The 144,179-nt window shown below is 45.1% G+C and overlaps 4 protein-coding genes across 4 annotated transcripts; all 4 read right to left on the reverse strand.

The window, feature by feature from the left end:
- Nucleotides 1–9,909: 9,909 nt before the first annotated feature.
- LOC136627231 (serine/threonine-protein kinase SBK1-like) lies at nt 9,910–11,406 on the reverse strand. Its single transcript, XM_066602160.1, has 3 exons — nt 11,244–11,406; nt 10,713–10,912; nt 9,910–10,608 (listed from the first exon to the last, which is right to left on the reverse strand). Exons 1-3 carry the CDS (start codon nt 11,404–11,406, stop codon nt 9,910–9,912), a joined length of 1,062 nt encoding a protein of 353 aa, XP_066458257.1.
- Nucleotides 11,407–23,111: 11,705 nt separating this feature from the next.
- Nucleotides 23,112–24,608, reverse strand: LOC136627232 (serine/threonine-protein kinase SBK1-like). The gene is made up of 3 exons (XM_066602161.1): nt 24,446–24,608; nt 23,915–24,114; nt 23,112–23,810 (listed from the first exon to the last, which is right to left on the reverse strand). Exons 1-3 carry the CDS (start codon nt 24,606–24,608, stop codon nt 23,112–23,114), a joined length of 1,062 nt encoding a protein of 353 aa, XP_066458258.1.
- A 19,135-nt stretch (nt 24,609–43,743) lies between these two features.
- LOC136627233 (serine/threonine-protein kinase SBK1-like) lies at nt 43,744–45,239 on the reverse strand. The gene is made up of 3 exons (XM_066602163.1): nt 45,077–45,239; nt 44,547–44,746; nt 43,744–44,442 (listed from the first exon to the last, which is right to left on the reverse strand). Exons 1-3 carry the CDS (start codon nt 45,237–45,239, stop codon nt 43,744–43,746), a joined length of 1,062 nt encoding a protein of 353 aa, XP_066458260.1.
- Nucleotides 45,240–66,838: 21,599 nt separating this feature from the next.
- Nucleotides 66,839–104,836, reverse strand: LOC136627234 (serine/threonine-protein kinase SBK1-like). The gene is made up of 5 exons (XM_066602164.1): nt 104,795–104,836; nt 103,622–103,790; nt 103,092–103,291; nt 102,715–102,987; nt 66,839–67,042 (listed from the first exon to the last, which is right to left on the reverse strand). Exons 1-5 carry the CDS (start codon nt 104,834–104,836, stop codon nt 66,839–66,841), a joined length of 888 nt encoding a protein of 295 aa, XP_066458261.1.
- Between the last annotated feature and the right edge of the window lie 39,343 nt (nt 104,837–144,179).

Here is a 144,179-nt window from a genome sequence, read left to right on the forward strand (position 1 = left end):
ATATATCCCATTGCATTGCCCAACACAGCTGATGTAACGTCAGCTGTAATGCAGGTGGGCTAAAAATTAATTTGATTACACTGTAGGCGAGGGCCCACAAAAATTGCTGTATCAACAGTACTAATGTACCTCTGAAAAATTGCCCATGCCCAACCAAGAGGGCAGGTGAAACCCATTAATCGCTTTGGTTAATGTGGCTTAATTGGTAACTAGGCCAGGAGGCAGCCCAGTTAAAATAAAAATTGGTTGAGGTGAAAGTTTCAACGCTTTAACCCCTTCATGACATGGCCTATTTTGAGCTTAAGGATGCAACAATTTTTGGCGGATTTTCTTCTCCGTTTATCAAAAGTCATAACTTTTTAATTTTTCTGTCGACGCGGCCGTATGAGGGCTTGTTTTTTGCGTGGCGAACTCTAGTTTTTATCGGTGCCACTTTTCGGTACATAGACTATATTGTAAAACTTTTTTTTTTTTTGATGATAGCAGGGAGAGAAAACGCATCAATTCTGCCATAGATTTTTTTATTTTTTTTACAGCGTTAATCATGCAGCATAAATGAGACATTCCACTTTTTCTGCGGGTCGGTACGGTTACAACGATACCAAAATTCTTACATTTTTTTTAGGTTTTCCCACTTTTCTGCAATAAAAACCCTTTTTCTTGGAAATCTTTTTTTTTTTTCTAAATCGCTGCATTCAAAGTCCTGTAACTTTTTTATTTTTTGATGTACGGCACTCTATGAGGGCTTATTTTTTGCGAGACAAGCTGTAGATTTTATTGGTACCATTTTGGGGTACATATGGCTTTTTTGATCACTTTTATTGCAAGTTTAGTGAGGCAAACCTCAGTTATTTAGTGTTTTTTTTTTAGCGTTTTTTCCGTGCACAGTCAAAAGCATGTGCAACTTATTGTACGCGTCGTTACGGACGCGACGATACCAAATATGTGGGATTTTATTTTTTTGTTTTACCTTTTTTTATGCTAATCTGAGAAAAAGCATTTTTTACATTTTTTTAATCTTTGTTTTTTTTACACTATTTGAGTCCCTCTGAGGGACTTTAATCACTGCCCTGATGATCGCTGTTATAAGGCATGGGAGAGCTACTGCTCTCCCATGCCTTATCGCTTATACAGCGATCCTAGGCATAGGCAATACAGGACGCCAGTGTCTGGCGTCCTGTTGCCATGGTGACAGGCCGGACTCTCGCGATGACATCGCGAGTTCCGGCCGGAGACACAGAGGGAGCCGCGCTCCCTCTGTGAACTCTTTCCCTGCCGCGATCTACTTAGGGGTTAATGAGCATTGAAACGTATAAAAATTGTTTAGAAAAATTATATGACTGAGCCTTGTGGGCCTAAGAAAAATTGCCCGTTCGGCGTGATTATGTGAGGTTTCAGGAGGAGGAGCAAGAGGAGGAGGAGGAATATTATACACAGATAGATGAAGCAAAAAGGTCCCCATTTTGGATGGTGATAGAGAACGATGCTTCCATCCGCGGGTGCAGCCTACGTATTGCTTAGGTATCGCTGCTGTCCGCTGGTGGAGAAGAGAAGTCTGGGGAAATCCAGGCTTTGTTCATCTTGATGAGTGTAAGCCTCTCAGCACTGTCGGTTGACAGGTGGGTATGCTTATCCGTGATGATTCCCCCAGCCACACTAAACACACTCTCTGACAAGACGCTAGCCGCAGGACAAGCAAGCACCTCCAGGGCATACAGCGTGAGTTCAGGCCACGTGTCCAGCTTCAACACCCAGTAGTTGTAGGGGGCAGAGGCGTCACCGAGGACGGTGCTGCAATCGGCTACGTACTCCCTCACCATCCTTTTACAGTGCTCCTGCCAACTCAGCCTTGACTGGGGACCGGTGACACAGTCTTGCTGGGGAGCCATAAAGCTGTCAAAGGCCTTAGAGAGTGTTCCCCTGCCTGCGCTGTACATGCTGCCTGATCTCTGCGCCTCCCCTGCTACCTGGGCCGCGGAAATGCGCCTTCGGCCACTAGCGCTGTCGGATGGGAAGTTTACCATCAGTTTGTCCACCAGCGCCCTGTGGTATAGCATCATTCTCGAACCCCTTTCCTCTTCGGGAATGAGAGTGGAAAGGCTCTCCTTATACCGTGGATCGAGCAGTGTGTACACCCAGTAATCCGTAGTGGCCAGAATGCGTGTAACGCGAGGGTCACGAGAAAGGCATCCTAACATGAAGTCAGCCATGTGTGCCAGGGTACCTGTACGCAACACATGGCTGTCCTCACTCGGAAGATCACTTTCAGGATCCTCCTCCTCCTCCTCCTCCTCCTCTGGCCATACACGCTGAAAGGATGACAGGCAAGCAGCATCTGTCCCCTCAGCAGTGGGCCAAGCTGTCTCTTCCCCCTCCTCCTCATGCTCCTCCCCCTCCTCAACACGCTGAGATATAGACAGGAGGGTGCTCTGACTATCCAGCGACATACTGTCTTCCCCCGCCTCCGTTTCTGATTCCAAAGCGTCTGCCTTTATGCTTTGCAGGGAACTTCTCAAGAGGCATAGCAGAGGAATGGTGACGCTAATGATTGCAGCATCCCCGCTCACCATCTGGGTAGACTCCTCAAATTTTCCAAGGACCTGGCAGATGGCTGCCAACCAGGCCCACTCTTCTGTAAATAATTGAGGAGGCTGACTCCCACTGCGCCGCGCAAGTTGGAGTTGGTATTCCACTATAGCTCTACGCTGCTCATAGAGTCTGGCCAACATGTGCAGCGTAGAGTTCCACTGTGTGGGCACGTCGCACAGCAGTCGGTGCACTGGCAGATTAAACCGATGTTGCAGGGTCCGCAGGGTGGCAGCGTGCGTGTGTGATTTGCGGAAATGTGCGCAGAGCTGGCGCACCTTTCCGAGCAGGTATGACAAGTGGGGGTAGCTTTTCAGAAAGCGCTGAACCACCAAATTAAAGACATGGGCCAGGCATGGCACGTGCGTGAGGCTGCCGAGCTGCAGAGCCGCCACCAGGTTACGGCCGTTGTCACACACGACCATGCCCGGTTGGGGGCTCAGCAGCGCAAGCCAGCGGTCGGTCTGCTCTGTCAGACCCTGCAGCAGTTCGTGGGCCGTGTGGCTCTTCTCTCCTAAGCTGAGTCGTTTCAGCTCGGCCTGATAACGCTTGCCCACCGCTGTGCTGCCACGCCGCGTGACACAGACTGCTGGCGACATGCTGCTGCTGCTGACACATCTTGATTGCGAGACAGAGGTTGCGTAGGAGGAGGAGGAGGGTGGTTTAGTGGAGGAAGCATACACCGCCGCAGATAGCACCACCGAGCTGGGGCACGCAATTCGGGGGGTGGGTAGGACGTGAGCAGTCCCAGGCTCTGACTCTGTCCCAGCCTCCACTAAATTCACCCAATGTGCCGTCAGGGAGATATAGTGGCCCTGCCCGCCTGTGCTTGTCCACGTGTCTGTTGTTAAGTGGACCTTGGCAGTAACCGCGTTGGTGAGGGCGCGTACAATGTTGCGGGAGACGAGGTCATGCAGGCCTGGGACGGCACATCGGGAAAAGTAGTGGCGACTGGGAACCGAGTAGCGCGGGGCCGCCGCCGCCATCATGCTTTTGAAAGCCTCCGTTTCCACAAGCCTATACGGCAGCATCTCTAGGCTGATCAATTTTGCAATGTGCACGTTTAACGCTTGAGCGTGCGGGTGTGCGGCGTCGTACTTACGCTTGCGCTCAAACTGTGGCGCTAGCGACGTCTGGACGCTACGCTGAGAGACATTGCTGGATGGGGCCGAGGACAGCAGAGGTGAGGGTGTGGGTGCAGGCCAGGAGACGGTAGTGCCTGTGTCCTCAGAGGGGGGTTGGATCTCAGTGGCAGGTTGGGGCACAGGGGGAGAGGCAGTGGTGCAAACCGGAGGCGGTGAACGGGCATCATCCCACCTTGTGGGGTGCTTGGCCATCATATGCCTGCGCATGCTGGTGGTGGTGCCTCCCCAGCTGATCTTGGCGCGACAAAGGTTGCACACCACTGTTCGTCGGTCGTCAGGCGTCTCTGTGAGAAACTGCCACACCGTAGAGCACCTTGACCTCTGCAGGGTGGCATGGCGTGAGGGGGTGCTTTGGGAACCAGTTGGTGGATTATTCGGTCTGGCCCTGCCTCTACCCCTGGCCACCGCAGTGGCTCGGCCTGTGCCCACACCCTGACTTGGGCCTCCGCGTCCTCGCCCCCGTCCACGTCCTATAGGCCTACCCCTACCCCTCAGCATGGTGTATTAGCAGTAGTGCAGAAACAGAACACTGTAATTAAATGTGCCGCTTATTGGCCTGTGGTTGGAGGCTGACTTCGTTTACGGAACCCCAGGAAATATTTTGGCGCAAGCCTGCTGTAACACTTAGCTGGCTGCGTATTTATTTGGAGAACTACTACCCCCAGCAGACACGGACCCAGAACACTGAGCACAGTGACAGGCAGGCCAAATAGATTTTTTTTCAATATTTTTTTCAAAAGGACCACTGCGTATATTCAATCTATAATATATGTCTTCTGGCCCTGCCTACACAATTCTATCCCTGGAGTATTACTGCAGGGCGCAATGCTCTGCACGGCCGATATACCAAAAAAAAAAAAAATGTGCAGCACTGCTAAAAGCAGCCTCCACAGTACTGCACACGGTTAGATGTGGCCCTAAGAAGGACCGTTGGGGTTCTTGAAGCCTACAATAACTCCTAACGCTCTCCCTGCCTCCACACTTCTGTCCCTGGACTATTACTGCAGGGCGCAATGCTCTGCACGGCCGATATACCAAAAAATAAAAAATGTGCAACACTGCTAAAAGCAGCCTCCACACTACTGCACACGGTTAGATGTGGCCCTAAGAAGGACCGTTGGGGTTCTTGAAGCCTACACTAACTCCTAACACTCTCCCTATAGCAGCTCCGGCACCAACAGCACTGTCCCTCAGCTATCTCACAACGCATCTGAGGCGAGCCGCGGGAGGGGCCGATTTTTATACTCCGGTGACACCTGATCTCCCCAGCCACTCACTGCAGGGGGGTGGTATAGGGCTTGAACATCACAGGGGGAAGTTGTAATGCCTTCCCTGTCTTTCTATTGGGCAGAAAAGCGCGCTAACGTCTCAGAGATGTGAAAGTAACCCGAACATCGCGTGGTACTCTTTACGAGTAACGAGCATCTCGAACACGCTAATACTCGAACGAGTATCAAGCTCGGACGAGTACGTTCGCTCATCTCTAGTCTTTATATATAAAGAAGGGATATTGCATTCTCTCTATAACTCACTACAAATGAAGATTGCATTATTATAAAGCTTGCTTTTATCTCATTTTTAATTCAGAAGGAAAGTTAAACCTTCAAATCCACAGATTGGTTCAAACAGTGAAATCTGAAATATAACCACTGGATAATTTTCTAAGATTACGGTGAGCGCTTCAGCAATTATCTCTGCTATCACCTTCAGACCCCTCTAAACCAAACAACCTAAATATTATCGGTATCCAAGGCCCAATTTCCGGATGAGCTTCTAATTGATGCTCTCCTGGCTTAAGCACTAAAAAATGACCTAAAAGCCAAATTACAAACTTTGAATAACCTAAAATAAAGAAAAAAATGCAGGAAAAGAGAAGTAATGAGTCTAGTATCAAATCTGGTGTGGTCACATTCCCTCCTTCCTAATCGTACCTAATCAAGTCAACACTGAGGCCCAATCCTCAACTGCTCCTTCAATATGGAAAGGGCGCGCAAAGAACCTTGAAATCATTCAGATTCAATTACTTCAAATATTTATTTTGCTTAATTGAAGATTGAAATTTCATCAATAGAGAGCAACCTCTCTGGTAGCTTGCCTATTGTAAACATGGATTTCCATTGTCAGTTCTTCATGCCCAGCCAAACGCCTGGGCCAATCTGCGCCAAATTTGCACATAGGCAAATGAGGGGCTTCAGAAGGTTTTAGACTGGTTTTCAACTCTCTAGAACCCACCAATTTCAGCATATCCTCAAACAAATGGACTAATCTGCACTGACTGGCCTAATCTGCACCTAATTAGATAAGGATGCAGCTCTCTAGGACCTACTGTGCTACTGATGCTCGTAATTGTAGGCATAGTTCACATTGAAAAAATACTCGAGTCTCCGATTGACTTCAATGGGGTTCGTTACTCGAAATGAGCTCTCGAGCATTACAAAAAGCTTGCCTCGAGTAACAAGCACCAGAGCATTTTGGTGCTCGCTCATCACTAAACCTGACGTTTCCCAGGGGGAGCTGCAGGGTGACGTCATGCGGCACCTTTGAGCGGTGCTGCGTTTCGGCGTGTGCTCTTAGTAGACGTTGGGTGACATCAGTCTGCGTTCCAGACATGCATTTCAAGGGGTTATGTTTTCTTTTGAGTGATTTAGAAGGAAAGTGCTGTGAATGAGGAAATCGTTGTTGTAATATGTCAAATACATTATATAGTTAATGAAAAAAACAAGAGAAAGGAAATAGACTTTGACTGTGCTCTAAATTTGGAGTCACCATTGTATCAGCTTAATGAAAACTATTTAGGTTTTTAAAAGACATGGAATGCTTACAATGGACAATATCAGCAGAATTTCTATATATTAAATAGAAATAAAGTTAATTATAATATATAAAGCACAATTAACCAGATGGTCTTATATGATTAAGTACATTAATATAAAGTAGGTTATTCAGACCATTTGGCAAGACAATTTCACCGAAATATCCCAACATTCTTTTTAGCCTTGCAAATTTGCCATATTCAATTTTTTCCAACAAAATCTCCCCTTAAACCTATGGTTTCTTTGTTCTGAAAGTGGAAAAAAGGTTTTGACACGCTATGTTTTAGGTAGCCATTTTAATTATGGGAATGATGTTGATTCCTCCTTATTCTCAGGGGGTTAGTTGTTCTGCCTATAGCAGAGATTGAAGGGACATTCTATTAGATAAATAACAAATGCTGAACTGTAATCGAAATCATCTTGGAATTTAATAGGGTGTAATTCCTGGTTATTTGATCAGACGAAAAGGATATTTATGATTTGGGGAGGATGTAGTTGAGGTTAGCTTATAGTGACTGGATTTGGGACCAGATGGATGAAGGTGTGAAAAAAAAATAGATTTTACTAGCGATAGGGGTGTAACTGCAGTGGGTGTGGGTGAACTTGTAGTATCAGGGGTGGGAGAAATGGAATGTGATGTAGGTTTTGATTGATATGAGAATCTTGAAAGTACAGTTGGCTTTGGATATGAGAAGAGAGAATTACAATTGGATCGGGGCAGGAAAAGAGGAGTTTATTAAGAGTTTATGATGTCTTGGTAATAGACATTAGATTGTCTTATATTATATGTTGTCAGATTTGTTTAATACAGTGAATGTTTGACCTGATCAGACAGGAGACGGTTGAAAAATAGGTTTGGGATTCGTTTTGCGATGTTATTCCACTAGAAAGATTTTATTTTTCTCAAGATTTTGAAAGATCCCATTTAAGTTTGCTAATCCTTAAAAAAAAAATGGAAATCTAGGGAATTAGTATGCTCTAAGGCATGCTTTACAATGTCTAAAGAGCTGTTTGACGTTAGGGTGGAAAGTTAGTTTAGAAATGACCTACTCAATTCTTGTCATTTTTAATAATCTTATCCAAAATCAGATCAGAAAAAGTGTTTAGCACAAGAATCCATTCCCCTATAAAGATGGTGTGTGTGGGAAATGCTGATCAGATCGGAACCCTTAGATCCCTAGGGGCTATGTGATTATCTCTATATATACATAAAAATATCCAACCAATGGTATCTCTCCATAAAGTTTGTACATAGTCATTGAGTTTGCATTTGGAGATTTCAATAGGCATATTTGGGGTTGGGTGGAATGTCCCCAATTCCATTCTCCTTCAGAAAAGAATGGAACAGATGAAACCTGTAGAAATTTCTTCTTCAATAGAGATGGATTTAATAATCTGATATGGAAGGGTTGTGCACTCTTTCCTCAGACAGTCCATTTCCATATCGCTCAGTCCCAGAAAAAGATAATCGTGTGCCGAAGTACCCGGAGAAATGAAAACAAGATTAAGGGACAGCGCTTTCGTAAAACTTATACAACTTAATGGTCTAGTATTTATGATAAAATTGGTACTCACCTGGTGTATACAGCAAAACCCATATTTTCTTAAAGTAGCCGCCTTGCACATTGTAAAAATGCCACTCAGCGCTTTAAATTCTTAGGTACCCCCATACAATTTTGAGTCAAAGCGTAATTTTCACAACATGAAAAATGCTTAAAACTTTATATTAGCAGCTAATAGTGTGACCCCCCCCCCCCCTCCGCCCCACTTCCCAGTCCAGTGTCTACAAAGACATATCTTCTTAAAGTCACCAGAACTTCAAGGGACAAAAATCTGATGCAAGATTTTAAGAAAGTAACAATCTATACTGGATGATTGTAACCTGATGATTGTCGTTGGATTGACAGGCTGCTCGCTGCAATGTTCAGCTTCGTGTAACTTTATGACAAACATATATATTTTTTAAAAGCATTAACATAACTTTGTGCTTAAGGTGCCTTCACTCTGGCATTTTGCCTCTCTCTCCCCCTGTTCCGTTCTAGGAAGAGAAAGGCAGAAAAAAACATGTTTTCAAAGAAAAAAAAAATGCTTTCAGTTTTCCTCAGTTCTGTTTTACTTTTGAGTTTCTTTACTGCAGCAAACAGTGGTCTGCTGTGCTCAATTCACATTTGCATTAGAGCTTTAGTCATAATTATGCTTCATTTTTGAAGCAAAGAAATGGAATTAAATGCAAATAAACTGATCGGTTTTCACCCCAACTGACTTCAGAGGTCATAAAAACAGAAAGCAAACAAAAAGCTTTATATTGGCGTCTTTTCTGTTATTTGTTCAGTTAAAAAATGGAATAGAACAAAACAGAGGCAAACGTTATTGTGAAAGTGCGTATAACTCATAACTTACTGTATCTCAGGCTATATTGCAGAACAGACATTAGTGTTGGCCCTGTTTCAAAACCAAAATTTTTATCTTTAAAAGAAGGCCAAAATCAAAGCTTTATCTGCAATATAGACTGAGATTACAAACTGTATCTCTACAGCTTGTAATGAGAACAGCAGATATCCAAAATTCCCACTTCAAATAGTTCTATCTCAGACTACCTTTACTTGTAAAAACAATCCAGGTGTATGGGGATATAATATGCTGTGAAGAAGACTCATGCCAGAATATACAATTGTCTTGTTTGTACCTAATGGACGTTGGATGTATGGTTTTATTTTTGCTAAAAATCACAAGTTTCTTATCCTCAAAATCCCAGATGCTAGATTTTTCTTACAATTGAAGTTTGTCTGCTGTTTATCCCTTGCATCTTGGATTGGATCTATGCATGGAGCGGAGGAGGATACTTCAGAATCTATCTCAGACTACATTGCAGATAGAATCATAACTAGATGGGACGATTATCATTCAGATAAGTTCAAATTTCTGCTTTTGAACAAAAATCTTACCGTGTAAATGCATGCAATGAAAATTTTTCATACGTTCAGATTCTGTATACAGAAAACTGAACCACGTGCCATTCAGTGTCAACAGCAGTCATTCACTTCTGAATGACTGTCTGCTTACTGTGAATGGAGTTGAGCTGGGGCTTCCCAGCCTGCACCGCCTCCATACTGGAAGTGCTTTGAGCAATGCTAGCGATACACGCTCCTGTGTAACAGCACAGACGCAAGCATCACTGGGACTGGCTGCTGGACATCGTTTGCCCGTATAAATGTACCTGGAATGTCCTCTCACAAGGATATAGCAGATAAGTCCTAGGAAAGGGTTAGATCAATAGAAACATTTTCGTATTAGGTTACTGAAATTCGAATCACTTACTGTTACTACGAAGGAAATGGCTGAATATGTTGTCATGCAGCCAAGTTCTATCTTTGCTCCAACATGAAATGATTAATATCTTCCAATCCATCCTTCCAAATGTCTGGAGGTGTCTCACTATCAAACTCAGAATTTTCAGAAGTCAAGTAGCCGGATATAGTACTTAAGAGAGAAGTCGTTGATGTGCTGGTTTCTTCAGATGAGTCTATGTTTTCTTCTTTCCAACATTCCTCCAAGAACATCACAACTTCTCCAGATTTACTCCTCTTACTACAGTCTATGGCTAAAAGACCACTGAACATCTTCAGAGCTCCAGGTGGAAATCTGCTCCACGGTGATGGTGGCTCAATATCCTCCAAATTACATTGCCACTCAACAAACATACTATAAGCTTTGTCTGTGGAAACTGCTGAGTGCCATGGAAATTCGCCTGTGAGCAAACAGTAGAGGACAATACCAAAGGACCATACATCCAGGGGGAAGTCTACAAGCAAAGAATCCTCGTCGGTAACTTGGCTCATCTCTGGAGCCATGTATGAGACAGTGCCGATCCTTTTTTTCGCCATTGTTCCTTTCATACATGAAAGACCAAAGTCCGTAATTTTTATACAGTGGCAGTCCTCATCAAACACCAAAATGTTCTCTGGTTTGATATCTAAATGCACCAGCCCTTTACTGTCTATGAATTCTATGGCGCTGGAGATCTGCACTGCACATCTCTTTACCGTGTCCTCCGGAAGGCCATCCTGAAATAGGGAAACACATGAAGTCAACATAATGGAGATATTACTACAAGAAGAAAGGCTATTGGTAAAGTAGTTCTCGGGATAAATTGGGGATTTCTACTTACATGAGGTGTTATAAGAGAGCACAAATCCCCTATCGACAGCTCCTGGGCAAAGGCAAAGTAGTCCCAAGTCTTGAAGGCAGTGCCATAACTTCCAATGATATTGGGATGGGAGGAGAGGAAGAAAGACTTGCTGAACTCCATGAGGAAGGCAAATTCAGTTGTTTTGTTCCTGTCGAGAAGCTTTAATGCCATTTTCTGATCTGTTTATGAAAATAACATTGTACATTTATTACTTAAAAGTATTTATAGGATTGTCAAATTGGAAATATTGAAATTCGTAAAATTAAACTGTAGACCCTTCTGTTCCCCCCCTTTGATTGCATCATATTAGGAAACAAATACTTGTCATGATATGTAAACTATTAATAGACCCGTTGGCATCATCGTTGCAGATTCATAAATATCTACATCCTGATAGTCGTGCACTGTTCATAAATCCCCCGCATTTAATCAAACTCTTGGAGATTCTGTCCTCCCACGATCTTCAGACTACTACATCACTCTAGTAATAGATAATTGACCCCCACTAACCTGTTTTCTTGTCTTGTACCATGAGCACAGAACCATAGCCACCATCTCCCAGCTTCTGTATCACACAGAAGTTCTCCTGAAGATCTATCTCCTGCAGACCCCAGGAAGCAAAGGAGACAAGTCCTTCCAGGATAAGCTGCACATCTCGTGTACTGGAGGCCATTGTGTCCTGTAGAAGTGAGAGGCAAGAAAATAGTTAATGATGATCATTATAATTCTCTCTGACCTTATAGAGTGAAGTATAATATCTATTATGATGTATATGGCAAATGATGAAAAAACTAAATATAAAATCATTAAAATATGATGAGAGTAAAGTTGCAAAAATTACCTTGGAGAAATCAAATTGCAGTTGGGACTGTCTGAAAATTCTTCACAAAGTCTCAGGGATGTTGAAGTCTTTGAAAGCAGAGAAGTCACTGACTTGAGAAGGTAGGAGTCTTTTTATATAATGGTAGGTAAGTTACACCCAAGGATCAATGAGCTCCTGATTGGCTAGGAGTCAATATGTACTTGTTGTATACATAACATCAGGCATCAAGGGAATTAGCATTTCTATAGCATTCCTGCAAACTGCAGCCATAGATGGGGTCAAGTATTGTTGGGGTCAACACCTCATTGTAAGGAAAACCCTTCTTTATTAACATGTGGCCTCACCCTCCATTATAGTGATTACATGCCCCTTCTGATTTGTGTTATTATGAAGGCTCACTAAACTTTTATGCTCCAAGAGGTAATGTTTCACAAATATTAGATTTTATAAACTTTTATATTTAAAATTAGAAACTGTAAAATTGGCAAAGTTGTAAGTTCCTAAAGGAAACTAAGTTAAACCATATTATGTATTATATTGAAAAAAAAGTATAGTCAGAATAATCAGTATTTCCCCCATTTTTTTTCCATATCCACTATATTCTCTCTTTAACATTAGAATAGACATTTCTTTATTAACAAGTGGCCTTACCCTCCATTATTATAATGATAGCATGCACCTTCTGATGTGTGTTACATTGGTGACTAACAAAACTTTTACCTTTCAGGGGGTAACTTCATAAAAATTAGATTTTATAAACTTTTATATTTACTAATATTTTAAAGTTGAAACTGTAAAAGCAGTGAACTTCCAAAAGTAAATACATTCACTGAAAAAGCCAAAAATACAATACCTGAAGGTCTGCAAAGCAGACACGGTCGCCATAGGCACGATCGCCATAAGGCAGGCACAATCGCCACCGGCACAATCGCCGTAGGGCAGGCGCAATGGCCTTAAGCCCTGAAGATATGTAGTCAGCCAGACAATAATGTGTGGAGGAGCAGCTTGTTCCTGGCAGGCTAATATGCAGTCACTTACTCAACCCAGCCCAGAATGGGGAGGAGTGACTGCATATACTATTAGCCTGCACATGTGAACGATACCAAAGATGTCAGCCATAGATGGGTGGTTACTTTTTTCCAAAAGTAAATAAACTTAAATCTTATTTTTGTTTATCTAAATAAAGTACATTCAGTAGTATAGTCAGCATAATCAGTATTTTCTACATTTTTCTGGAATGTCCATGGGGCCAACATTCCACCTAAGTTTTGACTGAAATTGATATTCCACTGTATTCCTACTTTATCCAGTAATGTCTTTATATATAAAGAAGGGATATTGCATTCTCTCTATAACTCACTACAAATGTAGATTGCATTATTATAAAGCTTGCTTTTATCTCATTTTTAATTCAGAAGGAAAGTTAAACCTTCAAATCCACAGATTGGTTCAAACAGTGAAATCTAAAATATAACCACTGGATAATTTTCTAAGATTACGGTGAGCGCTTCAGCAATTATCTCTGCTATCACCTACAGACCCCTCTAAACCAAACAACTTAAATATTATCGGTATCCAAGGCCCAATTTCCGGATGAGCTTCTAATTGATGCTCTCCTGGCTTAAGCATTAAAAAATGACCTAAAAGCCAAATTACAAACTTTGAATAACCTAAAATAAAGAAAAAAATGCAGGAAAAGAGAAGTAATGAGTCTTGTATCAAATCTGGTGTGGTCACATCCCCTCCTTCCTAATCGCACCTAATCAAGTCAACACTGAGGCCCAATCCTCAACTGCTCCTTCAATATGGAAAGGGCGCGCAAAGAACCTTGAAATCATTCAGATTCAATTACTTCAAATATTTCTTTTGCTTAATTGAAGATTGAAATTTCATCAATAGAGAGCAACCTCTCTGGTAGCTTGCCTATTGTAAACATGGATTTCCATTGTCAGTTCTTCATGCCCAGCCAAACGCCTGGGCCAATCTGCGCCAAATTTGCACATAGGCAAATGATGGGCTTCAGAAGGTTTTAGACTGGTTTTCAACTCTCTAGAACCCACCAATTTCAGCATATCCTCAAACAAATGGACTAATCTGCACTGACTGGCCTAATCTGCACCAAATTAGATAAGGATGCAGCTCTCTAGGACCTACCGTGCTACTGATGCTCGTAATTGTAGGCATAGTTCACATTGAAAAAATACTCGAGTCTCCCATTGACTTCAATGGGGTTCGTTACTTAAAATGAGCTCTCGAGCATTACAAAACATAGTAACATAGTAACATTGTCTTCATTCGGCCTTACATACTATGTCCATCTAGTCCAGCCTGTCTATCCTACTGTGTTGATCCAGAGGAAGGTAAAAAACCCCAAGGCCAGAAGCCAATTAGCCCTTTTGGGGGGAAAATTCCTTCCCGACTCCCTAATGGCAATCAGACTGTTCCCTGGATCAACCCCTAATAGTTCCTACCTGCCTATATACCAGGATTGACACTTAACCTAATATTTATATCCTGTAATATCCTTCTTCTCCAGAAAGACATCAAGTCCCCTTTTAAACTCCTCTATGGATTTTGCCATCACCACTTCCTCCGGTAGAGAGTTCCACAGTGTAACTGCTCCTACAGTAAAGAATCCCCTTCTATGTTGGTGATGAAACCTACTTTCCTCTAATCGTAGCGGATGTCCTCTTGTTACCGTCATGGTCCTGGGTGTAAACAGATCGCGGGAGAGATCCATGTGTTGTCCCCTCATGGACTTATACATGGTTATTTGGTCGCCTCTTAACCTTCTTTTTTCTAGAGTAAATAGTCCTAATTTGGATAGCCTCTCTGGGTATTCCAGTCCTGTCATTCCATGTATTAGTTTAGTTGCCCTTCTTTGAACCCCCTCCAGCATTGTGACATCTTTCCTGAGCACCGGTGTCCAGAATTGTACGCAGTATTCCATATGAGGCCTGACAAGTGCCTTATATAATGGAAGGATAACGTTCTCGTCCTTCGCCCCTATACCTCTTTTAATGCACCCCAAGACTTTATTTGCCTTTGCAGCAGCTGACTGGCATTGGTTACTCCAGTTTAGTCTATTATCCACTAGTACCCCCAGATCCTTTTCCCTAGTGGTACCCCATTAAGTAAATATATTTGTGACATCCGTTCCTCCTGCCCATGTGCATAGTCTTACATTTTTCAACATTGAACTTCATTTGCCATTTTCCTGCCCAAGCCCCCAGCTTATCCAGGTCTGTTTGCAGCCGCACATTGTCCTCCGTTGCATTAATTATATTGTATAATTTTGTGTCATCTGCAAATATTGATATTTTGCTGTGCAGCCCCTCTATCAGGTCATTGATAAATATGTTGAACAGAGTGGGGCCTATTACTGAACCCTGTGGCACCCCGCTAGCGACTGTGGTCCAATCAGAGTATGAGCCATTTATTACCACCCTCTGCTTTCTATCATTGAGCCAATTTTTTACCCACTTACACACGTTTTCGCCCAGTCCGAGCTGCCTCATTTTGTATATTAGCCTATTATGTGGCACGGTGTCAGAGGCTTTAGGGAAGTCCAGATATACAAGATCAATAGATTCTCCCTGGTCCAGCTTAGAGCTTACTTCATCGTAGAAACTGATGAGATTTGTTTGACATGAGCGATCCTTCATAAATCTATGCTGGTGAGGAGTTATTCCCTTATTCTCCTTGAGGTACTCATCGATGGCGTCTCTCAGAATCCCCTCGAAAATTTTTCCCGTTACTGAAGTGAGACTTACTGGCCTGTAGTTACCAGGCTCACTTTTGCTCCCTTTTTTGTAAATTGGAACCATGTTGGCAATGCGCCAGTCCAATGGTACTACTCCGGTCTTGATAGTGTCTAGAAATATTAGGTATAGCGGCCTAGCTATCTCGTCACTTAGTTCCTTTAGTATCCTTGGGTGTAATCCATCTGGGCCCGGCGATTTATCAATTTTAGTTTTCTTTAGACGCTTCCGCACCTCCTCCTGCGTTAGGTATGAGATATTTTGTGAGGGGTTCGTTTTATTCCCCTGCATCTCGTGTGGCATTTCCTTTTCTTTGGTGAATACACTTGAGAAGAAACTGTTTAGTAGATTTGCTTTCCCTTCGTCATCATCAATGATTTCTCCTGCATTGTTTTTTAAAGGGCCAGCGCTCTCCCTGCAAATCCTTTTGCTGTTAATGTAGTTGAAAAATAGCTTCGGGTTGTTTTTGCTCTCTTTTGCGATCCGTCTTTCTGCTTCCTCCTTGGCAGTTTTGATCTTATCTTTGCATACTTTGTTTTTTTTCCTGTACGATTTTAGCGCTTCTTCGCTGCCTTGTTGCTTTAGTAGTTTGAACGCTTTCTTCTTTTCGTTTATTGCCCCTCGTACCGTCTTGTCGAGCCACATTGGTTTCCTTTTAGCTGAGTTTCTTTTATTTTTAAAGGGAATGAACTGCTCACATGAGGCGATTAGGATCCTTTTGAACTTTTCCCATTTGTCCTCCGTACTGATATTTTTGAGGATGTTGTCCCAATTAATGTTACCGATAGTAGTTCTAAGCTCATCAAATTTTGCTTTACTAAAGTTTAGTTTCTTTGCCACTCCCTTATAAGGCTTCCTATTGATTGACAGCTGGAAGTTGATTATATTGTGGTCGCTGTTCCGCAAGTGCCCCTCACCTCTTCTATCTGCCTTAGTAGTAAGTTTTCAGTTTCTTCTGTTGCTTTTGGTGGTCCATAGAAGACCCCTATCAGGATTTTGTTATTTTTTCCTCCCTGTATTTCTACCCACAGAGATTCCACCTGTTCGTCTCCTACCCCTATATCCTCCCGTAGCCTCGGCATCAAGTTTGATTTGACGTACAGACATACCCCTCCCCCTTTCTGGTTCCTTCGGTCTCTTCTGAAGAGATTGTACCCCTGCAAATTCCCCGCCCAATCGCACTTATCATCAAGCCATGTTTCAGTAATTCCGACTATATCATAGTTTTCATCAGTCATTCTCGCTTCAAGCTCACCTACTTTACCGATCAGACTTCGTGCATTCGTGGTCATACAATTTATATCATTTTTTTTGTTTTTTTAAATTTGTTTTGTTGCTATTCGTACTTATGGCTGATCTATCAGTTCTAACTGTACTAACCCCACCCCCTGCTCGACCCCCATTCCCTTTGCTTGGACAAAAGCTCGCCTTGAGTATCAAGCACCAGAGCACTTTGGTGCTCGCTCATCAGTAAACCTGACGTTTCCCAGGGGGAGCGCCCCAGGGTGACGTCATGCGGCACCTTTGAAAGGTGCTGCGTTTCGGCGTGTGCTCTTACTAGACGTTGGGTGACATCAGTCTGCGTTCCAGACATGCATTTCAAGGGGATATGTTTTCTTTAGAGTGATTTAGAAGGAAAGTGCTGTGAATGAGGAAATAGTTGTTGTAATATGTCAAATACATTATATAGTTAATGAAAAAAACAAGAGAAAGGAAATAGACTTTGACTGTGCTCTAAATTTGGAGTCACCATTGTATCAGCTTAATGAAAACTATTTAGGTATTTAAAAGACATGGAAGGCTTACTATGGACAATATCAGCAGAATTTCTATAAATTAAATAGAAATAAAGTTAAATATAAGATATAAAGCACAATTAACCAGACGGTCTTATATGATTAAGTACATTAATATAAAGTAGGTTATTCAGACCATTTGGCAAGACAATTTCACCGAAATATGCCAACATTCTTTTTAGCCTTGCAAATTTGCCATATTCAATTTTTTCAACAAAATCTACCCTTAAACCTATGGTTTCTTTGTTCTGAAAATGGAAAAAAGGTTTTGACACGCTATGTTTTAGGTAGCCATTTTGAATATGGGAATGATGTTGATTCCTCCTTATTCTCAGGGGGTTAGTTGTTCTGCCTATAGCAGAGATTGACGGGACATTCTATTAGATAAATAACATATGCTGAACTGTAATCGAAATCATCTTGGAATTTAATAGGGTGTAATTCCTGGTTATTTGATCAGACGAAAAGGATATTTATGATTTGGGGAGGATGTAGTTGAGGTTCGCTTATAGTGACTGGATTTGGGACCAGATGGATGAAGGTGTGAAAAAAAAAATAGATTTTACTAGCGATAGGGGTGTAACTGCAGTGGGTGTGGATGAACTTGTAGTATCAGGGGTGGGAGAAATGGAATGTGATGTAGGTTTTGATCGATATGAGAATCTTGAAAGTACAGTTGGCTTTGGATATGAGAAGAGAGAATTACAATTGGATCGGGGCAGGAAAAGAGGAGTTTATTAAGAGTTTATGATGTCTTGGTAATAGACATTAGATTGTCTTATATTATATGTTGTCAGATTTGTTTAATACAGTGAATGTTTGACCTGATCAGACAGCAGACGGTTGAAAAATAGGTTTGGGATTCGTTTTGGGGTGTTATTCCACTAGAAAGATTTTATTTTTCTCAAGATCTGAAAGATCCCATTTAAGTTTGCTAATCCTTTAAAAAAAAAATATATATATGGATATCTAGGGAATTAGTATGCTCTAAGGCATGCTTTACAATGTCTAAAGAGCTTTTTGACGTTAGGGTGGAAAGTTAGTTTAGAAATGACCTACTCAATTCTTGTCATTTTTAATAATCTTATCCAAAATCAGATCAGAAAAAGTGTTTAGCACAAGAATCCATTCCCCTATAAAGATGGTGTGTGTGGGAAATGCTGATCAGATCGGAACCGTTAGATCCCTAGGGGCTATGTGATTATCTCTATATATACATAAAAATATCCAATCAATGGTATCTCTCCATAAAGTTTGTACATAGTCATTGAGTTTGCATTTGGAGATTTCAATAGGCATATTTGGGGTTGGGTGGAATGTCCCCAATTCCATTCTCCTTCAGAAAAGAATGGAACAGATGAAACCTGTTGAAATTTCTTCTTCAATAGAGATGGATTTAATAATCTGATATGGAAGGGTTGTGCACTCTTTCCTCAGACAGTCCATTTCCATATCGCTCAGTCCCAGAAAAAGATAATCGTGTGCCGAAGTACCCGGAGAAATGAAAACAAGATTAAGGGACAGCGCTTTCGTAAAACTTATACAACTTAATGGTCTAGTATTTATGATAAAATTGGTACTCACCAGGTGTATACAGCAAAACCCATATTTTCTTAAAGTAGCCGCCTTGCACATTGTAAAAATGCCACTCAGCGTTTTAAATTCTTAGGTACCCCCATACAATTTTGAGTCAAAGCGTAATTTTCACAACATGAAAAATGCTTAAAACTTTATATTAGCAGCTAATAGTGTGACCCCCCCCCCCCCCCCCTTCGCCCCACTTCCCAGTCCAGTGTCTACAAAGACATATCTTCTTAAAGTCACCAGAACTTCAAGGGACAAAAATCTGATGCAAGATTTTAAGAAAGTAACAATCTATACTGGATGATTGTAACCTGATGATTGTCGTTGGATTGACAGGCTGCTCGCTGCAATGTTCAGCTTCGTGTAACTTTATGACAAACATAAATATTTTTTAAAAGCATTAACATAACTTTGTGCTTAAGGTGCCTTCACTCTGGCATTTTGCCTCTCTCTCCCCCTGTTCCGTTCTAGTAAGAGAAAGGCAGAAAAAAACATGTTTTCAAAGAAAAAAAAAATGTTTTCAGTTTTCCTCAGTTCTGTTTTACTTTTGAGTTTCTTTACTACAGCAAACAGTGGTCTGCTGTGCTCAATTCACATTTGCATTAGAGCTTTAGTCATAATTATGCTTCATTTTTGAAGCAAAGAAATGGAATTAAATGCAAATAAACTGATCGGTTTTCACCCCAACTGACTTCAGAGGTCATAAAAACAGAAAGCAAACAAAAAGCTTTATATTGGCGTCTTTTCTGTTATTTGTTCAGTTAAAAAAATGGAATAGAACGAAACAGAGGCAAACCTTATTGTGAAAGTGCGTATAACTCATAACTTACTGTATCTCAGGCTATATTGCAGAACAGACATTAGTGTTGGCCCTGTTTCAAAACCAAAATTTTTATCTTTAAAAGAAGGCCAAAATCAAAGCTTTATCTGCAATATAGATTGAGATTACAAATAGAGATGAGCGAACACCAAAATGTTCGGGTGTTCGTTATTCGAAACGAATTTCCCGCGATGTTCGAGGGTTCGTTTCGAATAACGAACCCCATTAAAGTCAATGGGCGACCAGAGCATTTTTGTATTTCGCCGATGCTCGCTAAGGTTTCCATGTGTGAAAATCGGGGCAATTCAAGAAAGTGATGGGAACGACACAGCAACGGATAGGGCAGGCGAGGGGCTACGTGTTGGGCTGCATCTCAAGTTCACAGGTCCCACTATTAAGCCACAATAGCGGCAAGAGTGGGTCCCCCCCCTCCCAAAAACTTTTACTTCTGAAAAGCCCTCATTAGCATGGCATACCTTTGCTAAGCACCACACTAGCTACAACAAAGCACAATCACTGCCTGGATGACACTCCGCTGCCACTTCTCCTGGGTTACATGCTGACCAACCGCCCCCCTCCCCCCCACAGCGCACACCAAAGTGTCCCTGCGCAGCCTTCAGCTGCCCTCATGCCACACCACGCTCATGTCTATTTAGAAGTGCGTCTGCCATGAGGAGGAACCGCAGGCACACACTGCAGAGGGTTGGCACGGCTAGGCAGCGACCCTCTTTAAAAGGGGCGGGGCGATAGCCCACAATGCTGTACAGAAGCAATGAGAAATAGAATCCTGTGCCACCGCCATCAGGAGTTGCACACGTGGGCATAGCAATGGGGAACCTATGTGCCACACACTATTCATTCTGTCAAGGTGTCTGCATGCCCCAGTCAGACTGGTTATATGTACCTTAACAGTAACCGCGTTGGTGGTAATGTGGTGGTGACTGCGGACCTAGTAGCGCGGTTTTATTTTGTTGGTTTTCGGAATGTGGCCAGGATTAAGTGGGCCGTGGCGGGGGGATGGTGGGGGGGCTCTCTTGTAGTGTCGGTAAAGGTGAAATTCTTGGACTGCCACCAGACGAACCAATGCAAAGGCATTTGCCAAGAATGTTTTCCCTGTTGGAGGAGGAGGGGGATGGGGGAGCAGCTCACACTGCTCATTTTCTAGTAACCGTCTCCCGCGTGGACCCATTAATTGGGCGATAAATGTGGGGACGCCAGAAACGTGCCTCTCTCCTAATCGCGCAGCAGTCGGCTGCGACACACCTGGATCAGGAGCTCGGCCTGTGCCCACACCCTGACTTGGCCCTCCGCGTCCTCGGCCGCGTCCACGTCCTCTAGGCCTACCCCTACCCCTCAGCATGCTGTATTACCAGTGATTTGATTTCACAGGCAGGAAATAAATTGGCGCAAGACTGCAGGCCAAATATAATTTTTTCCCTTTTTTGAAAACGAAAGGCCCCACTGCCTCTAGTGAATGAATAATCTAAGTTTAATAACTGTGCTGTGGCCCTGCTAATGTGTCACAGAACGGGAGGGTAGCAGAGTTATTATAACTCTGGCAGAGCAGGTATTTTTTTCCCAATTAAGGAAGCAAATGGCGAAGCCAGCAGTAAAACGTAGCTGGGTGCGTCTGATTTTTAAACGTTGCACACGCAGCCGACACGTGTACACCGCGCTTAGGACGGACAGAGGCAGGACAAATAGATTTTTTTTCAGTTTTTTTCCACCAAAAGGCAGCACTGCGTATATTCAATGAACATGAGAAGTTTAATAACTGTGCTGTGGCCCTGCTAATGTGTCACAGAACGTGAGGGTAGCAGAGTTATTATAACTCTGGCAGAGCAGGTATTTTTTTCCCAATTAAGGAAAGCAAATGGCGAAGCCAGCAGTAAACCGTAGCTGGGTGCGTCTGATTTTTTAACGTTGTACACGCAGCTCACACGTGTCCACACTCCACAGGACGGACAGAGGCAGGTCAAATAGAATTTTTTTCACTTGTTTTACAAGCAAAAGGCCGCACTGCGTATATTCAATGAATAATAACTGTGTTGTGGCCCTGCCTACACAATTCTTTCCCTGTAGTATCAATGGAGGGTGCAATGCTCTGCAGAGGCGATTTTGAGGAAAAAAAAATATGCAGCACAGCTAACAGCAGCCAGCACAGTACTGCACACGGTTAAATATGGCCCTAGAAAGGACCGTTGAGGTTCTTGAAGGCTACACTCACTCCTAACACTCTCCCTGCCTATGCAACACTTCTGTCCCTAATGCCGGGTGCAACGCTCTGCAGAGCCGATTTTGAGAAGAAAAAAAAATTGCCACTGCTAACAGCAGCCAACACACAGCTATCAGTGGCCCTAATAAGGACCTTTGGGGGTCTTGAAGCCTACACTAACTACAAATTATTTCCCTACAGCAGCTCCGGTACAAACAGCACTGTCCCTCATCTAACTCACAAAGCATCTGAGGCGAGCCGCGGGAGGGGCCGACTTTTATATTCGGTGGACACCTGATCTCGCCAGCCACTCACAGCAGGGGGGTGGTATAGGGCTGGAACAACACATGAGGAAGTTGTAATGCCTTCCCTGTCTTTCAATTGGCCAGAAAAGCGCGCTAACGTCTCAGGGAAGGAAGTGAAAGTAACCCGAACACCGCATGGTGTTCGTTACGAATAACGAACATCCCGAACACCCTAATATCCGCACGGATATCAAGTTCGGACGAACACGTTCGCTCATCTCTAATTACAAACTGTATCTCTACAGCTTGTAATGAGAACAGCAGATATCCAAAATTCCCACTTCAAATAGTTCTATCTCAGACTACCTTTACTTGTAAAAACAATCCAGGTGTATGGGGACATAATATGCTGTGAAGAAGACTCATGCCAGAATATACAATTGTCTTGTTTGTACCTAATGGACGTTGGATGTATGGTTTTATTTTTGCTAAAAATCACAAGTTTCTTATCCTCAAAATCCCAGATGCTAAATTTTTCTTACAATTGAAGTTTGTCTGCTGTTTATCCCTTGCATCTTGGATTGGATCTATGCATGGAGCGGAGGAGGATACTTCAGAATCTATCTCAGACTACATTGCAGATAGAATCATAACTAGATGGGACGATTATCATTCAGATAAGTTCAAATTCCTGCTTTTGAACAAAAATCTTACCGTGTACATGCATGCAATGAAAATTTTTCATACGTTCAGATTCTGTATACAGAAAACTGAAAAACGTGCCATTCAGTGTCAACAGCAGTCATTCACTTCTGAAGGACTGTCTGCTTACTGTGAATGGAGTTGAGCTGGGGCTTCCCAGCCTGCACCGCCTCCATACTGGAAGTGCTTTGAGCAATGCTAGCGATACTCGCTCCTGTGTAACAGCACAGACGCAAGCATCACTGGGACTGGCTGCTGGACATCGTTTGCCCGTATAAATGTACCTGGAATGTCCTCTCACAAGGATATAGCAGATAAGTCCTAGGAAAGGGTTAGATCAATAGAAACATTTTCGTATTAGGTTACTGAAATTCGAATCACTTACTGTTACTACGAAGGAAATGGCTGAATATGTTGTCATGCAGCCAAGTTCTATCTTTGCTCCAACATGAAATGATTAATATCTTCCAATCCATCCTTCCAAATGTCTGGAGGTGTCTCACTATCAAACTCAGAATTTTCAGAAGTCAAGTAGCCGGATATAGTACTTAAGAGAGAAGTCGTTGATGTGCTAGTTTCTTCAGATGAGTCTATGTTTTCTTCTTTCCAACATTCCTCCAAGAACATCACAACTTCACCAGATTTACTCCTCTTACTACAGTCTATGGCTAAAAGACCACTGAACATCTTCAGAGCTCCAGGTGGAAATCTGCTCCACGGTGATGGTGGCTCAATATCCTCCAAATTACATTGCCACTCAACAAAACTACTATAAGCTTTGTCTGTGGAAACTGCTGAGTGCCATGGAAATTCGCCTGTGAGCAAACAGTAGAGGACAATACCAAAGGACCATACATCCAGGGGGAAGTCAACAAGCAAAGAATCCTCGTCGGTAACTTGGCTCATCTCTGGAGCCATGTATGAGACAGTGCCGATCCTTTTTTTCGCCATTGTTCCTTTCATACATGAAAGACCAAAGTCCGTAATTTTTATACAGTGGCAGTCCTCATCAAACACCAAAATGTTCTCTGGTTTGATATCTAAATGCACCAGCCCTTTACTGTCTATGAACTCTAGGGCGCTGGAGATCTGCACCACACATCTCTTTACCGTGTCCTCCGGAAGTCCAACCTGAAATAGGGAAACACATGAAGTCAACATAATGGAGATATTACTACAAGAAGAAAGGCTATTGGTAAAGTAGTTCTCGGGATAAATTGGGGATTTCTACTTACATGAGGTGTTATAAGAGAGCACAAATCCCCTATCGACAGCTCCTGGGCAAAGGCAAAGTAGTCCCAAGTCTTGAAGGCAGTGCCATAACGTCCAATGATATTGGGATGGGAGGAGAGGAAGAACGACTTGCTGAACTCCATGAGGAAGGCAAATTCAGTTGTTTTGTTCCTGTCGAGAAGCTTTAATGCCATTTTCTGATCTGTTTATGAAAATAACATTGTACATTTATTACTTAAAAGTATTTAGAGGATTGTCAAATTGGAAATATTGAAATTCGTAAAATTAAACTGTAGACCTTTCTGTTCCCCCCCTTTGATTGCATCATATTAGGAAACAAATACTTATCGTGATATGTAAACTATTAATAGACCCGTTGGCATCATCGTTGCAGATTCATAAATATCTACATCCTGATAGTCGTGCACTGTTCATAAATCCCCCGCATTTAATCAAACTCTTGGAGATTCTGTCCTCCCACGATCTTCAGACTATTACATCACTCTAGTAATAGATAATTGACCCCCACTGACCTGTTTTCTTGTCTTGTACCATGAGCACAGAACCATAGCCACCATCTCCCAGCTTCTGTATCACACAGAAGTTCTCCTGAAGATCTATCTCCTGTAGACCCCAGGAAGCAAACGAGACAAGTCCTTCCAGGATAAGCTGCACATCTCCTGTACTGGAGGCCATTGTGTCCTGTAGAAGTGAGAGGCAAGAAAATAGTTAATGATGATCATTATATTTCTCTCTGACCTTATAGAGTGAAGTATAATATCTAATATGATGTATATGGCAAATGATGAAAAAACTAAATATAAAATCATTAAAATATGATGAGAGTAAAGTTGCAAAAATTACCTTGGAGAAATCAAATTGCAGTTGGGACTGTCAGAAAATTCTTCACAAAGTCTCAGGGATGTTGAAGTCTTTGAAAGCAGAGAAGTCACTGACTTGAGAAGGTAGGAGTCTTTTTATATAATGGTAGGTAAGTTACACCCAAGGATCAATGAGCTCCTGATTGGCTAGGAGTCAATATGTACTTGTTGTATACATAACATCAGGCATCAAGGGAATTAGCATTTCTATAGCATTCCTGCAAACTGCAGCCATAGATGGGGTCAAGAATTGTTGGGGTCAACACCCCATTGTAAGGAAAACTCTTCTTTATTAACATGTGGCCTCATCCTTCATTATTATAGTGATTACATGCCCCTTCTAATTTGTGTTATTATGAAGGCTCACTAAACTTTTATGCTCCAAGAGGTAATGTTTCACAAATATTAGATTTTATAAACTTTTATATTTAAAATTAGAAACTGTAAAATTGGCAAAGTTGTAAGTTCCTAAAGGAAACTAAGTTAAACCATATTATGTATTATATTGAAAAAAAGTATAGTCAGAATAATCAGTATTTCCCCCATTTTTTTTCCATATCCACTATATTCTCTCTTTATATTAGAATGGACATTTCTTTATTAACAAGTGGTCTTACCCTCCATTATTATAATGATAGCATGCACCTTCTGATGTGTGCTACATTGGTGACTAACAAAACTTTTACCTTTCAGAGGGTAACTTTTCATAAAAATTTGATTTTATAAACCTTTAGATTTACTAATATTTTAAAGTTGAAACTGTAAAAGCAGTGAACTTCCAAAAGTAAATAAACTTAAATCTTATTTTTTTTTATCTAAAAAAAGTGCATTCAGTAGTATAGTCAGCATAATCAGTATTTTCTACATTTTTCTGGAATGTCCATGGGGCCAACAATCCACCTAAGTTTTATTGTTCAATAATTTTTTATTGGATGTGAGTTATACAATTACAACACATGAATAACAGTCGAAACTTCTATTTTATAAACTTAGACATCGCATAAGAAGAATATTGATTGTCTTACTATGCATAACATACATGAAATCTGTTTGGCTGAGTGTAATTGACTTCCAACATTTTAACTGTATGGTATCAAATTGGGTGGAAGGGAGGAAGGGGATAGGTGGGATAGGGTAGGTGGGGGGAGTGGGGGAGGGAGGGGGGGAGCGGGGGTGGAGGGAGAGGGGCAAGGGTGGATGGAATAAGGATGCTTATGAATTCAGTTATCATTAGAGTTTCTTCTATTTCTACAAACATTGAAGTGTAAGTTCCCTCAGATCATGCTTAGGTCCGGCCCATCTATATTTATGAATTCAGGTTGATCATTATCTGGCCTGGATGAAAGTGTGTAATTCAGGGGTCCCATGTTTCTATAAAACTTGGCAGTCTATTTTGTCTAAGAGCATGGATTTTCTCCATGGACATATGGTCGGACATTAATTGGGTTATGGTTGAGAGAGACGGGGTTGTTTGGGATCTCCAGTTCCTTGCTATTAGAAGTTTAATAACTAGGAGACTGTGGATTATTAATTTTCTTAGTCCCTGAGGCATCTTTCCCAAACCCAATAGTAATATTGTGTTTTCTGGCTTCGGGGGGATTTTAATTCCTGTAATCTTTTTCATAAGATCCAGGAATTCCCTCCATACTGTTTTGATTTTTGGGCAACTCCAAAAAATATGAAGGAGTGTGCCTCTCTCTCCACAGTTCCTCCAACATCTATCAGATGTGTCCAGGAAAAAGTCCGCCAGTCTCACTGGGGATCTGTACCAGCGTGTGATTAGTTTATAATGTACCTCTAGTAGAGGTGCACACATAGATGCCCTATTTGCCCAGGTTTGGGCTTGGGACCATTGCTGAACTGTAAAGGTAGTCCCCGTTTCCCTTTCCCAATTAAGAATGTGGGCCTTCTTTAGGTTTGGCCCCGTATTATTCCCCCTGCAGAAGATGTCATAGATCTCCCTTAACGGGATTTTCTGGAGAGAGGGATTAAATAGGAGATTGTATATATATTTGGGTAAGGATGTGTATCCAGAAGTCTGAGAGTTCTCTGATACCTTTTGCTCTCCAACCTTTTGTGTTATGGGTATCTGGGTCAAAGTCAATGATTTCAAGAGGGAGGGGGACATCCGTTCTGGGGGGCTGATCTTCTAAGGAGTGAAGTAACTGCTTCCAGATCTCAACAGTATTTAATATTATTGGGTTTTTGATCGGGAATGTTTTCATTTTTAGGCTTGTAGCCAAAAGTAAGTTTTTTAATTTTTTGTTCCCTATGGAGCTTTGCTCGATGGATGGCCAGCTGATTCCTGGCTGGGGGTGCCCCAGGCTCTCATCTGTGATATGATATTTGCTTTATAGTAGGCCGCAATGTTGGGGACCCCCAGACCGCCATTCCTTCTGGAGCAGTATAATATGGATGCAGCCACCCTTGGCTTCTTATTGTTCCAAATGAAGGACATTAGTTCTTTTTGTAATTCTTTCAGGAGCCTGGAACTACATTTTAGGGGGATAGTTCTAAATATATATAGTAGCTTGGGCAGGATCATCATTTTGTATACCACGATCCTACCCATCCATGACAATTCTATCCTGTTGAAGTTGGACATATCTTGTTGGATGTTTTCCTTTAATTGCGTTAAATTTTGTTCCAATACTTTGCATATAGGGAGGTTGATTGTCGTGCCTAGATGCTGGATGCCTAATGGGTCCCATTCGAATGGGAATTCCTCTTTTATTAGGTTTTGTAGTTTGTGGTGAATATCAATGGGGAGGATTTTTGATTTTGTTGGGTATATTTTATAATAGGACTAGCTTACCCGTCGCGCGTTGCTGCGAAGACAGACAGACAGACAGACATACATACATTCGTTTTTATATATCTAGATAACAACCAATCACAGCGCAGCTTTTTTATGTTACCTCAGTGGTATAATATATAACAACCAATCGCAGCGCAGCTTACATGTTACCTCAGCTTTATAATATATAACACCCAATCAGAGTGCAGCTTTCATGTTACCTCAGCAGTATAAAATATAACAAACAATCACAGTGCAGCTTTCATGTTACGTCAGCAGTAAGAGAAATAGCAACCAATCACAGCACAGCATTCATTTTACCTCAGCGGTATAATATATAACAACCAATCACAGCACAGCTTTCATTTTACCTCAGCATTCTCAATATCCAGCAATTGTCTTGCGAAACGTTCGGCGGATGCATCATTTTGTAGTTGCACACGCATCCCATTGTTCCTAATGCCTTTTGCTTTTGTGCTTGAGATGGAAATCAAACGATCTTTGTCTGGGGGGGCATAACTGTCGACGACACTCGCACGCGCGCCACCCATAGTAGGATAAATGTACTATGCCAGTAATCTTCCCAGGAGTGTACTCAACAACTTCCCATTAACTTTTCCTATTTATAACATAATCAATGCTCGTGCCAAATTTCAAGTTTCTATTACATCGGGAAGCGAGAAAATTCGATTCCGTACGTAAGATTTGGACGCCAATTGTTTTGCGCTTAAAATTGAATAATCGAGTTGGGACCCATTAACTTTTCCTATTTATGACATAATCAATGCTCGTGCCAAATTTCAAGTTTCTATGACACCGGAAAGTGAGAAAATTACATTCCGTACGTAAAATTTGGACGCTAATTCTTTTGCGCATAGAATTGAATAATCGAGTTGGGACCCATTAGCTTTTCCTATTTATGACATAATCAATGCTCGTGCCAAATTTCAAGTTTCTGTTAGCGTAAAATTTGGACGCTAATTCTTTGGCGCTTAGAATTCAATAATCGAGTTGGGACCCATTAAGTTTTCCTATTTATGACATAATCAATACTCATGTCAAATTTCAAGTTTCTATAACATTGGGAAGTGAGAAAATTAGATTCCGTATGTAAAATTTGGACGCTAATTCTTTGGCTCTTAGAATTGAATAATTGAGTTGGGACCCATTAACTTTTCCTATTTATGACATAATCAATGCTCGTGCCAAATTTCAAGTTTCTATTACATTGGGAAGCGAGAGAATTCGATTCCGTACGTAAAATTTGGACGCTAATTCTTTTGCGCATAGAATTGAATAATCGAGTTGGGACCCATTAGCTTTTCCTATTTATGACATATTCAATGCCTGTGCCAAATTTCAAGTTTCTATGTGAGAAAATTACATTCCGTACGTAAAATTTGGACGCTAATTCTTTGGCGCATAGAATTGAATAATCGAGTTGGGACCCATTAGCTTTTCCTATTTATGACATATTCAATGCCCGTGCCAAATTTCAAGTTTCTATGTGAGAAAATTACATTCCGTACGCAAAATTTGGACGCTAACTCTTTTGTGCATAGAATTAAATAATCAAGTTGGGACCCATTAACTTTTCCTATTTATGACATAATCAATGTTCGTGCCAAATTTCACGTTTCTATGACACCGGAAAGTGAGAAAATTACATTCCGTAAGTAAAATTTGGACGCTAATTCTTTTGCGCATAGAATTGAATAATCGAGTTGGGACCCATTAGCTTTTCCTATTTATGACATAATCAATGCTCGTGCCAAATTTCGAGTTTCTATGACACCGTGAAGAGAATTAGATTCCGTACGTAAAATTTGGACGCTAATTCTTTGGCGCTTAGAATTGAATAATCGAGTTGGGACCCATTAACTTTTCCTATTTATGACATAATCAATGCTTGTGTCAAATTTCAAGTTTCTATTACATTGGGAAGCGAGAGAATTCGATTCCGTATGTAAAATTTGGACGCTAATTCTTTTGCGCATAGAATTGAATAATCGAATTGGGACCCATTAGCTTTTCCTATTTATGACATAATCAATGCTCGTGCCTAAGTCATGTTTCTACAACATCGGGAAGTGAGAGAATTAGTGGCAATGATGGAAATCGAACGATCTACGTGGGGGGGCGTAACTGTCGACGACGCACACACGCGCGCCATTTATCGTAGCATAAATGTACTATGATTATAATCTTCCCAGGAGTGTACTCAACAACTTCCCAAAGTTTTATGGCGATCGGATGAATGGTGTAGTAGCGCATAAAGGACAAAACAGACAGACAGACACACACAGACAGACATACATTCAATTTTATATATATTGATATTGTCCCGAAGAATTCCAGAAGCTGAGAGGCCTTTCTGAGGGAGCCAAGGGGGGACGTGAGCATTAATACTTTTTTATCAGCAAATAGTCCTATTTTTTGGTCTCTTTCTGCCAGGGGGACTCCCTTTATTTCACTGCACATGCGTATTGCTTCGGCTAGGGGTTCTATAATGAGGATGAACAGTGTCGGCGATAGGGGGCACCCCTGTCTGGTTCCATTGGAGATGGTAAATGGCTCAGACATGACACCATTGGTGAATACCCAGGCCGACGGGGAGCTCTAGAGGGCCTCTATGGCCGACATTATGTTACCGCCAAAGCTCTCTAACGCTGAGAAGGCATACCCCCAATGTATTCTGTCGAATGCCTTCTCCGTGTCCAGGGTGAGGAGCAGACAAGGCATTCGAGAGTTCTCAACTTCCCAGACTATGCCCAGCAGTCGGCGCGTAGCATCTGACGCCTGCCGGCCCTTAACGAAACCCAGCTGATCACTGTGAATGAGGTCCGGGGTGACCTCCAGCAATCTTAGGGATAGAATTTTTGCATATATTTTAGCATCGTTGTTTAGGAGAGATATAGGTCTGAAGTTGGCTGGTTTCGAAGGCTCTTTACCAGGCTTTGGAATGGTCACTATTGTAGCCTGTAACATTTCAGGCGGCAGGGATCCTGTCAACATGGCTTTGTTGTATGTGTTTTCCATATGGGGAATGAGTTGTTTTTTATAGAGTTTGAAATATTCACTCGAAAAGCCATCGGGTCCTGGAGCTTTATCCTGTTTGGCTCTATTTATGACTTGTAGGATCTCTTGGTGGGTAATGGGAGAATTTAGTTTTTTTAGTTGGGTGTCTGTTAGCTTAGGTAATTGTAGTGACGCGAGAAAGGCGTTGATGGTTGTTTCCGAGGGGGGGTGTTCAGACTGTCCTTTATTAAGGTTGTAAAGTTCTTCATAGAACCTTCGGAACTCCTCCGCAATTGCCTTAGGGTTGGATATTTTATATTTTGAGGTGGGGTCGTACAGAAAGGGAATTTTGTTTTGGATCTTTTTAGTTTGACCTTGTTGGCCATCCATTTGGTGTTTTTGTTGGCCTCTGTGTAGTAGGTAGTTTTAGTAAATTTTATATTTTTTTCGTGTTCGTCTATTAGGATGTTTCTGACCCTCAGTCTAGCTTCTCTGATTTCCTTGCTTATAGAAGGTGAAGGGTTGGAGTGGGTAGATTTTTCTAGATTTTTTAGTGTTTCTGTAGCGTCTCTTAGGAGATTGTTTTTTTCTTTTTTATATATGGCTCCCTGTTGAATCATTATGCCTCTAATGACGGATTTATGCGCGTTCCAGAGTGTGAAACGGCATATGTCTGGGGAGTCATTATAATGAAAATATTCCACAATAGCATCTCTTATTTTGTTTTGGAATTTTGGGATCTTTAAGAGGAAGGTGTTATTTCTCCAAGAATTAGGGGAATGTATGCATGGGCCTAATTTTAGCTTCAATGAGATCGGAGCGTTGTCCGAACACGTTGTCACGCCTATTGTGGCTTCTTGGGTTCTGTTTAAGATCTGGAAGTCTCCTAAGAACATGTCTATTCTAGATGAAGATGCATGTCTGAATGAATAGAAGGTGTACTCCCTGGAGCCAGCATTTAAGGCTCTAAAGATATCATACATATCATTGTTGCGAATCCAGGTTGCAAGACTTAAACCTCTATTTTCCTCGAATGACTAGAATCCAGGGAGCTATCTGCTATTGCATTAAAATCTCCACAAATAATTAACGAGCCCTGTTGGACCTTCTTAATTTTCCTTGTCACTCTGTTCAAAAATCTGATTTGTTTGGAGTTGGGCACATAGACATTGACCAAGGTGACAAGGAAACCATCAATCTTACATATTAGTATCAAATATCTACCCTCGATGTCCTGGATTTCTTCAATCATATGGAAGTCCACCGAGTCCTTCACTGCAATCAATACCCCTGCTTTCTTCTTAGTTGCGTTTGCTAGAAAGCATCTGGAAAATTTGGGGTGGGATATTTTCGGCGGGCTGTGTTTGTTCAGGTGAGTCTCCTGGGCGCAGAAAATGTCCGCTTTAGATGAGATAGTCTCTCTCCAGAAGGCCGATCTTTTATATGGGGAGTTTAAACCCCTTACATTTAGGGATATTAACTTTAGTTCCATCTTAAGTTGGGGTTCCTTTTGCTGGGCATGGGAGGTGCTGGAGGTCTTCGGATGTGAACCAGATTGTTCTGCACGGTTTGAAGGGTATATGAGCAAGTTTGTTGTGTCGAAACTTCATATTCTTTTTCAATAGGATGGAAGTTGGGTAAGACTGGGGAGGTAAACGAAGGGTAAAGGTTTCTTCGTGTTTGCGTTGATACATCTCTTTCGTTGCAACCAGCAACTGTGGATAAAGGAAGATAAAAACGGACCTTTCCAAGTTCAGGTTTTCAGTCCCTAGGAAGGTCTTGGTTGGGGTACAAGAATCAGCCTGTGCTCTGAGCTAGAACTTAAACTTTGCGCTCGAGGGCATTAGTCGGGCATGTTTTTATCTTGTGAGGAGATTTCAGCGAGGTGGGGCTTTATCTCTGTTTGATCTCTTTGTTTGTTTGCGGGTCCAGTCCTTGTTAACATGTGATGGGTTGTGTTCTTGAGGGACTGGGAGGTTCCATTTCTTTAAAAGGAGCATTCCCTCCTCTTGTGTTAGGACCGTAGTTGTTAGCCCGTCTTTGTTTATGTAGAGCTTAGTAGGGAAGCCCCATCTATAGGAGAGGTTGTTTTCTCTCAGCACTTTTGTTCTCTCAAGGAATTTTCTTCGTGCTAACATCGTGGTTTGGGAGAAATCTGCGAATAGTTTGATGTTACTATACGGAGGTGGGAGGTCTTTCATATTTCTTGCTGCTTTCATCAAGTTATCTTTTGTGAGAAAGAAGTGCACCCTTGCTATCACGTCTCTTGCTACGTTGTCGGGCACATTTTTGGGCTTGGGGAGCCTGTGGATCCTGTCTAGTATACGTTCCTCTTTCTTGGAGGTGGGAAGGAGGGTTTTTATAAGATCTTGTGCGAAAGAGTTTAAATCCTCTGGTTTAACGGATTCGGGAATTCCTCTGAACTTGATGTTGTTACGTCGGTTCCGATCTTCAATGTCTGCCATTTTATTCTTTAGGAACTCGACCTCCTCCTCTAGTCTGTAGTGGGCGTCTATTAAGTTGTTGTGCGAACTAGTGATCTCCCCGGTCTTGTTTTCAAGGTGGTCGACCCTTCCTTCTAGTTCGTTTAGAGGAGAGTAAATCTCTTTTAATAGAGCCTTTCAGAGCTAGGACCATGTCTCTTATGAAACATTCTGAGGCCGTTTGGTCTGAGCAGGCTATACTTAGTAGAGGGTCTGTGTCTTCAGGGTCTTCATTCCAGTTCTGTGTAAGGCTGTTAGGGTTTGGATGGAAAGAATCCCTTCTAGGGCGCCTCTTTTCTGGGCTTATACTAGGGGAGCTAAAGCCTCTTTTTTCTGCACTTTGTGCTGTTAGACACTGTACTGGTGACAGGGGGGAAGATGGCGTCTGCTTTCCCGCTTCTTTCCCCCCCTCCTCCTCCCCTTGGGGTGCCGACATTTCTTTCCCTTCACTATTTGTGTCTGCAGGGATGGTTCTGCTGTGTGAGGGGCTGTTTGAGTGTTCTGGGAGCTGTGTTACAAGATGTGGGGTGGTTAGCTTACCGCTCCCGCTCTCTGTTTGGTCCGGCCAACCTGTTAACAGTATCTCTCCGTCTCCCTCAGCGCTGCTGGAAGCTGGCTCTGCTGCCTTCTCTCCTTCTGCACCGCGCGCCTAGTAGAAGTCGGTGAGGCGCTTCGGTGCTGCTTTCGCTGTTCTCCTCCGGGTTGCCATTGGTGTCAAGCAAGTTTTCCACTTCTCTCCTGGTAAATTGTGGTCCTCGGCAAGCTTTTAGTTGCTTTCTACTCAAAACACGGCCACCATCGGCTCCTTCAGGCCACGCCCCCCCCCCAACAATCCACCTAAGTTTTGACTGAAATTGATATTCCACTGTATTCCTACTTTATCCAGTAATGTCTTTATATATAAAGAAGGGATATTGCATTCTTTCTATAACTCACTACAAATAAGGATTGCATTATTATAAAGCTTGCTTTTATCTCATTTTTAATTCAGAAGGAAAGTTAAACCTTCAAATCCACAGATTGGTTCAAACAGTGAAATCTAAAATATAACCACTGAATAATTTTCTAAGATTACGGTGAGCGCTTTAGCAATTATCTCTGCTATCACCTACAGACCCCTCTAAACCAAACAACCTAAATATTATCGGTATCCAAGGCCCAATTTCCGGATGAGCTTCTAATTGATGCTCTCCTGGCTTAAGCATTAAAAAATGACCTAAAAGCCAAATTACAAACTTTGAATAACCTAAAATAAAGAAAAAAAATGCAGGAAAAGAGAAGTAATGAGTCTAGTATCAAATCTGGTGTGGTCACATCCCCTCCTTCCTAATCGCACCTAATCAAGTCAACACTGAGGCCCAATCCTCAACTGCTCCTTCAATATGGAAAGGGCGCGCAAAGAACCTTGAAATCATTCAGGTTCAATTACTTCAAATATTTCTTTTGCTTAATTGAAGATTGAAATTTCATCAATGGAGAGCAACCTCTCTGGTAGCTTGTCTATTGTAAACATGGATTTCCATTGTCAGTTCTTCATGCCCAGCCAAACGCCTGGGCCAATCTGCGCCAAATTTGCACATAGGCAAATGAGGGGCTTCAGAAGGTTTTAGACTGGTTTTCAACTCTCTAGAACCCACCAATTTCAGCATATCCACAAACAAATGGACTAATCTGCACTGACTGGCCTAATCTGCACCTAATTAGATAAGGATGCAGCTCTCTAGGTGCTACTGATGCTCGTAATTGTAGGCATAGTTCACATTGAAAAAATGCTCGAGTCTCCCATTGACTTCAATGGGGTTCGTTACTTGAAATGAGCTCTCAAGCATTACAAAAAGCTCGGCTCGAGTAACAAGCACCAGAGCATTTTGGTGCTCGCTCATTACTAAACCTGACGTTTCCCAGGGGGAGCGCCCCAGGGTAATGTCATGCGGCACCTTTCAGCGGTGCTGCGTTTCGGCGTGTGCTCTTACTAGACGTTGGGTGACATCAGTCTGCGTTCCAGACATGCATTTCAAGGGGATATGTTTTCTTTAGAGTGATTTAGAAGGAAAGTGCTGGGAATGAGGAAATAGTTGTTGTAATATGTCAAATAGATTATATAGTTAATAGAGATGAGCGAACGTACTCGTCCGAGCTTGATACTCGCTCGAGTATTAGGGTGTTCGAGATGTTCGTTACTCGAGACGAGTACCACGCGATGTTCGAGTTACTTTCACTTTCATCTCTGAGACGTTAGCGCGCTTTTCTGGCCAATAGAAAGACAGGGAAGGCATTACAACTTCCCCCTGCGACGTTCAAGCCCCTATACCACCCCCCTGCAGTGAGTGGCTGGCGAGATCAGGTGTCACCCGAGTATTAAAATCTGCCCGCCCGCGGCTCGCCACAGATGCATTCTGACATAGTTCAGGGAAAGTGCTGTTGATGCCGGATCTGCTATAGGGAGAGCGTTAGGAGTGATTTTAGGCTTCAAGAACCCCAACGGTCCTTCTTAGGCCTTAGAAATCGCAGATCGCACCTATCTGCGATCTGCTATTCCTGTTCTCTTCTCTATATACGCTCAATGGGGCCGGCGGCAGCAGCGCCATCCCATTGAGAACATATAGAAGACAAATCATTCTTCTCTGCCACAGCTGTAATCCCCGCCTCCAGAAAGCTACTGTGATTAGCTAACACACGCCGTCAGCCAATCACAGCCATTCAATGACACGTGAAGGCACGTGTGTTTTCTGGAGGCGGGGATTTCAAGCCCTGCGTCCAGAAAGCAATGCTCTGCCAGGGACCAGGAGGGAGCGACATCCTGCAGCAGCGCCGCAGAACGCCGGGGGAAGTGAGTAATGATTTTTATTTTTTGCTCCGCTGTATTCCCGGCGTATAAGGTGACAGTTGGGGGGTCGTATTATAAGCCCCGTCGCCTTATACGCCGGTATATACGGTATATTTTTTTTATTTTTACACATTTCTGGATGAATTGCAGGGAAGGGCTTATATATTTAAGCCCTTCCCGACAATTTATCCCGCGCACGCCGGCAGCCCATTGCTTTCAGTGGAACCTGCTGTATTGCCGACTCTATTGAATTCAATGGGCTAACATCGTTCTTCTCTGCCACAGCTTTTACTGCTGTGGCAGAGGAGAACGATCTTTATGCTGACAGTGCGGGGGGGGGGGGCACTCTTGCCGCTATTGTGGCTTAGTAGTGGGACCTGGGAACTTGAGATGCAGCCCAACATGTAGCCCCTCGCCTGCCCTATCCGTTGCTGTGTCGTTCCCATCACTTTCTTGAATTGCCCCGATTTTCACACATGGAAACCTTAGCGAGCATCGGCGATATACAAAAATGCTCGGGTCGCCCATTGACTTCAATGGGGTTCGTTACTCGAAACGAACCCTCGAGCATCGCGATAATTTCGTCCCGAGTAACGAGCACCCGAGCATTTTGGTGCTCGCTCATCTCTAATAGTTAATGAAAAAAACAAGAGAAAGGAAGTATACTTTGACTGTGCTCTAAATTTGGAGTCACCATTGTATCAGCTTAATGAAAACTATTTAGGTATTTAAAAGACATGGAATGCTTACAATGGACAATATCAGCAGAATTTCTCTATATTAAATAGAAGTAAAGTTAAATATAAGATATAAAGCACAATTAACCAGATAGTCTTATATGATTAAGTACATTAATATAAAGTAGGTTATTCAGACCATTTGGCAAAAGACAATTTCACCGAAATATGCCAACATTCTTTTTAGCCTTGCAAATTTGCCATATTCAATTTTTTCAACAAAATCTACCCTTAAACCTATGGTTTCTTTGTTCTGAAAATGGAAAAAAGGTTTTGACACGCTATGTTTTAGGTAGCCATTTTGAATATTGGAATGATGTTAATTCATCCTTATTCTCAGGGGGTTAGTTGTTCTGCCTATAGCAGAGATTGAAGGGACATTCTATTAGATAAATAACATATGCTGAACTGCAATCTAAATCATCTCGGAATTTAATAGGGTGTAATTCCTGGTTATTTGATCAGACGAAAAGGATATTTATGGTTTGGGGAGGATGTAGTTGAGGTTAGCTTATAGTGACTGGATTTGGGACCAGATGGATGAAGGTGTGAAAAAAAATAGATTTTACTAGCGATAGGGGTGTAACTGCAGTGGGTGTGGGTGAACTTGTAGTATCAGGGGTGGGAGAAATGGAATGTGATGTAGGTTTTGATGGATAGGAAAATCTTGAAAGTACAGTTGGCTTTGGATATGAGAAGAGAGAATTACAATTGGATCTGGCGGGAAAAGAGGAGTTTATTAAGAGTTTATGATGTCTTGGTTTTCACGCCGAGCCGATATACGTTGTCCTCGTGTGCAGGGGGGGAGGATGGAAGAGCCAGGAGCAGGAACTGAGCTCCCGCCCCCCCTCTCCGCCTCCTCTCCGCCCCTCTGCACTATTTGCAATGGGGAGAGGTGGAACGGGGGCGGGGCTAATTCTCGGAACTTAGCCCCACCCCCGCCCCACCTCTTCCCATTACAAATAGTGCAGAGGGGCGGGAGCTCAGTTCCTGCTCCTGGCTCTTCCATCCTCCCCCCCTGCACACGAGGACAACGTATATCGGCTCGGCGTAAAAACCGAGCTGATATACGTTCGTGTGACTTCACCCTAATAGAGATTAGATTGTCTTATATTATATGTTGTCAGATTTGTTTAATACAGTGAATGTTTGACCTGATCAGAGACGGTTGAAAAAAAGGTTTGGGATTCGTTTTGGGGTGGTATTCCACTAGAAAGATTTTATTTTTCTCAAGATCTGAAAGATCCCATTTAAGTTTGCTAATCCTTTTTTAAAAAAAAATATGGATATCTAGGGAATTAGTATGCTCTAAGGCATGCTTTACAATGTCTAAAGAGCTGTTTGACGTTAGGGTGGAAAGTTAGTTTAGAAATGACCTACTCAATTCTTGTCATTTTTAATAATCTTATCAGATCAGAAAAAGTGTTTAGCACAAGAATCCATTCCCCTACAAAGATGGTGTGTGTGGGAAATGCTGATCAGATCGGAACCGTTAGATCCCTAGGGGCTATGTGATTATCTCTATATATACATAAACATATCCAATCAATGGTATCTCTCCATAAAGTCTGTACATAGTCATTGAGTTTGCATTTGGAGATTTCAATAGGTATATTTGGGGTTGGGTGGAATGTCCCCAATTCCATTCTCCTTCAGAAAAGAATGGAACAGATGAAACCTGTAGAAATTTCTTCTTTTTGACTTCAATAGAGATGGATTTAATAATCTGATATGGAAGGGTTGTCCACTCTTTCCTCAGACAGTCCATTTCCAAATCGCTCAGTCCCAGAAAAAGATAATCGTGTGCCGAAGTACCCGGAGAAATGAAAACAAGATTAAGGGACAGCGCTTTCGTAAAACTTATACAACTTAATGGTCTAGTATTTATGATAAAATTGGTACTCACCTGGTGTATACAGCAAAACCCAAAATGTTCCAGGCTGAACGCAACACAGTAACCAGTTATTCACTGAAAAAGCCAAAAATACAATACCTGAAGGTCTGCAAAGCAGACACGGTCGCCATAGGCACGATCGCCATAAGGCAGGCACAATCGCCACCGGCACAATCGCCACCGGCACAAACACGGCGATTGTGCCGGTGGCGATTGTGCCTGCCTTATGGCGATCGTGCCTATGGCGACCGTGTCTGCTTTGCAGATCTTCAGGTATTGTATTTTTGGCTTTTCAGTGAATAATGTGTTTGTTTTTTCTTTTTCCTCACCTCTGTGATTTTTTCAACACAGTAACCAGTGAAGCATCTCAGTAACCAGTGAAGTATTCACCATCCTTATGCACATTGTACATCCACCAGAAATGGAAAGCAGTTGAATCAACGCCAGATCCAACATGGAATATATCCAGGGAAAGCAATACAAACACAGTGAAAAATGTTGTCCTGCGCTCATAACGAAGAAGGTAAGTATAGGAGGTCGGGTAGGGTAGGTTGTCATTTTTAACATCACTAAACAATGAATTTTTAGTACATCAAGCCCATAATGTAGAAAATACACATTTCACGCATAGACTCCATGACACAGCTTACCTCTCAACGTTATGAGCTCTAGAATGGATGAAAAACTACAAGAACCAGCCCAATGCAGGAAGACGTGACAATATTTGTGACTTGACATAATGGGGGGTTAATTCCTGTTAAATACCAGCATCACAGAAGGGGAAATAAAAATATAAAAACAATCACAGAAAATGGCCGTTACTTACTGAGTGAGGAGTGCATATAGATGCATCCTCTCACCATGCAGGTAGTCAGCTACCTTACGCCTCACTCAGTAAGTAATGGACATTTTCTGTGACTGTTATTTACCAGTGTTCAATACTTCAAAGAAACAGAATGTGCCCCTTCATGTTTTGGCACAACGTGTGTATGTGGGAAGGGCCAGAGAGATATAAAACCCCTGCACTGAGGTGACGAGAGGGAAAGCTGTGAGACATGAGAGCATTTGAGCGTGAACGCTCCTGTATCTGACTTAATTAATAATAGGCCTGTTACAGAACGGAGAAAAGAAATATCTTGATGATAGAGAGGCCATGTAACAGTGGAGAGAGAGAAAGTGCAGCAGTTCCCCTATATTTTCTTAAAGTAGCCGCCTTGCACATTGTAAAAATGCCACTCAGCGCTTTAAATTCTTAGGTACCTCCATACCATTTTGAGTCAAAACGTAATTTTCACAACATGAAAAATGCTTAAAACTTTATATTAGCAGCTAAAAGTGTGACCCCCCCCCCCCCCCCCAGTCCAGTGTCTACAAAGACATATGTTCTTAAAGTCACCAGAACTTCAAGGGATAAAAATCTGATGCAAGATTTAAAGAAAGTAACAATCTATACTGGAATTGCAACACCGTGTAAAGTAAGCACACCCAAAAATACCATCATTTCCCAAAAGCAAGCAACCTGATGATTGTAATTGGATTGACAGGCTGCTCACTGCAATGTTCAGCTTCATGTAACTTTATGACAAACATAAATATTTTTTAAAAGCATTAACATAATTTTGTGCTTAACCCCTTAGTGACCAAGCCTGTTTGCGCCTTAATGACCTGGCCAAATTTTGCAAATCTGACATGTGTCACTTTAACATGGAAAAACACCAGAAAGGTTTTACATATCCAAGCGATTCTGACATGGTTTTTCGCCACATGTTGTACTTCATTTAGGCGGAAAAAAAAGACCGATAGAATTTGTGTTAATTTATTAAAAGCGCCAAAATTGGGAAAATTTTGAAAAAATCGTCATTTTTTCACATTTCCAACTGCAATATCTCAAATATGTGCAAACATAATATAGAAATTTTTGCTAACATTTATATTTCCACCCGTTTACTTTATTTTGGGTGCACATTGGAAAAACTTTCGTTTTTTTAACCATTTAGGAGACGTACAAATTTAACATTACTTTTTAGCATTTTTTTTTTTTTTTTTTTTGTAAATCAGATTTTATTAAGATTTTTTAACAATACAAGGTTATGTCCCCTGACAGGGGGTAGATTTTCATTAGACAATAAACATAATATAATGCACATATTTGCGGATCTCCGATTGTCGGAAAGATGGACTGTTTTAGCAAGGAGATCTTATGTCTAATCCTTATATATTAACTGTTGAATTAAACCTTTTGAAAAAGAGAAAAAGAGGGGGGGGGGGGGGTATGTCCGAGGGGAAGGGAAGCAAAAGGAGGGGGAGGGGAGGGGGATATAGAAGCCGACGACATCTGCTCACCCCACTGATGTCCACCACAGAAGGCCCGTCGGAGTCGGGTTGACGTTACCAGGAGCGATCCAGCAAGTCCCAATGTCCGAGGTCTCAACCAGCCTTCCTCAAAAAATCACGCGCCAAAAACGCTATTGTAGCTATCAGAGACCAAGCCGGCAAAAAGCTCACATCGTCCCAGGGGATAGCGGAGGTCTTTCAACAATTTTACACGGACCTTTACAATTTGAAAGATCAACATTCCCAGTCACCACATAGTAACAAAAGAGAAAAAATAGACGCATTCTTAAATAATACCAAACTACCAAAATTGGATGAAGATGCGAGGCTCTTACTATTAGAACCAATAACTACACGGGAAGTGGAGGATATTATAGCAAACAGCCCCACGGGAAAAAGTCCAGGCCCGGATGGTCTATCGATCGACTATTACAAAATCTTTTTAGCATTTTGAGGAATACTTTGTTTTCCTATACCAAGCCAAGATTGGAAAGGCTCATGAGTGTCAGAATAATAGATACCCCCCCAAATGACCCCATTTTAAAAACTACACCCCTTAGTGTATTCACTGAGGGGTGTCATGAGTATTTTTGACCCCGCGGTTTTTTTTTCAGGAATTAATTCAATTTAGAGGAGAAAAAGTAAAATTTCATATTTTTGCAAATCTGTCATTTTAAAGACATATTTTTTCCTATAGTTTACATGAAAATCAGGAATTACACCCCAAAATGGATACCCCTATTTCTCCCGTGTTCAGAAATATACCCATTGTGGCCCTAATGTTATATCTGAGTCCACAACAGGGCCCAAAATGAAAGGAGTAGTCAGTGCCTTTCAAAACAGAAATTTTGCTTGAAGTCCTTTTAGGTCCCATAGCACACATGTAGAGTTCTTGAGCGCCCAAAACCATAGAAACCCCCCACAAATGACCCCATTTTAAAAACATCTTTTTTTGTACAGCACACATATGAAGGAAGACTTACACCCAAAAATAGATACCCCTGTTTGTCTCATGTTCAGAGACATACCCATTGTGGCCCTAATCTTATGTCTGGATACACAACGAAGCCCAAAATGAAAGGAGCGACCGGTGGCTTTCGGAACACAAATTTTGCTTGAAGTCCTTTTAGGCCCCATTGCCCACTTGTAGAGTTCTTGAGCGCCCAAAACCATCGCGAACCCCACAAATAAACCCTATTTTGAAAACTAGACTCCTTAACGAATTTATCTAGGGGTGTACTGCATATTTTGACCCCACAGTTTTTGAATAAGCAAAAGGAAAAAATTTGGATTTTTGTTTTTTTTGGCAATTTTGTCAATTTAAAAACAGTTTTTTTGTACAGCACACATATAAATGAAGACTTTCACCCAAAAATGGATACCCCTGTTTGTCCCGTGTTCAGAAACATACCCATTGTGGCTCTAATAGACTTACAGGACCCATGGCTAGGCCTACAATGAAAGGAATACCCGTTGGATTTCAGGGTACCACTAAATAAATTTCAGGCCCCATTGCCCACTTATAGAGCCATTGAGCGGCAAAACTATAAAGAACCCCACAAATGACCCCATTTTGAAAACTAGACCCCTTAACGAATTCATCTAGGGGTGTACAACATATTTTGACCCCACAGTATTTGAATGAATCTAAGCAAAGCAGAAGGAAAAAGTTACGATTTTCAATTTTTTTGGCAATTTTTTTCAATTTAAAAACAGTTTTTTTGTACAGTGCACATAGGAATGAAGACGCTCACCCCCAAATGGATACCCCCGTTTGTCCCGAGTTCAGAAACATACCCATTGTGGCCCTAATCTACTTACAGGACGCATGGCAAGGCCTATAATGACGGAACACCTGTTGGATTTTAGGGCACAACTGAATAAATTTCAGGCCCCATTGCTTATTTGTACGGAATAAAAATTGACTCCCTAAAAATCCCCCCCCCCCCCCCCCCCGCACACACTCAGCGCCCTTTTTGTTTTGGCGTTCGCAAATCTTAGATAAAAGTAATAATGTGAACTGTGTAGTATTTCTGAAGGCAGGGGTAATTACTGAGGCTGGTTGGAATGGGCCCATGGGGCAATAAAACCGGTATCCCCCCTCCTCTCATGTATTTTGCGGGGCTTTTCTTGACCTCAGTGGCGGGTATTGGGTGTAAAAATTGGTGTTCCGTGAGTCTTCGTAAGCTTGTGGAGGTGCGGCGGTCTCACACAGAAGGCGCTCAACAAGCTGCTCCTGGAACTGCAGGAAGGCGAGCGTTCCCGGGGCTTCTTGTAAATTACGTATTACAGGTAGCGGTCTGAATAACGCCGGGCTCACGCGGGTGCAGGCGGCTGTGACCCTGCGTACGGCCACGTAATGTACTGCGCATAACTGCGTACTCACACAGGCGGTCATGCGCAGTACACCTTTTTTGTTGTTTGTATTTCCCGCACCGTCGCTTAGCAATGACGCGGGTACCCGCAGCCCATACGCAACGTATGGGCTCAGATGGAGGGTTGAAACGTTGTCGTGGGCACAATAAAGATTTGATCTTTTATTTAACCCCTGGAGTGCTGCTCTCATACATACGTTGCTGCTTGAATAACTATCCAGGATCCAGGATCTCTGATGAGCGTGCACCATCTGGTGAGGATTGTCTTCCCTACGCTTTCAAGGTGAATTGTGTGCTGTGATCTACTAATTACATGTGTTTGCCCGTATAAATGTACCTGGAGTGTCCTCTCACAAGGATATAGCAGATAAGTCCTAGGAAAGGGTTAGATCAATAGAAACATTTTCGTATTAGGTTACTGAAATTCGAATCACTTACTGTTACTACGAAGGACATGGCTGAATATGTTGTCATGCAGCCAAGTTCTATCTCTGCTCCAACATGAAATGATTGATATCTTCCAATCCATCCTTCCAAATGTCTGGAGGTTTCTCACTATCAAACTCAGAATTTTCTGAAGTCAAGTAGCCGGATATAGTACTTAAGAGAGAAGTCGTTGATGTGCTGGTTTCTTCAGATGAGTCTATGATTTCTTCTTTCCAAAATTCCTCCAAGAACATTACAACTTCAACAGATTTACTCCTCTTACTACAGTCTATGGCTAAAAGACCACTGAACATCTTCAGAGCTCCAGGTGGAAATCTGCTCCACGGTGATGGTGGCTCAATATCCTCCAAATTACATTGCCACTCAACAAAACTACTATAAGCTTTGTCTGTGGAAACTGCTGAGTGCCATGGAAATTCGCCTGTGAGCAAACAGTAGAGGACAATACCAAAGGACCATACATCCAGGGGGAAGTCTACAAGCAAAGAATCCTCGTCGGTAACTTGGCTCATCTCTGGAGCCATGTATGAGACAGTGCCGATCCTGGTTTTTGCCATTGTTCCTTTAATACATGAAAGACCAAAGTCCGTAATTTTTATACAGTAGCAGTCCTCATCAAACACCAAAATGTTCTCTGGTTTGATATCTAAATGCACCAGCCCTTTACTGTCTATGAATTCTAGGGCGCTGGAGATCTGCACCGCACATCTCTTTACCGTGTTCTCTGGAAGTCCATCCTGAAATAGGGAGACACATGAAGTCAACATAATGGAGATATTACTACAAGAAGAAAGGCTATTGGTAAAGTAGTTCTCGGGATAAATTGGGGATTTCTACTTACATGAGGTGTAATAAGAGAGCACAAATCCCCTATCGACAGCTCCTGGGCAAAGGCAAAGTAGTCCCAAGTCTTGAAGGCAGTGCCATAACTTCCAATGATATTGGGATGGGAGGAGAGGAAGAAAGACTTGCTGAACTCCGTGAGGAAGGCAAATTCAGTTGTTTTGTTCCTGTCGAGAAGCTTTAATGCCATTTTCTGATCTGTTTATGAAAATAACATTGTACATTTATTACTTAAAAGTATTTATAGGATTGTCAAATTGGAAATATTGAAATTCGTAAAATTAAACTGTAGACCCTTCTGTTCCCCCCCTTTGATTGCATCATATTTGGAAACAAATACTTATTATGATATGTAAACTATTAATAGACCCGTTGGCATCATCGTTGCAGATTCATAAATATCTACATCCTGATAGTCGTGCACTGTTCATGAATCCCCCGCATTTAATCAAACTCTTGGAGATTCTGTCCTCCCACGATCTTCAGACTATTACATCACTCTAGTAATAGATAATTGACCCCACTGACCTGTTTTCTTGTCTTGTACCATGAGCACAGAACCATAGCCACCATCTCCCAGCTTCTGTATCACACAGAATTTCTCCTGAAGATCTATCTCCTGTAGACCCTGGGAAGCAAAGGAGACAAGTCCTTCCAGGATAAGCTGCACATCTCGTGTACTGGAGGCCATTGTGTCCTGTAGAAAATAGTTAATGATGAACATTATAATTCTCTCTGACCTTATAGAGTGAAGTATAATATCTAATATGATGTATATGGCAAATGATGAAAAAACAAAATATAAAATCATTAAAAAATATGATGAGAGTAAAGTTGCAAAAATTACCTTGGAGAAATCAAATTGCAGTTGGGACTGTCTGAAAATTCTTCACAAAGTCTCAGGGATGTTGAAGTCTTTGAAAGCAGAGAAGTCACTGACTTGAGAAGGTAGGAGTCTTTTTATATAATGGTAGGTAAGTTACACCCAAGGATCAATGAGCTCCTGATTGGCTAGGAGTCAATATGTACTTGTTGTATACATAATATCAGGCATCAAGGGAATTAGCATTTCTATAGCATTCCTGCAAACTGCAGCCATAGATGGGGTCAAGTATTGTTGGGGTCAACACCTCATTGTAAGGAAAACCCTTCTTTATTAACATGTGGCCTCACCCTCCATTATAGTGATTACATGCCCCTTCTAATTTGTGTTATTATGAAGGCTCACTAAACGTTTATGCTCCAAGAGGTAATGTTTCACAAATATTACATTTTATAAACTTTTATATTTAAAATTAGAAACTGTAAAATTGGCAAAGTTGTAAGTTCCTAAAGGAAACTAAGTTAAACCATATTATGTATTATATTGAAAAAAAAGTATAGTCAGAATAATCAGTATTTTCCCCATTTTTTTTTCCATATCCACTATATTCTCTCTTTTACATTAGAATGGACATTTCTTTAGTAACAAGTGGCCTTACCCTCCATTATTATAATGATAGCATGCACCTTCTGATGTGTGCTACATTGGTGACTAACAAAACTTTTACCTTTCAGGGGGTTACTTTTCACAAAAATTAGATTTCATAAACTTTTATATTTACTAATATTTTAAAGTTGAAACTGTAAAAGCAGTGAACTTACAAAAGTAAATAAACTTAAATCTTATTATTTTTTTATCTAAAAAAGTGCATTCAGTAGTATAGTCAGCATAATCAGTATTTTCTACATTTTTCTGGAATGGCCATGGGGCCAACAATCCACCTAAGGTTTGACTGAAATCGATATTCCACTGTATTCCTACTTTATCCAGTAATGTCTTTATATATAAAGAAGGGATATTGCATTCTCTCTATAACTCACTACAAATGAAGATTGCATTATTATAAAGCTTGCTTTTATCTCATTTTTTATTCAAAAGGAAAGTTAACATTAATAAACTCTAAACCAATCTGTGGATTTGAAAAACAGTGAAATCTTGCTCTATGTCCACCATCAGGGCTATGAGCACTTTGTTATTTTCATCTTCAGCTGGGCAAAAGAGGGTATGGGGGGTCTTATAGCAAAGGCTTAACTCAAATAGTAGCTATAGAACACTTTACCTCTAGAGTGGCTGCTAGCACTCTTGAGAGCAGCATATCTACACTATATGCAATTTGGCTCTTGATGACTACACCCCCTATGAGTCTCTCTGTGGGTTATTGCTCCAACTGTTATTGCTCCAACTTTCCCGCAACTTTCCCATTTGAGAGCATATCTAGGGGATACTACCCTGTCAAAAAGATCTACGACAAGCGACATAGCTCCAATTTTTTGTGTTGCTTAAGAACCCCAGAGACATATACATTTTTTCTGATTGAGCAGGGGATATAAAACCCTGGTAAATCCACCCAATAGCCCTCCATAATACTATGCACAGCCTGACACTTATGCATCCATGTGCTTGTGTTATACAATACTGGGCTGACATAGTATACTGAATCCGACCTTGTGCTCAGCCTGTGACCCTGCGGACTGATGCTGTTTCTGCACTACGGATGGACCCGGCGTCTCGCCTTTGGATATGCCCAGTACAGATTTTTTTCAAATGTCCCTTTCTAGTGTTTTCACTAGGCGATGATGCGGGTATCGCGACCTTCACACAGTGTTAATTGTAGAAGGGCCGCGGTTCAGACAGCCTCAATGGAAGCCCTCCATGCAGACAACGCACAAAAGAAAAGCATGCTGTGATTTTTCCTCCATGAGCGGAAAATCATTATTGATTTTTGCTCATGTGCAGGAAAAAGTGCTTTTCCAAAGCATGTTATGGACAGGGTTTGCTGTGGAAGCCGTTCGTGTGCAGCCGGCCTTAAGGCGTTATTACACAATGCTGTTATGCCAAAAAGTTATAACAAGTGGCCGGGCTATAGCTCTACCAATGTAGTGTAACAGCACCCTTAGGTCCTTAAGGACAAAGTCATTTTTGGGTTTTCCGTTTTGTTTTTCCCCTCAGATTTAAAAAAAATAATAATTTTTTTAAAATTTTTCATCTGTGTAGCTGTATCCAGGATATTTTTTGCGGGACAAATTATATTTTTCAATTGTAACATTTAATGTGCCAAATAATATACTTAAAACTAGAGATGAGCGAACATACTCGTCCGAGCTTGATACTCGTTCGAGTATTAGCGTGTTCGAGATGCTCGTTACTCGTTCGAGTTACTTTCACTTTCATCTCTGAGACGTTAGCGCGCTTTTCTGGCCAATAGAAAGACAGGGAAGGCATTACAACTTCCCCCTGCGACGTTCAAGCCCTATACCACCCCCCTGCAGTGAGTGGCTGGCAAGATCAGGTGTCACCCGAGTATAAAAATCGGCCCCTCCCGCGGCTCCCCACAGATTTGTTCTGACATAGAGGAGGGAAAGTGCTGTTGGTGCCGGAGCTGCTGTAGGGAGAGTGTTAGGAGTATTTTAGGCTTCAAGAACCCTAACAGTCCTTCTTAGGGCCACATCTAACCGTGTGCAGTAGTGTGGAGGCTGCTTTTTGCAGTGTTGCACATTTTTTTTTTTTTGTATATCGGCCGTGCAGAGCATTGCGCCCTGCAGTAATACTCCAGGGCCAGTAGTGCTGGTGAGGCAGGGACAGAAGACATATATTGTGAGGCAGGGACAGAAGACATATTTATTGAATATAGGCAGTGGGCCTTTCCAAAAACATTTGGGAAAAAAAATCTATTTGGGCTGCCTGTGACTGTCCTCAGTGTACTGGGTCTGTGCTGGGTGTAGTTGTCCTCCTAATTCATACGCAGCCAGCTAAGTGTTACAGCAGGCTTGCGCAAAATTATTTTCTGGCTCTGTGTTGGCTGTTACATCACCGCTGTATTCCAGTCCACAGTGCAACAGCCTGCAGTAATTATACATACTCCAGGGCCAGTAGTGCTGGTGAGGCAGGGACAGAAGACATATATTGTGAGGCAGGGACAGAAGACATATTTATTGAATATAGGCAGTGGGCCTTTCCAAAAACATTTGGGAAAAAAATCTATTTGGGCTGCCTGTGACTGTCCTCAGTGTACTGGGTCTGTGCTGGGTGTAGTTGTCCTCCTAATTCATACGCAGCCAGCTAAGTGTTACAGCAGGCTTGCGCAAAATTATTTTCTGGCTCTGTGTTGGCTGTTACATCACATTCCAGTCCACAGTGCAACAGTCTGAAGTTATTTTACATACTCCAGGGCCAGTAGTGGTGACACAGGGACAGAAGACATATTTATTGAATATAGGCAGTGGGCCTTTCCAAAAACATTTGGGGAAAAAATCTATTTGGGCTGCCTGTGACCGCCCTCAGTGTACTGGGTCTGTGCTGGGTGTAGTTGTTCTCCTAATTCATACGCAGCCAGCTAAGTGTTAAAGCAGGCTTGCGCAAAATTATTTCCTGGCTCTGTGTTGCCTCTTACATCACCGCTGTATTCCTGTCCACAGTGCAACAGTTTGCAGTTATTTTACATACTCCAGGGCCAGTAGTGGTGACGCAGGGACAGAAGACATATTGATTGAATATAGGCAGTGGGCCTTTGCAAAAACATTTGGGGAAAAAAATCTATTTGGGCTGCCTGTGACTGTCCTCAGTGTTCTGGGTCTCTGCTGGGTGTAGTTGTCCTCCTAATTCATACGCAGCCAGCTAAGTGTTACAGCAGGCTTGCGCAAAATTATTTCCTGGCGTTCCGTAAGCGAAGTCAGCCTCCAACCACAGGCCAATAAGTGATACATTTAATTACAGCGTTCTGTTTCTGCACTACTGGTAATACACCATGCTGAGGGGTAGGGGATAGGCCTAGAGGACGTGGACGCGGGCGAGGACGCGGAGGCCCAAGTCAGGGTGTGGGCACAGGCCGAGCCAGTGTGGTGGCCAGGGGTAGAGGCAGGGCCAGACCGAATAATCCACCAACTGTTTCCCAAAGCACCCCCTTGCGCCATGCCACCCTGCAGAGGTCAAGGTGCTCTACGGTGTGGCAGTTTTTCACAGAGACGCCTGACGACCGACGAACAGTGGTGTGCAACCTTTGTCGCGCCAAGATCAGCTGGGGAGCCACCACCACCAGCATGCGCAGGCATATGATAGCCAAGCACCCCACAAGGTGGGACAAAGGCCGTTCACCGCCTCCGGTTTGCACTACTGCCTCTCCCCCTGTGCCCCAACCTGCCACTGAGATCCAACCCCCCTCTGAGGACACAGGCACTACCGTCTCCTGGCCTGCACCCACGCCCTCACCTCCGCTGTCCTCGGCCCCATTCAGCAATGTCTCTCAGCGCAGCGTCAAGATGTCGCTAGCACCACTGTTTGAGCACAAGCGCAAGTATGCCGCCACGCACCCGCACCCTCAAGCGTTAAACGTGCACATTGCCAAATTGATCAGCCTGGAGATGCTGCCGTATAGGCTTGTGGAAACGGAGGCTTTCAAAAGCATGATGGCAACGGCGGCCCCGCGCTACTCGGTTCCCAGTTGCCACTACTTTTCCTGATGTGCCGTCCCAGCCCTGCATGATCACGTCTCCCGCAACATTGTACGCGCCCTCACCAACGCGGTTACTGCCAAGGTCCACTTAACAACAGACACGTGGACAAGCACAGGCGGGCAGGGCCACTATATCTCCCTGATGGCACATTGGGTGAATTTAGTGGAGGCTGGGACAGAGTCAGAGCCAGGGACCGCTCACGTCCTACCCACCCCCAGAATTGCGGGCCCCAGCTCGGTGGTGGTATCTGCGGCGGTGTATGCTTCCTCCACTAAACCATCCTCCTCCTCCTATGCAACCTCTGTCTCGCAATCAAGATGTGTCAGCAGCAGCACGTCGCCAGCAGTCGGTGTCGCGCGGCACGGCAGCACAGCGGTGGGCAAGCGTCAGCAGGCCGTGCTGAAACTACTCAGCTTAGGAGAGAAGAGGCACATGGCCCACGAACTGCTGCAGGGTCTGACAGAGCAGACGGACCGCTGGCTTGCGCCGCTGAGCTTCCAACCGGGCATGGTCGTGTGTGACAACGGCCGTAACCTGGTGGAGGCTCTGCAGCTCGGCAGCCTCACGCATATGCCATGCCTGGCCCATGTCTTTAATTTGGTGGTTCAGCGCTTTCTGAAAAGCTACCCACACTTGTCAGACCTGCTCAGAAAGGTGCGCCGTGTCAGCGCACATTTCCGCAACTCCAAGACGGACGCTGCCACCCTGCGGACCCTGCAACATCGGTTTAATCTGCCAGTGCACCGATTGCTGTGCGACGTGCCCACACGGTGGAACTCTACGCTCCACATGTTGGCCAGGCTCTATGAGTAGCGTAGAGCTATTGTGGAATACCAACTCCAACATGGGCGGCATAGTGGGAGTCAGCCTCCTCAATTCTTTACAGAAGAGTGGGCCTGGTTGGCAGACATCTGCCAGGTCCTTGGAAACTTTGAGGAGTCTACCCAGATGGTGAGCGGGGATGCTGCAATCATTAGCGTCACCATTCCTCTGCTATGCCTCTTGAGAAGTTCCCTGCAAAGCATAAAGGCAGACGCTTTGCACTCGGAAACGGAGGAGTGGGAAGACAGTATGCCGCTGGATAGTCAGAGCACCCTCATGTCTATATCTCAGCGCGTTGAGGAGGAGGAGGGGGAAGAGACAGCTTGGCCCACTGCTGAGGGTACACATGCTGCTTGCCTGTCATCCTTTCAGCGTGTATGGCCAGAGGAGGAGGAGGATCCTGAAAGTGATCTTCCTAGTGAGGACAGCCATGTGTTGCGTACAGGTACCCTGGCACACATGGCTGACTTCATGTTAGGATGCCTTTCTCGTGACCCTCGCGTTACTCGCATTCTGGCCACTACGGATTACTGGGTGTACACACTGCTCGACCCACGGTATAAGGAGAACCTTTCCACTTTCATTCCCGAAGAGGAAAGGGGTTCCAGAATGATGCTATACCACAGGGCGCTGGTGGACAAACTGATGGTAAACTTCCCATCCGACAGCACTAGTGGCAGAAGGCGCAGTTCCGAGGGCCAGGTAGCAGGGGAGGCGCAGAGATCAGGCAGCATGTACAGCGCAGGCAGGGGACCATTCTCCAAGGCCTTTGCCAGCTTTATATATACACAATAGTTCAGACAGCGCCAACGGATATTAAACCGACTCCAAACGTGCTTTTATCTCCTATCCCCCGTAAAGGAGGAGAGCTGCAAAGACAATAAGGGGGAACTCTCACCAGCAGAGTGAACCCCCAATAAAAACAGACAGCGGGGTTTCAGTAAAAAAGCTATGCGCTCGTGAAGATAGCAAACATGTCAAGCGGAGTGTATACAATCTCCGTCCTGTAAGGGACGGAAAAAGAAGATAAAATAGAATAGAAAGGCACTTACTCAAAAGGAGGGGGGTGTATGAAACAAGAAGCGTTGAAACTTTCATCTGAACAAATTTTTATTTTAACTGGGCTGCCTCCAGGCGTAGTTACCAATTAAGCCACATTAACCAAAGCGATTAATGGGTTTCACCTGCCCTCTTGGTTGGGCATGGGCAATTTTTCTGAGGTACATTAGTACTGTTGGTACACCAATTTTTGTGGGCCCTCGCCTACAGTGTAATCCAATTAATTTTTAGCCCACCTGCATTACAGCTGACGTTACATCAGCTGTGTTGGGCACTGCAATGGGATATATTTATGTACCGCCGGTGGGTTCCAGGGAGCCACCCATGCCGTGGGTCCACACGGAGTTGTAACTGCATGTGTCCACTTCTAAAGAACCCCAGTCTGACTGGGGCATGCAGTGTGGGCCCAAGCCCACTTGCATTAAACATGACATTATCTCAGCTGTGATGGGCACTGCAATGGGATACATTAATGTACAGCCGGTGGGTTCCAGGGAGCCACCCATGCTGTGGGTGCACACGGAATTCCCATTGCGGAGTTGTACCTGCCTGTGACTATTTATAAAAAACCGCAGTCTGACTGGGGCATGCAGACACCTTGACAGAATGAATAGTGTGTGGCACATAGGTTCCCCATTGCTATGCCCCCGTGTGCAGCTCCTGATGGCGGTGGCACAGGATTATATTTCTCATTGCTTCTGTACAGCATTGTGGGCTATCGCCCCGCCCCTTTTAAAGAGGGTCGCTGCCTAGCCGTGCCAACCCTCTGCAGTGTGTGCCTGCGGTTCCTCCTCATGGCAGACGCACTTATAAATAGACATGAGTGTGGCGTGGCATCAGTGCAGATGAAGGCTGCACAGGGACAATTTGGTGTGCGCTGTGGACACTGGGTCGTGCAGGGGGGGGTGGGCAGCATGTAACCCAGGAGAAGTGGCAGTGGAGTGTCATGCAGGCAGTGATTGTGCTTTGTTGGAGGTAGTGTGGTGCTTAGCTAAGGTATGCATTGCTAATGAGGGCTTTTCAGAAGTAAAAGTTGTTGGGGGGGGGCACTCTTGCCGCTATTGTGGCTTAATAGTGGGACCTGGGAACTTGAGATGCAGCCCAACATGTAGCCCCTCGCCTGCCCTATCCATTGCTGTGTCGTTCCCATCACTTTCTTGAATTGCCCCGATTTTCACAAATGGAAACCTTAGCGAGCATCGGCGATATACAAAAATGCTCGGGTCGCCCATTGACTTCAATGGGGTTCGTTACTCAAAACGAACCCTCGAGCATTGCGAAAATTTCGTCCTGAGTAACGAGCACCTGAGCATTTTGGTGCTCGCTCATCTCTACTTAAAACCTTTTTACATTTCTGAGTGGAGAGAAATGGAAAAAAAACAAACAAGATTTTGCAATTTTTAGATGGTCCTGTTTTCCCAGTAAAAATGACATAACTTTATTTATGTTGCTACAGTTATGGCGATACTAAATGAATATCTTTGTTTTATTTTTTAAAAGTAATACAACAATTTAAAAAATACAAAACTTTGTCGCCCTCTTCTGCCAGCCGCGTGATGTGCCATTACAGGACAGCCTGCAGTTTCCATTGGTATTATTCTGAGGTACATACGATTAAAAAATTTTTTTTTTGGAGACGGGGTGACAAGAAAAGCACAATTATGGCGTTGTGTATTATTTTTCTGATGGCATGCACAGTGCCGGACAGATTATGTTATTTTATTAGATTGTAAGAGTCCAGATGTGGTGATTTATGAAATATGTTTATTTTTTAATGTTGAAAACGGGAAAAAAGTTTTTTAAAACGTAAAATATTTTTAATTATTAAAAAATGTAAACATATTATTCTCTATACAGGACTTGTACTAGCAATCACCTGAGCACAGACAGGGCTCAATAGGCAGAAATACAAGGTAGCTCCAGAGGCCTTCACGAGGCTCCAGGCTACCATGGCACCAGAACAGCACGCCACAATCTCATTGCAAAGGGGTGTTCAACATACAGAGAGAGCCCCCTCCCTCTGTTGGGCCATTTTAAATGCCGCTGTCAGAAAGAGGGTGGAATCTATAGGTTTAACAGCCGTGATCCAAGTAGTTGAGGACTCCTCCCGTCGCTCTCTGTGCCGGCAAAGTCTCACAAAGTCCTCAATTTTTTCATCTTACTCAACCAGAGTATTCTCAAATTTGAGGAGACTATACACAGCACCAATTGCAAGTATACAAGGAATGAGGTAAATTGCTCTGCTAAACTGATGAGATTGATAGTTGATAATGAGCAATTAAATTAAATAAATTGCAGAAAGACATACAAGACATTGAACATAAATTGAGAGCAACTTTGAATTCCACAGAATGGGATAATTTAACACAAAAAGAGGATATGGAACTACAAAAAATGGAAGAAAAGATTATCTACATAAAAAAAAAAAAAAAAATGGAAAGAGACAGACGTGATTACCAAGATGATACAATTGGAGTTCCAAAAGGGTTCAAAAACCCAAATCAATTCTCAAGAAACAATCAATGAGAAGTCATGCAGGTAATTTGAACAGTGTCACATTCTCCTCCTCAGAGTGGGAAGGGGACACATCCTATGTATCATCAGATGTCTCCAGTCGTGACCCTCAGGTATATGAAGAACTAATACAAAGAATGCAGACTATGGGGAGACTGTCAAAAAACGAGGCGCCGAGAGGGGACCATATACTAAAAAGGAGATACCCCAGCCGCAGACCAACCATTCGGAATTAGTGGACAATATAATTTTTTTCACACCCCGTATTCTATCTAACCAGCAATTGGAAATTATTAATAAGGGTATGAATTTTGTACCTGACTGCACATTTGACCCTTTCAATACTATGCTGGACCTAAACAAATTTGTTCGGGACCTCATTGTAATGAAGTATTTCTACGAACAAACCAAAATCAGTGGGTCAAACAGAACAGCTTCTTATGAGCTTGCGAAACAAGACGATAAATATGCTGACCTAACAACAAGGGATATTGCCTTTCTCTGGGATCTAGAACAACTAGGAAAAGAACAGATGGACACTAATATGGCACCAGATTCAATTCCAATGCCATCAGATATGAGGATTCCCAATCCTTCTTTCTACCCCAAACATCTCAGAACAAGATGGGTGGATGATTTTCAAAACAGTATGAAAAGAGATCTTAATGACCTTTATAGATCCAGTCAGAAGAAAGATGCATCCAAATATAAAAATGTCAACATCTCAGTGTCTCAGAGGCGTGAATCTCATTAACGATACTGATTTAATAATTCAGCCATCGGACAAAGGGGGCGCTATTGCCATAATGGATAATGCATTATACAGTTTATGTGTTGAAAAAATACTTAATGACGATAAGACGTAGAGAAAATTAGAGGTTGATCCCACCGTAACATTCACCCATTCATTGTCTGATTTGATTACCAGAGGGGCTCAATGGGGGTATTAAGTGACAAAGAAATGGCTTATCTAGTTCCCAAAAATCCTATTCTTGCAAATTTTTATGGGATTCCTAAGTCTCATAAAAATGTATTCCCACCTCCCATGCGCCCAATAGTTTCGGGACGAGGATCCCTATGTGAGGGACTCAGCAATTGGGTAGATAAAAAATTGCAGCCTGGGGTAGTTCAAATCCCCGGATATATTCCTAATAGCAACAAAGTTATTCAAACATTGGCAGGACACAAATGGGGGGCGGAAAAAACCTGGGTAACTTGCGATGTCAAAGCATTGTATTCGTTCATCATTTGGCGCTACAGGCACTTGCATTTCATCTTAGGTCTCATGCACAGTATAATGATTCTGTAAGAGCTTTTTTGATGGAAGCAACTGAATTTCTACTGACGCATAATGTTTTCAAGTTCAAGGGCATTCCAAAAGGGCAGTTTCTAAGAGCAAGAAGAACCTGCTCGGAACCATCTAATTTTAAAACACAAGCTATGGATATGGCAGATCGGTTTGCACGAAGGGGGAATCCTAGTGATGTTATCAGTGAGGCATGGACATCTGCATCGGCTAAATCTAGGAATGATCTCTTGATAAGAAAAAATCGGGAACAAGAGAATGGCAAAACAAGACTTATAGCCACTTATGATGAGAAATCGACCCGAGTAAGAGAAACCCTCAACAAATACTGGAATATTCTGAGACGAGACCCCGATATGGCGGAATGTCTGTTGGAAAAACCCTCAATAACCTACAGGAAAGGTAAAAGTCTTAAAGATAGACTTGTTCATAGCCACTTCGTCCCGCCACCAGACAAAAATAACTGGCTAGGTCGTAATCCAAGTGTGGGTTCTTTTAGATGTTCAGGATGTAAGGCCTGTCCCTTCATGGAGAGAACAGTCTCGTTCACATGTGCCGCAACAGGGAAATCATATGACATCAGAAGTTTCATGAACTGCCGTTCGACTGCAGTGATATACGTCACTACGTGCCCCTGTCCAAAAGACTATGTGGGAAAAACAATGCAACAGTTAAGAAGGCGTGTTTTGGCCCACATAGGAAACATAAATTGCGGCGACACAACAAGTTTAGCAAACCACGCTCGAGATATACATGTAAACGATCCACATGCAGTGAAATTTAGAGGCATCGAAATACTTAGGTCTACGGCACGCAGAGGCAAACTAGACCATATGTTGCTTCAGAAGGAATCTGCGTGGATGCATCGTCTTAACAGTTGTGCTCTGATTGGACTAAACGAGTGTCTATCGTTTGCTCCATTCATCTAGTAAGGGATTTTCTTTGGTAACTAGTGCTAGATTTATTAATGCATTATCAATTTTCCATTCTGGACACTACTTATTTGTGTTGTTCTAATTGAACATGGCCATGGCTAGGGTCTTTTACTTAATTTTTCCCTGTTTGGCCTGTTCTTCATTCTCTGCATCAGGATTGATACAGTGTGAAACTAACATGAGGGAAACGCCGTCCTATATACGTTTATTTATCTAAAAGCCTACTGCTCCATGGCAATTGTAATAAAAAATGTTTCAGGAATAACAACGTCCTTTTGTATCATTGTGCTCACATATGCAGTCAGCTACACCGTTTAGAATACAATCTTAGATCTTAATGAGGACACAATACTTACCGTATTAGCAATTTATTATGCATTGCGATGCAATTAACATCATGGGAGCAACATTTAAACTGGCAAACAAATGGATAAATTACAATCATGCTTCATTAGAAGGCAAACGATGAAGATCTACAAAGATGCCAGTCTATTCAATCTTTATTTAAATCTATCACTTAAAACTTCCGTGCTGCAAGTCTATCTGGTGCAGTTAGATAGCCTTATTGTAGCGATGGACCCTTCCAGCACGCATGCGCCGCTGCATGGAGACTCCAGGCAAAAGGCGGAAGTGACGTATCCGATTGAGCAGAGGACCGTCACATAACTACATCCGGGAGTACTCCTTCATTGATGCCGCAGGGCGCATGCGCCGTCGTGTGGGGACACCAGGAAGTATCGCGATAAGTAGACCATGACAGAGCACGGAGAGGAGGAGTTTTATGGAAGTCACATGACTGTCCAGTCAGAGCTGACAGCGCCCGCCCCTGGATTATGACTGGTGCTACAGAGTACGAGCCCCCATGATGAGAGGTGGAGCCAGCCCTATTTAAACACTGATAAAGTCTGTCAGATGGTTGTAGGACTTTGATCCTGGCAGTTGTGTATGTGTGCTGTGCGTGTGATTACCAAACAATATCGGTCTGAATGTTCATTTTTGAAACTAGTAAAGCCACTAACTTGGCATTTGTGTGTGTGTAATCACATGGTAGTTTTGGGTCAATTACCTATGACCCTAAACAGTGACACTAAAATTGGGGTGTCCGTAATTTGATAATCACAGAGGCAAATTGGGGCATAATATCAAGTACCCCAGGTGGAATAACCACCATTTGTTTGAGCTGACAGGCCAATCCACAGCATAGTGAGGCAGTATTGTTAAGGGAGAGATAACCCTAACAACCTTATCTGCTGAAGTTATTATAGCCAAAATACCAGCAGATGAGTAGTACCATTAGGAGCTCTGAGTACTGTAGCACTAGATTCCGAGGCTGCATGTAAAGGAATTTTTCTGCTCATATGCAGTATTTAGACTATATTCATACACAACTAATTAATGAGATTTATAACATCTGGGCCATCCACAACCATCAGTTTAATACTACTCAATCACTCGTGTGAAATACTTGATCTAATATTGGACATATTACTAAATCATCAAATACTCACAGGGTGATACTAGGAGCTGCAAGTCTTTGTTTCCAATCTATAAAGGAACTTAAAAACCTAGCTCAAAATAATCCTGATGAATCAACTACATACTGTATGTAGTTGAGGAAACGCGTTGATTAGATCAATTCAGGAGCTTAGGATTACTATAACCAAGTATCAGTCACATGGTGCCTGGTATATTTATATACTGAGGTTCGTGATAAATACACGGCCCTTTCTATTCTTGGTCCGTGAGCGAACAGTAACTATTATATCTAGACAGACTAATCATTTGATTCATAGAGTATCGTAGGTTCCTGTAACAGCAGGACACAGATTCTCTAAGGTTTTTTCCTTGGTTCTATGACCACAATCAGTAGTCCTGGATTCCAATTCTTGAGAAACAAATTGGATTAGGCTAACGTGAGATGGTACAAGTTGGCCCCATAGCTATATCTACAGCATAGCGGATCATTGATTACGTTCTGGGGAACATTGATAGGGATCATTCCAACAAGATCCTCTCCAATTCATCTCTGGGGAGATAATATCACTGTAATAAAATATTCCCTACAATACCTAGGTTCGGGAATCTTGGTACCTCAAAAAACTGACTGTGGTCCAAAGTTGTCGTCTTAAACCCGTAATTATCATCTGGGTATTTTACGTCACTATATTTGTTTTTGTCTTATGTCTTGGTGTTTGTGATAGTAGGTTCCACAGTTTTAAAATATCCCTAATAAAAGTTAATTTTTAGTATATCTTTCAAAAAGTATAGTGGGTTTTTGCAGTGAATATAAGAAGGTAAATAATTAACCCCCTCTGTCTCAGTGAATTCTATAACTTCCATATTTAGGGACCACTCCCCTGGATCTAGTCTTTTCCGACTCAACTATGTTCTGGGAGCCTTTGAGGTGAATAGCTGAAAAGGACCTTATCTTGTTCTCTGCCCAGGAGAATATTCTTTTTGATAAATATTGCAGATGAGGGTGTCTGATACCGCCCTGATGATGAATGAAAGACACTGTTGTCTGACAATATTTTTACGTGCTTTCCGCATAATATATCTTCAGCTTGAATTCATGTTTCCCAAACTGCTCTAAGTTCTCTATAGTTTGAGGATTAAGAGCAGATCAGGAACCCTGCAGTTCCCTATATACTATCTGTGCTCCCCAAACCCACTAGCATTGGTGGTTATTGAAACAAACGAGGACAAGGACCACTGAACCACCCCTTTTAAAGGTTACAGGGTATCACCCACCAATCTAAGGATTTTTTCATCAAGATGTATAATTTAAACTTTTTATCTACCGAGATTGTTTTTTATCCCAGGATTCGGTGTGTCGTTTGGTAGCCTTTACATTTAAGATAAGTGGACGATCTTGTGTAGGAAGGCGTGTGCATTAGAGAAGGGAAAAAATGAGTTCCCTTGTATTGGCCTTTCTAATTAAGTGGGTGTGCTTGATTTGATTGAATAAAAACCGAGGAGTTTTGTGAACGAACATTTAAAATAAACCTAGGCGTCAGGTTTGTTAATCCTTTAAAAAAAAAAGGGCATTTTCTGTATAGTCATTGAGAAAGAATCAGTAGGAGGTAGGTGTCCGCATGGGAAAAACAAGCAGTTTTGTGAATTGAAATTTTGAATTTTGTGAATATGCGTCACAGGTTTAATTAGTGAGAAAAACAAAATAAATGGCTAGTGTAGGCGTTCTCTCATTAGGCGTTGTGAAACAATCAGTAGACATAGGCATCTAATTATTGAGGAAAAAAAGTTTTGCAATGAATGGAAGGAATAGTACTATATTCCGTAGGCAATAGGGTATAAAAAGATGCATTATAATCCCTCTATATTCTAAAGGTCTAGGGAGCACAGCTGAGAATTCAACCGGCTCTGTCCAACAAACCATCGCTAAAAGCTTCACCCTGCGCAAAATCTTTTGGCCATTTTATTCCAACTTTAGAAGGTGTTTGCTTGTACTTTCCTTTTGTACAGCTGTTTAAAGCGGTGTATTCTCCGTAGTGCCGATCATAAGTTGTCGCACACGGCGATACTTTGTGCAGTACAATGAATGGTACAGCAATATGGATGTCAGCTGTATGTCAATGTTTTGATAGGCAAGTCATGGACCGCGAAGAGCTTACATGGGATTTCATTGAAGTGTACCGTTCCTTTCTGTGCTTATGGAAGGTAAACTTGCCCAGAGTACAGTAACCGCCTAAAGAAGAGCGAAGCCTACAAGAAGCTGATGGAAGTTGACCTGAGACTCCTCAAAAGCAAATTCAGAATCTGCACCCAGCATATAAAAAGGAGTTTAACAAGGTGGAGGAAAGCAAGCATTCCGGGGCCAAGGCAGAGGCAATTTACCTGCCAAAGTTGTAATGCTTTGACCTACTGTCTTTCACCAGGGACCAGGAGATGTCGTGAGCCTCACTGAGCATGCTGAACCAATTAGAAAAAGTAGCACCCAGCCCAGCTGCATGGCATCAGCAGTGGTTAGCCCAGTGGAATTGAGCAGCATAAGTACATAACTAGCCATACCTTAAAGGATACACTGTTATTATTTTGGTTATTGCTCTACAAGCTAAAGTACTTCCTTTTTGTATTTTTTTCAACAGAGCATGACGGCGTAATAACAGACACATTGGCGCAGTGTGCAACAACGGTGGAAGCCAACCACCACCAAGATAGCACCAGCGTGGCGATCCACCCACAGTCCGATCCCCCTAGACTGTTAATATCAACTACCTGTTCACGCAAGAGAGCCCAGCAAGCTGAGAACATGGAGAAGCTGCTTCGCAGACACTATCCTGATGAATTTAATCTTATTGAACAGACTGTTGTGTGCAAAATGCGATGCATGACAGAGTCCCAACGGTTCCACTATTAGAGGATTTCAACGCAGCTGAGCCCATATACCCTGCTGGGTGACTGGGCAAAGGTAGTGGTGTTTCACATCCAAGCAGAACTGCACAATTGCATGAAACTGAAAGGGAGGAAACACAAATTAGATATTTAAAAAAAATGGTTACCATGGGAGGTGGGGAGTTCTTCTTCAATGGAAGGGTTCAAACAAAGGCTGGACAAAGATCTGTCCGGGATGATTTTGTGAATCCTGCACTGAGCAGGGGGTCGGACCCGATGACCCTGGAAGACCCGATGACCTCGGAGGTCCCTTCCAACTCTACCATTCTATGATAAGCTGGCTACCCTGTGGGACATGTGCATGGGTATGGCTAGCAGCACTCAATGACTGTCCCTCCATTGCTTACTCCCATGCAACCTCCAACAATGCATGAACTTGCTTCATTTTCAACACCACCACGACTACCTGACCATGATAATGTATTTAGCTTCCCCAGACTGTAATGAAAAAGCTTGCGTTTCCTCACTTTGCATTGTTTGTGCTTCATCACATGGGCATTTTTTCATCAATATTTTGTGGTGTTCCTGCTTTTCAATCCCAAAACTCAGCTGAAATTTACACCAAAGTGAACGGGTCCTTTTGTGAAGTTTTTAACATAAATTATTGTGTTTCTGTAAAATTAATGAACAGTGCTTTCTTTTATTCCCATGAGTATTCTCTGTATCGGTTTTGTTCACGAACGGTTGAGTTTTTTGGTTGTTGCCCATGCCGGCCTTTTTTATTTCATCACATCTGTTAAATGGATGACATCAACATACGCGCATGTCAGCCCGGTGGCAGATGTGGTGTTTAGTTGTTGTGGCGCCCATTAGTGTTTTTACGTTCAGGTTGTCTGACATGAGGAAGCCGCCAGCTTGCAGCTGTCATAGAAGGCCGCAGTTCTGCTGTTATGCTTTCTGACATTACCAAAAGGATAATGTCGGTTGCCTGACATTACAATTCAAAATAATGTTTACAATATAGCACTTTATATCCCCTTACAAATATAATATTTTTAGACAAATCAGCTTATAAAACCTTTGTTTATGCATGCACTTTAGTTCTGAAACAACCGTATAGTGGAGCTTAAATCCCACAGGATTACCAAGATTTCACAATGACTGCCCCGAGTGAGGGGGGGGGGGGGGGTACAGCGTGGCATCTGACGTGAGCAATGTGATGGCATGAGCGTGTCTATTGGTTGGTCACTAGTACCCTTTTCATGGGCTTTCTTTAGCGTCATTAGTCAGAAAACATGAGTGGCAGAATCTCTCCCTTGAGGCGACAGAAAACTCACGCACTGGACCGGCTAACCTTGACTATGATGGCGTACATAGGCCCTATCTGCACCCGAACAAGCACAAGCAGTGGGTCCTGAGGAAGGTAGTAGAGAAACTGTGCAGGAGCTATGGCACGGTTCACAGCCATGCTCAGCTGCAAAGACATTGGAGTGACCTTAAGATCAAAGATCCACCAAATTGCTGAGCTATCCACCCTTTAACCAGAGATAAGGGTTTGTTGGAGATTGTTTTTGTGGTTTACTGCTTAGACTACTTGTGTTATTTCAAAGACTGAGAAAATATTATATGAAATTTTGGGTAGTGTTCTAGCGATTGGGGAGACATGGTGCGCAGTCTTCTCTTATTACCAGAGAAGAATGCATTCTTTAGTTCTTCTGTGAGGTTTAGGCTTTAGGATTCTTTCGCACGAGCCCACAGATCTTGCTACAAAATGCTTCTATGTGAAGCTAATGGCTTTCCTTTGTATTTTTGGCAGGACAAGAACGCAGGCACAGCGCACAGAACAGCCCATCTGAGGTGAGGAATTATCCATCACCACCACAGGCGGGAGAGGAGGCACACTGGTAGGTATGAACATCGCGAGTTGCTGCTCTGAACATAAGTTTTGACGTAACAAAATTATTTTCTCATACAGCAGAGGAACCGGCACCGGAGGTGAGATTATCTCATTGGTCTTACACCCCACCATCTCCTCATTCGCCATTGAGCCCACGTCAGCCCCTGCCAGAGTCTCCACCTCTGCCTGGTAAGTGTCATTTTCTGCAGATCATTCTCAGACAGACCCTCGCAGTAATGTTCCCTTTTACATTGGAATGTTGGCAAGCAAAGACTGAATGATCAGACATTAACTGTCCAACATTATAGGATTCAAGAATGCATATTATTCACCAACGCCTATCGTTAAGTGTAAACAGCAGCCATTCATTACTGAACAGCTGCTGCTAAAGTGAATGGAGAGGAGCAGGAGAGCGAGGAGAGAACTCTTCTCCAGCCGCTCCACTTTCCTGCCGGCCGCTCTGAGCGAGCCAGCGATACTCGCTCCTGTGGAACAGCACATGCAGGGACAAGTGTCGCGCATCGTTTGCCTGGCAGCTTGTTCCATGTAAATGGGGCTTTACGGTGAATGAAGAGGGGCAGGGGAGAACGTGGAGAGAAGTTTCCTCTAGCTGCCCTGCCTCCCTGCTGGTCAAGCTGTGATCAAGCAAACGATAATGGCTCCTGTGTAACTTCTGGGGTGCCAGTAAAAGGGCCCTTACAGCACGAGAACACTCCGATAAGCAATGTCTTTTCATCATCAATCATTGTTTTAAATCAGGCCTGTGGGATGTTCTGCCCGCCCCACTAACTGCAATGGGAGAATATCTCAGACCGGACTTTCCATGAGGAAAAGCATTACATGCTCGAGTTTTGTAAAGATAGCCTAGAGGCAGATCAGGGCGGAATTCCCGTCACTGCCCATGTGAAAGCTATATAAATCTCCAATATAGGCCCATAAAAAAGGTTGTCACTAATGATCTTTATTCTGCATTGTCCCTAGGATCCCTGCTGGATGAAGAGGCAGATTTCTTTTTCCGTGCACTCCACCTTGCTAATGCCCAATTAGCACAGTCAATACATAGTCTCCTGTTGGAAGGCATTGCCAACCTAGTAGCATGGGGGGGGGCACGCTATAGTCGGTGAGCTTCGGGTCACTCCTTTGTTTCGGATGGTGCCATAGTTCCTCCCCTGTTTTGTTTACCTCAGGATCCGCTGCTTCATGAAAGTAGGATGCAGATGGGGCCCATCCGCTGCTGCCAAACTCAGCTTTGTTAGCCGGGCTACCATTTCCCAGCGTCCCTGTTATGTTAAGCACATCATTAACATTTGTTAAGTTATAAAATTATTTTGTTGTGCTTACAAAGATTACATTTATTAATTTTTATAAAGTATGAAAAAATGCAATCCAGCTCAACTATATAGAAGCTAAACAATTGGGAATGATCAGGTCTTAAAGATGTTTAATTCAAATACATGTTCTACATTTTAAATACATTAACACACACAAATGCCAGGCAGGTCACATGTCGTGTGGAGCGACAATTAGTCATCCTCACATAGCATGTTAATGGCGTCTAGGCAGTTGACTCGATGGATACGTTTTTACTCGCAAATGAGTATTTTTACTCAAGATATGTTGCTGGTACACCTCATAGGGAGTCTATAACCAAAAACACATGTCTATCGAGTCACACGCCCTATTACATGCAATGTGTGGTGTACTAGTTTGTAAAAACAGACATGCATATACATTCTATCCGTCCTGCCAAGGCACTGCACCAACCATGTTGAGGTATGTGCTGCAGCGTTCACAGCATTGAATGGCATCATCACTCGCACAACGAATTTAAAGGGGTTTGAGAGGTAAGATGCTTCAGAATGCCACTCTCCATAGTTTATTTCCATGCTATCTACATTTTCACTATCAAGCATGGATGATGGGGTGAAGGTCTGTGCATCTCAGCACCTCAAGTAGTTGTGCATATTCGTATGTCGTGGCTACATATTCACTTAAAGCAACGAGGTGCTGCCACCAGCGATACATTTTCCAGGCACAACTACAGGCTACAAGGGGATGGCTATTGTTAACAAAACATTCCAGCAAGCGACTCCCCTTTGCAGTTTTGAAACGTTTAATATCACTATAGGAGGAAGTAGCGAATCTGTGGGGAGCCCAAAGAAAAATTCACGATGAAGATGCCGCGACTAGAGATGAGCGAACGTACTCGTTTCGAGTAATTACTCGATCGAGCACCGCGATTTTCGAGTACTTCAGTACTCGGGTAAAAGATTTGGGGGGGCGCCGGGGGGGCGGGGGAGGCATGGCGGAGCAGGGGGTAGCAGCGGGGAACAGGAGGGAGCCCTCTCTCTCTCTCTCCCTCTCCCCCCCACTCCCCGCTGCAACCCCCCACTCACCATGGCGCCCCCTGAATCTTTTCGCCCGAGTACGGAAGTACTCGAAAATCGCGGTACTCGGGCGAAAAAGGGGAGTGGTTGAGTAGGCTCGCTCATCTCTAGCCGCGACCCTTGAATGCGAAATTAAGATGGAAAATGTATTTTTTAATGATGTTTGTAGCGGCTGCTCTGTAGCCAATCGCTCTGCCTTTTTAGACACCAGGAACTAGGCCCAGCCAAACGATAAACATTCCCCTTGAATCGCTGAACGATTGTCATTTAAACCTAGTGAAAAGCAAACTGCCAAAAGAAGAATTTTTTTTGTGGACTGAAAGACAAAGATGAACAAATATTGACTGAAAAATGCATGATGGGTTCGCGTTTAGACGTAACAATGATCGCTCACTTTTGGCAGTTTGAACGAATTTTGAGCAATAATCATTGCGTGAAAATGAGGCTTTAGGCTGGATTTTTCAAAATTGATAAGCAACCCTAGGTCGGAAAATAGTCTAAGTGTCTTCCCCCGAGGTGCCCCTCCATAGTCCAAGCTGTTCAAGATAATTAAAAGGTCATCAAGATAAGGTATTATATTAATCCCTGTACCTCTGGGAAAGCCAATTGTCTCAATCATAACTTTGAAAATTCCAGCTTCAACCTCAAAGATTCAATCTGCAGAATCCATGGATTCCCAGAAATCTGGTTCCATCATCCTGAGAACTCAGAGAGCCTACTCCTTACGGGCCCTGTTATTTTATCTGAAATCAGATCAGGGGGGAAAGGGGTTACTCTTACCCTTGCCTCCTTTAAGATATGACCATCTGACTGTCTTGCCCTTGTTTTCTGTTCTCTTGGCTGGTACACCTGTTTCCCAAAGGATGGGCTCTTTTAAGAAAAATAATTGGTTAGGAATCCTCTCTTTGTATCTCCTGCTTTCTCCAGTGTCTCCTGCCTAGACCCTAAGCATAGTGCCCACCTAGCGGAGTTCCCTAGTATCGTATTTCTGGCAGAAAAGTGCACAGATTCCGCTGATGCATCCCCAGGAACCTGGTAGCCATTTTAAGCAGTAGCACACACCTCAATATCTTCTCTGTGGAGATTTTTTTCTTTTAGGTGAATCAACCTGTGTAAGTCATAAGAAAATAGATTGTGCAACGGACATAACCGCTATATGAGTTTCCACCAGACAAGATGTGGATTGCCATGCTTTTAAGAAGAAAATCTCCTTTTTTGTCCATGGGATCTTTTAACTGACGCATCTTCAAAGGACAGGGACGTCTTTTTAGTTAACTTGGCACTTGGATGTCAACTTTTGGCTCCTCGCTTCAGTTTTGTGTCTTTAGGTGCAAACTGGAGTCTCTTTAACTCCCGAGAGATAGCCTTCTTTCGGCATTCTCCCACCCCTTTGTCATTAAGTCCTTTAAAGTCTCATTCATTTTTCCTAAGCCAAGACCTAAGAGCCCCAAACATCCCATCCTGAAGCGATCGTAGTTGCTGGGTATTTACCACCTTCACGGTATTACGAACTGCAGGTAGCAATTAGTCAAGCTCTTGATTAGAGAAATATTTATTATCAACTATTATGGGGGTTGTTAACTCAGAAAGCTCCCCTTCAGAATAATCCAATTCAGATGGCTCAGTCGTGGAGGATAGACAACCCTGAGTTTGGGTCCTTTTTGCCGGCCTAGAAGGTCCAGGCTGAGGCTGGGAAATTGGTTCCATCCTTTTTGCTTGTAGCACAAACTAAAAAGATAAAAAAAATCCCTGCACTTGTTATGACAGGTGTCTCAAGGTAGCCGCTAGTAGTGTCCAATAAAGGTGAATTTATTCCGACATACAGTATATATATGCAACGTGTTTCAATGCTCTAAGGCATCTTTTTCAAGCATAAAAAACTTCACAAATTACCTACATTTATATATCAGCAGAGAAAGTATCTCACCTTGCCCAGTATCTCGGCATTGCCTTCATTGTCTTCTAACTACACCGCCCAGTTGTTGCGGTATTATTACAAACAGTAATTTTTCCGAAAGATGAGGAGCTGGAATTTTTAATACAAAAGTTCTTGCTTTATTGTATATGTGCCATATAAAAAAGGATTCAATCCACCAGAGAACGTGTTTTGAACCTTGAGCTGGTTCTTGTTCAGCTCCAACCTAGGAACAATAAAGCAAGCACTTTTGTATAAAGAATTCCAGCTCCTCATCTTTTGAAAAAACTACATTTATATAGCATGATTAGATTCTTACAAAAGGAAAGTCCAGACAACCGCAGGCAGGAGTGATGACGTCACCTTCCAGGTTCAGAAGTCAGCTGACCCTTGGTGGTCTAAGGGGAAATCTCACCCTTTGCTAGTCGGAAAGGTGGGGGTACACCTGCCTAAAAGCAGGATAAGCGTCCTAACAAGGATGACTCCACGGTATTCCTTTTGGGCCTGACTATTCCTGATAGGACACAGGACAGTGCGTACCACAGGTAGAGGAATGGTGCGGGGACAGGAAGGCAAATGAATAAGCGCACACAGACAAGTGCAGAAGACAGAGGGACAGACAATAGGGTCAGAGACAGGATCCAAACAAAATAATAATAATCTTTATTTGTATAGTGCCAACTTATTTTGCAGCGCTTTCAAGCGTAGAAGAAATGCAAGCTATACAAGAATTACATATGATATACAATCAGTTTGAAGCAAATTGAGTGGGGTTGATACAGCACGTACAAGGGGGGGATTGGCATGAGGGACACAGGCAGTATGGGGATTTCATATGGAAATCAGTTATTAGAAAGCACACAGTGTGGGGCGATAAGGACGTGCAGGGGTAGAGGTCGTGTTTGATAGGCAGGTTGAAAAGTGTGGGGAGGCATAGGGAGGGGCAAGTGAACTAAGTCAGGGGATTTGGTGTGCCTCCCTGAAGAAGTGACTTTTTTAAAGCACAACAAGAATTGTCCGGATGCCTTTGGGTAGAGCATTCCAAAGGATGGGTGCTGCTCTGGTGAAGTCCTGTAGGCAAGCATGTGAAGTTCATATTAGAGGGGTGTTTAGTCTGAGTGTGTTAGCGGATCAGAGTGAGAGGATTGGGTGGTGTACAAACAGGAGGGAGGTGAGGGAGGTGATGTATGGTTGTGTAGTGCCATGGGGAGCTTTGTAGGTGAGGTTGAGGAGTTTAAATTTGGTTCTGCAATGGATGGGCAGCCAATGCAGTGACTAGCATAGTGCAGAGGTGTCTAAGTAATGGCTGGATAGAAAAATGAGCCTAGCTGCCGCATTTACTAAGGATTGGAGTGGAGCGAGTCTGGTGCCGAGAAGGCCACTAAATAGCGAGTTGCAGCAGTTAAGTCGGGAGCGGATGAGGGCGACCATGAGTGTTTTTAGCATGTCTATAGTGAGGAACGGCCCGGATTTTAGCAATATTTCTGAGGTGCATGTGGCATGTTTGGGCCAGAGATTGGATGTGAGGGGTAAAGGAGAGGTCAGAGTCCAGTGTGACCCCCAAGGCGGCGGGCATGCTGTCTGGGGTTATGGTGGTGCCAGACACTGGAATGAAGACATTGAGGGGAGGTCGGTTGGAAGGTGGAAAGACAAGAAGATCAGTTTTAGAGAGGTTACGTTTTAGAAAAAAGGGAGGACATAGTATTAGAGACAGAGGACAGACGGGGATATTTTGGAGAAATGCTCCGAGATCTCATAGGAAGAGGTATATAGTTGGGTGTCATCAGCGTAGAGATGGTATTGGAGGCCGAATTTGAGGATGGTTTGTCCAATTAGGGCTGTGTAGATAGAGAAGAGAAGGGGATCAAGGACCAAGCCCTGGAGTACCCCGACTGGAAGAGGAAGTGGAGAGGACATTGAAAGAATGGTCAGAGAGGTAGGAGGAGAACCAGGAGAAAGCAATGTCCTTTAGACCAGTGTTCCCCGACTCCAGTCCTCAGGGACTGCCAACAGGTCATGTTTTCAGGATTTCCTCTGTGTTGCACAGGTGATGTAATTATTGTCGATGCCTCAGACATTGCCACAGGTGTTCTCTCCATAGGATAACCTGAAAACATGACCTGTTGGTGGTCCCTGAGGACTGGAGTTGGGGACCCCTGCTTTGGGCCAATAGAGCAGAGCATATGGAAAAGAAGGTCATGGTCGACAATGTGAAATGCAGCACAGGGGTCAAGAAAGATTAGTAGGGAGTAGTCTCCTCTCGACTTTGCCGTCATCAGGTCATATCATACTTTTGTGAGGGCAGTTACTTTTGTGAGGGCAGTTTCAGTCGAGTGTAGAGAGTGGAAACCAGACTGGAGGGGGAAGGGGGGGGGGGGTGAGGAGTGAGTTGTCAGAAAGCGTGTAAGGTGGGAGTAGACCAGACATTCTAGTAATTTGGAGATGAAGGGCAGGATTGAGATGGGTCGGTAGTTGGCGGCATCAGTCGGATCAAGGGTTAGTTTTTTTAAGCAGAGAGGGGATATGATAGAGTGTTTAAATGAGATGGGGAAGGTACTAGAGGTTAGGGAGAGGTTGCAGATTGTGGTGAGGTGAGTAATGAGAGCTAGGGAAAGGGACCGTAGGAGGTGAGAGGGTCGCTGGTGCAGGTGTTGGGGCTGGCAGCGAAAAGCAGCCTGGAGACTTCTTCCTCTGTCATTGGTTCTAACATAGAAAGTAAGTAGGTGCTGGATGCAGTGCTGAGGAGACTGGGATCAGGGCTAATCGTGCAGTTATTGGAGATTTCTTTTCGGATGTTAATTTTTTCTTTAAAAAAGGCAGCTAGTTCTCCAGCAGTCAGATCCGTTACGGGGGCTGAAGAGGAAGTGGAAGGTGTTGAAGAGTCGTTTGGGGTTGTGGGATAGTGAGGGGGCAAGAAAGGGGAAATAAACTTGTTTGTCATGGTGAAGAGCTAGGTTATAAGTTTTAAGCTTGAGTTTGAAGTAGAGGAAGTCTGTGGGCAACTTTGATTTTCTCCACAGCCGCTTCGAGCACCTAGAACACCGCCGGATGAAGCGCATTTGGGACGTGAGCCAAGGTTGCCGTGGTCTGTACAGTCACTTGTTTCTGGACACTTAATGCTGGACACCCATGCGTGGCTATGAGGACATTGCTAGCTTTAAAGTTCTGGCTACAAGACTACAGATGGGAGTGGCTTATTAGATTTCACTAGTCAACCAGCTGACCCTATCTTTGCATGGCTGATGAACAAGCATGGAGGGAAGGGAACAAAGAGCTTTATTGCACACTTTAAGTAAACAAAATGTGCCCAGCAACACTAAGATGAGACAGAGGAGAGGGGAACTGCTATTGGGGGAGGTGATAGTGAAAATTACATGCAATAAATATAGTTAATTCAGTTTATATGAGGCAGTGGACACACAACATTGCATACAGATTATGACAATAAATGAAAGATTGCCCAAAACAGGGAGGCAGCAAACAGGTAAATACATATATAAATACACAGAAGGCGCATCAAAGTAATGGCAGACAAAACCTATGCTGGGTGTCTGAAAGAAACACACACTAACACTGAGGCAATGTAGTATGTGTCTCTGCGAAGCACTTGGCTAATCTTATTAAAGTAAAATACCATCTGGTTAGCAGTTTGTAGTGGATCTTAATATGCAATGTATTAAGCGTAGATTTATTGGCCCATTCAAATGATACAAGCCATTGATTAAGGAAAAACATTTGGAAAATGTGTGTTCTCTTGGATTCTCCCATGTCCCCTGATAGAATGTTATAGAGATGCTGTACAGGAGATCTATTTTCCCCGGGTAAAGCAGACAGTGTTGAGGACCGTTTGCGCAGAAGTTCCACTGAGTCACAATTGACGGAATTCAGGAGTGAGCTTATTTGAATAAATATAAAATAGTCGCGCGCAGGGATTCCAAATTACAATGATAATTCTGACTTTATCTTACTGTTTAACATTATATCGTTAATATGAAGAATACCCTTATGCATCCAACTCTTTACATCCAAATTTGGTGTAAAAAATTCAAGTATCTTTAAGGACACATTATTGGGCACTCTCTGTGCTTCGTGCCCCCTTCTTTAGGCCGAAAGACCAGGAGAAAAGTGATGCTGTCACAGGAGGGAAATGTATATTTGTGTTTGTACATATTAGAGATTGTCCTATTATAAGGGGTTTTAAGGTTTTGTTATCAGTAAGGGAAAGCTCTATATTAGCCCAGCTAGACTGAGAAGAGCTCGGTCCCTACTCACTTGATTTCATTTAAAGGATTACGATGGAATGATAATAAGATTGGAGGCAAGGTACCCCCAGAACCTACTATCTGCGATGCAAGTATATGGTACATACAGAGAGTTGCCATTAGAATTTAAATATTTTGCTTTGGGGGAGTGGCATAATTAGTGTTCGAAAGAAGTAGAGTATTTTTTGCAAATTTGCATCTTAGATAAGGCAATGCATCCACTCCATGATAATTTGCGATTAGAGAGGCATTTTAGTTCTTTTTGGAGAGAAGATGAGAGGCATATACCATGGTTACCCAAAAAACAGACCTATCCGGAAAATAAGTTCTTGCTCGATTCATCAGGATTTTTAGGGAGGCTTGAAATATAAGCCCTACCCTGAAAATAAGCCCCAATTACACTACATAAAAAAAGCAATTCATAACCTAGCAGGTGTGGCTGCCGCTCTCCAGAGCCTCGCAGTCCTCAAACGCTCATAAAACATCACTTCCTGGTTATGGGATTCATAAATCCTGCCTCCAGGAAGCAATGGCTGTGAGGGTTATTGGACAGCTGCTCAGTCAATCAATGCAGTGCACGATGAATCAATCACAGCTGTTGCGTTGTGGAGGCGGGATTTATAAATTGGCTGGCTGCGGCTAGTGCAGCATCCAAGGAGCAGGCCCTCAGCCGAGGAGACAGCAGGGTAGAGATGTTAACCTTGTCGTGGGGGCTCTACCATCTCCTCCGTAAGGGTAGGTCAGGACCCGACTACAGGGATAGTAACCGAGGGTTACCATAAGTTCAGTTGTCACTCATAACGCCACCGTTTCTTCTCCTGGAAAGGATCTTGTAGACGAATAAAATAGTCCAACACCAGAGGAGTATATTTTGGAACAAAACCGGGATGGTCAATCTTGTCCATTTACTAAACTTATTATCACATCATACCAGAAATATATCTCAGTGGAGCTCACGGGGTATTGGAACAATCCCCAGGCCAAGTTATCTGCGGGTTCCCTCATTCCTGGCACTCACTTTCTCCACTGACGACAACACTAACACTTGCTTTCTTCTCTTCTCACCAACAAGCGGTTCCTTTCTCTCAGTACTCAGCAGTAGTACAGAAGGTTCCTGGGTTGAGTGGGCCCAGACTGAGCATCAGGCAAATTCTCAGCCTCCTCCCTACTCCACACACTCTCTTCTCCTTTAATTGCATTCTTGAAAACACATATTTCAAGCAACATCGCGTGCTCACAAACAGTACCTACAAACGATTCATTTTCCAGACATTAACCCTTTCGTGCCTGCAGCCATACAATACACATAAATTTGATGTACTCTACAAACAAGACACTGACATGAGTCCAAAATAGAACATTCTGGAGGGGATCTCATTAACTATGGGCCACTACACAAGCCAATTCATAAATCCCACCTCCACAATGTTACGGCTGTTCTACTACCGCTGCATTGATTGGCTTTTGGCCTCTGTTACAAGCCTCCATTCATTATCAGCTTTAGCTTTTCTGACTCTTGCCCTACAGTTTCTGCAGACCCCATTATATTCTTCTTTAGATATTCCCCTCTTTCCATTTGATAAACATATTTTCTTCCTCTTTAAAATGTGTACAAGTTCTGTGTTCATCCATCTGGGTCTCTTTAAATGCTTCCCATTCTTCCTTCTTTTAGGGATTGGTAACGATTGTGCTTTGAGAATCTCATTTCACAATATTTCCCAACCTTCTTGGACATTTCTGTCCTTAAGAACATCCGGCCATTGGATTCTTCCTCTCCTCTTTCTGAGTTTAAGGTAACTTCAGGGAGGTATCTGCTTGATGCAGTTCAATAAAGATCTTAGATAACTGTGGGGTAAGAACATGATCAAATATATTCCATCCAGAAAGGAAAGCTAAAATGACGGAGCTCCTTGGTATCCAGAATTAAAAGCAGCACTTTATTTAATATAAAAATAATATAGCAGATGCAGAATCAGGACACGGAGCGCAAAAATAGGCAAAAGCTGTCTCGCGACGCTTTATCAAACCTTCACAAATCCTAGGGAACTGGGTCTGTATTTAAATTCAATGCCCCATTTGTTGCCTAGTAACCAGTAAATAATTAAAACAGGCTGTTAAAATCATTTTAAAAATGTGCAATTCATTTTTGTCATTTAAACCGTATCCCCCTAAAGTGTTTGTTCTACTGATCCAATTTGCTTCTCACTGCAGCAATAACTGATGCCTATCTTCTCCATTCTCTACACAGTCCAGTCATTCAAGAGCTGCAAACTTCAAAGCTTTCCCATTACTTTATGCTACTCACTCACGTGTTGGATCAACCTTGTAGCTCTCACTCCAGTTGCCATTGATCTCATGTGTTCAGCAATACGTTTGTATAAACATCTTCTAGTTTCCCCTATATAACATAGACGACAGGGACAGATGATGATTTACATAGCAGGTCACTCCCCCATTCTAATGACCTTCAGCTGAGCGCTCTGTTCACACTGCATACAGGAACCACATCTACAACGTCCGCTGGGGGCCATGTGTTTTAGCCGGCATTGGGATTTTTCTTTATATCTATCTATTTTTATCAACTTGTTTTTCAATGTAGTACTAGCACAGTCCAAAACAGGGAAATAGTTGCAGCACACCAGAAAAATAGGAGAAAAAATACTCACTAGAGCTTAAAGATAGGCTTGTAGATGCAAAGCTGAAATTAGACGTAGACCCTTCGTCCAAATAGTATCAGAGCAGACATGAAGAACATCAGCAGCATCAGGGGTTTCAAGAAGAAGAATAGGTTTCGTTGAGATTAAAACTTCACCTTTATTCCATTTCGCATAAAATTACAGCAACGTTTCGACTGTGCAATAAACAGTCTTTGTCAAGCCAATGCATTGGCTTGACAAAGACTGTTTATTGCACAGTCAAAACGTTGCTGTAATTTTATGCGAAATGGAATAAAGGTGAAGTTTTAATATCAACGAAAACTATTCATCTTCTTGAAACCCTCAATGTAGTACTAAGTCTAAATGAAATTACTGGTTTCCTACCTGCAAACAGCGGATCCTGCTCGATTAACTGCCAAATCCTGTGGATGCTGGATTACTTTTTGGTGCTAGAGGACTTAATTTAAAAGAAAAAAAATAGGGAGCCTCTTTTTCTTTTTTTTTTATACACCCCTCTTCTTCATCCTCAGTAATTCAGTACGATCTTTTTTGGATGCTCAATCCATTGCTTTGTCTATAACATTTGTGGATACCCTCTGTCTAACAGTTGTTTTTTTTAACTCTCATAACTGTTGAGCAGAACCCTGATGTGTTCAATTAGTAATCCTAAATGTCCTGGAAAGGGTGCCAACCACCAGGACCCTAGCAGAGGGGGAGCTGTAGAGCACCTAGATACCTTGGAATCCAAATTTTGAAGTGCTGCGAAGGCAAAACCCGATGTTTCCTGTTGAATGTCTTTTCTGCATCCAGTGTTAGAAGCAAAGAAGGCTTTCGAGAGTATCCCGCTGTAGGAGAGTAATCATTTGCCTTGTGGCATTGGAGAAGACTATGTGCAATTAATTTAGAGTACATTTTTGTGTCATAATTGAGCATGGAAATAGGTTTGAAATTAGCAGGAGAGTCCCTCGATTTATTAGGATTGGGTATTGTAACAATCGTGCCGTGGAGCATCACTTTGGGAAGGTATCTGCTTGATGCAGCTTTATTAAAGATCTTAGCTAGTTCTTATGTTAAGAGCAGATTTTGATTAATAATCGCCTCCTGAAAGCCTCATGGATGTTTCACACTTTCCTTGAGGAAGAACTTGGGGGATTCCTCTTCCCGCACATCAACCATGTTTCAAGGAATTTGAGTCCTTCAGGTTTGGGGATTATACTTAGAATATAGAAAAAAGTGGCAGGATAGATGGTGTGGAGTTTCTCAAACACCACAATTATTTATTGCTCCATAATCAGACATATAGGCAACGTTTCGACCTGTAAGGTCTTTTTCAATCCTAAAGAAAACATACAACATATAAATATAAATATACATAAAGCATAACATACACAATATACAAAATAAAATGGTATAATACATACCACTGTCTGATAGGACAAACCTCCATGTTCAGGATGCCCACCAGACTGCAGTGTCCACTCTTATATTCATATGCAAAAATAAAGGTATCCAATCCACTCCCCCAACTTCCTTAATTAACAATGATTCTGGAGTAGTTACTTGCTTAATTGCAGGTGTAGTGCGTTAGTATTATAGCAACTGGATAACACCTGTATCAGGGGCATATCATGTTGCTTCCAGGAAGAATCCACGTCACGCTTCAACAGAGCGCACAGTGCGCACGCACTACCCCCAAGGAGTCATACGAGCAAATCACATGATGTGTCACCTGACATAACGTGTGACAGAAGCACACAGAGCACATGTGCATGAATGCGAAAAGTCATGTGGACAAGTCAATAACGTGCCACCTGGTGTCACGCAGCGCATTTTAGCAGTAGAAGTAAGGGAAAGGGCGGAAGTGTAAAGAATGCTATAACCCACAAGTACTACACTCACATGCCCAAGGCGGAATTCATTAGCAGCGCATGCATGATGAGAAAAAAAGAATAAGGGGGAATATACTGATTGTCACAGCGCATAGGCATAGTAACAACGAACCAAAGGGAAAAAAAATGTATGAAAAAAATTATATCAATAGTGGGCCTTACATAAGACTCCATTAAATAAATCATCAGCTTAATCTATATAATGCCCATAACAATATGGAGTTCAAATCTGTACAGAAACACATATGTATATGTTGCCTCCTTAATATGGCAAAAGTGAATCCTGGCGATGACATCACACGGCATATTTTCAGAAGACATTTTGGCTTTTATATTCTATCCGTTCTGTTAATAAGAAGCTCTTGTACAGAACACGATGGCAGCACAACTTTCAATAATTAAACAAAAAACTCTAAGCTCAGATGGGGGAATGGTTTCCAGAATACCTCAGAATTTTACATAAATTTCCTCTGTTTCAGTCCTTGAGATCAGCTATTTATTTTTAATAGGCCCAACATCTTCACTTAGTGCATAATGGGCACCAATTAGATTATGTGAGTTAGTTCACTTACCTACTTTATGTTCAGAGTGGCTTCCTCTTTTGCCAACCTTGGATATAGAAGAATTTAAGGATGTTGATTGCAGTGTCCCAGAACACCATCCTGGTCCCCTCCATAATTGTCATACATGTATTGTCTGATGTGGATGCGCTGTGCAAAGCTTTCATGTCAATTTTCTGTATGTATGTCGCACAGCTGCGGCGTCTGAGGGGGTTAATTCCCTTAAAATCATTGCCTGTCAGCTCTGCTGCATGTTGAATGTATCTATCTTACAGTGTCATGTGGTACAAGTAAGGTTATAAAAGTGAGTGTCTGAGAGCGGGAGTGTTTGTTGATGATCTTCTATCTACCCATGCTGTTGGAGGACCCACAGTGATGCAAAGAAGCACCTTCAGCTTCGCTGCATTGAAAATGGAGAAGGAGAGGCTCCCTATGAGGAGCTGAGGATCTTCCCTTTTTCCCCATCCGTTGGAGAAACCACAGGGGCGCAGGGAGACATCTCTGGTTTCCTTGTGTCTAATATGGAGCAGACGGAGAGACATCCCTACCGCATGTGAGACACATGAGAGAATGAGTGAGTTACTAAATCCCCCAGAGTGAGAGCAATCCCCAGGTAATGTATGGATAGACCCATCTTACCAGGTACCCGTTCACACTACAGGCATTTATTTTTTTCTGTGTGACCGCCCGGCATTAGGATCACCGCACAGAGGTACCTGGTTGTGACCCCCACACGGAGAATGAGCGGGGTACGTCTAGGCTAAGCCTTCTAAGTGATTTCTTACCAGAGAGTATGTGGAGAGGTTTTTGTCTTTTCACCCTATCAGAAGTATTTATATAATGTCCAGGACCGGTGACATATAGATAACATGGACTATAGGGCCGTAGTGTTCCTGTGTATTTTTGCCTCCCAACCTCTGAGCTTCTACCTGTAACTACTGCCGAGGTACGATACACTTGTCCAGTGTATATTACTCCATTGTGTAGAATAATGGTGTGGGAATGGTGGCGTCACAACGCAATAAACATATAGACTTCCATAAGCATCCCCCCTGTGTTACCACTCTGTTACACTGTGACAAAGACTAGGCCCCTGGCCATATCCACAGTGTTTATTGCCCCGTGATACTTTAATATCCTTGGCATCTCTTATAGGGCACCACATTGGTAATTTCAGCAAATTGTTTTGTATGGAGCCTTTTAATGTTAACATCATGTCCTTTATAAAGACCTCTGAAGCAGGCTTGTTAGATGAAGGGACATTGTGGATTGGATCAGTAGTTTCTTGTGCTACGGCCTGGTAGGGGTGAGAATTTTCCATCCTGGGTCTCTGCTTAACTGAAATGTGGGTGAACTGGATGTAGCAGAGCCTGCAGTGTGGACAGATGCCATTTTAGCCCTGTGAGGGGAGCTGCGGTGGGAGAGACACTCACTTTCCTTACAAACTAGCCCTCAAGCAGAAATATCACTGGGGTCTCTGCAGGCGCTGAAGGAGTGTGTGGCACATCTGGAGGGAATCTACCCTATGAATTCTCATTGTCATGCCTGTCTCCAGGTAAAAGGTAACCACGTGCATCCCATTCAGAGCTCTGCACTCGTCCTACTGTGAGCCACGAACGCAGAAGAACTCGGTCAGAGGGCACCATTATTTAGGTATGACCGAGCCTCTGGGCTGCTTTAACATTGCTTTTGAGGTGGGAACTGAGTGGAGCTCACAAACTTGCGACCATTTTGGCGACACCCAGGTAATTTTTTTTTCACATATGCTATTTATTTAAATGGTACATTAAAAAAAATTATATATATATAAACTTGGTATCACCAGAATTATATGGACAAACAAAAACAAGATGCCAATGTTTCTGTACTATGAATGCTTTAAAAACACTCCCCCCCAAAACTGCTTTTTTTTCTATTTTGCCTCACTTACAATTTTTTCCCCAATACATTATATGGTATATTAGTGCCCCAACTGAAACATACAACTTGTCCTGCAGAAAACAACAAGCCCTCATGCAGATGTCACTGCAATAAAAAAAGTTATAATTCTTTTGAAAGTAGGGAGGATAAAAAATGAAAATGAAAAATACCAAAGATAACATAACTTTTTATCACAAGGGTTAATTCATTTTCAACATTGTGAAACAAGGAATTTTTAGTACATCTAGTCCCTAATGTAGAAAATACCCATTTCCCTCATAGAATCCATGATAAATCTCACCTGTCAACTTCATGATTTCTAAAATGAAGGAAAGACTACAAGATCCCGCCCAATGCAGAAAGACGCAAGTGAGAATATTTGTGACTTTATGTAATGGGGTTTAATAACTGTTATATACCAGTGTTCTGTTTCTTTGATAAAAACATTGAATGTGCCACGTCATGTTTTAGGACATGGTATGAGGGCAATGTGTGTATGTGGGGAGGGCCGGAGAGAGAAACCCCTGCTCTGAGGCGACAGGAGGGAAAGCTGAGAGACATGATGGCAATTGAGCGTGAACACTCCTGTAAATGACTTGGATAATGATAGGCCTGTTACAGAAAGAAAACAGAATAGACCTTGATTATAAAGAGGCCAAAAAATAGCGAAGAGTGTGATACCAACAAGAATTTTGTGTAGGGTCTGCAACTGAATCTGCACAAGCCGGCGGTGGGGAGAAGGAGTGGACGGGGCATTCTGCTACTAAGTCCTCAGAGTAATACTCATCATTGTACAGGTACTGATCCCCTCAATGGTCTCACAGTCACAAGAAAGCCCCATCCTTTATTGTGCCAAGACCAATACCTCCACAAATACCAAGAAAAAGTGTCTGATCCAATGCCAAATCTGAAATGTTACATTCACACCCATTGGCACACTGTGCAGCTCTTCTTCATCTCCCATAATTCAGTGAAAAATTATCATTCAGGAAGGGTAAAGACATCTATTGGTTTGAGAAACATTTAACTGTTAGTCCTTAATTATCTCCATACCTAATACCAAACATACACCTATAGCAGAACCATAGCCAGAACTTCCTCCAGATCAATGTCCTAGGCCTGCTTCAAAGTGTAAGAGGGGTGAGCCATGCTTTGCTCCCTTCTTGTGAATTGCAGCAGCTCACAGCCGCTCCAGAGTGAAGGTCCGTTCACTGCCACTACCAGCCATTCATCCAATACAGAGTCCTAGAATTGCTAGAGAAAGCAATATCAAAGCTGGCCAGAAGAGGGAGCTCCAAGAAAACCAAAGGTCATTACTAATCGAACTGTATTGAGTTATACTAGAAGCTCCGAGACAAGGTTCTGATTGATTGTGTAACCCCATGTAATTCTGTGAGGAAGGGCCAGCAGCCATCTTGATGGTTATACAATGAATTCAATCTGAAATGGAAAAGCAATTGGGGAATATTAAAATACAAACAACAACCAGTTGTTATGTGGTAAAAGACAATTAAAATTAATATTTATAGAAAGTACATTCAAAAATCTAATAGTATCAATAATAAATGTTAATCAAAATGACAGAACAAGAACAGAAAACATAATAAAATAAGTAAAAACAATATGTATTTTTGTTAGCCATTAAAAAGGTATCATATCTACAAGACTACTTGGTCTCTCTGGCGGAGAACAATCACAAAATAAGTAGGAAAAAAACACTTAAAATATATTTTTGTAATTCTACTCATTGATGTTGCAATGCAATTTTACAATCATGATTGTTGTGAGAATTTTGGTGTGCTGTTACGCTCATTTCCCTCTCTTCCTTCTGTACCTTCTCAAATCTATAAATAATTTATATATAAAAAAAATATAATAGACAATAGTAATCTGATGGACATTAAAAGATAAACTATCATAAAACCAATAATATAGAATAAATACCTGTAAGGCCGATGATAAATCCAGAAGGATTAGAGATGAGCGAGCACCAAAATGCTCGGGTGCTCGTTACTCGGGACGAAATTATCGCGATGCTCGAGGGTTCGTTTCGAGTAACGAACCCCATTGAAGTCAATGGGCGACCCGAGCATTTTTGTATTTCGCCGATGCTCGCTAAGGTTTCCATTTGTGAAAATCTGGGCAATTCAAGAAAGTGATGGGAACGACACAGCAACGGATAGGGCAGGCGAGGGGCTACATGTTGGGCTGCATCTCAAGTTCATAAGTCCCATTATTAAGCCACAATAGCGGCAAGAGTGGGCTCCCCCCCCCCTCCCAACAACTTTTACTTCTGATAAGCCCTCATTAGCAATGCATACCTTAGCTAAGCACCACACTACCTCCAACAAAGCACAATCACTGCCTGCATGACACTCCGCTGCCACTTCTCCTGGGTTACATGCTGCCCAACCCCCCCCCCCCCTGCACGACCCAGTGTCCACAGCGCACACCAAATTCTCCCTGCGCAGCCTTCAGCTGCCCTCATGCCATGCCACCCTCATGTCTATTTATAAGTGCATCTGCCATGAGGAGGAACCGCAGGCACACACTGCAGAGGGTTGGCACGGCTAGGCAGCGACCCTCTTTAAAAGGGGCGGGGCGATAGCCCACAATGCTGTACAGAAGCAATGAGAAATATAATCCTGTGCCACCGCCATCAGGAGCTGCACACGTGGGCATAGCAATGGGGAACCTATGTGCCACACACTATTCATTCTGTCAAGGTGTCTGCATGTCCCAGTCAGATCGTGGTTTTTTATAAATAGTCACAGGCAGGTACAACTCCGCAATGGGAATTCCATGTGCACCCACAGCATGGGTGGCTCCCTGGAACCCACCCGCTGTACATAAATGTATCCCTTTGCAGTGCCCTGGACAGCAGAGCTAACGTCAGATTAAATGCAGGTGGGCTTCGGCCCAAACTGCATCCCCCAGTCAGACTGGGGTTCTTTAGAAGTGGACACATGTAGTTAGAACTCCGTGTGGACCGACAGCATGGGTGGCTCCCTGAAACCCACCGGCGGTACATAAATATATCCCATTGCAGTGCCCAGCACAGTTGATGTAACGTCAGCTGTAATGCAGGTGGGCAAAAAATTAATTGGATTACACTGTAGGTGAGGGCCCCAAAAAATTGGTGTACCAACAGTACTAATGTACGTCAGAAAAATTGCCCATGCCCAACCAAGAGGGCAGGTGAAACCCATTAATCGCTTTGGTTAATGTGGCTTAATTTGTAACTAGGCCTGGAGGTAGCCCAGTTTAAATAAAAATTGGTTCAGGTGAAAGTTTCAACGCTTTAATGAGCATTGAAACGTATAAAAATTGTTTACAAAAATTATATGACTAAGCCTTGTGGGCCTAAGAAAAATTGCCCGTTCAGCGTGATTACGTGAGGTTTCAGGAGGAGGAGCAGAAGGAGGAGGATGAATATTATACACAGATTGATGAAGCTAAAAGGTCCATGTTTTTGATGGTGATAGAGAACAATGCTTCCATCCGCGGGTGCAGCCTACGTATTGTTTAGGTATCGCTGCTGTCCGCTGGTGGAGAAGAGAAGTCTGGGGAAATCCAGGCTTTGTTCATCTTGATGAGTGTAAGCCTGTCGGCACTGTCGGTTAACAGGCGAGTACGCTTATCTGTGATGATTCCCCCAGCCGCACTAAACACCCTCTCTGACAAGACGCTAGCCGCAGGACAAGCAAGCACCTCCAGGGCATACAGCGCAAGTTCAGGCCTCGTGTCCAGCTTCGACACCCAGTAGTTGTAGGGGCAGAGGCATCACGGAGGACGGTCGTGCGATCGGCTACGTACTCCCTCACCATCCTTTTACAGTGCTCCCGCCGACTCAGCCTTGACTGGGGAGCGGTGACACAGTCTTGCTGGGGAGCCAGAAAGCTGTCAAAGGCCTTGGAGAGTGGTCCCCTGCCTGTGCTGTACATGCTGCCTGATCTCTGCGCCTCCCCTGCTACCTGGCCCTCAGAACTGCGCCTTCGGCCACTAGCATTGTTGGATGGGAATTTTACCATCAGTTTGTCCACCGGGGTCCTGTGGTATAGCATCACTCTCGAACCCCTTTCCTCTTCGGGTATGAGAGTGGGAAAGGTTCTCCTTATACCGTGGGTCGAGCAGTGTGTACACCCGGTAATCCGTAGTGGCAAGAATGCGTATAACGCGAGGGTCACGAGAAAGGCATCCTAACATGAAGTCAGCCATGTGTGCCAGGGTACCTGTACGCAACACATGGCTGTCCTCACTAGGAAGATCACTTTCAGGATCCTCCTCCTCCTCCTCATGCCATACACGCTGAAAGGATGACAGGCAAGCAGCATGGGTACCCTCAGCAGTGGGCCAAGCTGTCTCTTCCCCCTCATGCTCCTCCTCCTCCTCCTCAACGCGCTGAGATATAGACAGGAGGGTGCTCTGACTATCCAACGACATACTATCTTCCCCCGGCTCTGTTTCCGAGCGCAAAGCGTCTGCCTTAATGCTTTGCTGGGAACTTCTCAAGAGGCATAGCAGAGGAATGGTGATGCTAATGATTGCAGCATCCCCGCTCACCATCTGGGTAGACTCCTCAAAGTTTGCAAGGACCTGGCAGATGTCTGCCAACCAGGCCCACTCTTCTGAAAAGAATTGAGGAGGCTGACTCCCACTGCGCCGCCCATGTTGGAGTTGGTATTCCACTATAGCTCTACGCTGCTCATAGAGCCTGGCTAACATGTGGAGCGTAGAGTTCCACCGTGTGGGCACGTCGCACAGCAGTCGGTGCACTGGCAGATGAAACCGATGTTGCAGGGTGCGCAGGGTGGCAGCGTCCGTGTGGGACTTGCGGAAATGTGCGCAGAGCCGGCGCACCTTTCTGAGCAGGTCTGACAAGCGTGGGTAGCTTTTCAGAAAGCGCTGAACCACCAAATTAAAGACGTGGGCCAGGCATGCCACGTGCGTGAGGCTGCTGAGCTGCAGAGCCGCTACCAGGTTATGGCCGTTGTCACACACGCGCAAGCCAGCGGTCGGTCTGCTCGGTCAGACCCTGCAGCAGTTCGTGGGCCGTGTGCCTCTCATCTCCTAAGCTAAGTAGTTTCAGCGCGGCCTGCTGACGCTTGCCCACCGCTGTGCTGCCGTGCCGCGCGACACCGACTGCTGGCGACGTGCTGCTGCTGACACATCTTGATTGCGAGACAGAGGTTGCGTAGGAGGAGGAGGAGGGTGGTTTAGTGGAGGAAGCATACACCGCCGCAGATACCACCACCGAGCTGGGGCCTGCAATTCTGGGGGTGGGTAGGACGTGAGCGGTCCCAGGCTCTGACTCTGTCCCAGCCTCCACTAAATTCACCCAATGTGTCGTCAGGGAGATATAGTGGCCCTGCCCGCCTGTGCTTGTCCACGTGTCTGTTGTTAAGTGGACCTTGACAGTAACCGCATTGGTGAGGGCGCGTACAATGTTGCGGGAGATGTGGTCGTGCAGGGCTGGGACGGCACATCGGGAAAAGTAGTGGAGACTGGAAACTGAGTAGCGCGGGGCCGCCGCCATCATACTTTTGAAAGCCTCCGTTTCCATAATCCTATACAGCAGCATCTGCAGGCTGATAAATTTGGCTATGTGCACGTTTAACGCTTGAGTGTGCGGGTGCGTGGCGGCGTACTTGCGCTTGCGCTCCAACACTTGCGCTAGCGACAGCTGGACGGTGCGCTGACAGACATTGGTGGATGGGGCCGAGGACAGCGGAGGTGAGGGTGTGGGTGCAGGCCAGGAGACGGTAGTGCCTGTGCCCTGAGAGTGGGTTGGATCTCAGTGGCAGGTTGGGGCACAGGGGGAGAGGCAGAGGTGCAAACCGGAGGCGGTGAACGGCCTTCATCCCACCTTGTGGGGTGCTTGGCCATCATATGTCTGCGCATGCTGGTGGTGGTGAGGCTGGTGGTGGTGGCTCCCCGGCTGATCTTGGCGCAAAACACAGGTTGCACACCACTGTTCGTCGGTCGTCTGCACTCTCAGTGAAAAACTGCCAGATCTTTGAGCACCTAGGCCTCTGCAGGGTGGCATGGCGCGAGGGGGCGCTCTGGGAAACAGTTGGTGGATTATTCGGTCTCGCCCTGCCTCTACCCCTGGACACCGCACTGCCTCTTGCAACCTGCCCTGCTGCTGCCCTTGCCTCCCCCTCTGAAGACCTGTCCTCAGTAGGCGTAGCAAACCAGGTGGGGTCAGTCACCTCATTGTCCTGCTGCTCTTCCTCCGAATCCTCTGTGCGCTTCTCCCTCGGACTTACTACCGTTACTACTACTTCACTGATAGACAACTGTGTCTCATCGTCATCGTCCTCCTCACCCACTGAAAGGTCTTGAGACAGTTGCCGGAAGTACCTAGCCTCATCCCCCGGACCCCAGGAACTTTCAAAAGGTTGGGCATCGGTCACGACAAACTCCTCCAGTGGGAGAGGATTCAGAACCCTTGCTGGCCATTCTGGGCAGGGGCCCGGGAACAGTTCCTGGGAGTCTGCCTGCTCCTCAGAATGTGTCATTGTAATGGAGTGTGGAGGCTGGGAGGAAGGAGAAGCAGCAGCCAGAGGATTCAGAGTTGCAGCAGTGGACGGCGCAGAACTCTGGGTTTTCGATAGATTGCTGGATGCACTTTTTGCCATCCACGACAGGACCTGCTCACACTGCTCATTTTCTAATAAAGGTCTACCGCGTGGACCCATTAATTGTGAGATGAATGTGGGGACGCCAGAAACATGCCTCTCTCCTAATCCCACAGCAGTCGGCTGCGATACACCTGGATCAGGAGCTCGGCCTGTGCCCACACCCTGACTTGGGCCTCCGCATCCTCGGCCGCGTCCACGTCCTCTAGGCCTACCCCTACCCCTCAGCATGCTGTATTACCAGTAGTGCAGAAACAGAACGCTGTAATTAAATGTGCCGCTTATTGGCCTGTGGTTGGAGGCTAACTTCACTTACGGAACGCACAGCAGAGCCAGGAAATAATTTTGCGCAAGCCTGCTGTAACACTTAGCTGGCTGTGTATGAATTAGGAGGACAACTACCCCCAGCACAGACCCAGTACACTGAGGACAGTCACAGGCAGCCCAAATAGATTTTTTTCTCCAAATGTTTTTGGAAAGGCCCACTGCCTATATTCAATAAATATGTCTTCTGTCCCTGCCTCGCCACCACTACTGGCCCTGGACTATGTATAATTACTGCAGGGCGCAATGCTCTGCACGGCCGATACACAAAAAAAAAAAAAATGTGCAACACTGCAAAAAGCAGCCTCCACACTACTGCACACGGTTAGATGTGGCCCTAAGAAGGACCGTTGGGGTTCTTGAAGCCTAAAATACTCCTAACACTCTCCCTATAGCAACTCCAGCAAGACAGCACTTTCCCTGATCTCTGTCAGAACGCATCTGTGGCGAGCCGCGGGAGGGGCCGATTTATATACTCGGGTGACACCTGATCTCGCCAGCCACTCACAGCAGGGGGGGTGGTATAGGGCTTGAACGTCGCAGGGGGAAGTTGTAATGCCTTCCCTGTCTTTATATTGGCCAGAAAAGTGCGCTAACGTCTCAGAGATGAAAGTGAAAGTAACTCGAACATCGCGTGGTACTCGTCACGAGTAACGAGCATCTCGAACACGCTAATACTCGAACGAGTATCAAGCTCGGACGAGTACGTTCGCTCATCTCTAAGAAGGATACATGTACAAAAGTAAAAAAATATACACATTGTTAAAATGACCTAAATATCAGGTGCATAAAAATGAATGATGCATTAAACTTTCTCTAACATGTCATTTAAACTATTTGGGACCAGAGTAGTCTAAAGATCCAAAACTTTTCTTATGACCTCAAGCGTGAGAAAGACCCAGATTCTACATACTCTAAAGGAGTGACACAGTTTTGTTGTGACCCTTATCATGAACATGTAAAAAATGCTGAAAGACACCATGCTTCTTGTACCAAATAAGTGTGCTTAAAGCATTTACAGTTCCTTCCGAAGTATCTAAGGCCACATAGGCACTCAATAAGATAAATAACAGTGTACTCCACAATTTAAAAACTGGCTTAATTTAATGGGATCCTAGTCAGAGTCTGTAGAAATCTCCTTCCTTCCGTGTTGCACATATGGGCAACACTTGCATCTTTTCAAGCCACATCTAAAAGAGCCCACTAATAATTTCAAGAATAGCTTCTTCTTTGAAACGGATAAATTGGTAGAATGGGCCAGGGTCCTATTTCACGAAGACTAACTTTTGGATTGTACAGAATATCATTGCGTAAGAAGGGATCTCCTTTAAGAATTTCCTAATGTTTCGGGAGCATCTTTTTTTTAGAGACTTAAACTAATTATTAGAACTAAAGTCATTTTTCTTGGGAGTCATGTCTTTATTGTTTGAGATGATCTTCTTCCTGGACTTTAGTGTATACAGAATTAATAGGTGAGCTGGGATATCCTTTTTCTTTAAATCTAGTTTCCAAAATCTTGGCCTGGTCTCCATATGCTCGAGTAGAAGAACAATTTCTCTTGATCCTTTTAATTTGACCATATGGAATATTAACTCTCCAGCTTTTTGCATGACAGCTGAAAATGTTTAAATAACTGTTAGAATCGATAGATTGGAAGTGAGTTTTTGTTTGAATATTACCATTATGGGACAACAACTCTAGATCTAGAAAGACGACATTAGTAGGGCTCATGGTGCCGTAAATTCGAGTTTGTAATCATTATCATTTAGATTGAAGATAAAGGATTTTAAATCCTCCATGTTCCCATTAAGAAGGATGTCATCAATGAATCTCCTGAAAAATATGATACAGGAATCGTTACAGCTATTCCCTTTTGAAACCTCCCATAAAAAGGTTGGCATAGGTGGGTGCAAACTTGGTACCCATAGTATACCTTTTTATATGCAAATAGAATTGATTTTTAAAAGCAAAGTAATTAATTATGAAGAATAAAATAGTTTGTTGATAAGGCATTAAAAAAAATCTTAAAAAAAAAAAGATCAATAGTAGAGATGAGCAAGCACCAAAATGCTGGGGTGCTGGGTACTCGAGTCGAACTTTCCGCGATACTCGAGAGTAGAGATGAGCGAATATACTCTTTTCGAGTAATTACTTGATCGAGCACTACGATTTTCGAGTACTTCCGTACTCGGGGAAAAGATTCGGGGGGCGCCGGGAGGCGTGGCGGAGCAGGGGGTAGCAGCGGGGAACAGGTGGGAGCCTTCTCTCTCTCCCCCTCTCCCCCCTGCAACCCCCCACTCACCCACGGCGCCCCCCGAATCATTTCGCCTGAGTACGGAAGTACTCGAAAATCGCGGTGCTTGGGCGAAAAAGGGGCGTGGCCGAGTAGGTTCGCTCATCTCTACTCGAGAGCTTGTTTCGAGTAACAAACCCCATTGAAGTCAATGGGAGACTCGAGCATTTTTGTATGGGACCGATGCTCCGCATAGCTGATGACTTCTCAAACACCAGTAAACATCTGAAAGTCATGGAAACACCACAGAAATGGATAGGGAAGGGCAGGGGCAGCATGCATGGCTGCATCTGAGGCTCCCAGGTCCCACTATTAAGCCAAAATGGGGGCAAGAGTCTGGCATCACCCCACTAATAATTTACTTCAAACAAACCCTCATTAGCAAGGCACACGCGCTGGCACATCTTAGCCAAAGCATCACACTACCTGCAACCAAGGACAATCACTGCTTGCGGGTGACCCCGCTGCCTCTTCTCCTGGGTTACATGCTGGCATTTCTGTCCAACCCCCCCCCCCCCCACACACACACACACACACACACACACGACCCTGCGTCCACAGCGCACACAAAAGTTCCCCTATGCAGCATTCTGCTGCCCTCATGCCACACGCTTGCTTCACAGCCACACTACCCTCATGTCTAGTTATAAGTGCGTACTGGAAGAGAAGGAACCAGGCACACACTGCAGAAACCCAGAAACATTTTTTAAAGATACAGCTCGCTGTTACTTAATTTGTAACAGAGCCTGGAGGCAGCCCTGTGAAAAAAATTATTTTCTGTTAAAGTATCAATACTTTTGAAACTTTGAAAAATTACAAGCAGAGCCTTTTGGGCCGCAGAAAAATTGCCAGTTCAGCGTGACGACATGCTGTTTTAGGAGGAGGAGTAGTAGTAGGAGGAGTAATAATATCCGAGAGTGATTGATAAAGCTAATTCCTCCTTATTTTCCGGTGAGAGAAAATGCTTTTTTCTCTGGTTGCAGCGAAAAGAATCTTTAGGTTCCACTGCTCTCTGCCGGTGGAGAAGAGAAGTCTAGGGAAATGCAAGCTTTGTTCATCTGTATGAGTATAAGCATGTCGGCACTGGCAGTTGACAGGCAGGTACGCTTAACCGTGATGATTCCCCCAGCTGCACTAAACACCCTCTCTGACAAGACGCTAGCCGCAGGACAGCCAGAACCTCCAGGGAGTACAGTGCAAGTTCAGGCCACGTGTCCAGCTTCGAAGCCCAGTAGTTGTAGGGGGCAGAGGCGTTACCGAGGACGTTCGTGCGATCGGCTACGTACTCCCTCACCATCCTTTTACAGTGCTCCCGCCAACTCAGCCTTGACTGGGGACCGGTGACACAGTCTTGCTGGGGAGCCATAAAGCTGGCAAAGGCCTTGGATAATGTTCCCCTGCCTGCGCTGTACATGCTGCCTGATCTCTGCGCCTCCCCTGCTACCTGGGCCGCGGAGATGCGCCTTCGGCCACTAGCGCTGTCGGATGGGAAGTTTACCATCAGTTTGTCCACCAGCGCCCTGTGGTATAGCATCATTCTCGAACCCCTTTCCTCTTCGGGAATGAGAGTGGAAAGGCTCTCCTTATACCGTGGGTCGAGCAATGTGTACACCCAGTAATCCGTAGTGGCCAGAATGCGTGTAACGCGAGGGTCATGAGAAAGGCATCCTAACATGAAGTCAGCCATGTGTGCCAGGGTACCTGTACGCAACACATGGCTGTCCTCACTCGGAGATCACTTTCAGGATCCTCCTCCTCCTTCTCCTCCTCCTCCTCTGGCCATACACGCTGAAAGGATGACAGGCAAGCAGCATCTGTACCCTCAGCAGTGGGCCAAGCTGTCTCTTCCCCATCCTCCTCATGCTCCTCCCCCTCCTCCTCATGCTCCTCCCCCTCCTCCTCATGCTCCTCCCCCTCCTCCTCCTCTGGCCATACACGCTGAAAGGATGACAGGCAAGCAGCATCTGTACCCTCAGCACTGGGCCAAGCTGTCTCTTCCCCCTCCTCCTCATCCTCCTCATGCTCCTCCTCCTCCTCCTCAACGCGCTGAAATATAGACAGGAGGGTCCAGGCCGGGAGACGCTTGTGCCTGTGTCCTGAGAGGGGGGTTTGATCTGAGTGGCAGGTTGGGGCACAGGGAAGAGGCAGTGGTGTGACCGAGAGGCGGTGAACGGCCTTGTGGGGTGCTTGGCCATCATATGCCTGCACATACTGGTGCTGGTATGGCTGGTAGTGGTGGCTCCCCGGCTGATCTTGGTGCGACACAGGTTGCACACCACTGTTTGTCGGTCATCCGCGCTCTCACTGAAAAACATCCACACTAGAGATGAGCGAACGTACTCGTCCGAGCTTGATATTCGTGCGAATATTAGGGTGTTCGGGATGTTCGTTACTCTTAACGAGCACCACGCGGTGTTCCGGTTACTTTCAGTTTCCTCTCTGAGACGTTAGCGCGCTTTTCTGGCCAATTGAAAGACAGAGAAGGCATTACAACTTCCCCCTGTGACGTTCAAGCCCTATACCACCCCCCTGCTGTGAGTGGCTGGGGAGATCTGATGTCACCCGAGTATAAAAGTCGGGCCCTCCCGCGGCTCGCCTCAGATGTCTTGTGAGTTAGCTGAGGGAAAGTGCTGTTGGTGCCGGAGCTGCTATAGGGAGAGTGTTAGGAGTTAGTGTAGGCTTCAAGAACCCCAACGGTCCTTCTCAGGGCCACATCTATCCGTGTGCAGTACTGTGGAGGGTGCTGTTAGCAGTGTTGCACAAATTTTTTTTTTTTCAAAATCGGCAGTCTGCAGAGCATTGCGCCTTGCAGTAATAGTCCAAGGATAGTAGTGGTGGTTAGGCAGGGAGAGTGTTAGGAGTGAGTGTAGGCTTCAAGAACCCCAACGGTTCTTCTTAGGGCCACATCTATCCGTGTGCAGTACTGTGCAGGCTGCTGTTAGTGTTGCATATTTTTTTCTTTTCAAAATCGTCTGTCTGCAGAGCATTGCGCCTTGCAGTAATACTACAGGGAGAGAATTGTGTAGGCAGGGCCAGAAGACATATATTATTGATTGAATATAGTCAGTGGGCCCTCTGTTTCCAAAAAAGGGAAAAATTGTATTTGTCCTGCAGTCTTGCGCCAATTTATTTCCTGCCTGGGAAAAGTAACCGCTCTGCTGCACTTCATATAACTGCATTTCTGTGCCACACATATCTTATCTGATTGAATATAGTCAGTGGGCCCTCCGTTTCCCAAAAAGGGAAACATTCTATTTGTCCTGCAGGCTTGCGCCAATTTATTTGCTGCCTGTGAAAAGTAACCGCTCTGCTGCACTTCATATAACTGCATTTCTCTGCAACACATATCTTATCTGATTGAATATAGTCAGTGGGCCCTCCGTTTCCCAAAAAGGGAAACATTCTATTTGTCCTGCAGGCTTGCGCCAATTTATTTCCTGCCTGGGAAAAGTAACCGCTGTGCTGCACTTCATATAACTGCATTTCTGTGCAACACATATCTTATCTGATTGAATATAGTCAGTGGGCCCTCCGTTTCCCAAAAAGGGAAACATTCTATTTGTCCTGCAGGCTTGCGCCAATTTATTTCCTGCCTGGGAAAAGTAACTACTCTGCTGCACTTCATATAACTGCATTTCTGTGCAACACATATCTTATCTGATTGAATATAGTCAGTGGGCCTTTTCTTTTTAAAAAAAGGGAAACATTCTATGTGCCCTGCCTCTGTCAGTCCTCAGCGTTCTGTGTACGTGTGTGGTGGGTGGAGATAGTAAACAAATCATACGCAGCCAGCTACGTTTAACAGCAGGCTTGCGCCAATTTATTTCCTGCCTGGGAAATCAAATCACTGGTAATACACCATGCTGAGGGGTAGGGGTAGGCCTATAGGACGTGGACGCGGGCGAGGACGCGGAGGCCCAAGTCAGGGTGTGGGCACAGGCCGAGCCAGTGCGGTGGCCAGGGGTAGAGGCAGGGCTAGACCGAATAATCCACCAACTGTTTCCCAAAGCGCCCCCTCGCGCCATGCCACCCTGCACAGGTCAAGGTGCTCTACGGTGTGGCAGTTTTTCACAGAGACGCCTGACAACCGACGAACAGTGGTGTGCAACCTTTGTCGCGCCAAGATCAGCTGGGGAGGCACCACCAACAGCATGCGCAGGCATATGATGGCCAAGCACCCCACAAGGTGGGACAATGCCCGTTCACCGCCTCCGGTTTGCACCACTGCCTCTCCCCCTGTGCCCCAACCTGCCACTGAGATCCAACCCCCCTCTGAGGACACAGGCACTACCGTCTCCTGGGGTGCACCCACACCCTCACCTCCGCTGTCCTCGGCCCCATCCAGCAATGTCTCTCAGCGTAGCGTCCAGACGTCGCTAGTGCCACAGTTTGAGCGCAAGCGCAAGTACGACGCCACGCACCCGCACGCTCAAGCGTTAAACGTGCACATTGCAAAATTGATCAGCCTAGAGATGCTGCCGTATAGGCTTGTGGAAACGGAGGCTTTCAAAAGCATGATGGCGGCGGCGGCCCCGCTCTACTCGGTTCCCAGTCGCCACTACTTTTCCCGATGTGCCGTCCCAGGCCTGCACGACCACGTCTCCCGCAACATTGTACGCGCCCTCACCAACGCGGTTACTGCCAAGGTCCACTTAACAACAGACACGTGGACAAGCACAGGCAGGGCCACTATATCTCCCTGACGGCACATTGGGTGAATTTAGTGGAGGCTGGGACAGAGTCAGAGCCTGGGACCGCTCACGTCCTACCCACCCCCCGAATTGCGTGCCCCAGCTCGGTGGTGGTATCTGCAGGGGTGTATGCTTCCTCCACTAAACCACCCTCCTCCTCCTCCTACGCAACCTCTGTGTCGCAATCAAGATGTGTCAGCAGCAGCACGTCGCCAGCAGTCGGTGTCACGCGGCGTGGCAGCACAGCGGTGGGCAAGCGTCAGCAGGCCGTGCTGAAACTACTCAGCTTAGGAGAGAAGAGGCACACGGCCCACGAACTGCTGCAGGGTCTGACAGAGCAGACCGACCGCTGGCTTGCGCCGCTGAGCCTCCAACCGGGCATGGTCGTGTGCGACAACGGCCGTAAGCTGGTGGCGGATCTGCAGCTCGGCAGCCTCACGCACGTGCCATGCCTGGCCCATGTGTTTAATTTGGTGGTTCAGCGCTTTCTGAAAAGCTACCCCCACTTGTCATACCTGCTCGGAAAGGTGCGCCGGATCTGCGCACATTTCCGCAAATCACACACGCACGCTGCCACCCTGCGGACCCTGCAACATCGGTTTAATCTGCCAGTGCACCGACTGCTGTGCGACGTGCCCACACAGTGGAACTCTACGCTCCACATGTTGGCCAGACTCTATGAGCAGCGTAGAGCTATAGTGAAATACCAACTCCAACTTGCGCGGCGCAGTGGGAGTCAGCCTCCTCAATTATTTACAGAAGAGTGGGCCTGGTTGGCAGCCATCTGTCAGGTCCTTGGAAAATTTGAGGAGTCTACCCAGGTGGTGAGCGGCGATGCTGCAATCATTAGCGTCACCATTCCTCTGCTATGCATCTTGGGAAGTTCCCTGCAAAGCATAAAGGCAGACGCTTTGCGCTCGGAAACAGAGCCGGGGGAAGACAGTATGTCGCTGGATAGTCAGAGCACCCTCCTGTCTATATCTCAGCGCGTTCAGGAGGAGGAGGAGGAGCATGAGGAGGATGAGGAGGAGGGGGAAGAGACAGCTTGGCCCACTGCTGACGGTACCCATGCTGCTTGCCTGTCATCCTTTCAGCGTGTATGGCCTGAGGAGGAGGAAGAGGAGGAGCAGGAGGATCCTGAAAGTGATCTTCCTAGTGAAGACAGCCATGTGTTGCGTACAGGTACCCTGGCACACATGGCTGACTTCATGTTAGGATGCCTTTCTCGTGACCCTCGCGTTACACGCATTCTGGCCACTACGGATTACTGGGTGTACATACTGCTCGATCCACGGTATAAGGAGAGCCTTTGCACTCTCATTCCCGAAGAGGAAAGGGGTTCGAGAGTGTTGCTATACCACAGGGCGCTGGTGGACAAACTGATGGTAAACTTCACATCCGACAGCGCTAGTGGCAGAAGGCGCAGTTCTTAGGGCCAGGTAGCAGGGGAGGCGCAGAGATCAGGCAGCATGTACAGCGCAGGCAGGGGAACATTCTCCAAGGCCTTTGCCAGCTTTATGGCTCCCCAGCAAGACTGTGTCACCGCTCCCCAGTCAAGGCTGAGTCGGCGGGAGCACTGTAAAAGGATGGTGAGGGAGTACGTAGCCGATCGCACGACCGTCCTCCGTGACGCCTCTGCCACCTACAACTACTGGGTGTCGAAGCTGGACACGTGGCCTGAACTCGCGCTGTATGCCCTGGAGGTGCTTGCTTGTCCTGCGGCTAGCGTCTTGTCAGAGAGTGTGTTTAGTATGGCTGGGGGAATCATCACGGATAAGCGTACCCACCTATCAACCGACAGTGCCGACAGGCTTACACTCATCAAGATGAACAAAGCCTGGATTTCCCCAGACTTCTCTTCTCCACCAGCGGACAGCAGCGATACCTAAGCAATACGTAGGCTGCACCCGCGGATGGAAGCATTGTTCTCTCTCACCATCCAAAATGGGGACATTTCTGCTTCATCAATCTGTGTATAATATTCCTCCTCCTCCTCCTCCTGCTCCTCCTCCTGAAACCTCACTTAATCACGCCGAACTGGCAATTTTTCTTAGGGCCACAAGCCTCACTCATATAATTTTTCTAAACAATTTTTATACGTTTCAATGCTCTTAAAAGCGTTGAAACTTTAACTTGAACCAATTTTTCGTTAAACTGGGCTGCCTCCAGGCCTAGTTACCACTTAAGCCACATTAACCAAAGCGATTAATGGGTTTCACCTGCCCTCTTGGTTGGCCATGGCCAATTTTTTGGATGTACATTAGTACTGTTGATACAGCAATTTTTGTGGGCCCTCGCCTACAGTGTAATCAAATGAATTTTTAGCCCACCTGCATTACAGCTGACGTTACATCCGCTGTGTTGGGCAATGCAATGGGATATATTTATGTACCGCCGGTGGCTTCCTGGCACCCACCCATGCTGTGGGTCCACAGAGAATTATAAATGCATCTGTTTCCACATCTAAAGAACCCCAGTCAGACTGGGGCATGCAGTGTGGGCCGAAGCCCACCTGCATTAAGCACGACATTACTACCTCAGCTGTGTTGGGCAATGCAATGGGATATTTTTATGTACCGCCGGTGGGTTCCAGGGAGCCACCCATGCTGTGGGTCCACAGGGAATTATAAATGCATCTGTTTCCACTTCTAAAGAACCCCAGTCTGACTGGGGCATGCAGTGTGGGCCGAAGCCCACCTGCATTAAGCACGACATTACTACCTCAGCTGTGTTGGGCAATGCAATGGGATATTTTTATGTACCGCCGGTGGGTTCCAGGGAGCCACCCATGCTGTGGGTCCACAGGGACATCACAATAGGGAGTTGTACCTGCCTGTGTCTATGAATTAAAAACCGCGGTCTGACTGGGGCATGCAGACACCTTGACAGAATGAATAGTGTGTGGCACATAGGTTCCCCATTGCTATGCCCACGTGTGCAGCTCCTGATGGCGGTGGCACAGGATTATATTTCTCATTGCTTCTGTACAGCATTGTGGGCTATCGCCCCGCCCCTTTTAAAGAGGGTCGCTGCCTAGCCATGCCAACCCTCTGCAGTGTGTGCCTGCTTTTCCTCTGGCAGACGCACTTATAAATAGACATGAGTGTGGCGTGGCATGAGGGCAGCTGAAGGCTGGGCAGGGACAGTTTGGTGTGCGCTGTGGACACTGGATCGTGGGGGGGGGTGTGTGGTTGGTCAGCATGTAACCCAGGAGAAGTGGCAGCGGAGTGTCATGCAGGCAGTGCTTGTGCTTTGTTGGAGGTAGTGTGGTGCTTAGCTAAGGTATGCATTGCTAATGAGGGCTTTTCAGAAGTAAAAGTTGTTGGGGGGGGCCACTCTTGCCGGTATTGTGGCTTAATAGTGGGACCTATGAACTTGAGATGCAGCCCAACATGTAGCCCCTCGCCTGCCCTATCCGTTGCTGTGTCGTTCCCATCACTTTCTTGAATTGCCCAGATTTTCACATATGAAAACATTAGCGAGCATCGGCGAAATACAAAAATGCTCGGGTCGCCCATTGACTTCAATGGGGTTCGTTACTCGAAACGAACCCTCGAGCATCGCGAAAAATTCATCCTGAGTAACGAGCACCCGAGCATTTTGGTGCTCGCTCATCTCTAATCCACGCCTTTGAACACCTAGCCCTCTGCACGGAGGCTTGATGCGAGGGGCTGCTTTGGGAAACAGTTGGGGGATTCTTTGCTCTGGCCCTGCCTCTACCCCTGGCCACCCCACTGCTTCTTCCAACCTGTCCTGCTGCAGCACTTACCTCCCCCTCTGAAGACCTGTCCTCAGTAGGCTTGGCCATCCTCTGTGCACTCCTCCCTCGGACTTACTGCCCTTACTACTATCTCACTGATAGACAACTATGTCTCATCATCATCATCCTCCTCACCCAGCCTAATCACCCAGACCCCGGGAACTTTTCAAAGGTTGGGCATTGGTCACGACAAGCTCCTGAGGTGAAAGAGGAACCATTTTTTCCCACTTAAGGCAGGGACCCGAGAACAGTTCCTGGGAGTCTGCCTGCTCTTCAGAATATGTCATTTTCATGGAGTGAGGAGGCTGGGAGAAAGAGGAGCAGCAGCAAGAGGATTCAGAGTTGCAGCAGTGGACTACGTAGAAGACTGGGTGGCCGATACATTGCTGGATGCATTTTCTGCCATCCACGACAGGACCTGCTCACACTGCTCTGTTTGTAATAAAGGTCTACCACGCGGACCCATAAATTGTGATATGAAGCTAGGGACCCCAGAAACTTGCCTCTCTCCTAATCCCACAGAAGCCGGCTGTGATTCACCTGGACCAGGAACTTGGCCTGTGCCCACACCCTTACTTTGACCTCCGCGTCCTCGGCCCCTACCACTACCTCTTGTCATGGCGGATTACGAATAGAGCAGGGGCCAAATAAATTACCCCACTGTACAGCACTGACAACTGGGCCTTAATTCACAGCACACAAAGATAGCAGAGGCTCTATGCTGTGACTAGGAAGTAGTAACCCACTGTCTCGCGCTGATACCTTGGGGTAATTTACTGCTCGCAGAGACTTGTAGATTATAGAGGCTGTATGGAGTGGAAGAAGACTGTAAAGCCAGTGGATAGTGCTGGTAACTGTGGCAATCTCAACCCCACCAATGGAAATAGTATTGTGGGACGCTCTGCACAGCGGCTCAGCTGAAATACTAAGCAGTGGCCCCGGTAATATTACAGTACTGTTTAGCGGTGAGACCGCGGTCTAATTCACTGCAGACAGAGAACTGTATCAATAATTATGGAATTATTTGCGTACACTTTCACACTGACAGCGGTATTGTAACGCAAACTCCAACCAGAAAAAAATTATACGGAAGGCTGCAAACAGGCCTAGCTGTGAAATACTGAAGCACTACAACTCCCAGCAGCCACCCAGTAAAATGCACACAGTCAGAAGTAGCCCTAAGAAGGACCGATGGGGTTCTTTTAGAAAGGATGCTACACTACCACTGTCCCTGTCTCAGCACCACTTTCCCTATACTCTGTATTACAGCCTGCAGACTTAGAACGCTATAGCTGTACTAGCCTACACAGCCTGAGATGAAAAAAAAAATTTCTGTGCAAAACTCCTCCCAGTAGCCACAACAGTAATGCACACAGTCAGATGTGGCCTTAAGAAGGACCGTTGGGGTTCTGGAAGACAGGAATCCTACACTACCACTTTTCCTATCTCAACAGCACTTTCCCTATACTCTCCCAGTGTGTGTCTGAGGCGAGCTGCAGGCGGGACCGCTTTCATAACTCGGCGGTCACTTGATCTCGCCAGCCACTCACTGCAGGGGGGTGGGATAGGGCTGGCACATCACAGGAGGAAGTGGTAATGCCTTCCCTGCATGTCTATTGGCTAGAAAATGGTGCTAAACATGCGGGGAAGGAAATGGAATTGACTCGAGTACCGCGTGGTGCTCGTCTTGATTAACGTGCATCTCAAGTACCCTAATACTCGAACGAGCATCAAGCTCGGACCAGTGTGCTCGCTCATCTTTACTGAATACTGTCAGTTTTCTTCAGTTCTGTTTTACTTGAGTTTCTTTACTGCAGTAAATAGCACAGCAGATCATGTTGGGCGCAATTTACATCTGCGTTAGGACTTCAGTCATAATTCTGCTCCATTTTTGAAGCAACAAAATGGAATTAAAATACAAATAAACTGATCAGTTTTTACCCCAATTGACTTCAGAGAGGTTTTTATAAAACAGAAAGCAAACAAAAAGCATTATGTTGGCAACTTTTTTGTTTGGTTTCCGCTATTTGTAAAGTTAAAAAACAAGAAACAAAATTGGATTAAACGGAAATACATAAAGGCTGAAAGCAGTCACAAGGACTTGCTGTATCTCAGGCTGTATTGCAGAACAAGCATTGATGTTGCCTCTGTTTCAAAAGCAAGATTCTTACCTTTAAAAAAAAGATCAATCAAAGCTTTATCTGCAATATAGATTGAGATACAAGCTGTAGAGAGATAGTTTGCAATGAGGGCTGCAGATCTACAAAACATCTCAGACCATCTTTACTTTTAAAACAATCCAGGTGAAGGACACTTCAGAATTAGAGATGAGCGAGCACCAAAATGCTCGGGTGCTCGTTACTCGGGATGAAATTTTCGCAATGCTCGAGGGTTCGTTTCGAGTAACGAACCCCATTGAAGTCAATGGGCGACCCGAGCATTTTTGTATATCGTGATGGGAACGACACAGCAACGGATAGGGCAGGCGAGGGGCTACATGTTGGGCTGCATCTCAAGTTCCCAGGTCCCACTATTAAGCCACAATAGCGGCAAGAGTGCCCCCCCCCCGCACTGTCAGCGTAAAGATCGTTCTCCTCTGCCATAGCTGTAACAGCTGTGGCAGAGAAGAACGATGTTTGCCCATTGAATTCAATGGACCCAGCAATACAGCAGGTTCCACTGAAAGCAATGGGCTGCCGGCGATCGCAGGATGAATTGTCGGGAAGGGGTTAAATATATAACCCCTTCCCTGCAATTCATCCAGAAATGTGTTACAATAAAAATATATACCGGCGTATAAGGCGACGGGGCGTATAAGACGACCCCCCAACTGTCACCTTATACGCCGGCAATACAGTGGAGCAAAGAATAAAAATCATTACTTACTTCTTCTGACGTTCTGCGGTGCTCTTGCAGGCAGTTGCTCCCTCCTGGTCCACGGCAGAGTATTGCTTTCTGGTCGCAGGGCTTGAAATCCCCGCCTCCAGAAACACAGCCAATCACAGCCATTCAATGACATCATTGTCATTGGCTGAAGGCACGTGTGTTTCTGGAGGCGGGGATTTAAAGCCCTCCGTAGAGAAATCAATGCTCTGCCGGGAACCAGGAGGGAGCAACAGCCTGCAGGAGCACCGCAGAACACCAGGAGGGAGTGACAGCCTGCAGGAGCGCCGCAGAACGTCAGAAGTAAGTAATGATTTTTATTCTTTGCTCCACTGTATTGCCGGCGTATAAGGTGACAGTTGGGGGGTCATCTTATACGCCCCGTCGCCTTATACGCCGGTATATATTTTTATTGTAACACATTTCTGGATGAATTGCAGGGAAGGGGTTATATATTTAACCCCTTCCCGACAATTCATCCTGCAATCGCCGGCAGCCCATTGCTTTCAGTGGAACCTGCTGTATTGCTGGCTCCATTGAATTCAATGGGCAAACATCGTTCTTCTCTGCCACAGCTGTTACAGCTGTGGCAGAGAAGAAGGATTTGTCTTCTATATGTTCTCAATGGGGTCGGCGCTGCTGCCGCCGGCCCCTTTGAGCGCATATAGAGAAGATTTATGGCCTTAAGAAGGACCGTTGGGGTTCTTGAAACCTAAAATACTCCTAACACTCTCCCTATAGCAGCTCCAACCCGATAGCACTTTCCCTGAACTAATGTCAGAATGCATCTGAGGCGAGCCGCGGGAGGGGCAGATTTCAATACTCGGGTGACACCTAATCGCGCCAGCCACTCACTGCAGGGGGGTGGTATAGGGCTTGAACGTCGCAGGGGGAAGTTGTAATGCCTTCCCTGTCTTTCTATTGGCCAGAAAAGTGCGCAAATTTCTCAGGGAAGAATGTGAAAGTAACTCAAATATCGCGTGGTACTCGTTACGAGTAACGAGCATCTCGAACACCCTAATACTCGAACGAGTATCAAGCTCAGACGAGTATGCTCGCTCATCTCTATTCAGAATCTATTAATCTAGCTAGTAAATTCTGAGACTTGTTTTTATATCTCAGACCATATTGCAGATAGAATCATAACTACAAGGGACCATTATTATTTAGATAAGTTCAAATTCCCACTTCCCTGCAGGAATTTTAAAATAATTGTCCCGTGTAAACGCATGCAACAAGAATTGTTCAATTGTTCAGTGTAAACAATAATCAGTCACATTTGTATGACTGCCTGCTTACTGTGAATAGAGTTGAGCTGGGAGAACGTTCCCCGGCCCGCTCTATCTCCATTTCGGCAGCGGTTTGAGCTATACTTGCTTCTGTGTAGGACAAGCTGCTGGAGATTGTTTGCCCGACAGCTCATCCTGCGTAAATGGACTTGGAGCGTCCTTTTACAATTATATAGTGAGTAAGCCCTAGGCAGGGAAAAAGTTAGATCAATAGAAACATTTTACTATTAGGTTAGTGAAATTTGAATCACTTACTGTTACTATGAAGGACATGGCTGAATATGTTGTCATGCAGCCAAGTTCTATCTCTGCTCCAACATAAAATGATTGATATCTTCCCATCCATCCTTCCAATCTTCTGGAGGAGTCTCACTATCATACTTAGATCTGCCCGAAGTCAAGTAGCCGAATATGGTACTTAGGAGAGAAGTCGTTGATATGCTGTAGGAGATGTTTGATAGGATATTTGCATCTACATCTTTCCAGATGTCAGACTTTAGGCATTTGTAGGATCTGCATCACCTGAGATTTCTTCAGATGATGCAATGCCCCAGGGTACGTGACATCCTAGATAAGGATGGGACTCTACAAATGGAGACACTGGTTGGAGAAGGGGGGCAGCGGGCAGGTGCGTGGTTCCAGCTCCATCAGATTACACACTACATAAAGACCTTGGGACCAAGTACAAACTTGACAATGCCCTCAACACCCTTCGAGGAGTTATGTGAAGCTCCTCAGAAAAAGAGGGGCGAGATCTCCGTGGTCTACAGTATCTTGGTGGCCGAGGAGGGGGGGGGGGGTCGGGACACCGGGGGAGGATTCAGGAAAGCATGGGAGAGAGAGCTGGGGCGAGCCGTGCTAGACGAGGACTGGGCAAAAGCCCAATGTATGACACACAAGGTGACAATATCAGGTAATCACCAAGAGCTAAATTATAAACTGCTAACGCGATGGTATCGCACACTGGAACGTCTGGCAAGATTCTATCCAGGGGTCTCCGATCTCTGCTGGAGGTGTCTAGCGGAGACGGGGACGCTTACACATATCTGGTGGTCATGCCCCCTGATCTCTCCCCTCTGGAAGGCGGTTGAGGATCTCCATAACGCACTGAACGGAGACTCCCTGGCCCTCACAACCGAAATTGCACTTATATCAATGTTACCTGGGACACTGGGAACAAATAAGAAAAGAATTCTTCGCTTTTTTCTATTAGCAACAAGGGTCTCTATACCACGCTTATGGAAATCACAGGCTCCGCCCTCTAGACTGAATTGGGTGACAGCCCTTGATGAAATATGCCACATGGAGGAATTAAGAGCGGGGGACGGCAACAAATATGTGGACTTTCACGCGACCTGGGAACCTTGGTTGACGTTCCGTAAGTCGGCAGACTTTGAAGGGTGGCTTCAGAGGGGCGAATTGCCCGCACGGTAATGGGCTCCGAGCTGGGGTCGGCAATCAAGGTAAAAGACACCACGAGGCTTTCTGCATCTTCATCTTTTCCATCTTCTCCACCTTTATTTCCTTCTATTCATTCTTTCCTATTCTATTTCCCCCTCTTTTTATCTAAATCCAACAATACCTAACCTACTACCTTTCCCCATTCCATTCCCTTTATGTGCGTCTCTAAGGATCAGGCTACTAGAACTGTATTTAAGGAGAGTTGCAGCGCTGGCAACCACCACCCACGGAATTTCCCGAAGGGGGAGGGCTGTTGGCTGTTAGAACACAATTTCTGATACAAGGTTACAAAGTTGGTCATTCACAGGAAATTAGAAGAAATGTCATATATAATCTTAAAGCAGATAAGAAAGTATATCGAAGGTTGTGGATATTATTCTATGACACATTAGGTTAAGAGAGAAAAGACGACCAACAGAAAAGTTTATTAGCTCAATTTTAATTTAATGGCATTGATACAAATTATCAGAAACAAGAATAATGTTGTTCTGAATGATGTGAAATGATAATGCTGTAAAGTATTTTATGGGAAAAAACCAATAAAACACGTTTGAACAGATTTCTTCAGATGACTATGATTTGTCCTTGCCAATATTCCTCCAAGAACATCAAAACTTCTCAAGATTTATGCCTCTTACTACAGTCTATGGCTAAAAGACCACTGAACATCTTCAGTACTGTAGGTGGAAATCTGCTCCACGGTGATGGTGGCTCAATATTCTCAAAATGACATTGCCATTCAAGAAAACTACTATACGTTTTGTTTGTGAAAACTGCTGAGTGCCATGGAAATTCCACTGTGAACAGACCGTAGAGGACAATACCAAAGGACCATACAACCTTGAGTCCACTTACCAACAAGGATGCTAGAAGCAAACAATCCTTGTCGGTAACTTGGCTTATCTCTGGAGCCATGTATGAGACAGTGCCGATCCTGTTTTTCGCCATTGTTCCTTTAATACATGAAAGACCAAAGTCCGTAATTTTTATACAGTAGCAGTCCTCATCAAATATCAAAATGTTCTCTGGTTTGATATCTAAATGCACCAGCCCTTTACTGTCTATGAATTCTAGGGCGCTGGAGATCTGCACCGCACATCTCTTTACCGTGTCCTCCGGAAGTCCATCCTAAAACAGGGAAACACATGAAGTCAACATAATGGAGATATTACTACAAGAAGAAAGGCTATTGGTAAAGTAGTTCTCGGGATAAATTGGGGATTTCTACTTACATGAGGTGTTATAAGAGAGCACAAATCCCCTATCGACAGCTCCTGGGCAAAGGCAAAGTAGTCCCAAGTCTTGAAGGCAGTGCCATAACTTCCAATGATATTGGGATGGGAGGAGAGGAAGAAAGACTTGCTGAACTCCATGAGGAAGGCAAATTCAGTTGTTTTGTTCCTGTCGAGAAGCTTTAATGCCATTTTCTGATCTGTTTATGAAAATAACATTGTACATTTATTACTTAAAAGTATTTAGAGGATTGTCAAATTGGAAATATTGAAATTCGTAAAATTAAACTGTAGACCCTTCTGTTCCCCCCTTTGATTGCATCATATTAGGAAACAAATACTTATCGTGATATGTAAACTATTAATAGACCCGTTGGCATCATCATTGCAGATTCATAAATATCTACATCCTGATAGTCGTGCACTGTTCATTAATCTCCCGCATTAAATCAAACTCTTGGAGATTCTGTCCTCCCACGATCTTCAGACTATTACATCACTCTAGTAATAGATAATTGACCCCCACTGACCTGTTTTCTTGTCTTGTACCATGAGCACAGAACCATAGCCACCATCTCCCAGCTTCTGTATCACACAGAAGTTCTCCTGAAGATCTATCTCCTGTAGACCCTGGGAAGCAAGGGAGACCAGTCCTTCCAGGATAAGCTGCACATCTCGTGTACTGGAGGTCATTGTGTCCTGTAGAAGTGAGAGGCAAGAAAATAGTTAATGAAGATAATTATATTTCTCAGGTGATCGTTGCTCGAGTCAAACTTTTCATAATGCTCGAGAGCTCGTTTCGAGTAACGAACCCCATTGAAGTCAATGGGAGACTCAAGCATTTTTCAAGGTGACAGATGCTCCGCATAGGGGAGGTTGTGTGAATCAACTGAAAACATCAGAAAGTCATGGAAATGCCACAGAAATGGACAGGGAACGGCAGGGGCAGCATGCATGGATGCATCTGAGGCTCCCAGGTTGCACTATTCAGCCAAATTGGGGTAAAGAGCCTGGCGGTCACCCCCCTAACAATTTAGTTGGGGCAAACCATAATTAGCAAGGCACATGCGCTGGCACATCATAGCTAAGCTCCACACTAGGTGCAATGAAGGCCAATCACCGCCCGCTGGTGACACCACTGCCTCTTCTCCTGGCTTACATGCTGCCATTGCTGTCTAATCCCCCCGCACGAGACTGCGTGCACATTGTACTCAAATTTTTCCCAGCACAGCGTTCAGGTGCCCTCATGCCAGATGCTCACTTGATAGCCACACCACCCTCATGTCTAAAAGTACACAAAGACAACACTTGTGCGAGCAAATACACTACGACCAATCAGCAAAAACTCAGAGCAAATGCTCATGTGAATACTCATACGCTCGTTTGAATCCGGCCTTAAAACTCAAGAGAGGTAATCCCAGCCAAACAGGAAGCCTGAAATAATGAATCACCAGTGAAGGGGAGTGAGGGGGTAAAACTGAGCAACTGCCCTGGGCCCTCAACCTCAGAGACCCCCCCACCTCCAGCGCTGCCATTGCTTCTCTGCTGCGGTCTTTGGGATAAAGTGATCAGGCAGCATGGCAGCTGACAAGTGCAGCAATAGAAAGTGCAAAACAGTGTAGGATAATAACTCCCTCTCTGTCAGAAGTAGCGCCATTGACTAGATTCTCCGCTTCCAGCCTCACGCTCAACTGCTGCCTCACCTGATCAGTGGCCACATGGGGCTCTCTGCTCAACGTGTCCATTACCACCCAAATCACCACAGACTGACTTCCTTTGTGCTTTGAGTTCAGACTATGGCTGCAGTCTGCTATTGCCCCTCAGTGGTAGACTGTGGTAACAGCAGGCATGTGGGAGGTCGGGTGGGCGTTTCCAGCAATAGGGGCTCCAGTGTAATCAAGACACAGTGAGAGGTGAACTCCCATTCCCCATCTCCATATATATATGTATGTATGTAATGTAGAATGCATCTATGTGTATGAGTATGTCTGCTTTGCCCCTGTGTGTGAGGTATGTGTATATATAAGGGTACGGCCACGCAGGACATCTTAGGCTACTTGTATATAGTAACATAGTAACATAGTATGTAAGGCCGAATGAAGACATTGTCCATCTAGTCCAGCCTGTCTATCCTACTGTGTTGATCCAGAGGAAGGCAAAAAACCCCAAGGCCAGAAGCCAATTAGCCCTTTTGGGGGAAAAAATCCTTCCCGACTCCCTAATGGCAATCAGACTGTTCCCTGGATCAACCCCTAATAGTTCCTACCTGCCTGTATACCAGGATTGACACTTAACCTAATATTTATATCCTGTAATATACTTCTTCTCCAGAAAGACATCAAGTCCCCTTTTAAACTCCTCTATGGATTTTGCCATCACCACTTCCTCCGGTAGAGAGTTCCACAGTCTAACTGCTCTTACAGTAAAGAATCCCCTTCTATGTTGGTGATGAAACCTACTTTCCTCTAATCGTAGCGGATGTCCTCTTGTTACCTTTGTGGTCCTGGGTGTAAACAGATCGCGGGAGAGATCCTTGTATTGTCCCCTCATGTACTTATACATGGTTATTTGGTCGCCTCTTAGCCTTCTTTTTTCTAGAGTAAATAGTCCCAATTTGGATAGCCTCTCTGGGTATTCCAGTCCCGTCATTCCATTTATTAGTTTAGTTGCTCTTCTTTGAACCCCTTCAAGCACTGTGACATCTTTCCTGAGCACCAATGTCCAGAATTGTACGCAGTACTCCATGTGAGGCCTGACAAGTGCCTTATATAGTGGAAGGATAATGTTCTCGTCCTTCGCCCCTTTACCTCTTTTAATGCACCCCAAGACTTTATTTGCCTTTGCAGCAGCTGACTGGCATTGGTTACTCCAGTTTAGTCTATTATCCACTAATACCCCTAGATCCTTTTCCATATCACTTTTCCCCAGCGGTACCCCATTAAGTGAATATTTGTGACATCCGTTCCTCCTGCCCATGTGCATAGTCTTCCATTTTTCAACATTGAACTTCATTTGCCATTTTTCTGCCCAAGCCCCCATCTTATCCAGGTCCGTTTGTAGCCGCACATTGTCCTCCGTTGCATTAATTATATTGTATAATTTTGTGTCATCTGCAAATATTCATATTTTGCTGTGCAGCCCCTCTATCAGGTCATTAATAAATATGTTGAACAGAGTGGGGCCTAATACTGAACCCTGTGGCACCCCGCTAGCGACTGTGGTCCAAGCAGAGTATGAACCATTTATTACCACCCTCTGCTTTCTATCTCTGAGCCAATTTTTTACCCACTTACACATGTTTTCACCCAATCCGAGCTGCCTCATTTTGTATATTAGCCTATTATGTGGCACGGTGTCAAAGGCTTTAGAGAAGTCCAGATATACAAGATCAATAGATTCTCCCTGGTCCAGCTTAGAGCTTACTTCGTCGTAGAAACTCATCAGATTTGTCTGACATGAGCGACCCTTCATGAATCCATGCTGGTGAGGAGTTATTCCCTTAATCTCCTTGAGGTACGCATCGATGGCGTCTCTCAGAATCCCCTCGAAGATTTTTCCCGTTACTGAAGTGAGACTTACTGGCCTGTAGTTACCAGGCTCACTTTTGCTCCCTTTTTTGTAAATTGGAACCACGTTGGCAATGCGCCAGTCCAATGGTACTACTCCGGTCTTGATAGTGTCTAGAAATATTAGGTATAGCGGCCTAGCTATCTCGTCACTTAGTTCCTTTAGTATCCTTGGGTGTAATCCATCTGGGCCCGGTGATTTATCAATTTTAGTTTTCTTTAGACATTTCCGCACCTCCTCCTGCGTTAGGTATGAGATATTTTGTGAGGGGTTCGTTTTATTCCCCTGCATCTCGTGTGGCATTTCCTTTTCTTTGGTGAACACACTTGAGAAGAAGCTGTTTAGTAGATTTGCTTTCCCTTCGTCATCATCAATGATTTCTCCTGCATTGTTTTTTAAAGGGCCAGCGCTCTCCCTGCAAATCCTTTTGCTGTTTATGTAGTTGAAAAATAGCTTCGGGTTGTTTCTGCTCTCTTTTGCGATCCGTCTTTCTGCTTCCTCCTTGGCAGTTTTGATCGTATCTTTGCATATTTTGTTTTTTTCCCTGTATGATTTTAGCGCTTCTTCGCTGCCTTCTTGCTTTAGTAGTTTGAACGCTTTCTTCTTTTCGTTTATTGCCCCTCGTACCGTCTTGTCGAGCCACATTGGTTTCCTTTTAGTTGAGTTTCTTTTATTTTTAAAGGGAATGAACTGCTCACATGAGGCGATTAGGATCCTTTTGAACTTTTCCCATTTTTCCTCCGTACTGATATTTTTGAGGATGTTGTTCCAAATAATGTTACCGATAGTAGTTCTAAGCTCATCAAATTTTGCTTTACTAAAGTTTAGTCTCTTTGTCACTCCCTGATAAGGCTTCCTATTGATTGACAGCTGGAAGTTGATTATATTGTGGTCGCTGTTCCCCAGGTGCCCCTCAACTTGCACCCCCTTTATTCGGTCCGGTTTGTTAGTTAGTACTAGGTCCAGAATGGCCCTCCCTCTTGTTGGTTCCTGCACAAGTTGGTTCAGGTAATTGTCTTTAATTACTCTCAAGAACTTATCACCCCTGTGAGATTTGCAGGTTTCGTTCTCCCATGTTATATCTGGGTAATTAAAGTCCCCCATGATAATTACTTCGTTTCGCTTTGACACCTCTTCTATCTGCCTTAGTAGTAAGTCTTCAGTTTCTTCTGTTGCTTTTGGTGGTCGATAGAAGACCCCTATCAGGATTTTGTTATTTTTTCCTCCCTGTATTTCTACCCACAGAGATTCCACCTGTTCGTCTCCTACCCCTATATCCTCCCGTAGCCTCGGCTTCAAGTTCGATTTGACGTACAGACATACCCCTCCCCCTTTCTGGTTCCTTCGGTCTCTTCTGAAGAGATTGTACCCCTGCAAATTCACCGCCCAATCGCACTTATCATCAAGCCATGTTTCAGTAATTCCGACTATGTCATAACTTTCATCAGTCATTCTTGCTTCAAGCTCGCCTACTTTACCGATCAGACTTCGTGCATTCGTGATCATACAATTTATATCATTTTTTTTGTTTTTTAAATTTGTTTTGTTGCTATTCGTACTTATGGCTGATCTATCAGTTCTAACTGTACTAACCCCACCCCCTGCTCGTCCCCCATTCCCTTTGCTTGGACCCAGATCGCTAATTACACTGGCTACCCCACTATTTCTCATTTTGCCCTCCCCCCCACTCCCTAGTTTAAACACTCCTCCAGCCTTCTAGCCATCTTTTCCCCCAGCACAGCTGCACCCTCCCCATTTAGATGCAGCCCGTCCCTACGGTAGAGCCTGTAGCCGACCGCAAAGTCAGCCCAGTTCTCCAGGAACCCAAATCCCTCCTTCTTACACCATCTCCGGAGCCACTTGTTTACCTCCCTAAGGTCCTGCTGCCTTTCTAGTGTGGCTTTAGGTACAGGTAGTATTTCCGAGAAAACTACCCTGGAGGTCCTCGCCCTGAGCTTGGACCCTAAGTCCCTGAAATCATTTTTGAGGGCCCTCCATTGACCTCTAACTTGTTCATTGGTGCCAACGTGCACCATGACTGCTGGATCCTCACCAGCCCCTCCCAGTAATCTGTCAATCCGATCCGCGATGTGTCGAACTCGAGCGCCAGGAAGACAACACACCGTTCGATGATCCCGGTCTTTATGGCAGATTGCCCTCTCTGTCCCCCTAATAATTGAGTCCCCCACCACTAGAACCTGTCTAGCCTGCCCTGCGCTCCCCGTCCCCGTCTCACTGGAGCAGTCATCCCCCTGGCGTTCAGAGGGCGTGTCGTGCTGCAGCGGTGCTGGCTCTGTAATGGCATCCTCCTCATCTGCCAATCGTGCAAACTTGTTGGGTTGTGCCAGTTCAGGACTAGCCTCCCTGGTTCTCTTCCCTCTATCCCTCCTTCTTTCTGTCACCCAGCTTCTTGCCTGCTCCCCCTGCTCTTCCGTACCACCATCCGCCCCCGCCTCTACCCCAGCGAGTGCCTGCTCAGTGAGCACCAAACTCCTTTCCATGATGTCAATGGCTCTCAGTGTTGCCAGTTGCCCATTTAGATCCAGAATTTGGGCTTCTAAATTTGCGACGTGCACGCATCTTGCGCAACAGTATGCACCCTCAATCGGCTGATCAAGGACCGCATACATTGCACAAGTAGCACACTGGATGACATTGCCAGGCATGGAGCTCATCCTAATGGGGATCTACAATTTACTTGTGGAAGTAGTGAAGATAGACTTGTTCACACTCCGCTCACGCGCTGCTGCAACCGCTCAACCACTGACCCGCTGCTGCAACCGCTGACCCGCTGCTGCAACCTCTCACACCCTTCTGCAACCTCTCACACCCTGCTGCAACCGCTGACGCAACCGCTGACCCGCTGCTGCAACCGCTCACACCCTGCTGCAACCGCTGACCCGCTGCTGCAACTCCTCACCCGCTGCTGCAACCCCTCACCGCTGCACCCGCTGCTGCGACCCCTCACCCGCTGCTGCGACCACTCAACTGCTCACACGCTGCTGCAACCGCTCACTCGCTGCCGCTCTCACGCAAACGCTTACCCGCTGACACGCGCTCACAAAATTTTTTTTTTTTTTTTCCCCCCCTCACAAACACTTAGACCCCCAGACACACACACACACAGAAGACACAACTAACCAGATACACAGAAAACACACAGCTCACAAACACACACAGAGGTAGAGGTAGATACTTATCAGCACACTCTGCCCTCCTGTCTCAGCTGCTTCGTTCTGGTCCCCTCCGCTACTGCCGGTCTCTGATTGCTGCCCCCGCACCTGCACCTGCTTCTGCTCCGGCGGCCGCTCACTCCACCTGTCACTCTGCCCTCCTGCTGCTGCTCCGAGACCCGCTCCGCTTCTGCACTCCTCCTGCCGGCTCCTGTCACCTTCGGGCGCCGGTATCGGCTCCTCCGCTGGTCCGTTGTCTCCCTCAGACCCCCCGCTCGTGCCTCTGCCTCGGCGCGCTGCTACTGGCGTCTGACGTCACTGATGACTGGATGATATTTCTGTCCAATTTTCAGACAGATAAAAATAATAGTCCAAAAATCAGCTTGCGGAAGCTGCCATCCATCTGACTGCACCGTACGCACATGGGCCTTCTTTTACTCGGACAGAGTTAAAAGAAAATCCCAGCATGCCATGTTCTTGTCCGATTTGCAGCTGAGGATAGCAGGCCAATATGTGGTGCCGCACCTCGGACAGAACATGGACGGGATATCTGTGTGACGACCGATGTGAGCTGCACCATAGATTCTCGGACACAATTATTTAGTCGTCCGTGTACAAGTAGCATTATTCCCAGAAGAATGTCCATAGAGGGTTTTGCCGCGATCCTCAGTAATGTCCGCAGTACATCTGCAGCAAAATCCTGGTTTCACACGTGAATTTTGACCTGGATTGTCTGCGGATTTCACTTCTCATCTGAAGGGGTGAAATCCCCAGAATAAACGGACATGTAGCTGTAATCTCTGCAGCTGAGTCGGTATCCGTTGGATGCTCCCACAATGTATGGATGAGACTTCTAGAAATCCCCTCCATGTTGCTGGTTCTGTAATATGCTGCATATAGCCCCACCCATAACATATGCAATGTATACGCTGTGTGGACACACCCTGATGGTATATTCACACATAGCGGAGTTGGGGCAGATTTTTCGCAGAGGAAAATCGGCAAAATATACATGAATTTCCATGTGAAAAAGAAACAGATTTTGCCTCGGAACCACAACAGACTTAACCCTTCAATTGAAAAGGTGAAATCTGCTGCTGATGTCAGCAAACACTGCGGTGAACTCTGCACGCTGTGGATTCGGGTGGGGATCTGGCGAACCTCCGTTCACACAGTGCAGATATAACGCACATTTTTTGCAGCGGAATTGGTTGTGTAAAATATGCAGCGATTACCGTCACAGGAAGGAGGATCTAAAGGTAACCATTATTAGTATTGGGGTAGAAAGCAAGAACACACAGCTGCATTAAACTGCAATCCGGCACACCCAGGGATGGACGGGGTTAGTGTGATGATCCCCCACAGATCACGGATGGTAGAGTGTATTAGCAGATACAAGAACATACAGCTGCATTAAACTACAATCCGGCACACCTAGGGATGGACGGGGTTAGGCTGCATTCCCACGAACGTATATTGGCTCGGTTTTCACACCCAGCCGATATACGTCGTCCTCATGTGCAGGGGGGGGGGGATGGAAGAGCTAGGAGCAGGAACTGAGCTCCCGCCCCCTTTCTGCCTCCTCTCCGCCCCTCTGCACTATTTGCAATGGGGAGAGGCGGAACGGGGCGGGGCTAATTTGCACCATTTAGCCCCGCCCCCGTCCTGCCTCCCTTCATTGCAAATAGTGCAGAGGGGCAGAGAGGAGGCAGAGAGGGGGCGGGAGATCAGTTCCTGCTCCTGGCTCTTCCACTTCCCCCGCACATGAGGACAACGTATATCGGCGCGGCATGAAAACCGAGCCGATATACGTTCATGTGAATGCACCCTTAGTGTGATGATCACCAACGGATCGCGGCCGGTAGAGTGTATTAGCAGATACAAGAACACACAGCTGCATTAAACTACAATCCCAGGGATGGACGGGGTTAGTGTGATGATCCCCCACAGAGCGCGGACAGTAGAGTGTACTAGCAGATACAACAACCGTTCCCACTTTGTGAGTGAAAACACCATTGATCTTTACAATGTTACTCCCAACACCAATGGAACACAACTATTGGCCAGTTGGTGGGATGAGACATCCGGCTGCAGTGATATCAGATAGCTGTCCCCCCATGGGCTCCACGAAATCCTCACCTCCTCTCCGTTGATCCATCTGGTGGGATACGCTCCTGTTCACACGGCTCTCGTTCCGTTGCTCAATGTACTCTATTGAACCGCTTTTACCAGATTATTTGAATGCAGCTTTCCGTTTTCTTTATCTGAGTTGATGCTTCACCAACATACAGGTTATTTTCGTCGTTTCTTGCGGCTTTACCCCAAATTGGACATATTTTTTTTATTGTAACTAAAATTTTCCTTGCAGGAGTCCATTATAAGTCAAGCAGTAATACGTGTATATGATAGCCCTCTTGTGATCGGGGACGGGTCTATCATCAATCATTATTATACGTGTACACTATACATGACATTGTATATCATAGTGGGTTACTGCATAGGTGTGACACTTGTATATATGGACGTACCATGACCGCAGGCAGAGATGTGATAGGCAGTGCCTACATTTAGCTGGGCTCTGATCTGATATGCTGGCTATCCATGTCTCCTGTAGACAATGTATATTCACTTGACTTGGAGGTAACATCCTTCTTGTGGGCGGTCTATACAGACTGAATCCTCCCCCACTTACTTTACTGACACAGACGCCCTACTGATGGTGTGTTCATGTCATCTTAGTGAACTATGGGCAGTGTGATGACATCATCTTGATGAATGTCCACCTCAGTCCCTGATTGGCAGGGAGAGCCTCCAGAACTGAGGAGGGCGGGGCTTTGAACACATAAGCCCGGGCGTTAGCCGGCGGCTCCACTATTATCCTCTAGCTAGCAGCTGATCTTCATGGCTGTATAGCTCTTTACTTACCAGAGCCAAAAATGTCAAACTGCTGATGAAATATTGTATTCATGCCGTTTAGAAACATGTTGAGTTTTCAAACTTTATCCTGACATTGAGATCAGCTAGTGAGTGTTTGCAGTGTTTTATAACCTGATTAGCTGGGATATCCATGTTCACCCCACAGCTCGCCTGGTGCCATTATAATAAGAGCAAGCTGCCCCGAGTAGTTATTGATCTATAGAAGCTCCTACCCAGTGAGGCGGCTGCAGCCGGGTGCTTGGCCATTCAGGGTCAGTGGTGCACAATTAGCCGCCATAGTATTTCTATCCTTGAGCTCCTAAGCTGTATCCTAATGCTGATATGTCATCTATTCCATGGTTGGACCGTCCTCTAACCTCATCAGCGGGGATACTAAGGTCCATCTCAGCAGCCAAGAGTCGGCACCATTGACAACATGAACAAGCTACTCTGAGTCGTGCTATCAAACTCAAAGCAGCTGATATCCAGCAAGTTTGCTGCAGTGGTCGGCCGGTCCACTTAGGGTTAATGCTAAACACTCCAGCAGTCGGCTGGTGCAGGGCCACTATAATAGGAACAAGCTGCTCTGAGCCGTGCTGAGTTATACCAGCTGTTTGCTTGTCCATCTAGAGCCAATGGTTGATAAATAGCCACCATAGTACTTATATCCTGGAGCTTCTAAGCTGTATCCTAACACAGCAAACTTGGTTCTGGTACCTCATCTGCTGTAAAAATTAATGTCCGTTGTCTGTTTTTCATGCCAAGCCAAACACCTTGACCAATCTGTGCCAAATTTACTAGATTGGTAAATCAGGCGTTTTGGGAGGTTTTAGACTGGGTTATGTGTGAACACTCCCTAAGGGCTCCTGCACACTGGCGAGGGCGATGTCAGGCCATGATTCACGGCACAATATCGCCCCACGCAGTCCTTCTGAAGCCCCCTGGATGCAAGGTGTTTTTACAAGGAAACAGCCTCACATCCCTGCGGGGGTTCCCTTCATCTCCGCCACGGCAGGACATTGCGTGTTCTCCCATTGATTGTAATGGGTCTGGCACTGCTGCCACCGACCGCACTGCAATCACTTGGAGAAGATTGCTGAAGAATCCCCTGCTGCAGCTGTCACAGTAGTGCTTCATGATGGTCTCCCACTGGTTTCAGGGGGCTGGCGCTGCTGCTGTCGGCCGTATTGAAAACAATGGGTGATATTGTAAAAAAAAAAGTGCTGTCATTTGTTTTCTGCATCTCAATGCTGCGCTCTGCAGGAAAACGTCACAGATGTGAAAGAACCAAATCAAAAGGATGGGTTTTATATTAGGGTGAGATTGGTGCATCTTTCAGCGCACAAACCTCGCACGATTTTATGGCCAGTGTGAAGGCGTCCTAACACTGATTGTCGTCTGATGATACTCCGTACTATGCTGATGTCTGCAGATTAAGGTCCATCTAGATGAGCTGATACTCATTTGAATGGTTGAGTGACGTCACTGCTAGCTCGTTCGTTCTTGTGAAGTCAGTCAGGCAGGGAGACACATCATTGGCTCGTTCAAACGAGAATCATTCCTTTCTCATTCGCTGTATAAGTGAATGTGAAGGACTGAACAACTACTGGTTAAACTGAATGATAGGCCTCGTTCACACAAGTGTGGCTTCAGCGCAGTACAGGCACGTGAAAAGATCGCGGCTATACTGCACTACAGATTGCGTGAACAGGAGATTTCCAGTTATTAAGTCTCAAGCTTAATTAGCAGTGAATTGCCCGTTCACGCGATCGGGAGCTGCGTAGCGCATGTTATCCTGCTCCCATAGGAGTCTATGGAAACTCCCACGCATCACGCTCCAAAGGTAGGTCATGTCCCATGTGTTCACGCACCATGGGCCTTAGATGCGGACATTGCAGCCGCATGTCCTCTTTTTTGGGTTGAGGATTTAGCACATCCTAAATTCCTTCTTGTGAACGCTTCTATAGGAAACCATTGGTTCTAGTAGAGGCGATCTTTTCACGTGCCTATAATGCGCTAAAACCACGCTCATGTGCACGAGGCCATGATTGAGCGAGCTGCCGGGTTTTTATGCCTGCATTCTCGTTCGTCATTCAGCCGTTGGCTCGCGTTTAGACCGAATTGTCAATCACTTTAGCTCATTTGAACAATTTCTCTAAAAGCACCCCAAGACGGGAGATTCATTTTACCAGCACAAAGCACATGCCGCGGCCGCTGCTTAGAGAGTGTCTGGTGACAACCCGTGACATCGGGCCGTCCCAGATCTTGGGGAAATTTTTAGGACATTTTCTGCTTTTAAAAACAATGTTTTCATAAGACATATTAGCCATGTTGTGGCATTGAGCTATAGTTGGGGGTCGCCTGGCCATCCAGATCATCGATATTGTCTTGCGGACCATAAAAAGTGCTTTGCGAAGGGTCACTCGTACAGGCGTATGCCGCCCACCAATTACCAGTGCGGGTAATATCAATGGGCTTTTAGCACCGCTTTTCTATTGGGCCACTCACACTTAAGTTTGTGTTACGAGTGTGTTACACAACAATGTAGGCTACATATGCAGCAATTATACATGTACATGCATGTGTGCTGCGTATGCTACGCATGTGAAAAATGTGTGTAATACGTGGGACACATGCAGCGTCTGAGGAGCGGGACCACAGCCGAGGAGACAGCGGGATAAAGAAAGGCCTTGTCACAGGGGTCTACCATCTTCTCCTCTGGGGGGTAGCTTGGGACCAGGCCCCGCTACTGCTGGGGGAGATCACAGGGGTTGTAACCTCACCAAAAGCACTGAGGATTCCTGGGGTGGTTAGGCCCAGGCTGAGCATCAGGCCATCGCTCAGCCTCCTCCATGCTCCACACACAGACCGGCTCGTCTGGTGTGTGGGTGTCAGGTTGACTACCTCGACTATCTGGACTCCCTCGCAGTGAATTCTTGCAAACATATATATGTGTGTGTGTGTGTATATATATATATATATATATATATATATATATATATATAAAACATAGTCACATGACTCACAAAATGTTACATTTTTCAGACAGGACATACCAGACATTAACCCCTTCAGTCCTGCAGTCATGCAATCCACATAAATCAAATGCATATCACAGACAAGACAGACCTAGAACATTATGGGGGGCCAAATTAACTACACACATACTCTGTGTGAGTCCTCAGTAAGTTTTGTATATGGTGATGCCGTTGTCCAACCCCTAGAAGACTGAGTAAAAAAACTTGTGGAGTTTTTGGAACAGGAAGTCCGAATAATTGGCTAAAAAAGTCTGTCACTTCAGGCCAAAAAGATTAAACAGCGTTGCAATTCAACATTTAGTGAAAAAGATCAGTATGGGATGTTAAACATCTGCGGCGCTCCGAGGGGGTTGTCTCCACATGTCATTTTGTGTGGGGGGGGGGGGGGGGAGGGGGGAGCACTGATGGAATATGTAACGTGGAATATGTTTGTCAGCAGGTGGAGAAACCATCAAATGGAATTTCAAGACATCCGACCAATCTTCATGTGTAAGACTGGGTATCAAGGATTTCCATCGGGGTGGGTGGTTTTACTTTGATTAAATGTGGTTTAACCCCTTCAGAACCAAGCCGGTCTGTGCCTTAATGATCAGGCCAAATTTTGGAAGTCTGGCGTGTGTCACTATAACACAGATCATCTCTGTAAAGGTTCTACACCTCCAAGTAATCCTGACATTGTTTTATTGTCACATCGTACTTTATTTAGTTGGTAAAAGTAGACGATACGATTTTTGCAGAAAATAAAATTTCATATTTTTGCAAATATTTCAGTTTAAAGACAGTTTTTTTTCTATAGTGCACATGAAAATGAGGATCTGCAGCCCAAAATGGATCCCCCTGTTTGTCCCATGCTCAGAAACATTCCCATTGTGGCCCTAATCTTCTGTCCGTATGCGCAACGGGACCCAAACCAAAAGGAGCAGCCGGTAGCTTTCAGAGCAGACATTTTGCTTGAATGGGATTTAGAGCCCATTGCCCCCTTGTAGAGCCCTGGAGCGGCCAAACCGATGGAGAACCCCCCAAAATGACCCCATTTTGAAAACTAGATCCATTAAGAAATTCATCTGGGGGTGTACTGACAATTTTGAACTGACAATTTTTGAATGAATCTATGCAAAGTAGAAGAACAAAATTATGATTTTCCTTTTCTTGGCAGCACACATAAGAATGAAGACTTTCACCCCAAAATGGATTCCCCTGTTTGTCCAGTGTTCACAAACATACCCATTGCGGCCCACATCTGCTTACTGGACACATGACTAAACCTGCAATGGAGGGAACACCCATTGTCGTTTAGGTCTCAACTGAAAATAATCCTGGCCCCATTGCTCACATATAGAGCCATCAAGCTGCCATACACCCCCCAATAATGACCCCATTTTGAAATCTAGACCATTTATTTAGTTGTGTACCGAATATTGTTGGTCAGGATTAAATCAGTCTCTCTCTTTATTAACTCCAGTCCGCTAATTCTCTCCCAGTTGGTGTATCTACTCCGGCACACATAACGACCACAAGTTGTAGCAACTCTCTCATTTGCCAACTTGCACACCCTGGCATGTAGAGCATCTCATTAAATTGCAGAAGATCTCTGCTCTCCGCATTGTAATGCACAGGAGCATTCTTTTTGTTTTTTATTTGGCTTGCTGTGACCTACTCCTCAACTCTTTTTTTCATCATCTGCTCCATGTATGCTGCACAAACCCTTACAACACCCTCGCTGGGCCCCTGGCCACTCCATGGTCAAGTATGCAGCCACATCTGTGACTGGCATCACACAAGTCTGTAGTGCCTCTCATGGCTGCTACTCTGGTGAGGGATGTATCCTGATATGTGGCCTCCGTCACTTAAAGACTAAGGCTCTGCTGCTGTGTCACTAAACTACTAAACAAGATGGCACCTATCTGGCGCTGTTTTTTTGCTCCCCCTTTTTTCACCTGCAGGGCTCATGTACCATTTGGGGTCAGGGCTTAGCCCCTTAACTGTCCTTAATAGGGCCTGTTCTTCTGGCTGGTGACTCAATGGTTGTCAGTGCCAGGTAAGCAAAGCCCCACCTACCTAGTGATGCAGAGTCTGTCATCCTCTCTCCTTGCCACAGCAATATCAGGGGTGGGGCTTAGACGGTTTCCATATTAAGTGATATTTGTGAATAAGATTGTTATGAAGGGCATGCGTTTCTCTATGACCACTATGATTGATACTACAGAGATTACATATCTAAGAGGAGGAGTCCTGGTGGACCTCCAAAGTCTACCTAAAAGAATCTTTGCTGTCAGCAAGATGTAGCATATCAACCTTCTATACGACAGTGGATAGTGTGAACATCCAGAAGTAGAAGGGACAGAGGGAGATTTTTTTGGTAGTGACCCCCTTGAAATATTAGCAATTATATTGATTACATCATTCCAAAAGGGGACAATAGAGGGGGAGGGGCAGTCCCAGAATATATGCATCAGGAACTTGGATGTCCGCATCCTCTCCAGCATGTAGTATCTGTCTCTGTGAAGCACCTGGATAGTCTCATTGGGGTAAAATACCATCTGGTTAGCAGTTTGTCGTGAACCTCTATATGTGATATATTGAGCGTAGATTTATTGGCCCATTTAAATGCTATAAGCCATTGATTAGGGGGAAAACATATGTAAAGGTCTTTTCCCAATTCAAAATGTGTGCTTGCTTAGATGATAGCCTAGTATAGAGGTGTCGTACATGAGCTCTATTACTCCTGAGTAAAGCAGATAGTAGTGAGCATAGTTTGCATGGAAATTTATCCAAGCCACAATTGAGGGAATTGAGGAATGAGCTTATTTGAATCAATTTAAAGTAGTCGCTCGCAGGGATTCCAAATTCACGTGATAATTCCGGGAAAGACTTTGTCGTACCATTTAACATATTGTTAATATGAAGAATATCCCTATGCATCAAACTCTTCACCCATGGATTTTGTGTAAAAAAAAAAAAAAAAATTCAAGCGTCTCTAAGGGTATATTAATGGGCGCATGGGAGAGAAATGTATATAAGTGTTGGTTCATATTAGAGATTGTGCAATTAAAATGGATTTTAAGGTTTTTTTTACAAGTAAGGAAGAGCTCTATATTAGCCCAGCTAGTCTGAGAAGAGCACAGTCCCACTCCTTCATTTGATGGATAATGATTAGAGATGAGCGAGGACAAAAATGCTCGGGTGCTCGTTGCTCGAGTCGAACTTTTCATAATGCGTGAGAGCTCGTGTCGAGTAACGAACACCATTTAGGTCAATGGGAGACTCGAGCATTTTTCAAGTTGACCAATGCTCCGCATAGGGGAGGTTGTGAGAATAATAATAATAAACTTTATTTGTATAGCGCCAACATATTCCGCAGCGCTTACATAGACAGGGGAATACGGAAAGACAAAATACAAAAATTACAGAACCATGGTTACATAGTAATAAGTTGATGGAGACAGTAGGGGTAAGGGTCCTGCTTCCGCTTACATATTACAAGTAATGGGGTGATACAGAAGGTAAAGGGGCTGGAGATGTGCATGGTATGGCACGGTGGAGAGTGAGGGATGTTATACACATAAACAATGGTAAGATATTTAGCCGTGTGACTGCAGAAACGGTATGACTGCAGGAGCGGTTTATGATGGCTAGCAGGGATTGCAGTCAATAGGTCAGGGAGCATGTTATCAGGCGGAGAATAGAGGGGTTTGTTTAGGGAATTCGGTATGCCTCCCTGAAGAGGTGCGCTTTTAGAGCACGCCTGAAGTTCTGCGAGTCCTGGATTGCTCGGGTAGCCTTTGGTAGTGGGTTCCAGAAGAACGGTGCTGCTTTGGAGAAGTCTTGGAGGCGGAAATGAGAAGTTCAAATTAAAGGGTGCTCAGTCTGGTTTTGTTAGCAGAGCGGAGAGCCTGGGCTGGGTGATGGGTTGAGATGAGGGAGGCGATATAGGGGGGCGCTGCACTGTGGAGGGCTTTGTGGATGAAGGCAGCTAGTTTAAATTGAATTCTGTATTTAACGGGCAGCCAGTGCAGTGACTGGCACAGGGCACAGGCGTCCGAGTAGCGGTTGGACAGGAAGATGAGCCTGGCTGCCGCATTCAGGATGGATTGGAGAGGGTAGAGACTGGTGCAGGGGAGGCTGATCAGCAACGAGTTGCAATAATCGAGCCGGGAGTGGATGAGGGCAACAGTGAGCGTTTTTAGCGTGTCCACAGTGAGAAAAGAGCGGATTCTTTCTATGTTTTTGAGGTGCAGCTGACATGTTCGGGCGAGAGATTGGATGTAGGGGGTAAATGATAGATCAGAGTCGAATATGACCCCAAGGCAGCATGCGTGTTGTTTAGAAGTTATGGTGGCGCCACACACTGAGATGGAGATGTCAGGATGAGGTCGGTTAGTGGAGGGTGGAAATACCAGGAAGCCAGTTTTAGAGAGGTTTAGTTTTAGGTAGAGAGAGGACATAGTGTTAGAGACAGCGGACAGACAGTCGGTGATGTTTTGGAGGAAAGGTGCAGAGATGCCATGGGAAGAGGTGTATAGCTGGGTGTCGTCAGCATACAGGTGGTATTTGAGGCCAAATCTCCTGATGGTTTGTCCAATAGGGGCTGTGTAGATAGAGAAAAGAAGGTGGCCGAGGACCGAGCCCTGCGGGACCCCAACAGCAAGGGGAAGTGGAGTGGAGGTAGAGCCAGCAAAGGAGACAGTGAAAGAGTGGTCAGATAGGTAAGAGGAGAACCAGGAGAGAGCAGTGTCCTTTAGGCCAATGGAGCGAAGCATACTGAGGAGGAGTTTGTGGTCAACAGTGTCAAATGCTGCAGAAAGGTCGAGGAGGATCAGTAGGGAGTAATCACCCCTCGATTTTGCTGTCAGTAGGTCATTGGATACCCTTGTAAGGGCAGTTTCTGTCAAGTGTTAAGGTCAGAAGACAAACTGTAGGGGGTCTAGGAGAGAGCGCTCTGATAGATAGCTTACAAGGCAGGAGTAAACCAGGCGTTCTAGTAGTTTGGAGATGAAGGGGAGATTAGAGATGGCTTGGTAGTTGGCAGCATCAGTCGCGTCCAGAGTCTGCTTCTTTAGCAGTGGGGATATGATGGCGTGTTTGAAAGAAGAGGGAAAGATGCCAGAGGTCAGAGAAAGGTTGAATATAGTGGTGAGATGGGAGATGACCATCGGGGAGAGGGATCAGAGGAGGTGAGAGGGGAGGAGGTCGCTAGTGCAGGTGGTGGGCGAGCAGAGAAGAGCAATTTGGAGACTTCTTCCTCTGTTGCTGGTCTGAGTACAGACAGTGAGCAGGAGCTAGATGCGGTGCTGACAAGACTAGGGTCAGGGCTAGTCTAGGATTGGGAAGTTATTTCCTGACAGATGTCATCAATTTTCTTTTTCAAGTAAGCAGCCAGCTCTTCAGCACTGAGATCCTCACAGGGGGCTGCGGTTTAGGGCTGAGAAGGAAGTGAAAAGTATCAAAGAGCCGTTTAGGGTTGTGTGATAGTGAGGAGACTAGAGAGGTGAAATAGACTTGTTTGGCGTGGTGGATGGCGAGGTTGTAGGTTCTGAGCATGAGTTTGTAGTGGAAGAATTCTGCGGACGTTTGCTACTTCCTCCACAGCCATTCAGCACTTCTAGAGCACCGCTGGATAAAGCGTGTTTGAGGCGTTAGCCAGGGTTGCCGCGATCTACATTGGATGGCTCGAGTCCTGGGGGGCACCGCTTCATCCAGGGCATGTTTGAGAGCGGCGTTGTAGTGAGCGGCAACCAGTTTGGGGCAGGAGAGGAGAGAGATAGGGGACAGAGAGGACTGTAGGGATTCAGCAAAGTCCTGGGTGTGAACGGCCTTAAGGTTCCTGTAGGTTCGGTAGGTAGGTGGGTCTGGAGAGATGTTAGGGATCGTGACAGAGAAAGAGAGGAGGTTAAGATCTGAGAGGGGAAGAGGGGAGTTAGCGAAGTGGGAAGCAGAGCAGAGATGGAGGAAGACCAGATCAAGAGTGTTGGCATCCCTGTGAGTGGGAGAGGCTGTGAGTTGAGAGAGACCAAGGGAGGAGGTGAGCGAAAGAAGCTGAGAGGCAGATGGAGAGATGGGGTCATTAGTGGGGAGGTTAAAATCACCTAAGATGAGGATTGGGATTTTGCAGGATAGGAAGTGGAGGAGCCAGGCAGCAAAGTGGTCCAAAAACAGGTGAGGAGCACCTGGGGGCAGTAAATAACTGCTACTCGCATGGATAGCGGGCGGAAAAGCCATAGCATATGTACCTCAAATGATGGAAAAGTGAGTGAGGGTACAGGGAGGATAACCTGGTAGGTACATTTCAAGGAGAGAAGAGCACCTACTCCTCCGCAACGGTCTGGTCTCGGGGTATGGGAGAACTGCAGGCCATTATAAGACAGTGCAGCAGGGGAGGGCATGTCAGACTGCTGTATCTATGTTTCTGTGAGAGCGAGCAGACTGAAAGATTTAGCAGTAAAAAAGTCGTGGATGGTGGGGAGTTTATTACATGCTGACTGGCAGTTCCAGAGCGCACATTTAAAGGAGTCAGGGGAGGGAATGCATGGGCTAGCAGTTGGGCTTGGGGATTTTATTAGTGAGTCAGGTAGGGGTTGATAGCTAGGAGCAGTGGAGGGTGGGCCAGGATTGGCATAGATAACCCCAGCAGCTAGTAGCAGCAGGATAAAGAGGGTTAGCAGATGGTTAGGAGATTTATGAGGATGACTGTTATTTTTGTTAGTGGCATTAGGGGGTTTGAGGCTAAGCAAGAAGGTATAAAGTGCTTGCGAGCTGTGCATAGGTGAGGACAGGAGAGACGGGCTAATGTGTATAGAGTGCCCCAGAGGTTGACACTTAAAAAAAAGTTCTGAAACTGAGAGATGAGGACAGAGGTGACAGCATTAGTGATAGCTTTGAAGTGTAAAGTATTTAGGCAGAGTTTGTGGCCTACCTGTCTCCTACCCTGTCGAACTGCCATGGTCAAACTGTATCATACTTCAACCAGCTCAAATACTTTAAATCACCTGAAAACATCAGAAAGTCATGGAAACACCACAGAATCGGATAGGGAAGGACGGGCAGCATGCATGGGTGCATCTGAGGCTCCCAGGTCCCACTATTAAGCCACATTAGGGGCAAGAGCCTTGCAGTCACCCCCCCTAACAATTTACTTGGGACAGATCATAAGCAGCAAGGCCCACGTGCTGGCACCTCTTAGCTAAGCACCACACTAGGTGCAACGAAGGCCAATCACCGCCTGCGGGTGACACCACTGCCTCTTCTCCTGTGTTACATGCTGGCATTGCTGTCTAATTCCCCCCCCAGGACACAGGCACGAGCCTGCGTCCAAATTTTTCCCAGCACAGCGTTCAGCTGTCCTCATGCCACACGGTTGCTTGATAGCCACACCACCCTCATGTCTATTTATAAGTGCGTATTGGATGAGGAGGAACAGAAAACACACGGCAGAGGTTTTGTCAGGCCCTGGCAGCGACCCTCTTTGACAGTGTGGCCGATAGCCCACAATGCTGCTGAGAAATCAACGTACGATCATAATTCCATTCCCATTCCACCTTCGTCACAAAATTTCATGAGCAACCAACATGGCCATTAAGCGGACTCAGATGCCAGTACTTTTACACATCTCCACAATACAGCAACGCATCCTACAACCAAAGATTGGTTTGAAGCAGGAGGTGTCGCAAAAGTAGCCACCACCGGTATACAGTGAAACTGTCAATGTCTCATGAAATCAGTTATGCTTCCTGTGAACGCCCCAATCCAGTATCTTGGATAACTGTGGTAAAACAAGAGATAATACATGGTGACCATCGCTGACCCCCAGACCCCCAGGTATTATTCTGCCAAGTTGCACACGCGATGCACCTTACTGAGCAGGTCAGGCAAATGGGGCTAGTTTTTCAGAAAGCGTTGAACCACCAGATTGAACACATGGGCCAGGCATGGCACGTGTATTAGTCTGCCAAGCTGCTGAGTCGCCGCCAGGTTATGCCCATTGTCACACACGACCATGCCTGTTTGGAGGTTCAGCGGTGAAAGCCACAGATCTGTCTGCTCCATCAAACCCTATAACAGCTCTTGGGCAGTGTGCCTCTTGTCACCCAAGCTTAGGAGTTTCAGCACAGCCTGTTGACGCTTCCCCACGGCAGTGCTGCAGCACCTTAAAGGGGTTGTCCCGCGATAGCAAGTGGGGTTATGCACTTCTGTATGGCCATATTAATGCACTTTGTAATATACATCGTGCATTAAATATGAGCCATACAGAAGTTATTCACTTACCTGCTCCGTTGCTGGCGTCCCCGTCGCCATGGTGCCGTCTAGTTTCAGCGTCTAATCGCCGGATTAGACGCGCTTGCGCAGATGGGTCTTTTACCTTCGGCCCCCTTCCAGCAGCAGCATTCTGGCTCCGCCCCCTTGTACGCGTCATCTCGTAGCTCTGCCCCCGTCACATGTGCCGATTCCAGCCAATCAGGAATCTTCGCTTCTGGGCGCAGAAAGAGTGTCATCCATTGCAATCGAAAGGATTCACAGAGCACTGAGACCACCACCTTCAGCGTCCGACCCTCCAAGGGATGTCATCTGCAAAATGCTCGCCTTTCCAGATGCAGCTGCAATCCTTAGAGCTGCAAGGAACCACAACGACATCAAATACGGAGGCGCTTCTCTACAAATTTTCCAAGATTTAGCGCCTTCCACGCTGGCGAAACGTCGCTTACTGCGACCCTTACTGGACGCTCTGAGGGAAAAAAACATTCGCTACGCTTGGCTTTTTCCCTTTTGGGCTGGGCATAACACACAAGGGTCGCAGATTAAATATTCGCTCCCCTGACGACTTGGAAAAATGCTGGCAGTCTTTGGACCTCGACCAAATTGAGCTTCCCTGCTGGCAGCCGTTACCAGAGCTACCTAAATTCACGAGGCTGGAACCTTCGGAAAGATGGCAGCTGGCGGGAAGCGCAAAATCGCCCAGGGGAAAAAGAAAAAAACCCCGAGAAGAGGCCACAGGTTCTGAGACCTGAAGGAAGATACTGCCCAGGAGGGCACCCCCCCTCTCCTGCCAAACGTATGAGAAAATCGCCTTGATTACACCCTTCCTGTGCCGAACTCCACAGCCTCGTTTCCCACAGGGCATTATCGTGGAGATGGAAATTGAGGGTGTAGTAATGCTTTCTTTAACAATAAGTTGAGTATGCTGCTCCTATGCCTTGCGTATAACCTATGCTTTGCTTATGTTTTACCTATGTGTTTACCTCCTTTTTCAGAGAATGTTTCCCCTCTTTAGTAGAAGGCGACTGGGGGCTACCCCCCCCCCCCAGAGCTAATACTGCGCCCCGTGCCATCATGGGTCTCTAGTTCTTTACCCATTTAAACTGGTCCCCCTTTGTGCCGGTCAGGTTAGGCCGACAGCAAAACCCATTAGACCGACTGCTGGTAATCTAGCAGTCACTCCATCCCCTTACCCTTAAATAAAGGTCGGTCTCAACCGAACAATGAGACCGATCTACCTTGTTTTTCTTCTGTGTTCTTTATCCTTTAACATTATACTTTCACTTGAATTCGATAGTGAATTAAGATCCATAGAACCTTATCCTCACCGTATTTCCCTTACGTGTTCTTGTCTTATTCCCACACCCCATCCCCACCCCCTACCATCTCCCCCGTGGGAGAACACTACTTGCAATAACTCACCGTGTGTGTACTTCATTCGCAGCAGAAGTTGGAACTTCGGACGCCAGGGCCAGCCCCTACGACTAAAGTCTCTGGATGGGAGGTGTGCGGGTCACGTCCTTTAACGTGAGAGGCCTCAATTCACCCTCAAAAAGACACAACATCTCTCTACTAGCAAAAGGTATGGCACGAGTGTTCTTCTCTTACAGGAAACCCATTTTAAAAAAGGTAAATGCCTATCACTACCAGGCAAATACTTTGATCAGGCCTTTCATTGCGCCCACCCTACCTCTGCCTCGGAGGGGGTCTCGATTTTCATCCACAAAGCCTTAAACTTCAAATGTCAGGCCACTTTTGAGGACGGAGAGGGAAGGGTCCTATTCTTGAAGGGGATTTGCAATAACACTAAAACTACTATAGCTAACCTCTATGCCCCCAACTCGGACCAAGTCCCTTGGCTGATTAAAAATCTGACGATCTTAAAACATTTCACAGAGGGCCAACTGATCTTGGGAGGTGACCTAAATATAACCTTACACCCGCTAAATGACTCCTCCACCGGGCGCTCCCATATCTCGCAAATAAAAATCAGGAAGCTCCTTCGTTGCCTGCAAGAATTAAATTTGACCGACGCATGGCGCCTTCTGAACCCCATGGTAAAAGATTATACCTTTTTCTCAAAGGTACATAAATCCCACCAATGACTGGACTACATATTCCTCAGTGCTGACCTTCTTGCTTACATTGTGATAGCCAAAATTGATGTAACCACAGTCTCGGACCATGCCCCGGTCCATGTGGACCTCCACCTTCTCCAACCTAAACCCAAAGAATGGAGATGGAGACTTAATGCTTCCTTGCTGGACTCCCCAGAGGAGAAAGACCGGCTTTCTGCCTCACTGGAGGAATATTTCTCCATCAATTCAGGGGAGGATGTAGGGGTCCCTGTGGTCTGGGAAGCCCACAAGGCTTTCATGCGAGGACTGCTGATAGCACTGGGGACTAGGACTAAGAAACTCCTCCAAAAAGATATAGATGTTAGATTAAACAAAATAGCAAAACTAGAACAATTAACAAAACTATCCCAATCTAAACTAGCGTAGGAGAAGTTGGAGGCCCTGAGAAGGGACCTTAAACAACGATTAGACTCCCGCTACAACAAAAAACATCTTTATCTGAAACATGTGGTTTACACACAAGGTAATAGAGGCAGTAAGTTCATGTCTTCCTTGATTAAAAAAGCACGCACCAAAAACCACATCCATTCTATTAAAACCTCTAATGGAGCACAGGCCACGTCCTCGGAGGAAATCGCAAAAGCTTTCCATCAATACTACTCTGACCTTTATAACATAAGACAACAAAAACCCTCCTCTCCCGAAGAAGACGACGAATTAGAAAAAAAGACCGATACTTTCCTACGCCAAGCCCATCTTCCTAAGCTAGACAACGAACAAGCAGAATCCCTGATGGTCCCTGTCTCCCGGGAAGAAGTCGAGCTTCTTCTAAAATCCTGCCCAAAAGGGCAAAAGTCCAGGCCCAGACGGCCTAAGCCTCCTGTATTATAACTCTTTCAAGCAAATTCTTGTGCCCAGACTCACTGATCTCTTCAATGCCCTCTTACAAGGGGCACCACTCCCCAAACAATCCCTGGAAGCCCACATTACCTTACTACACAAAGATAACAAAAGCCCTGAATCATGCGGCAGCTACCGCCCAATTTCTCTTCTAAACTTCGACTTGAAACTGTGGGCTAAGCTCCTAGCCAAAAGGCTTGAAAGCTTCTTGCCATCCCTGATCAATGAAGAACAGACGGGGTTTGTGAGTGGGAGGGAGGGCAGAGACAACAGTAGAAGAATCCTCCATGCAATCCGGTACGCTCATAAATCTAAAATACCCTTACTCCTGGTCGGAACTGATGCCGAAAGGGCTTTTGACCGGGTAGACTGGGGCTACATGAAGAAAACCTTACTCCACTTTAACATTCCTCAGACTTTTGTCACTGCCATCTTTTCCCTATACGCTTCCCCAAACGCCAGATTAAAAATCAATGAGATCCTATCCCCAGCTTTCGATATTAAAAACAGCACCCGTCAGGGATGCCCCCTATCTCCCTCCCTATTCGTGTTGGCACTGGAACCTTTTCTCCAGTCGATCAGACTAGACCCGGAAATCCATGGCTTGGAATGGGGAAAACATTCTCTGTCATCAGCGGCCTTCGCCGATGACATAGTATTCCTAATTAGTAACCCGGAGAATGGACTAGCTAAACTAGAAACCGCGCTCATCAATTATGGGACATTATCTAATTTCAAAATTAATTTTACTAAGTCCACTGTTTTAAATGTCTCAGTTTTGGAGGCGTGTTCTAAAGCTATTAAAGAAAAATCACCTTTCAACTGGGCCGACAACTCAATGGATTTCCTGGGTATAAAATTGACTTAAAGAATAGAGGATCTCTACCAAGCGAACTTCCCCCCACTAATTGGCCACATTAAAAACCTCCTTAGGAACTACGATATTCCTCTAATATCTTGGTTCGGGAGAAAAAACATCTTAAAGACTTACATTCTCCCAATAATCCTATACAAAATTAGAATGCTCCCAATCCATATTCCGAGGAGCTACTTTAAAACATTAAGATCAATCTTCTCTGGATTTGTCTGGAGGAATAAAAGGCCTAGATTGGCCTACAGCCTCATGACTAAAAGAAGAACAGAAGGAGGCATAGATCTCCCCAACGTCGCTGATTTCTATGAAGCTTCCCAATTAGGATATTGGATGGATCTGGCATCCCCAACAAAAGACAAAATATTATCCACACTAGTAGAAGCCTCGGAGGGGAGATCTTGCCTGAAAGACCTGTGGTTTCCTTCGAACATTAGATGCAGATCCAAGAGTTTTAACCCTCTCATTAGGGGTCCTTGTGAGATTTGGTCTAAGCTGAGGGATTCCTTGGCTCCAATCCCATCCCCATGCACCCCCATGAGAGCCATCCCTAACCTCCTAAACATCTCAGACGACCCTGCCTCCCACTCAGTGTGGGAGAAATTTAAGGAAGTTAAGATAGGAGCCTTACAAACACTAGCCCATAAAAACACAGACTAAATCTTAAAGGACCTCCTCCCTGGGCACAACTTCTCATTCCTGCAACAGATCTACATCAAAAGAACCATAGCGTGCTTCCTTAAAAAATTCAACTCAACCAGGCCACTTACAAGCTTTGAAAAAATCCTGACAGATAATAACCCCAAATCTAGGAAAATTTCATATATACGAAAACAAATCATTACAAAACCCTCCCATACAAAACCCAATTTTCTCCTTTCTTGGGAAAAAGAGCTGGGCATCTCCCTTTCACCATCCAATATTAAAATAATTCTGAACACCTCATATGGCATCTCACCCTGCATAATAGCCCAAGAAAGCCACTACAAGCTGCTGGTAAGGTGGTACAAAACCCCCCAGTGGTTGGCCGCCTATAACTTAACCCCACACGGGAAATGCTGGAGATGCGAGAGCGATGTCGGTTTTTATTCCCACATTTGGTGGAGCTGCACGGTCCTGACCGCCTTCTGGACAGAGGTGGAGGTGACTCTACAAAAATTTGTACCCGGAATATCTATCTCCCCGGAGATGTTATTCCTCTGGAAACCGTCTAAAGAATTCCATCCTAAGAGGAACCCACTCATTGCCTTCCTTTTGGACGCTGCCAAAGCATTAATCCTGCTACTGTGGTTACAAAAGATCCCCCCTACACTAAATCAGTGGATGGAAAAAGTGGACGCCATTGCTAACCTAGAGGAGCTCTCCAGTTGGGCCAATGGTTCCCATGAAAAGTTCTGGAACACCTGGGGTCCTTGGAGACAGCTGAGGACCACATGATGGGTCCTACAGATTTGGGGCCTCTCACGGAGGGACGACACTCTCCAACCTCCATCATACCATACCAGATCGAATCCCCCTCCCCGGGGGAGCGTCCCGAAGCTCGGGACTATGGTGAGCAAAACACATACGTGGTGGCATGGAGTCCCCTACACCCGCTAAGTCGCTCTAGTTAACACAGACCTTCGCCACTCCCTCCGCATATGGTTGGGACTGACCCCCCCCTCACTCCACCATGAGTGGCATTCAAGATGGCCAACTTACCCCCCGTCCATGAAAAAGACCTAATATACACACGGAATAACCAGCCCGTAACTGGAGCTTGGTAACAGCTATATATTGATCCTACAATAACCCCCCCCCCATCTCTTTTTTTTTTTTCCTCCCCCCCCCCCCCCCCTCCCTCTGTCTGTCCCCTCTCCTGCCTACCTCCCCCCCCTACACTTATTTTTGAGTTCGGTGTGGCCCCGAAGTTAAGACGAATTTGTATGCCGTGATAAATCACACGCCACGTTCTCTCTTATGGACATTAGACTGTTCTAACCCGTTTGCATCAAAAAGAAAAGACAGGTTCCCTCATCGGTCCGAAAGAAGAAACCTCAACAGCGTCGCACCTATGGAACTTTCCTTACAACCGACTTGGAACTTTGTCGACCCTATTGCTTCAGCTCTGACCTACCGGGGATGCAAACTGTAGCAGATGTTTCTTACAAACTGTCTTTGTCCTTCTTGTTATTCATTTCTAAAATGTCAATAAAAATTTGATTTAAAAAAAAATAAATAAATAAATAGGAAAAGTTGTTTTGTCCCATCTCAATTATTCAATTCAAGCGCAAAAGAATTACAGACCAAATTTTACGTACGGAATCAAATTCTCTCACTTCTCAATGTCATTTTATATAAATAAAACGTTGCATGGTTACCTCCCGTGGTGTTTCCTGGGTAACGCAGAGAACTATGCAAAATGGTGAACATATGTTTTTCCTCAGTATCCCTAAAGTAACCACGACTTCATAAGATTTCCGTGTGAACACCAGATAAACACCAGTACCAAATATACCCGGCTTCGCCCGAGTTAATCAGCTAGTCAGTTATACAAGTCTTATATATTTTAAATGGTAATTATATAAATTTTATAAAACAGTTTTTTATACATGTTAATTTAGGGATTCATTTTTACTATATTAATTTGTATGATTTATGTCTTTTGTTCGTAATTATTTCTGGTAAATATTGTCTACAGATAGCAGTTCGTTATAACTATACCATTTAGTATAATACTTTAACAAATATAACACTTTTAATACGGTGTGTCACGATAAGCCCGTAATACATTGTGTGTCTTCCAACACGTCTAAATAAAGTTTTATTTGAATACATGGAATGCTACGTGCGCTCCATGTGATGCTCATTGATGTAGATTGAGGATCAGGAGGCGCGTCCCCGCCCCCCAGTCTAATTACAGCATACTACTTTCGGCTCGGACGAGACGAGCCGGATCATCAGGTGAGTGATTGACTGTCAAACTATTTACTAAGCTCACCTAGTTGATCTACTTGGCGCATCCCTAATTCACCATAAGCCGCAATCCTCGGTGTGGCTAGGACGTGAGCTGACCCAGGGTAAGGCTCGGTCCCAGCCTCCACCAGGTTAACCCAATGTGCCGTCAGGGAGAGGTAGTGTCCCTGACCGGCAGCACTTGTACATGCGTCGGTAGTAAAGTGGACCTTCCCAGTAACCACGTTGGTGAGGGCACGGTTGATATTCCTAGACACGTGCTGGTGTATGGCGAGGACGGCACAGCGGCAAAAATAGTGGAAACTGGGGACTGAGTAGTGTGGGCCGACTGCCACCATGAGGTTGCGGAAAGCCTTACTTTCAACGAGCCTATATGGCCGCGTCTCTGGGCTCAGCAGTTTGCTGATATGCACATTTAGCTATTGTGCATGCGGGTGGGCAGCTGCATATTTGCACTTGCGCACCACTGTTTGCGCTATTGTGAATGCTATGGGCCTAGAACATATACATATATATATTTCATCCTGTGTTCTATGAACACCTTTGATATATGCGTATATATTCATATGTTTGCACAGCAAGATTGCATTCCTACAGAAACAGAAATAGAAAATAGTACTCAGCAAAAGTATAACTTAAATTCTTTCCTTATCTTCTGTTACACTGTTTGAAGTTCAGTGTGCAGTAGTGTCCAGTAAAGACAATGCCTTAATGATTAACTGCTATCTATGTAAAAGCATATGACTGATTGAAATGTACGCATATTGACAATAGACCACTCTCCTTTAAAAAACAATATAATGGAAGATGTTTTGTAATAAAGGTAGATTGGGATAAGCTTTTAAAAGAATCCATATGGTGGGCTAAATATGCTGTTCGCGTGTTCTTTATATGAAACCCTCTTGCCAATCTCTGAAAGACATGGTATAAGTTGTACCAGGAAAGCCTGAAGTATTTAGGGGATAGAATCCCTGATTTGATCCTCTTATAGGCATAAGAGAAGTAGTAGAGATGGGGGGAAATAAGCAGGGTGAGGAAGTACTGACATGCAAATGTTTTTGTCTTTATGTGTGCCTCTTTATGCATGAGTGATTGATGTGAGCTGACCTGATCTACGGAACCTGACCTCCGTGGTGCAAACATAAATCTCTGTGTCCCGTGTTAACAGGAACCCGATCAGTGACGCTGTAAGGCGTCCCTAACAAGGCCATGATGCTGGACAGGGCCCCCTGCGGTACCGCTTGTATATCTCAACTGACAGGGGATTGTTTATGTGTGTGAAAGAATAAAAACAATAAACCTCTTGGTATACATAAACCATCAGCCATGGGGAATATTGCTGGCAAAGAGGGTAAGATGTGGAAGACTGCTAAAGAAATTGTGCAAGAAAGAGAAGGCAGAGCTGCAGTGGGTAGAGGATGTGATAAATTGTTAAAGCACGTGGGATATGAAGGGACAGAAGTAGAGATGAGCGAGCATACTCGTCTGAGCTTGATGCTCGTTCAAGTATTAGGGTACTCGAGATGCTCGTTACTCGAGGCAAGCACCACGCGATGTTCGAGTCAATTCCATTTCCTTCCCTGAAAGTTTTGCGCCATTTTCTGGCCAATAGAAGCACAGGAAAGGCATTACAACTTCCTCCTGTGACGTTCCAGCCCTATCCCACCCCCCTGCAATCAGTGGCTGGCGAGATCAAGTGACCGCTGAGTATTTAAAGTGGGGCCGCCCGCGGCTCGCCACAGTCACACACTGGCAGAGTTTAGGGAGAGTGCTGCTGCTATAGGGAGAGTGTTAGTGTCTACAAGAATCCCAACGGTCCTTCTTAGGGCGCCACAGCTCACCTAGTGCACTACTGTTGTGACTGCTGGGAGCAGTTTTGCACTTTTTTTTTATATCGGGCGTGCAGGCTATAGTGTTCTCAGGCTGCAGTCTGTACTACATAGTATAGGGAGACTGGTGGTGAGGCAGGGACAGTGGTAGTGTAGAATCCTGTCTACAACAACCCCAGCGGTCCATCTTAGGGCTACCTGTGACCGTGTGCATTTAACTCCGTGGCTGCTGGGAGTTGTAGTACCTCAGTATTGCACAGCTAGGCGTGCTTGCAGCCTTCTGTTACATTTTTTTCTGAGAGCAGTTTGCGTAACGTAAGCGCTATCTGCCTCCAACTGCACGCCAAGAAACCACCAATTTTTTACACCGCTCTGTGTTTGCCGTCAGCTGCCCGCACAGTGTACGGTGACAGACACCCATAGAGGGAAAGTCCAATACACGCTCTATAGCCTGCATTGCATTGAAAAAATATATTTTAAAAGATAAATCCTTCTTACGCCTACCTGTGACCCAGTGCATTTCACTGCGTGGCCTCTGGGACTTGAGGTGCATCACAATTGCATATTGCACAGCTAGGCCTGCATGCAGCCTTCCTTATAATTTATATCTGGTTTCATTTTGCGTTATATTAGCGCTGGCTGCCACCAACTGCACTGCAATAATTCACTAAATTTTTTACACCACTCAGTGTCTGCTCGATTCTTAATCCACCATGCTGAGGGGTAGGGGTAGAGGACGCGGTCTAGGACGCGGAGTTCCACGTGAGGGTGTGGGCATAGGCCCAGTTCCTGGTCCAGGTGAATCGCAGCCGGCTGCTGCAGGATTAGGAGAGAGGAAAGTTTCTGGGGTCCCCAACTTCATATCACAATTTTTGGGTCCACATCGTAAACCTTTATTAAAAAACGAGCAGTGTGAGCAGGTCCTGTCGTGGATGGCAGAAAGTGCATCCAGCAATGTATCGACCACCCAGTCTTCTACGCCATCCACTGGTGCAACTCTGAATCCTCTCGCTACTGCTCCTCCTTCCTCCCAGCCTCCTCACTCCATGAAAATGACACATTCTGATGAGCAAGCAGACTCCCAGGAACTGTTCTCGGGCCCCTGCCCTGATTGGGAAAAAATGGTTCCTCTCCCACCTGAGGAGTTTGTCGTGACTGATGCCCAACCTTTCGAAATTTCCCGGGGTCTGGGTGATGAGGCTGGGGACTTCCGGCAACTGTCTCAAGAGCTTTCAGTGGGTGAGGAGGACGATGATGATGAGACACAGTCGTCTATCAGTGAGGTAGTGGTGAGGGCAGTAAGTCCGAGGGAGGAGCGTACAGAGGATTCGGAGGAAGAGCCGCTGGACGATGAGGTAACTGACCCCACCTGGTTTGATAAGCCAACTGAGGACAGGTCTTCAGAGGGGGAGGCAATTGCAGCCGCAGGACAGGTTGGAAGAGGCAGTGGGGTGGCCAGGGGTAGAGGCAGGACACGAGTGAATAATCCACCAGCTGTTTCCCAAAGCACCCCCTCACGCCAAGCCACCGTGCAGAGGCCAAGGTGCTCAAAGGTGTGGCAGTTTTTCACTGAGAGCGCGGACGACCGACGAACAGTGGTGTGCAACCTTTGTCGCGCCAAGATCAGCCAGGGAGCCACCACTACCAGCCTCACCACCACCAGCATGCGCAGGCATATGATGGCCCAGCACCCCACAAGGTGGGACGAAGGCCGTTCACCGCCTCCTGGTTGCACCACTGCCTCTCCCCCTGTCCCCCAACCTGCCACTGAGATCCAACCCACCTCTCAGGACACAGGCACAAGCGTCTCTCAGTGCTGCGTCCAGCTGTCGCTAGCAAAAGCGCAAGTACGCCGCCACGCACCCGCACACTCAAGCTTTAAATGTCTACATTGCCAAACTGATCAGCCTAGAGATGCTGCCGTATAGGCTTGTGGAAACGGAGGCTTTCAAAAACATGATGGCGGCGGCGGCCCCGCGCTACTCGGTTCCCAGTCGCCACTATTTTTCACGGTGTGCCGTCCCAGCCCTGCACGACCACGTCTCCCGCAACATTGTACACGCCCTCACCAATGCGGTTACTGGCAAAGTCCACTTAATAACGGACACGTGGACAAGCACAGGCGGGCAGAGCCACTATATCTCCCTGACAGCACATTGGGTGAATTTACTGGAGGCTAGGACTGAGTCAGAGCCTGGGACCGCTCACGTCCTACCCTGCCCTAGAATTGTGGGCCCCAGCTTGGTGCTGGTATCTGCAGTGGTGTATGCCACCTCCACTAAACCTTCCTCCTCCTCCTACGCAACCTCTACCTCGCAACCAAGATGTATCAGCAGCAGCACGTCGCCAGCAGTTATTGTCGCGTGGCAGCACAGCGGTGGGCAAGCGTCAGCAGGCCATGCTGAAACTAATCCACGTAGGAGAGAAGAGGCACACTGCCCACAAACTGTTGCATGGTTTGACAGAGCAGACCAACCGCTGGCTTTCGCAGCTGAGCCTCCAACCGGGCATGGTCGTGTGTGACAACGGCTGTAACCTGGTGGCGGCTCTGCAGCTCGGCAGCCTCATGCATGTGCCATGCCTGGCTCACGTCTTTTTTAAAACTGTTTTTATTGATTAAATCAGGACAAACTTTGACATTGCGGTGAAATTTGCTGTTTTAGCATCCTAAGTATATATGTCATCCTGATTCACTTTTACATAACATTTTTATATATAACTGGGGGGGTTAGGGAGGGGAATGAGGGGTCGGGGAGACGAGACGAAAGGAAGGGAAGGGAAGACACACACACACACAAAAAAAAAAAAAAAAAGAGGGGGGGGGGGAGAGGAGGGGGGCGTCGGTCTGACAGGAAGGAACGGGGGGGGGGGGAACATTTGCATTAAACCAAACTCTTGACCCAATTTGGTATTTACATATTTAGTCTTTTGAACTTCCTTCTGGAGATCTTCGAAAGGTATAGAGGCCCCACGCGGCCACGGCATGACCAGTGATTTACCCTATATTGGTGTGTCCCCCACTGCCGCCTGCCCCTGGAACCAATAGGTGTGGTGAAAGCAGTTTTTTAGTTTTTCTTTTACTCTTTGTGGCATTAATTGGATGAAACTTCCCCATGTTTCGAAGAAAGTTTGTACCATTTTCTCCTTAAATAATGAAGTTTCCGCCCAGTCCATTTGAAATAAGAATGCAAGTTTTTCCAGGAACAATCTGAATGGGGGGCCTGTTGGTTGCACCCAGGTCTGTAGGATGGCTTTTAGGCCTGCTGCTGCTATAAAGTGTAGCAACTTTCTTACTCCTCTGGCACAGTGATGTGTCTTGGGGTCTAGATACCCAAATATCGCCCAAGCTGGTTCTTGTGGGCAGAAGTTTGTTAGGTGTGTTGTAGTGTATTCTCGTATTCGGGACCAGAAGTTTTTTATCAGAGGACATGTCCACAGGCTGTGGTATAGGTTAGTGTTTGGTTCCTGGCATTTGAAACAGTTTGGGGTGTCGTAGATTCCCATGTAAAATCCCTTGATTGGGGTGAGGTACGATCTGTGGACTATCTGTAGTCTCATCTCCAGAAACCTGGCTGATGGCAGATATTTATGAGCTGACACTAGGGATTCCTTAATTAATGTGGGTGTGAGGTCTGGGTTGTCCAGAGACCATTTCCCAACCCCTGGGTCTATATCCTCTTCTTCCCTCATATTCCTTATTGCTCTGTATAGTTTAGATATCATTCCCCGTGTTCCCGTTTTCTTAGAGATCCAAGTGTCTCCTGTCTGTGTCCAGTCATATTCTTGGAACTGCGGTGTAAGACCTATGATATAGTGTCTGGCCTGTAGGTATGAGAATAGTGGAATAGGGATTTCGGGGTATTTTTGTTTTGTTTCTGCATGTGTTAGGATTCTTCTTTCCCTTTTGTGCAGTAGTTTATCTATTGAGTCCAGCCCGTGTACTTTCCATTCAAAAAAGATGTTGTGGGGTTTTCCGTCCTGAAAATTGGGGTTGTTTATAAATGACAGGTGTGGGGATATGTGTGGTGACGTTTGACTGTCTCTACGTAATTTGTTCCATGCTTTCCATGCTGCTAGTATCAGGGGGTTGTGTTTGATTTGTTTTGGCAATTCTGAGTATGGTTGGTGAAGTATGTTTTGTAATTGTGTTGGCTTAGCCATTATTTGTTCGAGTGGCGTGTTTGTGAAGTGTGACTTGGAATAAATCCAGTCATGGATAATTCGCGCTTGTGCTGCTAGGTTATAGTCCCGTATATTTGGTAGATTGACGCCACCGTTGTTCTTATGCTTATGTAGAGTTTTAAGGGCAATGCGTGGTCATCCTCCCCCCCAGATAAATTTTCTATATAGATAGTTGATCTTCTTTATGTCTTTCAATTTTAGAAATATGGGGAGTGAGTGCAGGATATATAGTAATCGCGGGAATTCTACCATTTTTAAGAGGTTGATTCTCCCCAAAAAGGAGACCGTAAAGTTCTTCCATACATTTAGGGTCATCTCTAGTTTTTTGACATATGGTTCAATGTTTGTGTTGTAGAGTGCAGAAGGGTTTTTTGTGAGTTGAATTCCCAAGTATTGTATGGAATGTTTTTCCCATTTGAATGGGTGTTGGTTTGCCCATGTGGGTTTCGCTGGCCCTCTAAGTAGCAGTGCTTCTGTTTTATCCAAATTCAGGGTGTAGCCTGAGAGTTTGCCTATTCTTTCTATTTCCCGTAATAGGGGTGGTAGTGTTTCCCTGGGGTTGTTAACTATGAGTAAGAGGTCGTCAGCAAAAGCTTCTACCTTTATCTTTGTTTCTCCATAACACGCCCCTGTAAAGAGCGTGGTGTGCGTTAGGAATCTAAGTAGCGGGTCAATTGATATGTTAAAGAGTAATGGCGATAAAGGACAGCCCTGTCGTGCTCCTCTGAAAAGGTCGATGTGGGGGGTGTTGTGGCCGTTGACTGTGAGGATTGTGGTGGCGTTTGTTTGTGTTGTGTTAATATAGTTTGTGAAGGTCTGTCCAAACCCTCTTTTTTTCAGCAGTACGTTTAGAAATGGCCAGGCCATTTTATCGAACGCTTTCTCAGCGTCTAGGCTGAGGAGCATTGTTATAGGATTCTCAGGGTTTTGCGCTGCCACGGTCGCCGCTATGGCGGCTCTGATGTTTTTTAGGGCACTACGTCCTTGCGTGAAGCCTTTTTGGGATGTATCTAGTATGGACGGTAATATGGTTTGGAGTCTGTCGGCTAGTATTTTGGATAAAAATTTATAGTCGCAATTTAGTAGTGCGATCGGTCTGTATGATCGCGGGTCTGTTGGGTCTTTATTTTGTTTGGGGAGTAGGATTGTTCTTGAAGTGCCGAAGTCCTCTATTTGGGTATCTTCCATGTATATTGCATTGTATAGTTGGGTCAGCACTGGTACTATGGCTCACGTCTTTAATTTGGTGGTTCAGCGGTTTCTGAAAAGCTACCCACACTTGTCAGACCTCCTCGGCAAGGTGCGCCGGGTCAGCGCACATTTCCGCAATTCCAGCACGGACACTGCCACCCTGCGGACCCTGCAACATCGGTTTAATCTGCCTGTGCACCGACTGCTTTGCGACGTGCCCACACGGTGGAACTCTACGCTGCACATGTTGGTCAGGCTCTATGAGCAGTGTAGAGCTATAGTGGAATACCAACTCCAGCATGGGCGGCATAGTGGTAGTCAGCCTCCTCAATTCTTTACAGAGGAGTGGGCCTGGATTGCAGATATCTGCCAGGTCCTTGGAAACTTTGAGGAGTCTACCCAGATGGTGAGCGGCGATGCTGCAATCATTAGCGTCACCATTCCTCTGCTATGCCTGTTGAGAAGTTCCCAGCAAAGTATAAGGGCTGACGCTTTGCTGTCGGAAACGGAGGTGGGGGAAGACAGTATGTCGCTGGATAGTCAGAGCACCCTCATGTCTATATCTCCAGCGCATTGAGGAGGAGGAGGAGGAGGAGGGGGAGGAGCATGAAGAGGGGGAAGAGACAGCTGGGACCACTGCAGAGGGTACCCATGCTGCTTGCCTCTCATCCATTCAGATTGTATGGCCTGTGGAGGAGGAGGAGGATCCTGAAAGTGATCTTCCTAGTGAGGACAGCGATGTGTTGTGTACAGGTACCCTGGCACACATGGCTGACTTCCTGTTAGACTGCCTTTCTCGTGACCCTTGCGTTGGATGCATTCTGGCCAACACCCTTCTCGACCCACGGTATAAGGAGAACCTTTCCACTCTCATTCCCGAAGAGGAAAGGGGTTTGAGAGTGATGCAATACCACAGGGCCCTGGTGGACAAACTGATGGTAAACTTCCCATCCGACAGTGCTAGTGGCAGAAGGCGCAGTTCCGATGGCCAAGTAGCAGGGGAGGCGCGGAGATCAGGCAGCATGTTCAGCGCAGGCAGGGGAACACTCTCCAAGGCCTTTGCCAGCTTTATGGCTCCCCAGCAAGACTGTGTCACCACTCCTCAAGGCTGAGTCAGAGGGGGCACTGTAAAAGGATGGTGAGAGAGTACGTAGCCGATCGTACCACCGTCCTCCGTGACTCCTCTGCTCTGTACAACTACTGGGTGTCAAAGCTGGACACGTGACACGAACTCGCGCTGTATGCCCTGTAGGTGCTTCCTTGCCCTGCGACTAGCATCTTGTCAGAGAGGTGCTTAGTGCAGCTGGGGGAATCATCACTGATAAGTGTACCCGCCTGTCAACTGTCAGTGCTGACAGGCTTACACTCATAAAGATGAACAAAGCCTGGATTTCCCCAGACTTCTCTTCTCCACCAGCAGAGAGCAGCGGTACCTAAAGATTATTTTCTTTGCAACCGCGGATGCAAGCATTGTTCTCTATCAACGTAAAAAACGGGGACATTTACCTTTGTCAATCTGTGTATGATATTCGTCCTCCCCCTCCTGCTACCTCACGTAATCACCCCGAACGGCCAATTTTTCAGTGGGCCAAAAGGCTTATATAACTTTTGTAAACAATATTTATACGTTTCTATTCTAATTAAAGCATTGAAACTTCCACCTGAACCAATTTTTTTAACTGGGCTGCCTCCAGGCCTAGTTACAAATTAAGCCACAGTAAGCTCAGCGAGCAATGGGTTTCATCTGCCCTCTGGGTTGGACATGGGCAAATTTTCTGGGGTACATTTGTACTGTTGGTACACAAATTTTTTGGGCCCTCGCCTACAATGTAATCCAAGTAATTTTTATGGGCTTTGCCTGCACTCATGGTACACCAATGTGTCTGGGGTTGGCCTACACTTTTGCTACAGAAATGTAACTCAGTTCTGCCTGCCTATACTTCTGCCACAGTAAAGCTACAGGGGTCTGCCTATACTTCTGCAACAGAAATGTAACTTTGGTCTGCCGATACTTGTGCTCCTGAAATGTTACCGTGGTCTGTGTATACTGTTACTACTGTAATGTTACTAATACTGGGCTCTGCCTATACTGCTGCTACGGAAATGTTACTGGGGTCTGTCTATACTGTTACTACAGAAGTGTTACTAGGGTCTCCCTAGACTTCTGCAACATAACTGTTAGTGGGGTCAGCTTATACCTTTGCTACAGGAGTATTACAGGGGTCTGTGCATACTATGGGTGCATTAAGTTTTCCCATCGCGGTGTTGAACGTACCTGCCCCCCCCCCAAAAAAAATAAAATAAAAAAAAATGACTGACTGGGGCATGCAGTGTGGGCCGAAGCCAACCTGCATTTAATCTCGCATAACCTTAGCTTTTAGGCAGGCACTGCAATGGGATTAATTTATGTACCATCGGTGGTTTCCACGGAGCCACCCATGCTGTGGGTGCACACAGACTTCCCATTGGGGAGTTCTACCTACCTGTGACAATGAAAATTACCAAGACTGACTGGGGCAAGCAGTGCATTTCATCTCACGTTACCTCAGCTTTAAGGGAGGCACTGCAATGGGATTTTTAAGTGTACCGTCGGTGGGTTCCTGGGAACCACCACTGCTGTGGGTGCACACTTAATTCCCATTGCGGTGTTTGACCTGTCTGGCAGAAAGACACTGACTGACTTGGGTAGGGGGCAGAATGCAGATGGCTTTCCCTTACGGTGTCGATTGAGCTATGCGACACCTAGACAGAATGAATGCTGTGTGGGAACATGGATTCCCCGTAGTTATGTAACTCATGGCTACGTTTGCAGCTCCTGATGGAGGTGGCACAGAATTGGAATGAAGATCGAACGTCAATTTCTCATCGATTTTCAACAGCATGGTGGGCTATCGCCCCGCCCCTTTTAAAGAGGGTCGCTACCTGGCCCTCCCAACCCTCTGTAGTGTGTGACTCCGGTTCCTCCTCATGGCAGATGCACTTATAAATAGACATGTGAGTGGTGTGGCTATGCAGCCAGCATATGGCATGAGGGCAGCTAAAGGTTGCGCAGGGACACTTTTGTGTGCGCTGCGGACGCAGGGTCATGCGGGGGGATTGGGGAGCATGTAACCCAGGAGAAGAGGCAGCTGTGTGTCCCACAGGCAGTGATAGTGCTTGATTGGAGGTAATGTGGTGCTTAGCTAAGATGTGCCTTGCTATTGAGGGTTTGTCCGAAGTAAAAATTGTTAGGGGGGTGGGGGGCTCACTCTTGCCGCTATTGTGGCTTAAAAGTGGGACCTGGGAGCCTAAGATGCAGCCCAGCATATTGCCCCTTGCCTGCCCTATCCGTATCTGGGTCTTTTCCATCACTTTCGTAGGTTTTGAAGATTTTCACAAATGAAAACCTTAGAGGAGAATGGGTCTTATACAAAAATGCTTGAGTTGCCCATTGACTTCAATGGGGTCGGTTACTCAAAACGAACTCTCGAGCATCGCGGAAAGTTCGACTCGAGCAACGAGCACCCGAGCATTTTGGTGCTCGCTCATCTCTAGAGAGAAGTATTAGATGTCAAGCAGTGGGAAATGTTTGCAGACAGTCATGCTGGGTGGGCAAAAGATAATGGATTACAGGAAATGTTGAATAGTTGGGGGGGGGAAGTAGAGCTAAAGAAGATACAGGATACCAGAGAAAAGAATTTAAAGGACAGGTCTATTATGTTCCCCCATTGCGTCTGGTCAGTTCCCTCTTCCACCTCCACCCCCTCCTTCACCTCAACTCCAACCATCATCTCCTCCCCCACCCAATGCCAAGCCATCCACTCCAAGGTCAAACATTGAACCGGAGGGATGGAGCTGCTGGCATTGTGGACAACAAAATTGGATTTTGGACCGGATTGGCAAGAGAGCTGCCTGCTTGCGGAGCTCCTCGGCACAAATCGCTTATGCCGATGATCACTAGATCCAAGGCTAGTGAGTGGAAGCATGAGGAGTACAAGGAGGGGACACAGGGAGCGGAGGGTGGTACAGCAGTAGATGAAGCACCTGGGGAAGGTAGAAGAAGCCAATACGATGCAACATTACAAAAAGTCAAATATAGACCATGGACGCCACAAGAGCATATGTCGCTCATACAGCAATTACAAGACCCCATGACCAGACCTATGCCTTTCTTTAGACAGATAGCACAAATACAAGACACATACTCTGCAACATAGACTGATCTGGGTACTCTGGTTATGTTAAAAACAGGGAAGGCAGTGGGAACTACAATCTTAAACTATGTGAAAGACTATTGTGGCACAGATTGGGATAAAATTAAACAGAGAATTGAGAAGTGGTAAGATATTTTGTAATTGGTCAAGAATGTTGGGCAAAAGAAAAATTGAAAGAATCCTCCTAGTCTCTTTCTAATATCACACAAGAGAAGGATGAAAGTGTAGAACAATTCTATGCCCGTCTTCAAAAACATTGGTCAGATCTGGGGCATAGAGGCATACAAGAATTGGGTGACCATGTGCTTAGCATGGCCTTTGTAGAGGGGTTGCGAGAACCCTTGAGGTCTAAACTCATGGATAACAAGCCTGAGTGGAGACAGTATGAAGCAGCAGGTCTGGTGCAGGCAGCCAATTGAACTCAATTTAAAAATAAAAAGGACATAGCTCTGTTATGATAACACAAAACAGCACTGGAGAGACCAAATCAAAAAAGGGCACCCATCCCAAACATAACTAAGTGCCATTTCTGTAGTAAGCCTGGGTACTTTAAATGGGAGTGTAGAAAATTCCTCCAGCAGAAGGGTGGTGAGCAACCCACAAAGGCCCGAGTCACCACAGGAGAGATAGAAAAACAAGATTGAATAGCTGGTGCCCTTCCCCCTGAACAATGCAAAAGAGGCTGTGGCCATTTTTCTAAAAGGGGAAGTACTCAATAAGGAAATAGCTTTCCTTGTTGATATAGGAGCAGCAACTTCAGTCATCCAAAGCCACCTAATTCCTTCAGAATACCAGCAAAATATAGCTCAAACTGTTGTAGGTCTTAAAAGAGTTCCTAAGAAACTTCAGGAAACAGTCCCTCTCCCCATAAAAATCAGAGACCAGACAGTTTTAACAAAACTATTGGTGAGTGGTGATTCCACTGTCAGTTATGGGCACAGACATGCTCTCTGCCCTGTCAGCTTCCATTCAGTTTACTGAAGAAAGAACAGTGCAGATTGATTTTGCAAAAACACAGAACAATTTTGCCAGATGGTGGCTTCTCTAGATGATCCACAACCAATTTTCCTCTTAACTCCAGAAGAAGTAATATTACAGGAAGTTCCAAAGGAACTCTGGGCCAAGTCCAAAACATATATTGATCATATAAATGTGACACCCATGGTAGTCACACTAAAACCAGGATGCATAGCCCCCCAAGTAAAACAATATCCATTGGATAGGCCCACAAATGACACTTACTTCAAAGGGGGGCATTAGAGGAAATAACATCACCAGCTAATACTCCCCTCTTTCCAGTTAAAAAGAAAATGCAAGAAGGACAACCAGATGTTTATCGCATGGTACATGATCTTTGGAAAATTAATAAACTAACTGTACTTGATACCCCAGTAGTACCAAAACCACATACACTTTAGCACCAGTCCCGCCGACTGCAATATCTTTCACAGTGGTACATCTCACAAATGCGTTTTTCAGTGTACCAATCCATCCGGATTGCCAATACCTTTTACCCTTTAAGGGTAAACAATATGCTTAGACTGTCCTGCCACAAGGTGCGCAAAATTCTCCAAACATGTACACCCAGCCCCTCCAGTCTGTCTTGCAGGCCTGGTCTCCGCCTGATAGAACTGTGCTGTTGCAATATGTTGATGACCTTTTACTTTGTGCTTAGGATCTGAAAGCATGTCAATCTGCATCCATTTCTCTTCTAAAATTTTTAGCAGAAAATGGCTGCAAGGCTTCAAAGAAAAAATTACAGCTTTGTAAACAAAAGGTTGTGTTTCTAGGCCATTGCCTATCTCAAGGGACCAAACATCTCACAGACGAATGCAAAACTGCAATTCAAGCCATTTCTGTACCTTCTGCTGCCAAACTCCGCACCTTTTTGGGACTTGTCTCATACTGCCATCCTTGGATCCATACTGCCCCATCCCTGATGCAA

The sequence above is a fragment of the Eleutherodactylus coqui genome, chromosome 5, assembly GCF_035609145.1.
Source record: "Eleutherodactylus coqui strain aEleCoq1 chromosome 5, aEleCoq1.hap1, whole genome shotgun sequence".
In the NCBI taxonomy this organism is placed as follows: Eukaryota; Metazoa; Chordata; class Amphibia; order Anura; family Eleutherodactylidae; genus Eleutherodactylus; species Eleutherodactylus coqui.

Bases quoted from the DNA above. Each gene is read 5' to 3' on its own strand.
- LOC136627231 (XM_066602160.1), bottom strand. From the start codon at position 11,406: ATGGCCTCCAGTACACGAGATGTGCAGCTTATCCTGGAAGGACTTGTC. The intron at 10,913-11,243 runs GTTAGTGGGGGT...TTTCATAAACAG, and splicing joins GGTACAAGACAAGAAAACAG to ATCAGAAAATGGCATTAAAG. The intron at 10,609-10,712 runs GTAAGTAGAAAT...TCCCTATTTCAG, and splicing joins GCTCTCTTATAACACCTCAT to GATGGCCTTCCGGAGGACAC.
- LOC136627232 (XM_066602161.1), bottom strand. From the start codon at position 24,608: ATGGCCTCCAGTACAGGAGATGTGCAGCTTATCCTGGAAGGACTTGTC. The intron at 24,115-24,445 runs GTCAGTGGGGGT...TTTCATAAACAG, and splicing joins GGTACAAGACAAGAAAACAG to ATCAGAAAATGGCATTAAAG. The intron at 23,811-23,914 runs GTAAGTAGAAAT...TCCCTATTTCAG, and splicing joins GCTCTCTTATAACACCTCAT to GTTGGACTTCCGGAGGACAC.
- LOC136627233 (XM_066602163.1), bottom strand. From the start codon at position 45,239: ATGGCCTCCAGTACACGAGATGTGCAGCTTATCCTGGAAGGACTTGTC. The intron at 44,747-45,076 runs GTCAGTGGGGTC...TTTCATAAACAG, and splicing joins GGTACAAGACAAGAAAACAG to ATCAGAAAATGGCATTAAAG. The intron at 44,443-44,546 runs GTAAGTAGAAAT...TCCCTATTTCAG, and splicing joins GCTCTCTTATTACACCTCAT to GATGGACTTCCAGAGAACAC.
- LOC136627234 (XM_066602164.1), bottom strand. From the start codon at position 104,836: ATGGACACGTTGAGCAGAGAGCCCCATGTGGCCACTGATCAG. The intron at 103,791-104,794 runs GTGAGGCAGCAG...TCACTTCTACAG, and splicing joins CCCATGTGGCCACTGATCAG to GACACAATGACCTCCAGTAC. The intron at 67,043-102,714 runs GTAAGTGGACTC...TTATCTTTTTAG, and splicing joins TGCTTCTAGCATCCTTGTTG to TTTGTGCTACAAGCAAAAAG.